The sequence below is a fragment of the Ovis aries genome, chromosome 2 (genome assembly GCF_016772045.2).
Source record: "Ovis aries strain OAR_USU_Benz2616 breed Rambouillet chromosome 2, ARS-UI_Ramb_v3.0, whole genome shotgun sequence".
In the NCBI taxonomy this organism is placed as follows: Eukaryota; Metazoa; Chordata; class Mammalia; order Artiodactyla; family Bovidae; genus Ovis; species Ovis aries.
This window is the reverse complement of record NC_056055.1, coordinates 80,642,696-80,786,874: the sequence shown is the minus strand read 5'-3', so window position 1 is coordinate 80,786,874 and position 144,179 is coordinate 80,642,696. Positions and strand designations below refer to the sequence as shown.

General features: G+C 36.9%; 2 non-coding genes and 1 pseudogene across 2 annotated transcripts; 2 read left to right on the top strand and 1 right to left on the bottom strand.

Moving 5' to 3' along the window:
• The first annotated feature begins 875 nt into the window (after nucleotides 1–875).
• On the top strand, nucleotides 876–947 carry TRNAC-GCA (transfer RNA cysteine (anticodon GCA)). Its single transcript has one exon. It is a non-coding gene; the product is annotated as a tRNA-Cys (tRNA).
• Nucleotides 948–48,935: 47,988 nt separating this feature from the next.
• On the bottom strand, nucleotides 48,936–139,820 carry LOC101120991 (lys-63-specific deubiquitinase BRCC36-like; annotated as a pseudogene).
• On the top strand, nucleotides 63,203–63,309 carry LOC114113289 (U6 spliceosomal RNA). The gene has a single exon (XR_003588352.1). It is a non-coding gene; the product is annotated as a U6 spliceosomal RNA (small nuclear RNA).
• Nucleotides 139,821–144,179: the final 4,359 nt, after the last annotated feature.

Here is a 144,179-nt window from a genome sequence, read left to right as displayed (position 1 = left end):
ATTCTGTCTTCCTCTTGGTGGAACCTTCTACTCCAATGGTATAAAATCTGACTCCAAACATCTGCCATTTGTTTACCTAATTATTCAGTTCCATTATGCATCTATAGTTGTTTCAGAATTGTCAACACTTACCTCCAAGAGAAACAACTCAGCGAGAATACAGTGCTTATATACTGTTCTTTTCGCTTTTAATATTGTAGGCTCCACTCATTTCCATAGTTACTTAGGGAAGCTTCTTTCCTCTTATGTTCTTCACTGAGGCTGTGTCTCACATTGTAATACAGTTAAATATTCTGCCACATCCTGCATTCCATCCTGTGACCCACTGACCTCTAACAAAAGTAAATCTTCCAATAAGTAAGTATAGATTGTCTCCCCATTTATCAATTAGAGAATGTTTGATTTCTTTCACCCGTATTGTATAGTTTTCTACCAGTGTATTCTGAACATATTTTGTTAGATATGTCTCTGACTGTTTCGTTATTTCGTTTCTGTTATAAGTAGTATTCTAAAATTTCAGATCTCAATTTTTCATTATTGATTGTTACAAACTGAATGTTTATGTCTTCCAAAACGTACGTTAAAGCACCAAATCCCATGAAGACTTTATTCGGAGGTAGAACTTCTATGGAGACAAATAAGGTTAAATGATAGATCTTTTGGGATTTTCAAGCCATATGTATTTAAGCATGGCTTTTGCAAATAAATGCAGTTTCATTTCTCCATTTCCAAACTGTATGCTTAATTTCTTTAATTGCACTAGAATTTCAGTATATTGTCAACATAAAATGAGAGCAGATATTCTTATCTGGTTCCTAATCTCAGAGGAAAGCATCCAGTTTCTCATCACTGAGTATGATGTTAGCTATACGGCTTCCCTGGTGGCTCAGATGGTAAAGCATCTGCCTGCAATGCAGGAGACCCAGGTTCGATCCCTGGGTCGGGAAGATCCCCTGGAGAAGGAAATGGCAACCTACTCCTGTAATCTTGCCTGGAAAATTCCATGGATGGAAGAGCCTGGTAGGCTATAGTTCATGGGGTTGCAAAGAGTCAGATAGGACTGAACGACTTCACTTCACTTCACTTCACTTATAGAGTTTTTCTGGTAGATGTTCACTATCAAGTTGAGGAAGTTCTTTTACATCCGTCATTGGCAGAAGGTTTTTATCATGAAAGCTGTTGGGTTTTGTCAAGTGGTTACTGTCTCAAGTAATATAGTTAGAGTTCTATTTAGCCTGTTGATGTGCTGGATAACACTGGGTGATTCTCATGTGAAACCAGCTTTGCCATGCATATGATAAACATGCTTGTGATGTGGAGTTCTTCTCATATATTGTTGGTTTTAATTTCATAATATTCTGCTGATTTTTGCATCTGTTATTCTAAAGAGATACTGATCTGTAGTTTCTTTTCTTGTAATTTCTTTATTGGCTTTAATAGTAGCGTGATGCTGCCCTAGAATCTCCTTGGAGAATTGATATATTTATCACTATCTAATGTCCTTCTCTGACTGATAATCTTCTTATTCTGGTCTGCTCTGTGTGAACTTAAAGCCATACCAGCTTTCTTTTGAGTGAGTTAGGATGTATTCCATGGGGATGGTCTTGATCCCTGTCTCCTGTACAATGTCATGAACCTCATTTCATAGTTCATCAGGCACTCTATCTATCAGATCTAGGCCCTTAAATGTATTTATCACTTCCACTTGTATAATCATAAGGGATTTGATTGAGGTCATACCTGAATGGTCTAGCGGTTTTCCCTACTTTCTTCAATTTAAGTCTGAATTTGGCAAAATTGAGTTCATGATCTGAGCCACAGTCAGCTCCTGGTCTTGTTTTTGTTGACTGAGAAGAGCTTCTCCATCGTTGGCTGCATAGAATATAATCAGTCTGATTTCAGTGTTGACCATCTGGTGATGTCCATGTGTAGAGTCTTCTCTTGTGTTGTTGGAAGAGGGTGTTTGCTATGACCAGTGCATTTTCTTGGCAAAACTCTATTAGTCTTTGCCCTGCTTCATTCCGCATTCCAAGGCCAAATTTGTCTGTTACTCCAGGTGTTTCTTGACTTCCTACTTTTGCATTCCAGTCCCCTATAATGAAAAGGACATCTGTTTTGGGTGTTAGTTCTAAAAGGTCTTGTAGTTCTTTATAAAACCGTTCAACTTCAGCTTCTTCAGTGTTTCTGGTTGGGGCATAGACTTGGATAACTGTGATATTGAATGGTTTGCCTTGGAGACAAACAGAGATCATTCTGTTGTTTTTGAGATTGCATCCAAGAACAGCATTTCAGAATCTTTTGTTGACCATGATGGCTACTCCATTTCTTCTGAGGGATTCCTGCCCAGTATAGTAGATATAATGGTCACCTGAGTTAAATTCACCCATTCCAGTCCATCGACGTTCACCCTTGCCATCTCCTGTTTGACCGCTTCCAATTTGCCTTGATTCATGGACCTGACATTCCAGGTTCCTATGCAATATTTCTCTTTACAGCATTGGATCTTGCTTCTATCACCAGTCACATCCACAAATGGGTATTGTTTTTGCTTAGGCTCCATCCCTTCATTCTTTCTGGAGTTATTTCTCCACTGATCTCCAGTAGCATATTGAGCACCTAATTACCTGGGGAGTTCCTCTTTTGGTATCCTATCATTTTGCCTTTTGCTACTGTTCATGGGGTTCTCAAGGCAAGAATACTGAAGTGGATTGCCATTCCCTTCTCCAGTGGACCATGCTGATCAAGACCATCCCCATGGAAAAGAAATGCAGAAAAGCAAAATGGCTGTCTGGGGAGGCCTTACAAATAGCTGCGAAAAGAAGAGAGGTGAAAAACTAAGGAGAAAAGGAAAGATATAAGCATCTGAATGCAGAGTTCCAAAGAATAGCAAGAAGAGATAAGAAAGCCTTCTTCAGTGATCAATGCAAAGAAATAGAGGAAAACAACAGAATGGGAAAGACTAGAGATCTCTTCAAGAAAATTAGAGATACCAAGGGAACATTTCATGCAAAGATGGGCTCGATAAAGGACAGAAATGGTACGGACCTAACAGAAGCAGATGATATTAAGAAGAGGTGGCAAGAATATACAGAAGAACTGTACAGAAAAGATCTTCATGACCCAGATAATCATGATGATGTGATCACTCACCTAGAGCCAGACATCCTGGAATGTGAAGTCAAGTGGGCCTTAGAAAGCATCACTACAAACAAAGCTAGTGGAGGTGATGGAATTCCAGCTGAGCTGTTTCAAATCCTGAAAGATGATGCTATGAAAGTGCTGCACTCAATATTCCAGCAAATTTGGAAAACTCAGCAGTGGCCATAGGACTGGAAAAGGTCAGTTATTATTCCAATCCCAAAGAAAGGCAATGCCAAAGAATGCTCAAACTACCACACAATTTCACTCATCTCACATGCTAGTAAAGTAGTGCTCAAAATTCTCCAAACCAGGCTTCAGCAAGATGTGAACCATGAACTTCCTGATGTTCAAGCTGGTTTTAGAAAAGGCAGAGAAACCAGAGATCAAATTGCCAACATCCGCTGGATCATGGAAAAAGCAAGAGAGTTCCAGAAAAACATTATCTCTGCTTTAATGACTATGCCAAAGACTTTGACTGTGTGGATCACAATAAACTGTGGAAAATTCTGAAAGAGATGGGAATACCAGACCACCGGACCTGCCTCTTGAGAAATCTGTATGCAGGTCAGGAAGCAACAGTTAGAACTGGACATGGGACAACAAACTGGTTTCAAATAGGAAAAGGAGTACATCAAGGCTGTATATTGTCACCCTGCTTATTTAACTTCTATGCAGAGTACATCATGAGAAACGCTGGACTGGAAGAAACACAAGCTGGAATCAAGATTGCCAGGAGAAATATCAATAACCTCAGATATGCAGATGACACCACCCTTATGGCAGAAAGTGAAGAGGAGCTAAAAAGCCTCTTGATGATAGTGAAAGAGGAGAGTGAAAAAGTTGGCTTAAAGCTCAACATTCAGAAAACAAAGACCATGGTATCCGGTCCCATCATTTCATTGGAAATAGATGAGGAAGGAGTGGAAACAGTGTCAGACTTTATTTTTTTGGGCTCCAAAATCAGTGCAGATGGTGACTGCAGCCATGAAATTGAAAGATGCTTACTCCTTGGAAGAAAAGTTGTGACCAACTTAGATAGTATATTCAAAAGCAGAGACATTATTTGGCCGTCCTTCTAGTCAAGGCTATGGTTTTTCCTGTGGTCATGTATGGATGTGAGAGATGGACTGTGAAGAAGACTGAGCTCTGAAGAATTGATGCTTTTGAACTGTGGTGTTGGAGAAGACTCTTGAGAGTCCCTTGGACTGCAAGGAGATCCAACCAGTCCATTCTGAAGGAGATCAGCCCTGGGATTTCTTTGGAAGGAATGATGCTAAAGCTGAAACTCCAGTACTTTGGCCACCTCATGAGAAGAGCTGACTCATTGGAAAATACTCTGATGCTGGGAGGGATTGGGGGCAGGAGGAGAAGGGCACGACAGAGGATGAGATGGCTGGATGGCATCACGGACTCGATGGACGTTGAGTCTGAGTGAACTCCGGGAGTTGGTGATGGACAGGGAGGCCTGGCGTGCTGTGATTCATGGGGTCACAAAGAGTCGGGCCACAACTGAGCGACTGAACTGACTGATGATGTATTCATTCTGTTTCTAATTTCTTAAAGAAATTGCAGAAAATTGCAATTATGTCTGGCTTGAATATTTGGTAGAAATCATCAGGAAAACCCTCTGTACTTGCTGCATTTTATTAGGAAGGTTATTCATTGTTAGTATCATTTATTTGTTAAATTATGGATATGCTTATCTATTTTTTTGGTGTGACTTTTTGGTGGCTTCTGATTTCCTAGTAATTGGTCCACTTCCTATAAATTATCGAACTGGTGGGCATTTAGTTAATCATTTTCGAAATGATTTATTTTTTCCCTACTTTTCTTTCTGTTTTTGGGTCACATGCTTTGATGCTCTTTTGTTAGACGCATACACATTTAAGATTGCTATGTTTTCTTGAGGAACTGACACTTTTATCATTAACTATGCTCTTTTTATCTCTCTCAGGCTTCCTGTTTCTGAAGTCACCTTTATGCGAATTTAATATAGCCACTCCAGCTTTCTTTTGGTTAGTATTAGCCTGGTATAACTTTCTCCATCTCTTCTCTGTAACTTACTTAAACATTGTATTTACAACGGATTTATTTTAATTAATATAGAGTTGATAACTTAAAAATATTTTTAAAGTATTAGGCTTTAGTAGCTGTATTTATGTTATTCACATTTAAATTGATTATTGGTATAGTTAATGCCTACCATGTCTTTCTGTTTTCTACTTATTGCATTTGTTTTTGTGGTATCTTTTTTCACCCTCTTTTTCTGCCAAACTGATTTTAATTGAGAGTTTCTTATGATTCAATTCTATCTCACTGTTAATATATAAATTTTTACTTATTTTTAATTTGGTCATTAATACATAGTTATCAATACATGTTTTAAACTACTGGAAATCTGTCTTCAAATATAATAATGTTATATGTGTAATGCAGATGACTTATAACACTATTTCCATTTTCTGCCTCATACCATTTGTGTCATTACTTCACTATTTTTACACATATATATATATATATATATATAAAAATCATCCAACTATTATTATTTTTGCCAAATAATTGTTCTTTTAATTCTGTAAGAATGATAAATATATTTTCCTTGTTTACTTTTTTTCTGGTGCTCTCTCATTCTCTGATTTCCAGGTAGTTGTATATTTCTGACTTGTATCATTTTCTTCTGCCTGAAGAATTTTATTTAACATTACTCACATCAGCTGACAATGAATTCCCTCAGTATTTTTTTTTTGGGGGGGGGGGCGTCTGAGAATATGTTTAATTCTCCTTTACTTTTGAAGGGTAATTTTCCTGGATATAGAATTCAAGTTTTGTAGTTTTTCTTTCAATAATTTAAATGTTTTGCTTTATTTTCTTTGTCCTTGAATGATTTTTGAGTAGAAGTCTGCTGAACTTATTATATTTGCTCCTCAATAGATATGATGTTTTTCTTGCTCTCTTCTTTCAATAATTTTTCCTTTGTCTTTGATATCTTGTAGTTTGACTATATTATACTTAAGTGTAAGATTTTTAAAAATTTAATATTCATCCTGAGTGGTGTTCTCTGAGCTCCTAAATCTGTGGTTTGAGGCCCTTGATTTTAGGCTCTTAGATATTTCATGATGATTCTTCTTCCTCTTCCCCTGCCAGAGATATGAAGAAATTTAAAAAAATTTGTTATAATCTTCAGTGAAAACCTGGTGAGTTTCCTAAGGTTAATCCCATCAGAGTGTAGTGGGTTTTCTGATATTTTGATACACAGGCATTTCTCACTTTCATTCTAATTTGTATTCAGCTTCAATAATTCATTGAACATGATGTATAAATGTTCCTTCCTCTTTTGGTGTATTGGTTACTTCTCCAGGCTTACATATTTTGGTTGTGATTCTCTGAATGTACTCATGTCACTAGATTTTAGTTGGCAGTTTGGCCTGAAACCTTAGTTCCTCAGTGGATCTCAAAACATCATTGTATTACAGTTTGCCCACTTGTATGGATATAAGTGATAACTTCCAAGGTCTTAACTGAACTGGAAGTCCTCTGCTCATAATTGTCCATATTTACTTTGTAAAAAGATATTGGTTGACTGCTTTGCAATTTTAGGTAAAAGACTTTATGACCCAAAAGATTTAAAAATAATAATAATAATACATTAAAAAAAATTTGAAGTTGCACAAGTGTGTATTTAGTATCCATCAATTCAAAAAGCCACTTTAAGGTAGAATGTTCTATGTATCTTTCATTTTGTCTATAACAGTTCTTATATAAAAACAATAATTTGCATTCATTTGTTGTGATGAGCAGATTGATAGAAGATGTTGAAGCTATAGAAGGAAACATACATGGATTGGGGCCATATTAAGAAAATTTAACATTTAAGATATTTTAATGGTCAATTAATATCTAGTTTTCAAATATTTTCATATAAAATTTATTTCTCATCAAATTAATTTGCATAGTTTATAGTAACTTTGAAATCAATGGAATTTCTATTAAAGAAATTTGAAACAGCAGCCAAGCATCCTGTAATTTAGCTATTCATTTAAAGAGGATTATCTTGAACTGATAGAATCCTCAAGTTTTAATGTTTATTTAAAAAGTGTTAAAGAAGAAGACAGGAAAGACCTGTTTGGGTTATCTTCCTCTGTTCTTTTCGAACAGTTTCTTAATTAAAGATTTCTATTTTTACTTAGGTTTGAAAGAAAAAGTAGAGCTGTGGAAGTTTAAATTTATTACATCCCAAGGGAATTTGGATGTGGAATAACTTAAATAATAAACTCATCTCTTTCCCAATTCCTAAGGAGATGTTTAATGGACTTTCGGTAGAAGATTCATAACACTTCACAGTGGGAAATCAGTTTTCATCTCAATTCAAAGAAGAAAATGACTCTTTGATCCCAAAGAGGTTAAAGCGCCCTTTGCTTTACCATTACAGAAAGAAAAAAATCTATAAATGAGTGAAAAGTGATTGTGGAAAGGAAAATCAGTTTGTAAAACCACATAGAACTACACAGAAGTAAACTGCATAAGCCTGAAGTTGAGAGACCATATGATTAATTTATAATGTATAAGAATTTATTGTTTGTATAATTGTATCACTATCAAAGTGGCTCTACTTCAGTTAATTTTATTATGGCTCCTGTATTAAACACACAAACTGAGCAAAGATATGAACTTGTTAGTAAGTAGTCCTGTAATCTTTTATTAGCTTATGAGGAAAAGGTTCCCATTTGAGAGAAACATATTTTAAAACCCTACCTTGTTAAATAATGAAAAAGCCCATTTTCTATGAATATGACTATAATCAACAAAGATGAAATACTTTGTGTAATTTGCATGCTAGATCTCTTCAGCCATGTCTAATTCTTTGTGACCATATGGACTGTAGCCTGCTAGACTCATTTGTCTATGGAATTCTCCAGGCAAAAGAATAATGGAGTGGGTTGCCATGCCCTCCTAAAGGGGATCTTCCCAACCCATAAATCGAATCCATGTTTCCTGTGGCTCCTGCATTGCAGGGAGATTCTTTACCACTGAGCTACCAGTTCAGTTCAGTTCAGTCATTCAGTAGTGTCCTACTCTTTGCAACCCCAGGAACTGCAGCATGCCAGGCCTCCCTGTCCATCACCAACTCCCGGAGTTCACTTAGATTCACATCCATCGAGTCAGTGATGCCATCCAGCCATCTCATCCTCCATTGTTCCCTTCTCTTCCTGCCCCCAATCCCTCCCAGCATCAGAGTCTTTTCCAATGAGTCAACTCTTCCCATGAGGTGGCCAAAGTACTGGAGTTTCAGCTTTAGCATCATTCCTTCCAGAGAAATCCCAGGGTTGCTCTCCTTCAGAATGGACTGGTTGGATCTCCTTGCAGTCCAAGGGACTCTCAAGAGTCTTCTCCAACACCACAGTTCAAAAGCATCAATTCTTCAGTGCTTAGCCTTCTTCACAGTCCAACTCTCACATCCATACATGGCCACTGGAAAACCATAGCCTTGACTAGACAGACTTTTGTTGGCAAAGTAATGCCTCTGCTTTTGAATATATTATCTAGTTTGGTCATAACTTTTCTTCCAAGGAGGAAGGGTCTTTTAATTTCATGGCTGCATTCACCATCTGCAGTGAATTTGGAGCCCCCCAAAATAAAGTGCAATACTGTTTCCACTGTTTCCCCATCTATTTCCCATGAAGTGATGGGACTGGATGCCATGATCTTCGTTTTCTGAATGTTGAGCTTTAAGCCAACTTTTTCACTCTCTGCTTTTACTTTCAAGAGGCTTTTTAGTTCCTCTTCACTTTCTGCCATAAGGGTGGTGTCATCTGCATATCTGAGGTTATTGATATTTCTCCTGGCAATCTTAATTCCAGCTTGTGCTTCTTCCAGCCTAGCATTTCTCATGGTGTACTCTGCATAGGAGTTAAATAAGCAGGGTAACAATATACAGCCTTGACGTACTTCTTTTCCTATTTGGAACCAGTCTGTTGTTCCATGTCCAGTTCTAACTGTTGCTTCCTGACCTGCATATAGGTTTCTCAAGAGGCAGGTCCAGTCGTCTGATATTCCCATCTCTTTCAGAATTTTCCACAGTTTATTGTGATCCACACAGTCAAATCTTTGGCTTAGTCAATGAAGCAGAAGTAGATGTTTTTCTGGAACTCTCTTGCTTTTTCCATGATCCAGCAGATGTTGGCAATTTGATCTCTGGTTTCTCTCCTTTTCTAAAACCAGCTTGAACATCTGAAAGTTCATGGTTCATGTATTGCTGAAGCCTGGCTTGGAGAAATTTGAGCATTATTTTACTAGTGTGTTAGATGAGTGCAATTGTGCGGTAGTTTGAGCATTCTTTGGCATTGCCTTTCTTTGGGATTGGGATTAAAACTGACCTTTTCCTGTCATGTGGCCACTGCTGAGATATCCAAATTTGCTGACATTTTGAGTGCAACACTTTCACAGCATCATCTTTCAGGATTTGAAATAGCTCAACTGGAATTCCATCACCTCCACTAGCTTTGTTCGTATTGATGCTTTCCAAGGCCCACTTGACTTCACATTCCAGGATGTCTGGCTCTAGGTGAGTGATCATACCATCATGATTATCTTGGAACCACCAGTGAAGCCCAAAATTATCTAAGCACAAGAAGCAGATGAATTATCAAGCAGATCATAGATTTAGAAACATCAGGAATGGGTCAATCAAAGTAGAAAAAGTATTCTCTAAAATAAATGCAAACATTAAAACTGCTGAGATTTGGAGAGAAAACGAGTCCTCTCCTGAGTTATCAAGTCCCTGTTTCCTCTGAAGTACACAATTTGAGACAAACTTTGAGAAAATGGCACAATCCATTTAGCCATATTAAGTTTAAAATCATTTTACAAAGAAATTCCTAAATGTTTCAGTAATAACTGAGATGTATCTGTGATGGTCTGTAGAGTAAATTGATACTCAAGTAAATTGTTTTCAGATGTCTTATTTTGTTTTGTGCTATATATGAACATTATAAAACTCTGGCACTTTAAATTACTGTTTCAAATAATAAGCTTTGTATACCCAAATGGCAACAGTTAAATAATGGGTGTTTGAAAACAATTATTTGCTGTACATGCTCAACTACCATATTTAAAGTGACATTTTTGAGAAGCTGAGTAACGTTTCAATGTTATTGAATTAGTTGTAGTATCATTATCCAGTCATAAATACAGTATTAGTAGTTTATGTGGTGCTGATGTCAAACACTATACAAACTCAGACTATACTAGTAGCCAACAAAATTATGGCCCTTATGCCATTTAGATTGATATTTAGTTTATATATAGGTTTTTGATTAAATAAAAATAGATGATAAGCAGTTTACATTATGTAAATATTTATGAATATCTAATTAGACAATAACTAACTGACATTAAGAGGAGACCAATAATTTGCATTGTGAACCTTTACAAATATTAATAAACATTTGAATGCATTTATTGGGGTTAAACTTTTCTAGGCTAACTTAGCATATACTTTCCCTGGTGGCTCAGATAGTAAAGAATCCTCCTGCAATGCGAGAGACCTGGATTTGATCCCAGGGTTGGGAAAATCCCCTGGGGGAAGTCATGGCAACCCACTCCAGTATTCTTGCCTGGAGAATCCCCTTGGACAGAGGAGCCTGTTGGGTACTGTCGATGGGGTTGCAAAGAGTCAGAAATGACTGAGTGATTAACACTTTCAGTTTGACCTCTTTCATTTTATAAGACTAGATGACTCAATAAGGATTAAGGTAGAGGAAATTCTGGAATGTGATCAGTGCTGTGACAGAGGCTCAAGACTGTTAGCTGCTTTCATATAAACTAAACTGCAGACCACACGCTTCTTAATAATCGTTTTAGTTTAGGCCCCACCTACACCAAAATTTTGTTTCCAAATTGTCTGCTCGTCCGTGTCCAGAGAGGAACACTCAGGAGAGAAATACTTAATTTATGTTTTCATCTGCCAATCACTACCCAGGTGTCTTTTTTAATAAATAAAAATTATGTATGTTTCAGGTGTTCAACATGATGTTTTGACAAATATGCAGAGTGATATGATTACTGTTGTTGCTGTTGTTCAGTCGCCCAGTCGTGTCTGACTAGGCAACCCTGTGGTCTGCAGCACACCAGGTCTCCCTGTCCCTTCCCACCATATCCCAAAGTTTGCCCAAGTTCATGTCCATTGTGTTGGTAATGCCATCCAGCCATCTCATCCTCTAACACCCTCTTCTTCTGTCCTCAGTCTTTCCCAGCATAAGGGACTTTCCAATGAGTTGGCAATTCCCATCAGATGACCAAAATACTGGAGCTTCAACTTCAGCATCAGTCCTTCCACTGAGTATTCAGAGTTGATTTCCCTTTAGATTGACTGGTTTGATATCCTTGCTGTCCAAGGGACCATCAGGAGTCTTCTCCAGCACCTCAGTTCAAAGGCATCAGTTCTTTGGTGTTCTGCTTTCCTTATGGTCCAGCTCTCACAATCATATGTGACCACTGGGAAGACCATAGCCTTTACTATATGGACCTTTTTCAGCAGAGTAATGCCTCTGCTTTTCAACACACTGTCTAGGTTTGTTACAGCTTTCCTGCCAAGAAGCAATCATCTTCTGATTTCATGGCTGCAGTCACCATCTGCAGTGATTTTAGAGCCCAAGAAGAGGAAATTAGTCACTGCTTCCACCTTTTCTCCTATTTGCCATGACGTAATGGAGCCAGAATCCATGATCTTAGTTTTTGTTAATATTTAGTATTAAGCCATCTCTTTCACTCAACTGCTTCACCCTCATTAAAAGGCTCTTTAGTTCCTCTTTGCCATTAGGATGGTATCATCTGCATATCTAAGATTGTTGATGTTTCTCCTGCCTATCTTGATTCCAGCTTGTAACTCATCCAGCCTGGCATTTCTCATGATGTGCTCAGTGTATAGGTTAACCAACAAGGTAACAGCGGACAGCCCTGTGATACTCCTTTCTCAATCTTGAACCAATCAGTTGTTCCATACAGGGTTCTGTTGTTTCTTGACCCACATATAGGTTTCTCAGGAGTCAGATAAGATGGTCTGGTGTTCCCATCTCTTTAAGAACTTTCCACAATTTTTATGATCCACACAGTCAAAGGCTCTGGCATAGTCAATGAAACAGAGTTAGATGTTTTCCTAGAATTCCTTAGCTTTCTCCATGATCCAGAGAATGCTGACAATTTAATCTCTGGTTCCTCTTCCTTTTCTAAACCTGACTTGGACATCTGGAATTTTTTGGTTCACATAATGCTGAAGCCGAGCATGAAGATTTTAAGCATGTCCTTAGTAGCATGGGAAATGGTTACTGTAGTCAAGCTAAGTAACATATCTATCTCCTTATATACTTACCTTTTTTGTGTGCATGTGACAAGAACACCTGAAATTCACTCTCTCAGCCAGTCTCCAGGATATAATACACTAGTACTAACTGCAGTCACCATCCTGCACATTAGATCTCTAGAATTAATTCATCCTTTATAGCTACAGCTTGAAGATACTTTGCCCAACATTTTTCTACTTCCTCCTTGCTTCTGATACAGGACTCGTAAACTAACAAATACTGGCACTTTTCTTTTTAATTGTGCATCACATAAATTAGCTATTTAAAGTGAACAATTCCATATGTGACATCTTGGCAATGTTGCATAACCACTACGTCTATCTAATTCCAAAATATTTTCATCACCCTAAAACAAAACTTGAATCCACTAAGCAGTTGCTCCTCATTTTTCTTCTGGCCTTTCTAGTCCCTGGTACTGCAGCCTGCTTTCTGTTTCCGTCAATTTACCTAGTTTGGATATTTGATATAAATTGAATCAGTGGAATCATATAATATGTGACCTTTTGTGTCTGTTGTCTTTAATTTCACATAGTGTTTTTTGAGTTTTATCAAGATTGTAACATGTATCCAGACTTCATTCTTTTTTACGGCTGATATTATATTGCATGCATATCCCCTAGTTTGCTTATCTATTTATCAGTTAGATGCTTAGGTTGTTTCTACCTTTGACTCTTTAAAGTGATCCTGCTATTATCATGCATTGTCAAGCTTTTTAAAAATCTTTTTATGTCCTGTGGATATATGTCTAGAATTTGAATAACTGGGTCGTTTGGTAATTCTTTGAGTAACTTTGTAAAGGAACCACTTAACTATTTTCCACATGAATAAAAACACCACATTAAAAAAGTATGCCAGAATATATTACAGAAGATTTTAAAAGAATACCTTGATATTATAATCCTTCTTCAAATGATTCTTAAGTCATCTGTATACTGAAAACTCAAAGAGTTATTGGAGATGGCAATGGTAATCCACTCCAGTACTCTTGCCTGGGAAATCCCATGGACGGAGGAGCCTGGTAGGCTACAGTCCATGGGGTCACAAAGAGTCGGACATGTCTGAGAGACTTCACTTTCACTTTTCACTTTCACGCATTGGAGAAGGAAATGGAAACCCGCTCCAGTGTTCTTGCCTGGAGAATCCCAGGGATGGGAGCCTGGTGGGCTGCCGTCTATGGGGTCGCACAGAGTCGGACATGACTGAAGTGACTTAGCAGCGGCAGCAAAGAGTTATACTTGTCTGTTCTGGCATCTGATGTACTTGTCAAGTATTCACGTGTATAAATAAAGAACTTCATCATTACTGTCAACTCACTATCAATTAGGAAATGTTAAAATTGGGTGTTAAAAACATGTATCTTAGAATTAGTGAAATTAGAACTTCTAAGCCTCATCCTACTTTCAAATATATTTAAGAGATGCTTTTGTTTACTTAGGAATTGAAAATAAACAATGTTTAATAATTACTATGGTAAAAAAGTTTTTAAATGATAAAATGTTATCTCAAGACGAATTTCACCCTATCATCTACAACTTAATGCAAAAATAGTTTAGTTTGTGTATACAATATGTTTATTTCATTTTATCTTAAAATTTTAGTATGTATTTTAAAATAACTTATACAGATATGTATGGGATTTTATCTTCTCTACTTATTTATTTTTCTAACAGGACATTTCAAGAAGGAATGTCAAGTTGCTAGGCAGTAACAAGACAGGGCAAATTCAAATTCTAATCGTTCTTGATCTTTTAAAATCTGGATGGTTCTTTGAAAGAATAGTAAGAAATTATAATTAAAATTAGGTACAAATGTTAATGTTTATCTAGAATTAAGAATGAAACACACAATAAATTCCAAGTTTTAGAATTTGTTGTTTTCCACAAGCATTAAAATCTCCTAGGAACTTGGGAGGTATCCACATAAGTGAGAGATCTTGAAGTTTGAGCTTCTTCCATTTCTCAGAAAATCCACCTGTATATTATGCACGGTGGGTAAACTCATAATTTTTGTATATTTTCAGGCAAGAAAAAAATGGACTGAATCTCAGAAACATGATAAATGCTTTGACAATGGCTTTGTACTGAAAGAGGCTCCATGTGTTTCGTAATGAAATCATTTTGCTCGTGAGAAATACCTGTGAGGATGACATAGCATGCTGCCGCTTAAAGATGTAAAGGTATCTAATCTAATATTCTTTATTTATAGTTGAAGATGAGTCACAGAGATAAGAACTGACTCATATAATACTGTAATTCTAGCTAAAAGAAGACCAGAATGCAGCTTTGTCCAATTTCAGTATACTTATTTTTCTAATGTTGAAAAAATTAGACTTATCCAAGCTTTAGTAATACTAAATTCTGTAAATTGACCCAGGTACGGAGACATAGTTAGAGAGGAAGGTAGTGGGGGAAAACAAAGGAAACTAGGAGCCCATGGGCATTACTATGCATTAGTATTAATAACTGTGCTGTTTTCTTTATAATATTGCTTCCTACTTAGTAATCACAAAATTGCTGTCCTCATTTTATACATGAGGACACTGAAACTCAAAGATGATATCTGACTTCATTCAGTTTTCTTTCTACTGCAAGTTGCCTTGTCAAAACAAGGGATCCCACGCATTGCTGCATGTATGTGCCTTGTCATTTCTACCTCTACATCTTTCCTTGATCTTTCATATATCTTTCTCACCGTCAAATGATTGACTGTCCTTTGAACACAAGATTAACTGTCATAGATTCTTCCCAAACAATCCGTGGGAATGTATCAGTGTATTCACATGCAGAGCTCCCAGAGAGCAAGCCCCCCAGAGTCAGAGGAAGGCTGACTTACCTCTGAAAGAATGCCCACCTTTGGGTTCAAAAGAACATAGACTATCTAGGTTGTACCTGGATCAAAACTTTTTCCTTCACTTTCCAGCAGTGTGTCCTTGGCTTGTATTCCTTATCTGTGAATTGTGGATAACAGCATTTACTGTGAAGTGTTGCTGGGATGATTGTCCGTCACCTTTGTTTTTCCCTAGACGTTGGCCAACATCTGGAGCTTCCTTTCTTTTTTCAATTTACTTCATTGAAGGATAGTTGATTTACAAGGTTGTGTTAACTTCTGCTATACAGCTAATTGTTTAAGTTGTATGATATGGATATCAATACATACAATACATTTTTTCATATTATGTTCCATTATGGTTTATCACAGGATATTGAATACAGTTCCATGTGCTATAGAGTAGGATCTTGTTATTTATCCATTTTATAATATATATAATAGTTTCCATCTGATAATCAACTCCCCGTCCTTGGGACTTCTTGATTGGTCCTGGTGCTCAAAGTTATGGGCTTACTGGAATTCTATAGATTATGGCTTAAAGCAGACCTATATCATTTGGCTACAGTTTTCTTAAAGATTCTTCCCTACTTGCCTCTTTCAACTACCATGAAAGTCTATTTGCTTTTGCAGAAATGATTTTACTTTTCCTTTGTCTTTTATAAACCCCATTTTCATTTAAAGTATTATTAGACCAGGGGAGGGAGAGGGTTGATTATATATCTTCAGATCAATTAAACTAAGCTTTTGTTTACAAAATTTCTGCTTATAAATATTTCCCTGAGAACATCAGTGTTGAGAAAACTAAATTGCCTTGTAGATTTTAAAATACTTTAAGACCACATAGTATTTTAACTCTATTTTATGATCTCCAACTTACAGTTCATGCTTTTCAAACACAGTGTAGTCACTATATTGGGTCCTCAGGGCAACGGGATTATTATTTCCATTTTCTCCCAGATTAGGGATATTTAGTTCAGGAGTTTGTGATTCAGCAGCCACAGAATGACGTTAGAATTTGGACTGCTGGTTCCAAATGCTGCATTCCCAGTACTTCAACTTTACCATATTCAGTTCAGTTCAGTTCAGTAGCTGAGTTGTGTCCAACTCTTTGCTACCCCATGAATCGCAGCACGCCAGGCCTCCCTGTCCATCACTGACTCCCGGAGTTTACACAAACTCGTGTCCATTGAGTTGGTTATGCCATCCAACCATCTCATCCTCTTTCGTCCCTTTCTCCCCTGCCCCCAATCCCTCCCAGCATCAGAGTCTTTTCCAATGAGTCAACCCTTCACATGAGGTGGCCAAAGTATTGGAGTTCCAGCTTCAGCATAAGTCCTTCCAATAAACACTCAGGACTGATCTCCTTTAGTGTGGACTGATTGGATCTCCTCGCAGTCCAAGGGACTTGCAAGTCTTCTCCAGCACCACAGTTCAAAAGCATCAATTCTTCGGCACTCAGCTTTCTTCACAGTTCAACTCTCACATCCATACATGACCACTGGAAAAACCATAGCCTTGACTAGGCGGACCTTTGTTGGCAAAGTAATGTCTCTGCTTTTGAATATGCTATCTAAGTTGGTCATAAGTTTCCTTCTAAGGAGGAAGCATCATTTAATTTCATGGCTGCAATCACCATCTGCAGTGATTTTGGAGCCCCCCAAAATAAAGTCTGACACTGTTTCCACTGTTTTCCCATCTATTTCCCATGAACTGATGGGACTAGATGCCATGATCTTCATTTTCTGAATGTTGATCTTTTAGGCAACTTTTTCACTCTCCACTTTTACTTTCATCAAGAGGCTTTTTAGTTCCTCTTCACTTTCTGCCATAAGGGTGGTATCATCTGCAAACCTGAGTTTGTTGCTATTTCTCCTGGCAATCTTGATTCCAGCTTGTGCTTCTTCCAGCCCAGTGTTTCTCATGATGCACTCTGCATACAAGTTAAATAAGCAGGGTGACAATATACAGCCTTGACATACTCCTTTTCCTATTTGGAACCATATTATGTTCTAATAAAGATTATTCATGTGTGTATTAATAATAACATTGGCAAATATTATAATAAAATATTTTTCAAATCCTTAGTACATTCCTCAAGAAAAGAGCTCCCATAAAGACACCATGTGCCAAGTTATCAATGCTAGAAAAAGGTTGCTTAAGATATCATCAAAGGGGTAAGTCTTTTCAGGATAGTCTGACCTAGAAAGCATCAGAAAAGCCATTGCATTAAACTACATTTTGAGGAATTGGTGATAAAAAGACATAGTATTCCAAGTAAACCATGTGAAGTTTGAAAAGTATATCCCAACTTGGCTAAAGCAGAAGGCTTTCATTGAAAAGTGATACAAAGAAATACTGATTAACTGGTTAGAACCTATATAAGGAGGGGTCTCTTTTGTTGACTATGAGGGCTATTCCGTTTCTTCTAAGGGATTCTTGCCCACAGTAGTAGATATAATGGTCATCTGAATTAAATTCGCCCATTCCAGTCCATTTTAGTCCACTGAATCCTAAAATGTTGATGTTGAATCTTGCCATCTTCTGTTTGATCACTTCCAGTTTACCTTGATTCGTGGACCTAACATTCTAGGTTCCTATTGCTCTTTACAGCATCGGACTTCACTTCCATCATCAGTCGCATCCACTACTGGGTGTTTTTTTCGCTTTGGCTCAGTCTCTTCATTCTTTCTGGAGCTGTTTCTCCACTGATGTCCAGTAGCATATTGGGCACCTACTGACCTGGGAGATTCATCTTTCAGTGTCCTATCTTTTGCCTTTTCACACTGTTTATGGGGTTCTCAAGGCAAGAATACTGAAGTGGTTTGCTATTCCCTTTTCAGGGGGCCACATTGTGTCAGAGCTTTCCACCATGACCCGTTTACTTTGTGACGCCCTACACGGCATGACTCATAGGCTGTGATCCATGTGATCAATTTGGTTAGTTTTCTGTGATTGTGATTTTCATTCTGTCTGCCCTCTGATGAATAAGGATAAGAGGCTTGTGGTAGCTTTCTGATGTGATTAAGTATTACTATTAAACACATTTCTTTTTTTTCCTTAACTGGTTAAAAAAGAGCAACACTCAGGAAAACTAAGCAAGCTTTCTGAGTGACAGATCAGGAGTAGGATTTGAACTCTGCAGTCAGAATCTCAGTGATTAGAATCTTGAATCCACACTAGGACACAGAGTCACCTTGAGACTGAACAGACTGCCTTCTTTTTTTAAAAAAATTATCTCACTTCTTACAATAATGTAGCCTTTTAAATAGACTAACTCCTGAAGGGTTCAGACTCTGAGTTAAGTTTCAGGCCTGGTTCTGAAGATACAGGGTCCCAGATGGCTTTCAGTATCAGAGTAATCCAAGTCTATGCCCCAACCGCTAATGCCAGAGAAGCTGAAGTTGAATGGTTCTATGAAGACCTAAAAGACCTTCTAGAACTAACACCAAAAAAAGATGTCCTTTGCATCATAGGGCACTGGAATGCCAAAGTAGAAAGTCAAGAGATGCCTGAAGTAACAGGCAATTTTGGCCTTGGGGTACAGTAAAGCAGGGCAAAGGCTAACAGAGTTTTGCCAAAAGAACGCACTGGTCATAGCAAACACCCTCTTCCAACAACAAAAGAGATGACTCTACACACAGACATCACCAGATGGTCAATAGCAAAATCAGATTGATTATATTCTTTGCAGCCGAAGATGGAAAAGTTCTATACAGTCAGCAAAAACAAGACTGGAAACTGACAGTGGCTCAGATCACAAACTGTTTATTGCAAAATTCAGAGTTAAATTGAAAAAAATAGGGAAAATCATGAGATCATTCAGGTATGACCAAAATCAAATCGCTTATGGTTATACAGTGGGAGTGACAAATAGTTCATGGGATTAGATGTTATAGACAGAGTGCTGAAGAACTATGACTGGAGGTTCATGAATGATATTGTACAGGAGAAAAACAATCACTATGAACAAAGCTAGTGGAGGTGGTGATTTTCCAGCTGAGCTATTTCAAATCCTAAAAGATGATGCTGTAAAAGTGCTGCACTCAATATGCCAGTAAATTTGGAAAACTCACCAGTGACCACAGGACCAGAAAAGATCAGTTTTCATTCCAATCCTGAAGAAGGGCAATTCCAAAGAATGTTCAAACTAATGCACAATTGCACTTATCTCACAGGCTCACACAGTAATGCATGAAATTCTCCAAGTGAGGTTTCAAAGTACCTGAACCATGAACTTCCAGATGTTCAAGTGGTATTTAGAAAAGGCAGAAGAACCAGAGATTAAATTGCCAACATCCACTGGATCATCAAAAAAGCAACAGAGTTCCAGAAGATCACCTACTTCTGATTTATTGATTATGCCAAAGACTTTGACTCTGTGGATCACTACACACTGTGGAAAATTCTGAAAGTGATGGGACTACCAGACCACCTAACCTGCCTCTTGAGAAATCTGTATACAGGTCAAAAAGAAAGTTAGAACCAGACATGGAACAATGGACCAGTTCCCACTTGGGCAAAGAGTATGTCAAGGCTGTATATTGTCACCCTGCTTATTCAACTTATCTGCAGAGTACATCATGTGTAATGCCGGACTGGATGAAGCACAAGCTAAAATCAAGATTGCTGGGAGAAATATCAATAACCTCAGGTTTGCAGATGTCACCACCCTTATGGAAGACAGTGAAGAGCCTCTTGATGAAAGTGAAAGAGGAGAGTGAAAAAGCTGGCTTGAAACTCAACATTCAAAAAAACAAAGATCATGGCATCTGGTCCCATTGTTTCATGGCAAATAGATGAGGAAACAATGGAAACAGTGGCAGACTTTATTTTCTTGGGCTCCAAAATCACTGAAGACAGTGACTGCAGCCATAAAATTAAAAGATGCTTGCTCCTTGGAAGAAAAGCTACTACCAACCTAGACAGCAACTAAAAAGAAAAGATAATACTTTGCCAGCAAAAGTCCATCTAGTCAAAGCTCTGGTTTTTCCTGGTAGTCATGTATGGATGTGAGAGTTGGACTATAAAGAAAGCTGAGCACTGAGGAGTTGATGCTGTTGAACTGTGGTGTTGGAGAAGACTCTTGAGAGTCCCTTAGACTGCAAGGAGATTCAACCAGTCCATCCTAAAGGAAATCAGTCCTGAATATTGGAAGAACTGTTGATGAAGCTAAAACTCCACTATTTGGTGAAGAACTGACTCATTGGAAAAGACCCTGAAACTGGGAAAGATTGAAGCAGGAGGAGAAGGGGACAACAGAGGATGAAATGGTTGAATAGCATCACTGACTCGATGGTCATGAGTTTGAGCATGCTCTGAGAATTGGTGATGAACAGGGAATCCTTGCTTGCTGCAGTCCATGGGGTTGCAAACAGTTGGACACAGCTGAATAACTGAACTGAAGGAGAGGTCTTACTTAGTGCAAGCAATTTAGTTTCCATTAATAGCTAGATAGAGACATGTTAGACATTTTTACTGTGTTGACACTAACAAAGAAATACTTTTAAGAAGGTTGTCCTCAACAAGAAGGTTGTCTCTCCTCCATTAACGTGAGCAGAGAATAATAAAATGGCAGAAGGCAAATTAGAAAGTAATTAAAAGCAAGAGAGCAATTAGAAATGGTATTGATATATATATACATACATATATATATATGTATATATATATATAATTTATAATGTTAACCCTACCATTAGCTTTTTTGAGAATGGAGTCATGCTTCTTTCTTCATGTTATGTACCCTATTTTTTGTGGCAGTTCTACAAATACAGAAACTGCTCCATTAGAATTCATGAATGACAGTTTATTTTCTAAATCTCTTGCTTCTCACCAGTACATCACTCTCCCCTTCTGATCTGACCTCTAATCCTGAGTCAATAGACCGTGAGACAGTGACATGTTCCTTTGACTCTTCAATCAATATGTAGGTGGCTTAGCAAAGATTAATAATGATTATCATCATTCTCAGTAAGTCTGACATTGTCATTCAGACATCTAAGAAGATGGATAATTAGACCACACTATCATTTGAAATACTGAAACCTGAGGAGTTTCATAAAAATAAGAACTTTTTAATTGTGCTCAAACAGTTGTATTTTATGTGATATAACATACAGCTTGGAAACTATGAATTCAGTTGTACATTTATTTATCTGCTTATCAGCAAAACCAAAATAAGACAAATATACTTATTTTCTAGATATGCTAATGTTAAATAATGTGAAAATAAGTGATTCATGTTTTAGTACATTATGAAGATTTATAGGAATTTCAGCTTGTTTTACAATGTTTAATAAAAATCTATATTTTTAATAGTTGGATTAATACATTTAGATTCTCTAAGCATCCATCATTTAAGAAGAATTCTGTTGTAGAAATTATGAAGGAAGCAATTATTCAACCACACCCTGAAATTTTAGGAACAGATTAGATAAATGGAGTATATTTAAGCCAGCAGAAAATTATATATTTGGCATCCTAACCTAGACTCCTACGTCTCTGGGAATGGTTCTCAGGGTTTTGAAGATTTGGGCTGGGACACCTGTTGTATAGTTTCCTGGGCTTGACCCCTATATGTTGCAAGAGGTAGTTTGAGAGGGCAATGCTGATACTTAGAAAAGAATTTCTTTCTCAAAATTTGGTTAAAAGATCATGAACTTTAGAATCTATTCAGGAGACTCCTAAAGGGATAGCATCAGAGAAGACATTGTGTTGATTGCATTTTGAGAACTGATGATATAAAGACATACCATTCCAAGCAAACTCTGAGCAGAGGCCCATTGAATTAGAATCAGTGGTAGGAGAATGTCAAATCTACATGATTAACAGTAGTATTCATGCACTTGGGTACTTGAACTGCTGTCTCCAAAGTTTTGCTCACATTACTCCTAAAAGAAATTTGAAGAGACTGCATTCCTGCACATTTAATGTTTTTCTTCAAACAATTTAACTATTTTTGTTGTTGTTGTTGCTACGTGACTAAGATCTACTCAGAAAATTTCGAGTCATGAGGCAATAACTAACCATAGTGAGTCAGTGGAAGTCAATGGATGTGCAAATTAACTTGATTGTGTTTCATAATATATACATCTATCAAATCATTACATCATACACGTCACATCATATTGTACACCTTCAGTAATTACCAGTAATTATTTGTAAAAAGTGGCTCAAAACACTCCCAATTAGTTTTCCCAATTGTATTAATTTTAAAGCAGATCCAAAATATCAAACAATTTCATATATAAATACACAAGTGTATTCATCTCTAAAAAGAAAAGACTTTTTAAAAACATACCACAATTCATTTCAAAACATTGAAAACAACAGTAATTCCTTAATATAATTAAATATCAGGTTGTGGTTAAAAATTTCCTGCTTGTCACATAAATGTTGTGTGTGTTTTAAGTTTGTAGAAATAGGATCCTAATGACATCTATGCATTGTATTTAGTTAATAAAGCTCTGAATTTCTTTCAGTTGATAGCATTGATGAGCAGAACTTTTTGTTATTATGGAAAAGTTCTGTATTGATCATCTCCATTTGTGGCTACTTGTGCCCTTAAAATGTGCTAGTATGAATGAGGAATGGAATTTTGTATTTATTTATTTATTAATGAATTTAAACTTAAATAGCCCCATAGAGCAAGTGGCTATAGTATTACACAGTGAAAGTCAAATAAATGATCCTCCATCCCTCTTCCAGTCCCATCACTTCATGGGGAAATAGGTGGGGAAACAGTGGAAACAGTGTCAGACTTTATTTTGGGGGGCTCCAAGATCACTGCAGATGGTGATTGCAGCCATGAAATTAAAAGATGCTTACTCCTTGGAAGAAAAGTTATGACCAACCTAGACAGCATATTCAAAAGTAGAGACATTACTTTGCCAACTAAGGTCCATCTAGTCAAGGCTATGGTTTTTCCAGTGGTCATGTATGGGTGTGAGAGTTGGATTGTGAAGAAGGCAGAGCACCGAAGAATTGATGCTTTTGAACTGTGGTGTTGGAGAAGACTCTTGAGAGTCCCTTGGACTGCAAGGAGATCCCACCAGTCCATTCTGAAGGAGATCAGCCCTGGGATTTCTTTGGAAGGAATGATGCTAAAGCTGAAACTCCAGTACTTTGGCCACCTCATGGGAAGAGTTGACTCATTGGAAAAGACTCTGATGCTGGGAGGGATTGGGGGCAGGAGGAGAAAGGGACGACAGAGGATGAGATGGCTGGATGGCATCACTGACTGGGTGGACGTGAGTCTGAGTGAACTCCTGGTGTTGGTGATGGACAGGGAGGCCTGGCGTGCTGCGATTCATGGGGTTTCAAGGAGTCAGACATGTCAGAAAACAAATAAGAGTAAATATTTGGTAAACAAATGTTCAATGATCTTGGGTGACCTCCACCTGCAGTGGCTTGATGCAGGAATTTCATTCCTGACCAGAGACTGGAGTTGGGCTGCTGCATTCAGAGTGATGAATCCTAACCACTAGACCACCAGGGACCAGTGACAAGGCCCTGGCCCATCAGCTGTGTAGAAAGGAATTTCCACATAGAGATGGAAAATAGTGAAGCTAACTGCTTATTAGGGAAATGTACCCGTACACATAGACACATGAACGTGCTCAGACAGAGAGTTGTGGCCTCTTAGTTCGAATCATTTTTATGGGGTATGTTTTCCAGGTTTCCTTTGGCCAGTCATCTTGCTTTGCCTGGCTCTAAGTCTGTATTTGTTTTATCTCAGAGTCTTCCTTTGTGTGTACAGTCATTTCTTAGCAAAGATGGATTCTAGTTAAGAGGCCTTTGGGCAGGTTGGCATCACTTCCCATGGAGTGGAGTGCTCTCCCTTTGACCTTAAAGGAGCCTTTCTGTGCATATATAGATGGGAAGGTCTCCTTAAATTTGAGAATGAGGAATATGTGGTCTTTTATCTGGGCAGAATTCTATTTCTCTCTCACTCCTGCTGCTTTGGGGTATCTGTCCACTGGGGACTAGCTCTGGCTGTTCAGCCTGGGGACTATCTATCTCCTGTTTCAAGGTCATGCAGATAAATCTTTCCAGTATAAAAAAGGTATCTCTGGGAATAGCTTTCTTCCTTGTACAGATCTTCCTGGTACAGGTTTCCCTCTATCTAAATTCTTTGAGGCTGATAAGGGAGAGGTTCAGAGATTTTCCTGAGTCTTCTGGTTCATAATTGTGTCACCTCATTATAATCTACATGCCAAAAAGGTACATATAAGCACAGTGTATTCTGCTTATCCCTCAACAGGATGGAAACCTTTTGTGATAAAGCATGAGTCATTGAAGTTGGATTTTATATTCGTGAAAATAAAAACTACAGAGCATAATTTATCAACACAAAGGGCCTGGGGTTTTAATTTAGGAAATTTAGAAAGAAAGGTCATAGCTTTGCTCAGATGATGGCTGTTTTTTGAGCTGAGATATTTAAAATATATTTTTAAGGTAAACAGTATAAATATTTATAAAATAGAATGTGAGATTTAAATTTGTTTGTTTACAAATATTTATACACAATAAATCAGAATTTCAGGTCTTTGTATATATTTGTTCATTGACTCAGAATGAGAGAAGTATTACTATAAATACATTGAAAAGCAATTTTCAATATCCCTTATAATAGAGATAGAAGCTGAGGTGGCTCTCTTCTATTATACCTGTATTTTTGTCTGTAGCACAACGTGCTATTACAGAATTAGATTTTAAAAACTAATATTAGATTTTAAAATTGTGTTTCTAGTTATCAGTGATTCCCAAGCCTCAAAAAGGTACATTAGTACCATTCATAGAGGTGTAGGGGACGAAAAATACTTTTCTTTCTACCTTTCTAAGTTCTTGGCTTAGAAACCCTGTAATAAGGGACGGGTTAACAGGAGAAAAACAGAAATTTAATAACATTAATATATTTCCTATCTGTATGAAAGATACTAAGGAAACCTAATTCCCCTCAATGGCTCAAGCCATTACTATAAGTGCCTTCTTAAACTAAAGACAAAGAAAACTGTTGGAGTGTTTGGAACGAGTTGTGGGAAATTATCAGGTCAGATCAGTTCAGTTCAGTCGCTCAGTCATGTCCGACTCTTTGCGACCCCATGAATTGCAGCATGCCAGGCCTCCCTGTCCATCACCAACTCCCGGAGTTCACTCAAACTCACGTCCATCGAGTTGGTGATGCCATCCAGCCATCTCATCCTCCGTCATCCCCTTCTCCTCGTCCGTTGTCCCCTTCTCCTCCTGCCCCCAGTCTCTCCCAGCATCAGAGTCTTTTCCAATGAGTTGACTCTTTGCATGAGTTGGCCAAAGTACTGGTATTTCGGCTTTAGCATCATTCCTTCCAAAGAACACCCAGGACTGATCTCCTTTAGAATGGACTGGTTGGATCTCCTTGCAGTCCAATAGACTCTCAAGAGTCTTTTTCAACACCACAGTTCAAAAGCATCAATTCTTCAGCGCTCAGCTTTCTTCACAGTCCAACTCTCACATCCATACATGACTACTGCAAAAACCATAGCCTTGACTAGACGGACCTTTGTTGGCAAAGCAATGTCTCTGCTTTTCAATGTGTTATCTAGGTTGGTCATAGTTTCCTTCCAAGGAATAAGCTTCTTTTAATTTCATGACAACAATCACCAGTCTGACACTGTTTCCACTGTTTCCCCATCTATTTTCCATGGAGTGATGGACCAGATGCCATGATCTTAGTTTTCTGAATGTTGAGCTTTAAGCCAACTTTTTCACTCTCCTCTTTCACTTTCATCAAGAGGCTTTTTAGTTCCTCTTCACTTTCTGCCATAAGAATGGTGTCATCTACATATCTAAGGTTATTGATATTTCTCCTGGCAAACTTGATTCCAGCTTGTGCTTCTTCCAGCCCAACATTTCTCATGATGTACTCTGCATAGAAGTTAAATAAGCAGGGTGACAATATACAGCCTTGACGTACTCCTTTTCCTATTTGGAACCAGTCTGTTGTTCCATGTCCAGTTCTAACTGTTGCTTCCTGACCTGCATATAGGTTTCTCAAGAGGCAGGTCAGGAGGTCTGTATTCCCATCTCTTGAAGAATTTTCCACAGTTTATTGTGATCCACACAGTCAAAGGCTTTAGCATATTCAATGAAGCAGAAGTAGATGTTTTTCTGGAACTCTCTTGCTTTTTCGATGATCCAGTGGATGTTGGCAATCTGATCTCTGGTTTCTCTGCCTTTTCTAAAACCAGCTTGAACATCTGGAAGTTCATGATTCAGGCAAAACACAGTAAATAAGGGAATCGTTGTTATGCAAATTCAAGTCTTGCCTACTCCACTGGTAAGAGTTTCTAGTGATTTAGAGGTTCTTTTCAGGGTATAGAAAGAAATTTGTTGTTCAGTCACTAAGTCATGTCTAATTCTTTACGACCCCATGAACTGCAAACCTGACTTCCCTGTCCTTCACTGTCTCCTGGAGTTTGCTCAAACTCTTGTTCATTGAATCAGTGATGCCATCCAACTATCTCATCCTCTGTCACCTGCTTCTCCTCCTGGCTTCCCAGCAGCAGGTTCTTTTTCAATGAGCTGGCTCTTCACATTAGGTGGCCAAAGTATTGGAGATTCAGCGTCAGCATCAGTCCTTCCAATGAATATTCAGGATTGATTTCCTTGAGAATTGACTGGTTTGATCTCCTTGCTGACCAAGGGACTCTCAAGAGTCTTCTTCAACACAATTCAAAAGCATCAATTCTTCAGAGCTCAGCCTCCTTGATGGCACAACTCTCACATCTGTACATGACTACTGGCAAAACCCTAGCTTTGAGTAGATGGACCTTTGTAAGCAAAGTGATGTCTCTGATTTTTGATATTCAGCCTAAGTTTTTCATAGCCTTTCTTCCAAGGAGCAAGCATCTGTTAATTTCATTGCTGCAGTCACTGTTCGATTTAGGAGCTCAAGAAAATAAACTCTGTCACTGTTTACACGTTTTCCCCATCTATTTGCATGAGACAATATGACCAGATGCCATGATCTTATTTTTTTGAGTGTTGAGTTTTAAGCCAGCTTTTTCACTCTTCTCTTTCACCCTCTTGAAGAGACTGTTTAGTTCCTCTTCACTTTCTGCCATAAGAGTGGTATCATCTGCAAATCTGAGGTTGTTGATTATTCTCCCAGCAATCTTGATTCCAGCTTGTGAGTCATCCAGCCCATCATTTGACATGTGTACATTGCATGTAAGTTAAATAAACAGGGTGACAATAAATAGCCTTCATGTACTCCTTTCCCAGTTTGCACCAGTCCATTGTTCCATGTCCAGTTCTAACTGTTGCTTCTTGTCCTGCATACAGATTTCTCAAAATACAGGTAAAGTGGTCTGGTACTGCAATATCTTTAAGAATTTTCCATAATTTGTCATGGTCTACAAAGATGGAGAAGCTCTATACCGTCAGCAAAAACAAGACCGGGAACTGACTGTGGCTCAGATCATGAACACATTATTGCCAAGTTCAGACTTAAATTGAAGAAAGTGGGGAAAACCACTAGACCATTCAGGTATGACCGAAATCAAATCCCTTATGATTATACAGTGGAAGTGAGAAACAGATTTAAGGGACTAGATCTGATAGAGTGCCTGATAAACTGTGGACAAATGTTTGTGACATTGTACAGGAGACAGAGATCAAGATCATCCCCCAGAAAAAGAAATGCAAAAAAGCAAAGTGGCTGTCTGAGGAGGCCTTATGAATAGCTGTGAAAGGAAGAGAAGTGAAAAGCAAAGGAGAAAAGGAAAGATATAAGCATCTGAATGCAGAGTTCCAAAGAATAGCAAGGAGAGATAAGAAAGCCTTCCTCAGCGATCAATGCAAAGAAATAGAGGAAAAGAACAGAATGGGAAAGACTAGAGATCTCTTCAAGAAAATTAGAGATACCAGGGGAACATTTCATGCAAAGATGGGCCCAATAAAGGACAGAAATGATATGGACCTAACAGAAGCAGAAGATATTAAGAAGAGGTGGCAAGAATACACAGAAGAACTGCACAAAAAAGAGCTTCACGACCCAGATATTCACAGTGGTGTGGTCACTCAACTAGAGCAAGACATCCTGGACTGTGAAGTCAAGTGGGCCTTAGAAAGCATCACTACAAACAAAAGCTAGTGAAGGTGATGGAATTCCAGTGGAGCTATTTCAAATCCTGAAAGATGATGCTGTGAAAGTGCTGAACTCAATATGCCAGCAAACCTGGAGAACTCAGCAGTGGCCACAGGACTGGAAAAGGTCAGTTTCATTCCAGTCCCAAGGAAAGGCAATGCCAAAGAATGCTCAAATTACTACACAATTGCACTCATCTCACACACTAGTAAGGTAACATTCAAAATTCTCCAGCCAGGCTTCAACCATATGTGAACCATGAACTCCCAGATGTTCAAGCTGGTTTTAGAAAAGGCAGAGGAACCAGAGATCAAATTGCCAACATCTGCTGGATCATCAAAAAAGCAAGAGAGTTCCAGAAAAGCATCTTCTTCTGCCTTATTAACTATACCAAAGCCTTTTACTGCTTGGATCAAAATGAACTGTAGAAAATTCTGAGAGAGATGGGACCTGCTTCTTGAGAAACCTATATGCAGGTCAAGAAGCAACAGTTAGAACTGGATATGGAATAACAGACTGGTTCCAAAGAGGAAAAGGAGTACATCAAGGCTGTATATTGTCACCCTGCTTATTTAACTTATATGCAGAGTACATTATAAGAAATTCTGGGCTGGAGGAAGCACAAGCTGGAATCAAGATTGCTGGAAGAAATAATAATAACCACAGATATGCAGATGACACCCCCCTTATGGCAGAAACTGAAGAAGGACTAAAGAGCCTATTGATGAAAGTGAAAGAAGAGAGTGAAAAAGTTGGCTTAAAGCTCAACATTCAGAAAACTAAGATCATGGCATCTGGTCCCATCACTTCATGGCAAACAGATGGTGAAACAGTGGAAACAGTGGCTGACTTTATTTTTTGGGGGGTTCCAAAATCACTGCAGATGGTGACTGCAGCCATGGAATTAAAAGACACTGACACTTACTCTTTGGAAGAAAAGTTATGACCAACCTAGGTAGCACTTTGAAAAGCAGAGACATTACTTTGCCAACAAAACAAGGCTATAGTTTTTGCAGTAGTCATGTATGGATGTGAGAGTTGAACTATAAAGAAAGCTGAGTGAAGAAGACTTGATATTTTTGAACTGTGGTGTTGGATAAGACTCTTGAGAGTCCCTTGGACTGCAAGGAAATCCAACCAGTCCATCCTAAAGGAGATCAGTCCTGGATGTTCATTGGAAGACTGATGCTGAAGCTGAAACTCCAATCCTTTGGCCACCTGATGAGAAGAGCTGACTCATTTGAAAAGACCCTGATGCTGGGAAAGATTGAGGGCGGGAGGAGAAGTGGATGACAGAATATGAGATGGTTAGATGGCATCACTGACTCAATGGACATGAGTTTGGGTAAACACCAGCAGTTGGTGATGGACAGGGAGGCCTGGCGTGCTGCGGTTCATAGGGTCACAAAAGAGTCAGACATGACTGAGCAGCTGGACTGAACTGAAGAAAATCAGAGGCTTTATATAGTCAGTGAAGCAAAATTATATATATATATTTTCAATTCCCTTGCTTTTCCTATGATTCAACAGATCTTAGCAATTTGATCTCTGGTTCCTCTGCCTTTTCTGAATCCAGCTTGTATGTCTTGGACGTTCTTGGTTCACGTACTGTTGAAGCCTAGCTTGAAGAAAGAAAGACACAAATGGAGATTTACCTTACAGATGTAAATATATCTTGCAAAAGAATACTGCCTACTAGGTTTTCAGAGCATGTCCTGTGTCTGCTGTTTCTTAAAGAAATTTCTTTTTAAATGATATGACCTGCTTTGAAGAGGGTTTTTTTGGGGGGTAGTAGCTTCTGCTTGCCATCAAAGATCCCGTGTGTGATAATTCATATTACCCTGATTACAAATATATGGAGTCCTACTCAGCCTTTTGGACTACAGGCAATCTGATGCCTACCCTAAATCTAGAATTCCAAAAATAATTTTACACTGTTTTGGAATGTGAGGTTTTCTTGTTATTATTGTTATTTATTGTTATTATTTCTTGTTTTAAAAGGAAAAATATATATTTGGATTATATAATGGCATAGATGGGAGGAGTGTGGAGGAAACTTGCTCTAATGAGCTAATTCTAATCTGCTGAAAAACATTAATGCATGGCTATTCCAAATACTCAAATAAAAATAATGAATATAGATTGCATTTGAAGTAAGAGATAAGCTCTTTTTAGGAAATTTGATTTCCTTTTGATGATGAAAACTCCATTTTTCTGCACTGGTGCCAGATTGAATCTTGGAGACAGTTTTGGATGAAGTAGAAAGTGAAAGTGAAGTCACTCAGTTGTGTCTGACTCTTTGCAACCCTGTGAACTGTGGCCACCAGGCTCCTCTGTCCTTGGGATTCTCTAGGCAGGAATACTGTAGTGGGTTGCCATTTCCTTCTCCAAGGGAACTTCCCAACCCAGGGATCAAACCCAGGTCTCCTGCATTGCAGGCAGACGCTTTAACCTCTGAGCCACTAGGGAAACCTCATGAAGTAGAAAAGGATAGCTTATTTGTCAGACAAAAGGGTGCACAACAGAAAAATAATTCTGTCCGTATCCCAGAGGATTTGATGAGAGATTTTTTAATAGTGGTTCTGAGAAATGGAGTTTTTCCTATCATGTAGGTAAATAAGGATGTCACAGTCATCAGAGATTGTATTCCTCCAATGTGAACTCCTGAGCCCTAAGGGCATTCAGGAAGGAGATCTGGCAGCCATCAGACTGCAGCCACTCCGAACGGTGAGCCTCAAGGAAACTCAAGGTGTGAAAAACACAAAGATACTTTCCCAGGATTGCTGATATACACATGAAAGGAATGGTTTCAGCAAGCCCACACTCTTGTATCTTCCCATAAATAGAAATGTCCTAAATTGTTTTCCTTGGGATATCTGGTTTTCTTCAATTAGCAGTAATCTTTTTATATTCAGACTATATGCCCCTTGTTTCAAAGCTTCTCTATAACCCATCTCCTCCCCTTGCTTCCTCTCTTAGGGTTACTTGAGATGCTGTCTTCTGTTCTTGGCTTCCTAAAAATTCCCACCAAATAAAACATAGCTCTCAACTTAAAGCTTGTTAGTATTTTTTTAGGTTGACTGTTCAGATGTGGTGACTCTGACAAACTTAGGGTGTGTGAAGGGCTTTCAATCCCGTTATCTTGTTTTAGGCATACCTTGGCTGCTCCTCTCTTGATTAGCAGCTGTTGGAATCTGCCCTTTGGAACTCAGAGAAGGTCATAGCTGCTGGAGTCTTGCATCCTAGAAATGGGGGACAAAAATGAGGCCACCATGCCTGGGACCCCACAGGATCTCACTCAGTTTGACTATTACCTGTAGTAAAAATACACAGGTACTAATGGAAGTGAATAGAGATCGTTTTCACTCGTACTAAAATATGATGCAAGAACAAATGGAATTCATATATCTGTTTTGCATTTCATGGAGAGACGGAAAGACCAATAAAGAAATGACAGAGAAATGGCAAAAAGAGAGAAAGGGATCTGACTCCTCATTTATTTTGAATTTCTATTATTGGACATATATACTTTTAGTATTTTTATATGTTCATTTTGAATTGATTCTTTTATCATTATGAAATATTCTTTACCGTGGTTGTAATGTTGTGATTTATAAGGAATATATATTTGATCTTCTTCCCATTTCTGACATAGACATCCCCAAATCCTTGAAACTTCCTGAGAGGTAAGAGCAAGGAACACCTTTCTTATATAATATTCAGGCTTTTATCAAGCTGCTTTTAGAAAAGGCAGAGGAAACAGAGATCAAATTGCCAAGATCCGTTGGATCATCAAAAAAGTAACAGAGTTCCAGGAAAACATCTACTTCTGCTTTATTGACTGTGTGAAAGCCTTTGACTGTGTGGATCACAATAAACTGTGGAAAATTCTGAGAGAAATGGGAATACCAGAACACCTGACCTGCCTCTTGAGAAATCTGTATGCAGGTCAGGAAGCAACAGTTAGAACTGGACATGGAACAACAGACTGGTTCCAAATAGGAAAAGGAGTACATCAAGGCTGTATATTGTCACCCTGCTTATTTAACTTCTATGCAGAGTGCATCATGAGAAACGCTGGGCTGGAAGAAGCACAAGCTGGAATCAAGTTTGCCAGGAGAAATATCAATAACCTCAGATATGTAGATGACACCAGCCTTATTGGAGAAAGTGAAGAGGAACTAAAAAGCCTCTTGATGAAAGTGAAAGAGGAGAGTGAAAAAGTTGGCTTAAAGCTCAACATTCAGAAAACTAAGATCATGGCATCTGGTCCCATCACTTCATGGGAAATAGATGGGGAAACAATGGAAACTGTCAGACTTTATTTTTTGGGGCTCCGAAATCACTGCAGAAGGTAAAAGACACTTACTCCTTGGAAGAAAAATTATGACCAACCTAGATAGCACATTGAAAAGCAGAGATATTACTTTGCCAACAAATATCTGTCTAGTCAAGGCTATGGTTTTTCCAGTGGTCATGTATGAATGTGAGAGTTAGACTATGAAGAAAGCTGAGTGCTGAAGAATTGATGCTTTTGAAATGTGGTGTTGGAGAAGACTCTTGAGAGTCCCTTGGACTGCAAGGAGATCCACCAGTCCATTCTAAAGGAAATCAGTCCTGGGTGTTCATTGAAAGGAATGGTGCTAAAGCTGCAACTCCAGCACTTTGGCCACCTCATGCGAAGAGTTGACTCACTGGGAAAGACTCTGATGCTGGGAGGGATTGGGGGCAGGAGGAGAAGGGGACAACAGAGGATGAGATGGCTGGATGGCATCACTAACTCGATGGACGTGAGTCCGAATGAACTCCAGGAGATGGTGATGGATAGGGAGGCCTGGCGTGCTGCAATTCATGGGGTCGCAAATAGTCAGACATGACTGAGTGACTGAACTGAACTGAACTGAGCTTCCTGATATTGCTTTGGAGCTATAAAGGGAATGTGAGTCTTGTTATTCATAAAAGTCCCTTTTAACCAAAACTGAATTAATGTTAATGAGGTGACTTTTGGAAGCCGTCTAACGTTGGGGTACCAGTTTCTAGAGGATCCAATCATGTGATTTGAAGGTTAGAGTTTTCAGTTCCACTCCTTGACCTCCTGGGAAGGGAGAGGGTCTTATGACTGAATTCAATAACCAGTGACCAAGATTTAATCAATTGTGTCTATGTAATAAATCTTGCATTAAAAATCCCCAAGTGGAGAGAGTTCAGTGAGTTTCCACGTTGATGGAGAGTCAGTGGAGGTGGTCTGATCTAAGAGAGCATGGAAACTATACCCTTTCCCCCACACTTTGCTCTATTCATTTTTTTATCTGGTTGTTCCTGAATAATATTCTTTTATAATAAGCCAGTAATCTAGTAAGTAAGTTGTTTTCTTTGAGTTCTGTGAGCACCTCTAACAAATTTATTGAACCCAAGGTACGGGTCCTTCAATCAATAGCTGATTTGTCCAAAGCACAGGTGATAATCTGGGCTTGTGATTGTCATCTGAAGGAGGTGGGGTGCATTTTCTAGGACAGAGTTCTTAACTTGTTGGATACGATGTTACCTCTGGGTACATAAAAGGCTTTCCAGGTGGCTCTAGTGGTAAAGATCCGTCTGCTAGTGTGGGAGATATAAGAGACATGGGTTCAGTCCCTGAGTCAGGAAGATTCCCTGGAGGAGGAAATGGCAACCCACCCTAATATTCTTGCCTGGAGAAACCTGTGGACAGAAGAGCCTTGTGGGCCACAGTCCATGGGGTTGCAGAGTCGGACAGGATAGAAACAACTTAGCACACACACATGGACTGGATGCATAATGTCAGAACACTATGAGCTGAATTGTAGGACACCAGCTGGTATCTGGAGAACTGCTTGGCGGTGTGTGGGAAAAACTTCTTCTCTCATCTTGCCGTTAGAAATTGGTCCCAGGTCCCTTTTAGTGGTAATTTTGTTCTTTCCCCATATTTATTAATTCTGATATTTATACTGTTATCCCAGCTTTCTTACCCCAGTTTTGCATGTAATTTCTTTTGCCATCCATCCTTTAATTTTTAACATATATATATATATATATATATATATATATATACACACATACACACACACACACACACAGAGTACTCTTGAGTCATACTTTTATCCATTTTGATTTTCTTTGAGTCATACTTTATCCATTTTGATTATCCATTACTATTATTAGGATTTGGCTTTTGAAAGCATTGTTAATTTACTGTAAATATGAGCATGGATGGATTTAAGTTACCTCCTCACTATTTATGTTCTGTTGTCTTATATGTTTTTTGTTGGTTGTATTCTCACTGTTGCCAGAGTACTATTGGTGGGGCCAGCAACCCTGGAGGCAAAAGAATTTACCCATGGCTGATTCATGTCAATGTACGGCAAAAACCACTACAATATTGTAAAGTAATTAGCCTCCAATTAAAGTAAATAACAATTAAAAAAAAAGAATTTGTGAGTTGGAAGGGTAGAATGCAAGATATATTCAGCATATTGTAAGGGAGCAGGGAGTGAGACCAAGAGGGATTCTGTTCAGGGGGAGAGAAACTGGGCTTCTTTTCTTGTTCCCTCTGGTTATTGTTGGGTTAATGTTCCACCCATGTGGTGATTATGAGGGGCTTCCCTCATAGCTCACTTGGTAAATCATCTGCCTGCAATGCGGGAGACCAGGGTTCAATTCCTGGGTTGGGAAAATCCCCTGGAGAAGGAAATGGCAACCCACTCCAGTATTCTTGCCTGGAGAATCCCACGGACAGAGGAGACTGGTGGGCTACAGTCCACAGGGTCGCAAAGAGTCGGACATGACTGAGTTCACTTTCACTTCACATGTGGTGATTAGGGCAGGGCTCAGTCTTCCTGGAATGCCAACTACTTGTGATTGTTTGTATTGGACTTCCCTGGTGGCTCAGACAGTAAAGCGTCTGTCTACAATATGAGAGACCTGGGTTCACTCCCTGGGTTGAGAAGATTCCCTGGAGAAGGAAATGGCAACCCACTCCAATACCCTTGCCTAGAAAATCTCATGGACGGAGGACCTTGGTGCAGGCTACTATCCATGGGGTCGCAAAGAGTCAGGCACGACTGAGCGACTTCACTATGATTGCTTATAATGTTCCCTGGGCAGAGGGTGTGATGGTCTTATCTTGAAATGACCTCCCCTGTCTAAGATAGCTGTTCTGTTGTTCAGTTCCACAACTTTCCTGCCATCTTTTGAATAGGACATACTTTAATATGCTATTTCCTCTGAACTATTTATCCAAATATTCTAATTCATCATCTCTCTTTAATTTTCTTTTTTGGCACTTTTATTCATGTAAATATCTTACAAATTGATCTAGATTTTCCATAGGTAAACTGATTTTAATGGTACGAAGAAAAAGAGGGCTCCAAATGATTAAGAAATGAAAACATTATATCTAAATCTATTTCTGTAAACTTTCTATGATATATTTTTAAAAAATTATCCTTATTTAGAAATTTACTTATCTGACACAGCTTTTAAATAGGGTAAAATATGATTTTATTAAAACAAGTACAAATATATTGACGGCTTATTCTAATGTCATATTTTATCTAATAGAATCCATATGTTTTATTGAAGTAGTTTTATGTACCCTAACTCAAGAGTAAGAAAAGCTTTATATTGTGAAAAGATTCACATACAGAAAATATGTAGCAATCAGAGCAATCCTATATCTAGACAGAGCTAAGATAATCAGTTTCTTCTGTGAAACATATTCAAGAAGTTTTATACTGAACATGTAAGATGTATGAACCTGACAAAGACATAATGAGAAATTTTAATAAACGAAAAACAAAATACCAAATATATGAAGCAAATATGAATTGCATTATAACACTCAAAGGCAAGAAATATTGTATTTCTTTAATACTCAAAATCATGTCAAATGTGGCCTAAATACAAATCAATAAGCCATGATTATATATATATATATATATATGTGTCAGACATTATGGTGGCTCTTCTGACACGCAAAGGACGTTCAACATTCCCAGGCTCTTAGGGTTCTAGAAAAATTGGGAAGGGACCAGGGTTGTCAGTAGATTTGCTTCTTCGGCAATAGTTATATGGCTATATGAATACTGTATATTTCAACCTGTATTGGATGCAAATTCTCACCATGGTTTGAACATGTCTATTCACCTCTACCACCACACTGAGCCATGGAAATGTTCACTGTGAGTGGGAGGTTGTGTGTTTAGATGGCAGTTTTACCAGGTATCACAAGTCTAGTCCTAATCATCATCTTCAGAGCATCAAATCTAAACTGACTTCCAGCCTCTACCACTCAGGGGAACTTGCAGCTCCATTCTCATTCCCATTTTCAAAGAAAATACCTCCTTTTATTTCTCAAATCTTATACCTTTTTCCCTTCCCTTCCAGTTAATTATTCTGAGAGCCTAATCTTTGGCAAAGAAAGTCTGCCTAACTCTCTTCTAGAAGTCAGTAAAACCTCTATCTTCAAAATGAAAAGCCCTATGTCCCCTCTTCAGGGGGTATCTGACATTCTTTCATGACTAGACTACAGTTGAGAAAACAGTTAATTTTATAACTGGCAATTCTGCTGCATTACCTTTTAAAATATACTGCTTTCCTTTACACACTTATTTCTGTAGTGAAGGCTGTGTTTTTGTCTATGTAGGTGAAATGTTACATTACCATGCAGTATTACATAACTATAGACACCATAAGGATTCATAGTGAAAGGTACAATACTACTCTAGGTGGAGAATCTCCAAACCACATGTTTGTAAGGTGTTAAGCCCAGTGATCTTCAAAATTCACACAGTAAATATTAAAGGAAGGTAGTTGTGAGGTTAATTTCCATGAAAAGTAAACGTGCAAGTGTACATGCCCATCCTGATGCCTCTCAGTCAGTGCAACTCTGCTCTTTAACACACCATGAGATAAAATGAAGGCACCCAAAAATGATGAAGCAAAATAAACTCAGATAAATTTATTTTCAAATCAGATGGTTTCTGATATTTGCTGATTATAGTTATTCACTAGTCACATTAAGCAATTAACTTGGTAAGCTAAATATTTAATCAGCAAATGAAGTTGATTGGAGGAGAAAGAAATTTAGCTTTGATGTTAGTAAAAATTTGAATTTTAGGCAAGATGGAGGAATAGGGAGATGATTACGAAAATCTAGAAAATAAATAATATTTTGAATAAAAGTGAAGAGGAAGCTGAGAGACTGGAGAAAAAACATGGAGTGGAACACAGTCATGGAATGTTATAAGAAAGTGTTGGTAAAGATTAGAGAGTTACCTGGGCTGATGGCCATATTATCTCAGATGGTTTTTAATCCTTTTCAGATATCTAAGATTTTATATCATTGCTTATTTTGAGGTTTAAAAAATCAAAGCCCACACAAATAATGTGGCAGGACCAGTATCACACCTCAATCTAATTCCAAGGTACATGTTCCTGATAATATGGCACCTGTTGGCCACATGTTTTGGGAGAGGCAGAGTGAATGGGAAGAGCCTATTTTGTATTTTTGGTGTGTTGATCTTAGGAAAGAGATGTCAGGCTGTATTATTAAATGAACATTCTAAAATGATTCCAACACTGTGAATTTATCTACCTTAATTATATCAGTAAATGAAAGCCTAATGGTTGAAAATAATAATTTGAGGCCTAAGAAAATGTGAAATAAAATTAGCTTTAATGTCAAATGGTAACTGTTGCATAAGCATGGAGAATTTCAAACTAACAATATCAACAGGGTAAACCTACTAATAGCCAATTAAGCTGGTTATGACAATTGGCCTTTCAGTTAAGTCCTTTGGTCCACTCTTAAGTAAAACTGTACCCTCATTAGAGTGCAACCTAGCTCCCATATTCAGAAGATGGTTTAGTCATTGCTCTAATACAGATTTATGTATAGGATATCTGCTTAATTAGTGAAAAAATAGAAACTCAAGGAAACCCTAACTGAATCTGTTATGAAATTTAAAAATGAAAACTGAAGAAAAAAATTAATGTCCCTTAACTCTATTTTATGTACCTCTCAAAATTTTGAGAACTTCCAAATTTGAGGAGAAATCTTTTTGGAAATCCATTATCTCCTATGTATACATATGTATATATAAGTTAATTATATATAGGTATACTTTTATGAGTATTTTCTTCAATATGTGTGTATACATATGTATTTAATTGAACACTCATAAATATGTATGTGTGTATAATGTATGTATCTACATATATAATAGTGGTAGTGTTCAGTTGATTAGTCATGTCCAACTCTTTGCCACCCCATGGAATACAGCTGGCCAGGCTTCTCTATCCATGGAATTTTCCAGAATTTTCCTGACCCAGGGATCAAACCCACATATGTATCTGCTGTACTGGCAGACAGGGTCTTCACCACATGAGCCATCTGGGAAGCCTGTCTTCTACATACATACTTATGCATATATACATACACATATTTACAAGCTTTATATATATATGTGGGTATTAAATAATTTTGCGATTTGTTCTAGGCATTCTTTTCAATAAACTTTAAATTTTAGAATAGTTTTATGTTTGCAAGAACACTGCAAAGATAGTTCAATGAGTTTCCATATTCTACACCCAGTTTGCTCTAAGAAATCTTAAATTAGAAATCTTAAATTGTTACAATTCATTTGCCTATATTGGTATATCATTATTAACTAAAGTCTAACATCTATTCAGATTTCCTTACTTTTTACCTAATGTCCTTTAACTGTTCCAGGACTCCATATGGGACTGTATGACATTTTGCTTTCATATCTCCATGAGCTCCTACTGCTTGGCTCTGACTGCTTCTAAGCACTCTTTTTGTGGCTTAACCTTCACTGTAACTCCACAAGTTTGAGGCCCAGTTTACAGATGAGAAAATCATAACTTTTAGATATCCTTGCAAAGTAATGCTCAAAATGCTCCTAGCTAGGCTACAACAGTATGTGAACAAAGAGCTTCCAGATGTTCAAGATGGATTTAGAAAAGACAAAGGAACCAGAGATCAAATTGCCAACATCCTTGGATCCTGGAAAAAGCAAAAGAATTCCAGAAAAACATCTACCTGCTTCATTGACTACGATAAATCCTTTGATTGTATAAATCGCAACAAACTGTGGAAAATTCTTAAAGAGATGGGTATACCAGACCACCTTACCTGTCTCCTGAGAAATCTGTATGCATGCCAAGAACAAACAGAACCAGACATGAAACAGCAGACTGGTTCCAAATTGGGAAAGGAGTATATCAGGGCTGAATATTGTCACCTTGCTAATTTAACTTATATGCAGAGTACATCATGCCGAATACTGGACTGGATGAAGCACAAGCTGGAATCAAGATTGCTGGGAAGAATATCAGTAATCTCAGATATGCAGATGACACCACTCTAATGGCAGAAATTGAAAAGGAACTAAAGAGCCTCTTGATAAAAGTGAAAGAGGAGAGTGATATTGCTAGCTTAAAACTCAGCATTCAGAAAACTAAGATCATGGCATCTAGTTCCATCACTTCCTGGCAGATAGATGGGGAAATGGTGGAAACAGTGACAGACTATTTTCTTGGGTTCCAAAATCACTGCAGATGGTGACTGCAGTCTTGCAATTAAAAGACGCTTGCTCCTTGGAAGAAAAGCTATGACAAAACTAGACAGCATATTAAAAAGCAGAGCCATTACCTTGCCAACAAAGGTTTGTCTAGTCAAGGCTGTGGTTTTTCCAGTAGTCATGTATGGATTTGAGACTTGGACTATAAAAAAAGCTGAGCACCGAAAAAATTGATGCTTTTGAACTGTAGTGTTGGAGAAGACTCTTGAGAGTCCCTTGGACTGCAAAGAGATCAAACCAGTCAATCCTAAAGGAAATCAGTCCTGAATATTCATTGGAAGGACTGATGCTGAAACTTCAATCCTTTGGCCACCTGATGCAAAGAACTGACTCATTGGAAAAAATCTTGATGATGGGAAAGATTGAAGGCAGGAGGAGAAGGGAATGACAGAGGATAAGATGGTTGGATGGCATCACTGATGCAAAGGACATGAGTTTGAGTAGGCTCTGGGAGTTGGTGATGGACAGGGAATCCTGGCATGCTGCAGTCCATGGGGTTGCAAAGAGTCGGACATGACTGAGCAACTGAACTGAACTGAGCTGATGCATCTATTTATTATATAGCTCCCCTAATGAATAATAATATATATGATAACAGGATTTATGTCTCTTGTTTACTGTCTCAGTATTAATCATAGTACCTTACACATGCTGGGTGGTTTGTAAATGTTTATTGAATGAATAGTGTCTGAACTGTTCCCTCACATACCCTTCAAATACATCTCAATATTCTCTGGTGATGTGTCCACTGTCATCATCATGTGTTTTTCTGTAGCAATTATGATGCACCTGTTTACTTTTCTGAAGTTCTAATACTTTGGCCACCTGATATGAAGAACTGACTCATTGGAAAAGACCCTGATGCTGGGAAAGATTGAATGTGGGAGGAGATGGGGACGACAGAGGATGAGATGGTTGGATGACATCACCTACTCGATGTACATGAGCTTGAGCAAGCTCCAGGTGTTGATGATGGATGGGGAAGAGTGATATGCTGTAGTCCATGGGGTCACAAAGAGTTGGACACGGCTGAGCTACTGAACTGAACTGAGGTACATTAAGGAAGAATACATGGGGATTTAAATCAGGATTCTCCCATTTTTGATATCAACTTTTTATACTATACCTCCATCACTTTTATTTATATAATTTTACCCAAACTGGCTTAGAGTAAATACAGTGAAGAAATGTTGGACCACAAGTAACCCTTCAAAAAGCACATTGTAAAGTTATATACAAAAAACAGAGTGATGGGTTGACGCATTTCTCCACATTTCTCTACCATTTTATTTTGATTATACTTTTACTGTAATATACAGATAAGAGTTAGTAGCCAATACTGTGATTAAGTAAAAGTGATAGTCACTCAGTCATGTCAGACTGTGTTCCCCTCAAGAGACGAAGAACTGTCTGTCTTTATGCACATATATGCAATGTCAGTCGCTCAGTCATGTCCAACTCTGTGTGATCCCATGGACTGTAGCCCACTAGACTCTCCTGGAATTCTCCAGGCAAGAATACTGGAGTGGGTAGCCATGCCCTTCTCCAGGCCAGTGATAATCATTCCACAAAGTACTGAGATCTTCAGCTTCTCTTGTCGGTGGAGCTAGAAACACAGACCTATGACCATGAACACTGAAATCAAAGATCCTTTGTTTATTTTCAGTTTAGAGTTCATAGGGCTGCCCAGCTTAAGAGGACCCACAGGACCTTGGGCAAGGAGCACTGCCCCTGACACTGGTGACTGGGGTTCTTCCCTTGCCTTTCTGAATTTCCAGATGCTATGATCTAAATTTTTGTGTTGCCCCAAATTTATATATCAAAATCCTCACCCCCAAATATGATGATAGTAGGTGGGCCTTTCGGAGATGCTCATGAGAATGGAGCTCTCAGAAAATAGAAATAACGCTTTATAAAAAACAAAGATATCCCTTGCCCCTCACATCATATGAGGACACATGAAGTTGCTTGTTACAAAACAGGAAGGGGCCTTCAGTGAAATGTGACCAGACTGCTGCATTTATCCTTGACTTTCCAGCTTCTAGAACAGTGAAGAATAGATTCTGATGTTTATAAGCTAACCAGCTTTATAATAGCAGCCTAAATGGGCTAAGACACAAATCCCATGGACAGAGGAGCCTGGTGGGCTATAGTCCATGGGGTTGCAAAAGAGTTGGACAGTACTTAGTGACTGAACAATAAGACTTTTACTATATAACTGGGAATAAATCTCTTCTCAGATATATGAGTCATTTATAAGTCAGATTTAGTTTATTCAAGCAATAGATGTGTGAAGGTTCCCCTACCCCCAGTCATTTTGTTGTGTACTAATGTTTTATTTTGATACAATTATAAGATTCAAAGAGATTTAAGGGGATATTTATTTATGGTTTTCAAAATGTGCATTGTAAAACATTAATAACATGCAAAAATTAATCTTCAGGGTCATACACTAGTTTTATTTTGAATATAGTACAGAAAATATACTGAAGAATATTAGTATCAGAGATAAATATTGTTTCCTAAAGCCTGCATGTATTTGTTAAGGATACTGTCAAAAGTGTTTTTAACTGGGGGCATAGTCAAAGCAAGATTGAAAACCACTGCTTGAACCCCATATGCTTCGCTTAAATACTTCCAGAGATGGAAAATTCACTACCTACTCTAACTAGTTCAGTGTTGAACTAATTCTGTATTACCATAAAAAACATTCCCATTTTGCTTAGTTGAAATAAAAGGTACCATTATTTCTATCCTTCCTTTTATTTCCCTTTTAAGCACTATGTGTGTGTGCTAAGTCACTTCATTTGTGTCCAGCTCTTTGCTACCCCAAGGACTGTAGCCCGTTAAGCTCCTCTGTTCATGGGATTCTCCGGGCAAGAATATTGGAGTGGGTTGCCATACCCTCCTCCAAGGGATCTTACCAACCAAGGGGTTGAACACTTGTTTCTTTTATCTCCTGCACTGAGAGGCGGATTCTTTACCACTAGCGCCACCTGGGAAGCCCTTTAAGCACTATTCAGTACACCTAATCTTTCTATTACATTTTAGCTTTTTAAGCTTTTTTATTTATTTGAAAAGTTATTTTCAGTATTATCTTACCTTGGCAAAATGTTTGTATTTCTTTTGACACTTATAACAAAATATTCTTATTCTTCATTTCTAACTTTCCTTAGTTTTTTGTAGTCCATTAGTAAGTAAATGTAGAAAAAGTTACCATGATTCATAAACTAAAGGCTTTGTGATATCTATCAAAATCTTCTATAATTGCAGATATATGCACACAGTATTATAATGTGAGCTGTTATCAAATTATCTGTAGCCAGTAATCTGTCCTGATCATTGAAGGAAAAATACATAACCTTTGGAAAATGGCTTGATGTAGTGACTTGGGGAGACCACATTTGTCAAAATTTTCATTTGCTGTCTAGGCCAGGCATTTAGTCCTACAGAATTTGCAGCTTCTAGTGCTTTTAATGAATTCACTGTAGATAGCTAAAGGCTGAGTAAAAAGAAAAACTGGTGCAAATAGAGAATTACCATACAAAACCTGACTGTCAGTTCCAATTTCGATCCTTCTAGTCCTGTGACTTCAGGTTAAGCAGGCACACCTCTGAGCTGTTGCTACAGGCAAGTAATTGCAGGAGTGGTTAGTAGCTTGGTCACTTGATACCCCAAATATCTTTCTTTAGCTGCTTAGAGGGCTTGGCCCGCTTTCCACAGCCAAGTTTATCTCTTTGGTAAGACATCAATACCATTTAATGTCATGCGCAATTTGTATTGGATCAGTTACATGCTGGCTTAATGCAGCAGAAGTTTTGACATTATTATGAAACATTTACATCATAAAAGTTATGAAAAATCTTGTTGGCCTAAAATACTTTGACATTTCACTCTGCTTACAGAAAGAGGCCAAATTATGGATTTTCTTTTTAATGTTGAAGGGTTGATTCACTTCTCATTAATTAAATCTCCAAAGTATTTGGAATTAAGCTGTCAGGTTTTATAAATGAAGCAAAAGTCATTCTAATTTTTCATTTGGAGTATCTCAGAATTTAAATTACACCTCTAAGAGAAGAAGAAAGCACTGCAATTGTGCCTTGACTATTTGTATATCCCTGCCGAAAAATGAGAAAAATTCATTTTTATTACTCTGAGATAAATAATAATGAAGTGGTTATTGGCAGCAAAGCATCTTTCAGCTAAAGCAGCATAGTAAATCTGTTGCAGTACCTAGTCAGAAGACTGCAGGGAGGATCTGGGCATATCCATTAGGAGGTACTATGTTATAAATCTATGAACTCACCTAGAGCACAATAATCTCCTGTGGGGCCCTAAATGGGAAACCTTGAAAAAGAAGGGCTAGCTTTGCGGTTTAGAGCTAAGATGGCACCGGGAGGACGAGATGAGGGCATGGTGTAAGTTGTTTGTTAAAACTTTTGATTGGCTCTCTTGATTTCTGTGCACATGGACAGCGGGTGATCACCATAGACTCCTGTTAGAATGAAGCGTATGATGACTTGACCTTTAACATGATTGGAGCAACTATGGTATATTAAGATTTGATCTTTAACGTGATTGGTGCAACTATGGCATATTACAATTTGACCTTTAACGTGATTGGTCCAACCCTCGCAAAACCCCCTTGCTTGCCTATATAAACCAAGAGTTTGTGGCAATAAAGTGGAACTGCTTAGACGGAACCCCTGTCGCATCTGATTGTCTCTTGCTCGCCCAGGGGCTGGGTTGGCGGACAGTAGGCTCACCTCTCCTCGGGACCCCTCGGCTTTGCTGAGGGAAGTTCCACTGTCTCTCTTTTTCTGTGGAGCGCGCTCCCCGTCCCCCCCCCCCCGCCCCCACAATCTCCATAAATTATTCTCAAAATTAAGATCTCTTTTGTTTCCAAAACCTCATGGTAAACACTGCAGATATACTAGAATTACATAAATAATTTAAACACGTTAACAAGCATTTAGCCATATAACATATACTGAGCACAGAGCAGAGATAGAAGAAATAGCAATGTGTCACTATCCAGGAGAAGTTTAAAATCTACTATGGGTTCAGGAATATGATGTATGTCAAGGTCCATTAAATACCCCATAAACCAAAAAAATGAGAGGATATAATAAAATCTATATTATGGAAAACATAACATATTAAATGGACCTCAAGGAAAATGTTGGGTTCAGATTTTTAGAAATATAGGAGAAAGATTTTGAAATGAGATTGTTAAATATTGGTGGGTTTCCCTAAATACCTTAATCATAAGAATTACTTGGGCCACATCTTAGGACATTTCAGCTGCTAGGACAGACTATCACAGTTTGAGCAGCTTATAAAATAGAACTCTGTACCTAGTACCACAGTTCTAGATGCCAGGGAATTCAATATTGATATGCTGGCATATTCAATTTCTAGTGAGATGCAGATCCTTTTCTAAAGAGCACTCTCTTTGTACTGAGTCCCCACAAGGAGGAAGGGAGCTCCCTTAGATGTCTTATAAGGGCACTGATTCTCCATAGGAACTCTACCCTCTTGATCTAATCAACTGCCAAAGACTCCAAATCCAAATACCATCATATTGGGGATAGGATTTAACATAAGAACTTTTAGGGGAAACAGACATTCAGTCTACAGCAGAAAGAATGTTATAGGGTAGTATCCATATCATACCTGATGAATTAAGAAAGTCATTGTATGGACATAGTTGAGTGGAGATACAAATTTTTAACTAAAAGAAAATAAAAGCCCTTGATCTACTGCCCCCTTTTCCATTTCCTTTTATAGAAAAACTCTGAAAGATATGTGTATTCTTTATGAACCTGATTCTGGTATTTCCTCCTATGTTATCTTGAACACATAAGAAAATCAGCCTTTTCCCCACTATTAGGCTCCTATCAAGGTCAAAAAGGTTTCCATTTGGTCAATTCTAATGTCAGTTTTCAGTCTTCATCAGTTAGTATCCAATGTCCTGGTTTCTCTGGGACTGAATGCTTCCCGGTATATGGGGTGTTAGTGAGAAAGTCAGGAGCGTTCTGAGTGAAATGGGATGGTTGGTCACCTCCTTTTGGAACCGGTCTCCTTACTTGACCTGAGGGACCACACTTTGATTGACGTTCCTTGTTCTGCTGCTACTTTCCTGGCTTCTACCTCTCTGACCTCATTTTCTTTCATCTTCCCTCTCCATCACTCAACTCACCACACTGGCTTCCCTGGTGTCTCTGGACCATTGGATTAATGCTGTCAAGAGTCTTTGTGCTTTGTCTTTACTTTATCTCTAAAGCTCTCATGTTGTGTCTAGAGATATCTGCTTGACCCACTCTGTCACTTCATTTAGGTCTCTGCAGCAGTGTCACCTTCACAAAGGTACCACTTATGAGTGCCATATATGTCATACATTGTCTCTATTTCTTTAGGCTTTTTTATCCTTCATGAAATTTAGCAACATCTGATTATTTTTTACTTGAATACTATGCATACATATATTTAGCATATCAATATGTATTTATTATATAATAAAGTAAATATAACATAAAACATATTCTCCAACTGATATTTTTTATTTGATTTATACTATGTATTTCATTTTCAGTTGAATATATTTATTTTTAATTGAAGGATAATTGCTTTACAGTATTGTGTTGGTTTCTGCCAAACATCGACATGAATCAGCCATATGTCTACCTATGTCCCTTCCCTCATGAACATCCTTCCCGCCTCCCTCCCCATCCCATTCTTCTAGACTGTTACATTTTTAAACACTAATAACTTAAATCAGATTTTTTAAAAAATTAATTTTGTTTATATTTTGTTAAAACTTTTTTTACCTTTTTTTCAAAAAAAATTCTAACATTCTTTACCTTTATATCCTCTTAATGTCTAATTTTGGTATTTGGTGCATTCTCTTAGTTTTTCAAAGATCAAGCTTTCATTCTTCTTCATATTTCATATTGTTTTTCTTTTCATGAAAAGAAAATCATGTTGCAAATCTCTAGTACTATAAGTAACTCTATTACTTCCTTCCACCTACTTTCTTTAAGATTATTTTGCTCTTTTTCCAACTTCTAGATTTAGAGGCCATCTTCTTACTTTTCAATTTTTAAATGTTTTGTCCTTGTTTAATATTTACTACCTTTTATTTGGCAACAACCACAGATTAACAGGAAGTTGCAAAAATAGTACTCAGAATCCCAGTTTTCCCCAATGGTAAGATCTTACACATAATTATAGTCCAACTTCAAAACCAACATTTTGACAGTGGTATCATACTACTAACAAGAGTACAGACCTTATTTGGTGTCACCAGGTTTTACATGCATTCATTTGTGGGTGTTTGTAGCTCTGTATAGTTTTAGCACATTTTAGACATTCAGGTAATCAACACCACAATCAAATTACAGAACTGTTCCATCAGCACAAAGGAACTTCTGTGTTATCTTTGATAATCACCTATATCTCATACCCCCTCCAGTCCCTGTCCCTGGCAACCATTAATATGTTCTTCACTTCTATAATTTTGTCCTTTTAAAAATTGGAAATGTTATACAAATACAGTCATACAGTAGGAGACCTTTTAATACTGGCTTTTTTCATTCCTCACAATGTGCTTGAGGTTCATCCAAGTTGTATGTATCAGTAGTCTATTTCTTTACATTGCAGGGTAGTTCCCATGGTGTGCGTGGTTGGTTTAACCACATGCTCATCTGCTGGACATCAAGGTTGTTCTGTTTGGTGTTATTACAAATGAAAATGCTAAGAACATCTGTATGGAAGTTTTTGTGCCAAAATTAGTTTTCATTTCTTTGGGATACATGTACAGGAAAATAATTGCTGAGGTAATAAAGTACATGAGTGTTTATTAGAAGTTTCTGAACTTTTTTTTTTTCCAGAGTGACTTACCATTTTACATTCCATTCAGAAAAGTATAAAAGATCCAGTTCATATGCTCATCAGCATCTGGTATTTTCACTATTTTTTCAAAAAAATTTGGCTACACACTGAGGCATGTGATATCTTAGTTCCCCAGCTAGGGATCGAACCCATGCCCCCAGCATTGAAAGGCAGAGTCTCAACCACTGAACTGCCAAGAAGTCCCCATTTTCACTATTTTTTCTTTGGCTGTTCTGATAAGTACATAGTCAAAATTCCTTGTGGTTTTAATTTGCATCCCCCGATTACTAATAAGATGCAACATCTTTTCCTGTGCTCACTTGCCATCCACATTTCCTCTTTAGTGCTATGTCTATTCATGTTTTCTGCTCATTTACTAATTGGATTGTTTATTTTTCACTCTTGACCTCATACAGTATATTCTACATTGGTCTAGATAAATGGTTTGCAAGTAATTTCTCCCAATAATTTATTCCTCTTAAATTCTTTGCAGGGCAAAAGTTTTTACTTTTGATGAAGTCCAATATATCAACTTTTTCCTTTTAGGATTATGCTTTTAGGGTGAAGGCCAAGAACTTGTTGCCTAGCCCAGGTTTTTTTTTTCCCCCCCCGAGATTTTTTTTCCTAAAAGTTTTATAGTTTTACATCTTACATCTAAGTTCATGATATATTTTCAATTAATTTTTGTATAAGCTATGCAGTTTAGGGCAAACTTCATTTTCTTTGCAAACTGCACCAACTTCATTTATTGAAAAGACTATCACCCTTCCTCCATTGAATTGCTTTTTTACCTTTATCAAAATCAGTTGGGCATATATACCTTGCTATCTTGATCCTTGTAGCTTCATAGTAAGTCTGCAATCAGGTAATGTGAGTCCTTCAAATGTCTCTTCTTCAAAACTGATTTAGCTTAATTAATTTTACACCTGGATATTTTCATCCTTTTCCATTTTGTCTCCTGCTTTATTCTAGAGAAGAAAGTTCTTGCATAAACTGTTTCTTTTCTTGTTGCAACTCCTGTAAATGCTTTTGTTTTCTCTCTAGTCTGTCCTCCAACCACTGTAGTAGAGGTCTGCTGACTGCTGACCTGCACAGATTCTTAGTAAACACTGAGCCATTATGGATCTTGGTTACTGAATCCAGATGTGGAAGTCTGTGGATCCTCCTATGTGCATCTTGCCCCTCTTGATACAGGATCTTGGGCAACTCAATTTCTGACTCAAGGCACACTTTCCCAATGGTTCCATGGGGTACAATATGAATTTGGATTTCAATTCTCTCATACTCTGAGCTCTTTTGGGCCTCTATGGAGTGAAAGCAAGTATGGAGTACCTGTCTTTGTATTTTTATCTTGTAGGAAACAAGAAAATACAAGCCCTACAAAGCCTTGCTCCATAATTTTGTACATGGCTTGTGTGTGAACATCAACATGGGAAGGCCAAACAGTTATATGGGGATGGGAATGATACCAGCCCACAACTCTCAGGGTACTACTGGTTAGTTCAGTCAACCTCTCTGCCTCAGTTAAAGCTGCACACAGCTGCTCTGGAGAAATTTCCACTAGACCCTCCCTCTTATCAGAATGCCACAAGACAATGACAGAATGAATGTGAACAATTCTGACAGTGTCAATCATTTCAGCAACTGTGTGGATTTCAGTTCTAGTATATGTAAACTTGGGGGTCACGCCTTAAGTCATCATTCAATTCTATGCACAGCCCCATCACCTCTTCTTTCTCTGTGCTCAGAGTGTGGTTGAGACATAGTAGGAAAGCATCTAGACTCCAGATGAACCATTTGCACCAAGTGCAACCGCCATCTTGGCTCCACCCTGCTCACGGCTGCCTCCAGTCAGCTCCAGCCTGGCCAACCGGCTGCTCAGTTACTTGGTTCTGTGGGGGCTGGGCCTGGGGTGCCCAATATTTAAACTTTCCAATAGAATATCTACAACTATCAATCTTACTGTAATTCAAATTTTAGATATATTTTAATAATCTCTCAAATTTAGATGTATTCTAATAATCCCAGTCCTCATGCTTAAACACATTTGGTGAAAGTGAAAGTTGCTCTGTCCTGTCTGACTCTTTGTGACCCCATGGACTCCATGGAATTCTCCAGGACAGAATACTGGAATGGGTAGCTGTCCCCTTCTCCAGGGGATCTTCCCAACCCAGGGATTGAACCCAGGTCTCCGGCATTGCAGGTAGATTCACCAACTGAGTTAATATATCTGGTATTTTTTATAATTTCTCATCTAACTAAGGATTGCATAATAGTTTGTGTTACAGAATATAAATGAAGTATTTTTTATTCTATACTTGTTATTCATTCCTGAGTTTATTCCTTGATAGGCAAAAATTACAACTGCACGTTATCAGCTCTTTAGTGTTTGTTGACAGCAACCTAGTGAGATAAACACTGTAATTATTGCCACTTTTCAGACTGGAAAACTGATGAGCATAACTGGTAAGAAATGCAAAAATGATGAAATTGGTAATCAAACCCAGAAATTTTGTCTCTAGATTCATCTCTTAGAGTCTGTTACTTTAATATGATTTTGATTCCTTCTTAGATTTTGGGGGATTTTTTTACTGCTTGTTTTTCAGGTTTTACAGAATATTTTATTATCTCCACATCTTGTAGAGCTATTTCTGCTTTACCTTGGGTGTGACACTACCATTATTGATCCTCTCTAATGGGCTTCAAATTTATTACTGTAACAATTTTATGTTAATCTATAGCTAGATTCTTTGTACAGGGGAAACATCAACTGTTTTTCATACCCAGATTGTCAGCAAGAAGACATGATGTCCTGTTCTGGCAGAGGAGTGGGGTATAGAGATTTTCCAATCTTTTAAAATAGAGGGGTAGCCCATTTGATACCTCAGCTTACTGAATTGTCACTGGAAGAAGAGTGAGGAAGAAATGCTTAAGTGCAGGAAGAAACAGTACTTTATTTTATCTAAAGGCCAATAGCATAAAAAGTAAAAGATTTTAACTTTTTAAAGCATATAGACAGAGTTAGTTTCAAAAATCTCTTTTATCTTTATGAAGTTGGGACTTACAAAAGAATTTATGTACAGTTAAATAGAGTTATTTGAAATAAATGGGCCAAATCTGCCTATCAGAATTAAGGTTCTATTTCTCAGAGAAGATAAGCTTTGAGTATTTGATGAAATGATGATAGACACACAGCAACATTTATTAAGATGCATCTGTGTGCAAGACAGGATGCTAGTGGAAGAAATCTGTCCTTTGTGACATGACTTATAATAAAAGCAAAGCTGCTATTTTATCTAAAATCTTTATTTCTAAACATAATATTGTGCTTTAGCAGCATCCCCTTCCTTTTGAATCCTCCTTAACCCAGGTTAGGTGGAGTTACAAAATACACTATTTATTTTCAAAGTCACACTTAGATAGTGATAAGGAAAACATTTAGGCAACCAGTGAGGGGGAAAAACAATATAATCATAGGATGTATCCAAATTCTTTACTTGATAAACAGTTTCATTCCAATGTTCTAACATTCCTTCTGTGCCAAAAGGTCTGAAAGACTGGAAATTACTTTTCCTAGCTTGTCTTCACATAGGGTTTCAGTTTGAGTTAGCTGATGAGAAAAACTTGCTTGAGATCGAAAGTAGAATAAAAATATATATATATATATATATATATATATATATTAGGTAGTATTTTAAAGCAGGCATGCAATATATGTATATGATAAATGTAATATTCTGCCTGGGACGGTTCAAGCCTGTCAAGGAATCATGTCCTCTGGTGCTTTTCAGAAGCTGCCATCTCCTGTGGTACCTCCCTTAAGATTCTTGAACTTTCATATTTCCTGAAACACAGATCCATCCTCTCTAGCCTTTGTTTTCCCTGTCTTTCGAATTGTAGTTTAAGATTCAAACTCTTACTTGAAGTACATAGGGTAGCTCATATGTAAATGAAAAATTTTAAGTGATGCAAAAGAAATTATAAACAACATAATGTCCAAAATTCATTGCTGAATTAAAAGCAAGTTAGCACATAAAGAAACATATTGATGTGAAGAACAATCAAGGGAAAAAATGACCTTGGAGAGACACATGCAGAAGCTTCAGATAATGGAAGTCCCTATCATAGATTTTAAAATTATACTTAAAATGATAGGATGTAAAAAGAGGTAAAAGGCACGATTGAGAATACTGGCCTAAGAACTGACACATCTAGCAATTTCCTTGGGTATTGCTGATACTACTGGTCTGGGTATCATTTTTTTAAATAACTACTGCTTTAGAGAATATTGTCAGTGTATGGAACCCTTTTCTGTTATAGAGGATACAGTCACAACTTGGATATCAGTTTAATTCACCTCTGTGTGCACATTCTCCAATTTGTACTTCAATCCTATAATTTATATTGTAGCCTCTTCAGATGACTTGATTTTGCCCAGATAAGGAAAGAAGGAGAATTACTTGGTCATCTTTGTCCTCCTAGAGCAACCTGTATTCAGTGACAGACATATTTGTAAAAAAAAAAAAAAAAAAAAAAAGTAAAAGCGCAGCCTTTTCTTTGAGATGAGACAGCTTCTTCAGTGCAACTTACATGCCAGAGTTTCATGTCATTATGTTGACATGTGGATTCCGCTTGACATTATGTCCCTTGTTTCTTTCCTCCTTTCATGATCTTCCATATTTCTTTTTGGCTAATTCCCTTAATACATCAGGTGTTTAAGTATATGAAAACTCCAGAAATGGTATCGTCTGCATACTCTATTACCTGCTTTTCACCTCTTAGCTATTATTATTCTTATCTCGTATTATGTCTGATAAATTTTGATTGAGTGCTAGAAATTTTGGAAGAAACAAAAACAATGTACTGTTTATTAAAGTGTCCATTCATTGTACGCAGCTATTGAAATTAAAATTTAAAATAATTAAGATGAAATAGAATTAAAATTGTGTTCCAAAGTCATGTAGCCACCTTTCAAGTGTTCAGTAATCACATGCGGTTACTGGATATAATTTTGGACATTGCAGCTTCCACAGTAACAGAAAGTTTTGTTAGAAAGTTCCATTTTTGAGACTTTGACTCATGCTGTCTTCCTACCATTAGGGCTTATATATAATCTAATCACATTATTCCAGTTAGAGGCAGCAGTAATTAAATTTGCCTTTAGTTTGCCTTTTTCTTTTTTTTTTATTCCAATGTTAACGTCTTTTTTAAAATATGAATTTATTTATTTTAATTGGAGGTTAATTACTTTACAATATTGTATTGGTTTTGCCGCACATCATTTTGGGTTTGCCTTTGCTCCTAGAATGTATGCCATGTGAGTTCTCAAATGGCAAACCTGGTAGTCTGTAAATTCTATTCTTTGTATTCCCAATACAATGGAATTGTTAAAGGCTCTTTTTAGTTTAGTTGCTCCCTTTGTAGATTTCAAAAGCTCCATACAGTCTAAGGAAATAGAAACATCCTCTGGGTGAGGTGGGGGATTAGGACAGATTTCTCTGGTCTTGCTTCTCTGTAGTTCTTTTTTCTATCAGATCTTGTCCCCTCAAGTTTGACTGAATTAGCAGTTCTGAAATTTAACTTTCAATCCATAATCTCACTACTTTCACAAAAACTCTGGCTTTAAGAGTTCTGGTTGTTTGTTCAGCCAATTTAAGAATTAATGAAAATTTAGAGGAACAAAGCATCACACAAGATTGAGCTCACTTCAGGACATATTTCTTCTCTCTGGTAACTTGGCCTTTCAATTCCTGACTGAATTATATGTCGTTCTATGCCTTTATTTAGTAACTTAAAGTTTTTTTTTTTTTATCTTTGCCCCTCCTTCTTGTGTGGATTATTAAATACGTAGCTGGATATTTTTCATCATTTTTGAAACTTTCTTAGTCATTTTTTCTTCAAATATTGCTTTGGGCTTATTTATTACCGCTCTCTTTCCAAGTCTCCAACTATCCATGTTAGACTACATTACTGTTCTCTGTTACTCTCTCCTCTGTATTTAAAATCTGTTTTCATTTTCTGCTTCCATTCTGAACATTTTCTTTAAACCTGTCTTCTAACTCATTCTCTTTTCATCTCAGTCTATCTTGTTAAACCCATCTATTTTTACTGAATTTTATAAATTTACATTCCAGTCCTCTTCCAATTTTCTATCTTGTTTTCTATCATTTTATCATATTAAGGATTATTAGGATCATTACATCATACAGATTTTGTCTGAGTTTGTTTTTACTGTTTTGTTTTGTATGTGTCTTTGCTTTGCATTAATGGTGTATTTATTTTTCTTTTGCAGATAATTGAGTAACATAGTGTTGAATATCAAATATAAAATTTGTAGAAATGATTAAAGGATTTTCACTAGTTTATATCCTTCTAAAGAAGATTTTTATTCATTGTTGTCATGTGTTAAGGGCAAGGGCAACCCAGATAACTTTAAACTCTTCATAGGAATTTAGATTATTTGAAGTGGTGCTGCTTTGCTAAAACTGACAGTATTTTTCTGAATCACTTTTATCTCTGGAGATTAGCACTTTATGTCCTCAAGACAAGGCAGAGAAGATTTAAAAGCTCTTTCAGCTTGTCTGCTTCTGGACTTCATTTATATATATATAAAATTTCCAAGAGAAGTCAGTTATATAGTCAGTTAGCTCTCTTCACCGGTATTAGTGGGAAATTAAATTCACTTAGCATTACAAAAAATATGGTAAAGTAAAATATGTGTCTAAAAATTTTTCTTGGCATTCACAGTTAATTAGAAAAAATATAAGTACTTATTTCTGATATTAAGTATATTCAGAAGAAAGGAACATTAAATACAGTCACAAACATTTGTTGCTTTTACATGGTTATCCACCAGTATATTAAGATGCATATTTTACTACATTTTGCTTATTCTTCTAAAATAGGTTATTACTGCTGGAAAAAAAAAAAAGGATGTAATGACTAGAGGAATATGATACCCATGTATAGGGTAGGGTACAATAGAGTATGAGGGGAAAATAACTGTTAAAAATGTATTTTAAATGTAAAAACATATATAGTGAAGTATGCATGTTTTCTGGCAATTGTCCATGGTCCCTTATATTTAAAATACATTTCAATGAAATTTTTACACAAGTGTACATTGATAGAATTATTTTTTCTTTACTGGTATGGGGCCTGACGCTTAGAGAATTACTTGTAAGTACCTCTGAGCCTCAGACCTACATCTGAATAAACTCCAATTCCTGTTTTCTAGATGCTGTTTCTTATGATTATATATGCATGAATATTTTAATAGTTCTTTCTTAGCATGCTTACTTCAGTAAAATGCTGTTGCATTTTTTAAAATTTTTGTTTCACTGTCTTAGTTTCTTCATTGTATTATAAATATTTCAGCCCTCTTCTCCCTCCCCATATAATTTTTTCACTGACAATGTTGAAGTAATTGCTTTTGATTGACTAGAAAACAATTCTTCAATATGAAACTAGTTTTTTCTTATTTATTAAGCTAGAAGCTAGAAAAACAACTTATTTCCCAATAAAATAGCACATAATTAGAAAACATAACACTGTAAAATAATATAAAGTTGTTTTTGTTTTTTATGTTGAGCCATGCTTCTTTGTATTTTCATCTTCAAAATTGGTGTTTGAAACTTTGGTCATCAACCTGACTCTTGTAACTTAAACATAGGTTTATCTTTTCTCTCATTGTCTTTCTTCTTACTCTGTAGGCTTTTATAACTTTAATATTTATTCTGGGATATTTGAAATTTTATCAGGATAGGTGTATGCATGGATATGTTTTTTAATTCATTGTGGTATTCAAAAAGCTGTCCATTTTCTTAGATAATTATATCATCTCCTCTGGGAATTAGGTAGTGGATTTTAATTTCTAATTTTAATGTTGATGGTTAGGTCTATAACTCTAAATATTATGATAATATATTTAGCTTTTTATTTGCTGACTATAAACAAAGTTTATTTGCAACTATGAAACATGAAAAATTTATCTCACTGACACTTTCTTCATCTCCATGTGTCATCCTTTTAATAAATTGTATTATATATTTATCACCATATGGCACAAACTGATAGTTTCAGACAGTACCTCAACTTTCTTTTAGTAGGAAGAGGTCAATACCCACCTCCAAACACTATTTTGCCATTACTTATTCCCCATATCTACCAATTTTGCTATTTATTCTATACCACAAAAGTCACTGAAGTTGTATTCTGGTAATTAAAAGAAAATCTTTCAAGATATGTTCATAGTTTGATTCTAATTTTCAAAGACAACATTGTGGCCATAAATATCATTTACTCTAGAAATGAAATTGTGAGTTTGGGCTTATAGAGATGGATATGTGATCCTGTTATGATAATTCTACATCATGAAGGAAAAAGATATATAATGGAAATTTGGAGGGAAAGCATGGAAAGGAAAAACTCATAAAAAGCATTTTTAAAAGTTAGATTTTATTTAATAGTCAACTTCTCACTAACATCATCTTACATTTTTATCATATCATAAATAGCTGAAATTTAAGTTTCCTTTTGAAACTACTTCATTTGAAGTCTTCTCTTATTTATACTAATGTAGACTGACATCTAGGCTTGATACATAACTCACATCTTAAAAAGTCTCTATCAAGAATGTTTTATTTGAAGTTTTGTCAGTTATTTTGGATTTTATTTGATCTTGATCAGAGAATATGTAGAATCCTTACCTTTTAGAAAGTGTTATTTCCTTCATTTTAGTTTATACCAGATTATGTACTTATGAAACAAACAAATTTATTTTTAGCCTTTCTCTTTTTACAAGGCCAAAGAACAAATTCTTTATAATTTCCTGGAAGCCCTGGAGATCTCAAAGACAGTTTTAGGTGCAAAATTTACCATTTTGGATTTGATTTGGGGATGGAAAAAGTCAAAAGTTGTCAGGAAGTTTGAATGTGGGATTAAATAGAATCATGAGTTAGTAACAATACTCAGCTAACTATTTAACCAATGTGAAAATAAAATATTTTATATATAAAAACTAGAACATTTTAAAAATAGTAACACAATTATGAAGAGACTTAGATTTTTCAAAAATGAGAACACTTTGTTCTTTTAAGTAATCAAGGACATGAGAAAAGTCACCATAATGTAGAGTTACTTATTCTGAGACACAATATCTTTGCTTGAAAAGATTACCCAGAATGTAAAGAGAAACCCTTTTTAAACATAAGAAAATTTTGTCATTTTTACAGAGAAAAACTTAAATTCTAATTTAGCATCAGTGTAATTTTTAAACTAAAGTTCTTTCTAAACAATCTTAATACATCTGCTGAACTTTAGCCAGCTTTGACCCAAACAAATAAAAATTCCTTTTCATGAATGTTATACAAGTTTATATATTCAACTAGGTCTTGTCATACATTTTCCTCTAATTCTAGGAAAAAGGTCTTATTTTGGAATAGAACTATTTTGCTTTTCTTTTAACAAAAATTGATCCTGTACACCCTATATATAAAATTGTTATCTTGCTCCTAGTAGAGTCTCTGACATTTATTGAGTATAACTTTTAACCACAATAACCTCAATTTCCCACAGTAACTATGAGATAGATAATGATGCACTTCTTTCATACAGTGTAATTTTGTAACTGACTAGGAGAACTCAAAGGTCTGTGTATCAAGGCATGGTTTTTCCAGTGGTCATGTATGGATGTGAGAGTTGGACTGTGAAGAAAGCTAAGCACCGAAGCATTGATGCTTTTGAACTGCGGTGTCGGAGAAGACTCTTGAGAGTCCTTTGGACTGGAAGGAGATCCAACCAGTCCATCCTAAAGGAGATCAGTCATCACTGACTCAATGGATATGGGTTTAGGTGGACTCCTGGAGTTGGTGATGGACAGAGAGGTCTGGCATGCTGCTGTTCATGGTGTCACAGAGTCGGACACAACTGAGCGACTGAACTGAACTGAGGAGAACACTTGAATATACATCTCACAATTTTCACGGGTATATACTACCATACAATTGCACTCATCTCAGATGCTAGGAAAGTAATACTCAAAATTCTCCAAGCCAGGCTATCACAGTACATGAACTGTGAACTTCCAGATGTTCAAGCTGGATTTAGAAAAGGCAGAGGAGAGATCAAATTGCCAACATCCACTGGATCCGCTGGAAGAAGAACTAAAGAGCCTCTTATGAAAGTGAAAAAGAAGAGTGAAAATGTTGGCTTAAAACTCAACATTCAGAAAACTAAGATCATGGCATCCAGTCCCATCACTTCATGGCAAATAGATGAAATAATGGAAACTGAGAGACTTTTTTTTTTTTTTATTTTTTCTCCAATTTCAAGGCAGACGGTGACTGCAGCCAAGAAATTAAGACACTCGCTCCTTGGAAGAAAAGCTATGACAAACCTAGATATATATTGAAAAGCAGAGATATTAGTTTACCAACAAAGGTCCATCTAGTCAAAGCTATGATTTTCCCAGTAGTCAAGTATGGATCTGAGATTTGGACTATAAAGAAAACTGAGCACTGAAAAACTTTTGAACTATGCTGTTGGAGAATCCCTTGAGAGTTCCTTGGACTGCAAGGAGATCGAACCGGTCCATCCTAAAGGAAATCCGTCCTGAATATTCATTGGAAGGACTGATGCTGAAGCTGACACTCCAATACTTTGGCCACCTGATGTGAAGAACCGACTCATTGGAAAAGACCCTGATGCTGGGAAAGATTAAAGGCAGGAGGAGAAGGTGAGGACAGAGGATGAGATGATTTGATGGGATCGCTGTCACAATGGACATGAGTTTGAGTAGGCTCTGGGAGTTGGTGATGGGCAGGGAACCCTGGCATGTTGCTGTCCATGGGATTGCAAAGAGTTGGACACGACTGAGCGACGGAACTGAACTGAATACTTATTTCAGATACAATATTCATAGCTGCTCTGTACTGTAAAAATTGATAAAAATGTATATAAACTTAAAATTACACTTCGGTATTCTATCTTACTGGCTTCCCAGGTAACTCAGTGGTAAAGAATCCTCCTGCCATTGCAGCAGACTTAGGTTTGATAGCTGAGTCAAGAAGATCCCCTGGAGCAGGAAATGGCAACTCACTCCAGTATTCTTGGGCTTCCCTTCTGTCTCAGTTGGTAAAGAATCCGCTTGCAATGTGAAGACTTGGATTCGATCCCTGGGTTGGGAAGATCCCCTGGAGAAGGGAATGGCTACCCACTCCAGTATTTGGGCCTGGAGAATTCCATGTACTGTAGAGTCCATGAGATCGCCAAGATTCAGACATGACTGAGCAACTTTCAGGTTTCATTAATTAACTTAATATAGCATAAGTCTAAGGCTTTAAGTTACCCAGTGATCTTGAAAAATGTCTTCCAGGTATCATACTATAAAACATAAGTGTTAGTTACTCAATCATGTCTGACTCTTTGTGACCCCATGGACGTAGCCCACCAGACTCCACTGTGTGGAATTCTTCAGGCAAGAATACTGGAGTGGGTTGCCATTTCCTACTTCAGGAGATCTTCCCAACCCAAGGATCAAACCCAGGTTGCCTGCATTGCAGGCAGAGTTTACTGTCTGAGCCACCAGGGAAGCCCATACTATAAAACATAGTTACTATTAACATTTTTCAGAGTAATGATTCAATTTGATTAAATGCAAATTTTTACTTCTTTATCATTGTAAACATCTAGTATGTGTAATCCTAGCCTATTTGATTAGTAAACATGTACAAATGTACCTGCTTTTCTTGAGAGAATATGCTAAGGTAGAATAAAAATGTATGTTCATATTGTACGTAACACTGATAATTGAGAAGACATTCTTATGAAAAAAAAATGCTAAATAAGTCTTATTTGCCAAAGACATACCTAAAATTATGTTTACTTGAATTCTTAGAATGTTTTGTTGATTTCTATAATAAAAAATAAATAATATTTAATAAAACACATACTAAAAGAATATAAAACTGTTCTATGCAATAAATAGTAATTTGTATAAACTAGTATTTTAGTAATAGTAATATAATAATATTTAATAACATGAAATAAATTTTAATCATATAGTATATAATATAAAGCTATTATAAAATACATTTTGTACACATTAGAAATATTAATTTAATTTCCTTAATTTCTAAAAATTTTAAGTATACTCAATTTATATAAATGCTTATTTATTTCTAAACCAATCAGAATAGATCTTTAAATAATTTTATAATCTGATTTGATCATATCATTGTCAGTAAGATAGTATTATACTTACATAACATATATACACATATGTATAACTGTAGATACAATAGTTCATAGCTTAAATTTTAAATTCACTGATTCATGTGAAAAAGCTGACTCTTGTTCTTGCCTCCTCTTTATATTTTTACCAGATGCTGTGTTTTACAGCTGTGTGTGTATATACTCAGTCAGTTCAGTCATGTCTGACTCAGTGACCCTATAGACTTTCTACAGGTAAAGCAAATTGAAATTACTCTCAAAATGACAGCTAAAATGTTTAGCTAAAGCATCTCCAGTGACATTTGTGAAGGAGACCTTCAAGAATTTCTGTACCATGATGTATAATATTAAGTAGACTATAGACTATATTTTAAATGAGAGAGCAAAGAGAGTTCAGGGAGATGTATAGGCCAAATCTACAAAGATTATCCACATAGAAAAAAAAAAAAAAAAAACCCAGCCCGTTTCCAATTATGTTTGTTAGCTTCAAGTGCTATAATTATTGCATCTTCAATTCCTTAAATTTTGACTGTAAAAGAATAAAGGGATATATGCTTGTGATTGAAGAATGGCTTTCTTACTAATTGGTTATCTTAGTTCATTTGCCACCAAAGTATTTCCTTTAGCTTTGGAGAGCAGTTGCTAATTCCTTGGGTATAACATCCCCTGCTCACTTCTACCGCCAATAGATTAGTGATTCAGGTTTCTTTTTTGATAGGTGTCCGTGCAGCTGCCATTGGTTTCATTTATGTCCATTAAAGGCTTGAGGGGGAGGAGGGAGCATTACCAGGAGCAAGAATTGTCTAATAGTGAGATACATTAAAAGGACAAGTTGTGTACCTGTAGAGTTAGAAATATTGTGAAAGTGAAAAATACAGAGAATCTAATTGGAATGTACATATTTTTTCCAAAAGGTTAAAAGTAGTGGCGTTAAACAGCAGGCTCTGCAGAGTAGTGAGATGTCCTAGTGAGATAAAAGGATATTTAAAGTCAAGTCACAAGGTAGATGGGACTGTCAAATTCCATCACAGTTATGGTTTACTTACTCCAAGGGAAGGTGGTAGGAGAGTAAGAGAAATGTGTTTCTCTGGTGTCCACTGTAAAGACAGAGGTGTATACATTTCTGGGGATGATTATTGTCCCTTGCCCATTGATATTTATTTGTGTAAACAAGACATTTAGTAGCTCAAAGAAAAATCATTGGGGAAGTGGATTTTTGGAATCTTGTTCCCTTTTGTACTCTGAGTCCAAGACATATGACATTTTTTTCCGTCTTTTATAACATTTGCAATTGTCCCTACCTATAGCGCTTCCCTAGTGGCTCAGATGGTAAAGAATCTGCTTGTAATGTAGGAGACTTGGGTTTGATCCCTGGGTTGGAAAGATCCCCTGGAGGAGGCAATGGCAACCCACCCCGGTATTCTCGCCTGGAGAATCCTATGGACAGAGGAGCCTGGTGGGCTACAGTCCATGGGTCGTATAGAGTTGTACACAACTGAGCAACTAACACTTTCACTTTCTATCTATAGAGTTTTTGTAGGGAGCAGACTTCCCTGGCTTGTTTCCTTCACATTGTTTAAGTTGTAAAGCCATGAGTTTACATCGTGTTGAGTTAGTTTTTCAGCAATGAAGTCCTCATGGTATTGAGCTAGTGTGTGTGTTTCAGAGATAGAAATATTACAGCAATCTACTTAAAAAAAAAAAAATCTCTAAGTTTGTTTTGTAAGCTCTTAACAAAACTAATGCCAGTGGTGGAAGTGATTCAGTTACGATGAGCAGAAACACAATAGTTCTTTCAAACTAATCTATACCTATAACTGGAGTCAAATTTTTCTCTTTATTGTCTTCAATCTTGAATCTCTGATCAATACATTATTGTTTGTATTGAACAAACTGAAATTTTTGTGATTTTATCCTGTATGTGAGCTTCAGAGCTATTCTCATTTCCTTGATGACCCTTTTCCCAGACCCACCAATAGCTGTACAAGTAGATATAAAGCAGGGAGCCCAGAAAAATATGTCCTGAAGACTAATCTGAATGGATTACTAATTTTTTTTCCTATTCTTGCAGGATTCTGGAATATCTTTAATAATATCATGCAGATCTGAATGAGACCAAGGCTAAGGTGATTTATCTTTCATCACAGGAGGGAAAGTCAATAATAGTTGTTACGGTGAACAGTTGGGAAGCTGGTGCATGGGGATGACCCAGAGAGATGTTATGGAGAGGGAGGTGGGAGGGGGGTTCATGTTTGGGAACGCATGTACACCCGTGGTGGATTCATGTCAATGTATGGCAAAACCAATACAGTATTGCAAAGTAAAATAAAGTAAAAATAAAGATTAAAAAAAAAAAAGAAAACGAAAAAAAAAAGAAAAAAAATAAAATAAAATAATTCCTAAGTTTAAAAAATAAAAAAATAAAATAAAATTAATGGAGCCAGGAGAAAATAATAGGAGTAATAGAGGCTAAAAGCAAACAGGGCAAACTGTAGATGAAGGAGGAATATTTGGCAAGAAAAAGAGCTGGGAAAGATAAGTGTGGAGAGTTTTAAGTGAGGAAAGGGTGTGAGTTTGCTGGAGGTGAAGGAAGAACAAGAGGAGTCCAGTGATGGTGAGAGACATAATCCTGAGTTAAATTCTGCCAAACAAAGGTAATCTACTGAATTGTTTCTGTAGTGGTGAAATATTTAGTTCAGGGATTTTAAGGGTATTTGGAAGTGAATTGGAATCTCTTACGTAGCCAGGATAAACACTGGCAACCAAATCAAGCCAAAAGAGCTCTGAAAAAGTGAATTGAAATTAAATCTTTACTGTGTTGCCATCAAGTGTCTGGAACACAAGAGTGAGGGCTGGACTCACTGTGGCTTCCTCAAACTATGGAGTGTGGGTGTCTCAGAGGCCTCAGGACCTGAGGACAGGAGATAGGGGAAAAGGGGATGTTTTGGCCTGGTGAAAATTATGGCACCAAATCATCAAAGACAAAAAACAGGTAGCTTGTGCTTGCTTCAGCAGCACATATACTAAAATTGGAACAATACAGAGAAGCTTAGCATGACCCCTGCGCAAGGGTGACATACAAATTCATGAAGCTTTCCATATTTTTCAAGAAAAGTGTATTCGATAAATCTCTGATCAGAGAGAAATGTTAATATGCTTCTCTCAGAAATTAACATGCATTTTAATAAGCCATAATTTGACTTAAAAAAAAAAAAAACAACTCGGGTTTTTTTTTTCTAATTCTGGTTCCTGCAGTAGAAATACAACCACAGATCTGAATATTCTCGTGTACTAATGGGTGTTTTTTTCCTTAGACTTCCATGGGGAGGTGTAGAAAACCTAATGTGGGGTGATTTTATAGCTGGGGTTGTTTTGTAATCAGGGAATCTCAGTCCACCAGTAAATATTTATTCCTTTATTTGGCTAGTCTGGTGGTGGTGGGATGGACCAATAGTTCAGCTAATCATGTGTAAGACAGAGAATAAGAATTTGAAGGTTATGTTCTTGGCCTTGTCATAAATAAACAATGGGTCTCACACAAAGGTTATCTAAATCATGTGGGGAAAATTGGTTCTTTGTTGTAGAGCATTTCCTGGAACATAAAGTTTACAAGAATTTCTTAACTGTTGCTATTTTCTGAGAGTACAGGGCTGAGATAAAATTCAACATTGTCAATTCATGTATATTTATTGTTTAATATTTAAAAATTGTTTGGCAATCTGCTTATTCATTTTACCCTATTTTTTTGTGATTTTCTTTACAGGAGCTTTGCTTTGTTTTCTTGTGTTTCCTTTGGGGAAGTAGTAGATGCTATTTTGGAAATAGCTATCTCAGCTGCCTTTGAATATACAAATGCAAACATATCTGTATCTCTTTAATAAATAAACAATGTATGGTTATACCTTCCCAAATAATGGACTTAACCTACTGTCTCTACCAGTACTTTGCTTATATCTAATGTATGTTAACATTACATTGAATCAAAGGCCTAGATTGTAAAAATTGTATTGTACTCAAATTTGTTTACTATGAAGACTTTAAGATTTCAGTTTAAAATCCATATATACAATAGCATTTTGCATAAAAGAACTATAGAATTATTTTAATATTTAAATTAATTGCGTTTTCCAGTCTTTTTGTACCATTTGCTCTCTCTGTTGTGAGTTCCTGTCACCCATATCCAATGTCAAACCATTCACAGCTACGTAATAGTCATGATTGTCTTCTGCATTCTAGTAAAGGATGGAAGAACAGAGATCTAGAGAATCTTAGAAATAGGTTATATATAAATAGAGAACAGCTAGAGAACCTTGGAGAATTTCAGTGTTCTTATGGTGTCTGTCAGTGTCTATCAGTGACATGGAGCCATTATAGTACTCATGCTCAATACAAGGAGCACAGTCTACATACACACATTTTTTCCTTACACTATGTAAACATTTAGGTTCTTCAAGTGACGCTAGTGGTCAACGACCCACTTGCCAATGCCGGAGACATAAGAGATGGGTGTTCAATCCCTGGGTCAGGAAGATCCCCTGGAGAAGGAGATGGCAACCCACTCCAGTCTTCCTGCCTGGAGAATCCTATGGACAGAGGAGCCTGAAGGCTATAGTCCATGAGGTTGCAAAGAACCAGACACTACTGAAGCAACTTATCATGCACACACTGGTTTAAGGTCTCAGAGGTATGCTAGGCTCTACCCTCTGCCTAGAGAGGCAACTGACTGTATGTGTCATTCATTTCATTCTTTACGCCAACTACCACCCCTCTCAAAACAACAGCATTCATCTCCTGGCAAGTATGGTGAACATGATCAGGAAAGACTAATGGAGAATACCTATAACTTCTGAAACTTCCAAATAAAACATGATTGTTTCAAGGAGGGTGGTTTTCAGAGATTTCACCCAGTGATTTTATGAGACCCTAATATGTACCAATCAACAGCATTGAAAAGACTCCGTGTGAATCAAGGCATCCTGATAATTTGAAGCCGTTGTTAGTCAATGATGCATACATACATAGGAGTATTCCAGAGTTTTCCTTACAATCATTCAAAGGAAGAGGGGAATTCATATTATTATTTGAGTGCCTTGTACTCAAATATGTAAGTGTAACACATTACTGTTAATCTATGAAACATATTTACTGAAATTTTACTTTGAACCTGTAGCTGAACTAACACAGTAGAACAAGAGAAAACTATGAAAATACTAATCTGGGAGAACCAAAGACAGGCCTTACAAACCAGAGCAGGTTCATTACGTGGCATTGACTGTTTTTGTCTGTACTGGGTCTTACTTGAGGATCATTCATTTTTGCAAATGGGACTTTTAAACTGGAGACGTAACTCTCCTTAATTCATGTTCTCATTGCATTGTTTTAAGCCTCCTCTGTCACTATAGTTTTTCCACTCAGATAATTTATTTTAACTGATTTTTTTTGGTTATATTAGATCTTTAAATAATTTTTCTTACAAAAGCAAGAGTATTTCTAGAGTCTGTGGTAAACTGAGCACTTTTTCTGAGGTTTTTACATGTAAAATACTATTAGATCCTACACTTTCTCCATCAAAATTCCAGTGTCATTTCCATGGTGCTCCATTATCAGAAAATAGAATTCTGAAAGAAGTTGTTGAATTTCTTTAATGTTTAAGTGTTATTTTTAAACTATAACTTTTTTTTTTCCCTTAATAGATGCCTTCAGGATTTGTTTTTGTTCAAATTCAAACATTTTTCTTTCTCAGGATATATCTAGAGAAGGAAGTGCTTTTGTAACTTTTTTAGCCTGTAAAACACCAAACACTTTCAAATTTTAGAACCAGAGTTTTCTTCAGTTCCATGGAAGCTGATGTAAAGTATATCACCTCTAGAAGTGGAAAATGTGGCTTTGCAACATCTGTCCCTTATTAACTCAAAGGCTGGTTATTTAAATTCTCTGCAAACCTCTCTCTGCTGCTGCTGCTGCTGCTGCTAAGTCACTTCAGTCGTGTCCGACTCTGTGCGACCCCATAGACAGCAGCCCACCAGGTTCCCCCATCCCTGGGATTCTCCAGGCAAGAACACTGGAGTGGGTTGCCATTTCCTTCTGCAATGCATGAAAGTGAAAATGAAAGTGAAGTCGCTCAGTCGAGTCCGACTCTTAGTGACCCCATGGACTGCAGCCTACCAGGCTCCTCCATCCATAGGATTTTCCAGGCAAGAGTATTGGAGTGAGGTGCCATTGCCTTCTCCGGCAAACCTCTCTCATCAGTTGTTAAATAGATGTAACACTATATTGTATAGAAATAAGATTGTCTTGTATAGATGTTTCCTGCAGGTTAAATGAGCTGATAGCAGATGTAAAGCATTAATGATTCATATATGTTAGTTATTAGTTGTGATTGCTGGCTATATTTCTATTACTTATGATTTCTTTGAAATTTGTAATTGTTAGAATTTCTATAATCTTCTTAAATAGAATTTCTATTACTTTCTTAATCATTCATTTATCATTGTCTTCTCATTTTAAACTTTCCTATGCATTCCAAATAAAATTACTGAATGTGTTCTGCAAAATAAGAATCTTTTTTTTTTTTAACCTCACACTTTCATTGCTTCCAGAGAACATTTTAATGCCTATTCTATACTTCAAGTTTTTCTTCTCCCACTTCCTTTCTCCCTTCACTCCCCTTTTCATCCAATAGCCAGCTCTCATTGCATCTCTGTTTTTATTTCACGGTGTTCTTTCTTTAGTTCCCTAATGATATTTTTAGAGAATTTTTTCAGAGATATGAACATCTTCAAACTTATCAAGGAATTTTCCCCTTTTTAGTAGTTTCTGTTCATAAGCCTATTAATGTCTCTCTTTTCATTTTTGAGTTCAAAATATTAGTGCTGCTGCTGCTGCTAAGTCACTTCAGTCGTGTCCGACTCTGTGCGACCCCATAGGTGGCAGCCCACCAGTCTCCGCCATCTCTGGGATTCTCCAGGCAAGAACATTGGAGTGGGTTGCCATTTCCTTTGAGAATGTAATAACTGTGCATAGCCATTACTATCCATGTTTGAGCAACTTCCTGCTTCCAAATTTCAGCAAGATGGTTACATTGAAATATAAAGCTGTACTGTTGGTGCAGCCACTGTGGAGAACAGTATGGGGATTCCTTAACAAACTAGGTAAAATCTACCATATGACCCAGCAGTCCTATTAGTGGGCATGTACCCTGGGAAAACCACAATTCTAAAAGACACATGGACCCCAATGCAGCGCTATTTAAAATAGCTAGGACATGGAAGCAACCTAGATATCCATCGACAGATAAATGGGTAAAGAAAGAAGATATGGTACATGTATAGAATGGAATATTACCCAGCCATATAAACTAATGAATTTGAGTCAGTTGTAGTGAGGTGGATGAACCTAGAGCTTGTTTTACAGAGTGAAGTCAGTCAGAAAGGGAAAAACAAATGTACTCATGCACATCTGGAATTTAGAAAGTACTATCTGTGCTATAGTTATTAGTATCCTAGTGTTCTAAAGAACTGAACCTATTTACAGAGAAGGAATGGAGGTGCCGATGTAGGGAATGGACTTATGGCTAAAGTGGGGGAAAGAGAGGCTGAGACAAATTGAGAAGGTAGCACTGGAATATATACACTATCATGTGTAAAACAGATAACTAGTGGGAAGCTAATATATAACACAGGAAGCTCAGCCTGGCACTCTGTGATAACCTAGAGGAGTGGAATGGAGGGACAGGGAGGCTATATATATATATATATATATATGTTTGTGTGTGTGTATATATATGTTTGTATATATAATTATGATTGCTCTGTGTTGCTATACAGCAGAGACGGCCACAACACTGGAAAATAATTATCCTCCAATTAAAAAAAAAATAGAAATAAAAAGTTATTTCTTGCGGGTCAATAGGTAAATTTTGTTCAGAGTCATTTGATGCATTTTACTGGTCTGAAATCTCCTTTTCTCCTCTCTATTTATATTTTTTAATTAAACTAGGGAGTAGGATGTAGTTTGAAATTGTCATTTCAACACTATAGTTCATGTGCCCCTCTACTCTTAGCCTGTTAAGCTTAGTTTCAGCACTTTTCACAGTGCTTTCCCTAAGATATGTAAACATTCCAGGGAATAAAGAATCACTGCTTATGCCTACTTCTTGCAGTCGTGTATGTTGGCAGTCTCCCAGTGTCAGTGAGATAGAGCTCTTCACAAAGGTTGAGGACAGAACTCATAGCTCTGATGAGATAAAATTATAATTTCCTTGCACTTGAGGGAAAGCCACCTGTTTTCCCCTTTATTTTAGCATCTAGTTCTCACAGCTTGGCAAAGTCATGCATATTGTCCTAGTATTTTCTTATTTTCTTTTTGACAACTGTTATTGAAGATTACAGTTGAATGTTGTATATTAAAGGTATCAGAATCTTTTCCTGTTTTATTTTTGGATGTCTGGATGATATACTTTTAATTTATCTGCTTCAACAGCACCATTTGTTTAAATTCCTAATGAAATTGTGCATATGTTCTTTATTTTTCTCTAATTATGTTAGCAGAAACCTGCTAATGTAAGTAGCAGTGTGTGTAAGAGGAGATGTGGTAAGAAGCATATCAAGTCCATGTTATCTGTCAGCCCACTAATCCAAAAGTTTTCCTTTTTCAACATTCCAGAGTATTATAACTTGATATTTTGCAACTAAATATTCCTGAGATAGCAGTTATATTCCCCATAAGAAATTCTCTGACCATATCACAGGGAAGATGTTTAAATCTCCCCATTTCCATTTTCATGTTTTTCATTTTAGTTATAGGACACTCCCTCTTCATTCTCTGATCAGTGTTTAGCTGAGAATGTGGCTGTCCACCAGAGCCTTAACTGTTTAGACTCTTTGATCTTGCTGGGGAAAAGTGAATAAGTTAGAGCTAGTGGGATATGGGAGAGAGTGATAAAGGTGTCAGGGAGGAAGACATTTTCCCCTACCCTTCTGGTTATTCTGGCTGGTCTAAAACTAAATTGATATGAGATAGATTAACAAGATAAAAATCAAATGAAAGTTTAGTTACAGGTAAATATGGGAGAGATCCAGGGAATCTGAATAACTTTTCAAAATGACTGAACCTCCTCATCACATTAAATATCATCTTCAGCTAAAGACAAATAGGATGTTGGAGAAGTGGTTTGGGACTTCAAAGGGGAGGAAGTTACTTCACATGAATATGGAAAAGCAAATGTTTGATAAACAAATGTTTTCTGGGACATGAGGAGAAGGCAATGGCAACCCACTCAAGTATTCTTGCCTGGAAAATCCCATGGATGGAGGGGCCTGGTAGGCTGCAGTCTATGGGGTTGCTAGAAGTCAGATACGACTGAAGACTTCACTTCTACTTTTCAGTTTCATGCACTAGAGAAGGAAATGGCAACCCACTCTAGTGTTCTTGCCTGGAGAATCCCAGGGACAGGGGAGCCTGGTGGGCTGCCGTCTATGGGGTCGCACAGAGTCAGACACGACTGAAGCAACTTAGCAGCAGCAGCAGCAGACCTAGTGGGACCCAGAGAGCGATTTTTAACAGACTTTTCTAGGTTCCTGCCTTTCTACACACCAGGGTCCTACTAGAGTTACCTATGGTGATAACTCCTTTCTTAATAATAGCTTCTGTATTTACAGCCTTTTAGAAAGTTAGGGGGAAGGTTAGACTTTCTAGGTCTTTTGTGTTTTGTTTGTTATCAATATGAAATAATCTACATGCCAAAGAGACATTTTGGAATGGCAAGTTTTGCACCCCCCAAAAGATAATCTTTATGTATATATACATGTTTGGTCTCTTATTTCTTTTCCTTACCCTGTGTTGCAGGAACCAGTTCTACAGGCTTTCAGCTTCAACACTACAGACACATCCAACACCCTGGGCAAAGGCAGAGGATAAATGAGAAGGGTTGAGGGTCCTTGCTTGTCTGCATTCTTCCAAGCCCCTTGGCCACTGTAGCCTACTAACCGTATACCCTTTCAGGACAGAGAAATAAATATCCATCTCATTTAAAACAACATTTGGGGATATTGTAGCAGCTCTTCTTGTACACTATTGCAAAGTATTAATACATCCACAGAGTACTGTTAATTGGAGGAATATGGCCACAGTAAACAGTTCATCAACTTTTACGCACTGCTTTCATAAGATCTGACTTATGAGTACTAAAATTTCTCACAGTAAAGCTCTAATGATTTCCAGAGTTTGTGTAGCTTTCCAGGCTATTATAAGTGGATTAGCAAAAAGGAGGGTGTTTCTAGTTGTGTTTTTTGTCTGTTTGTTTTAAAACAGAAGCCCCTTCACTTGTTTTTCCTTGCAATTGGGATGGTTGATGGGAAACCATTAAATGAAATTCACACCCTGCCAGAAGATCTCACAACAGCATGATGTTATGCTTCAGGAAAAGTATAAAGGGATTAGAAAACTAAGAAAAAACTACTAACCTTTTTTCAATGGCATTTTCCATTCTCTCACAGAGCTACCATACCCAGAGGGATATTTTAAAAGCTGAATTCTCAGCCCTTTGTAATAGCATAAGCATAACTTTTTAAGACTGACCTGACATTCTGTAACTTTTTTTTTTCCTCCAGTGGAGATGTGAAGTCAATGGCAGCTTCATAGCTTTTTATTGAATGTCTTTTGAGCATGGACTACATCAGTTTCCTATGGAGCTTGACAAAGGAGAAATTTCAGCATTGAGAAGAACCTCTGGTGTTTTAGAAACAGAAAGCAACATACATGCTTTAAAAATAGCAAATGTCTCGCCTGCCAAACCAACCCTGTGGTGCACATATTTCTGTACTACAGACCTGTCTTCTTGAAACTCAAAGAAGAGAAACCAGTGGAGTCCTTTCTGGCTAAGAGATGATCACCCTGAATCTCTGTTAAAAGAAAAACCCATGATACTCCTCTCAATGAAAACTATATGCCGTACTGATTCTCCTGTTAATGCAGAGTTCTGTGTCCTTGCATATAAAGGCAATATTTGAAGGCTTTGAGAAACACACAAGAAATGTGAGAAATATAGGTATGAATGGTTATTTATTACAAGATGACAATTGATTTTACTGAGCACTGTATGGTATATACTATGCTACGCAGTGCTATATTATCATTAATCTTCAAGATTAGAGCATACAGAATATTAACTCTGTTTTACAAATGAGAAAAATTGAAGTTAAGTAATGGTTCCCAAGTTCCCTCAATATAACTGGTATATTGTAGCTATAGGTGCTAATTCAGGTCCACCTAATTCCCAAATTCATGTTGTCTCCACTGTATTTTTCATCTAAATAAAACAAAGCAATAGCAATCATTTGGCATCTGTGATACATATGGAATAAATATTTACCATTCAGATGACCAGATATATACTTCTCATGTGTATTTGGTCTTCATTCACAGCCTCTGGCTCACAGCTCCTGAAACATCTGAGATTTCCTAAGTTAGAGAGTGGTAATGTAACTGAACCCAGGTTCCATGTTCTCGGCTCATAAGCTAATTATTCAAGAGACAGGTGTCAGTTCAGTTCAGTCACTCATTCATGTCCGACCCTTTTCAAACCCATGGACCACAGCATGCCAGGCCTCCCTGTCCATCACCAACTCCTGGAGTTTACTCAAACTCATGTCCATTGAGTCGGTGATGCCATCCAACCATCTATTCCTCTCTTGTCCCCTTCTCCTCCTGCCCTCAATCTTTCCCAGCATCAGGGTCTTTTCCAACGAGTCAGTTCTTTGCATCAGGTGGCCAAAGGATTGGAGTTTCAGCTTCAACATCTGTCCTTCCAATGAACACTCAGGACTGATTTCCTTTAGGATGGGCTGGTTGGATGTCCTTGCAGTCCAAGGGACTCTCAAGAGTCTTCTCCAACACACAGTTCAAAAGCATCAATTCTTTGACACTCAGCTTTCTTTATAGTCCAGCTTTCACATCCCTACATAACTACTGGAAAAACCATAGCTTTGCCTAGATGGACTTTGGTGGCAAAGTAATGTCTCTGCTTTTTAAAACACTGTCTATGTTGGTCATAACTTTTCTTCCAAGGAGCAACCATCTTTTAATTTCATGGCTGCAGTCACCATCTGCAGTGATTTTGGAGCCCCCCAAAATAGTCTGTCATTGTTTCCAGTGTTTCCTCTTCTATTTGCCATGAAGTGTGGGACCAGATGCCATGATCTTAGTTTTCTGAATGTTGAGTTTTGAGCCAACTTTTTCACTCTCCTCTTTCACTTTCATCAAAAGGCTCTGTAGTTCTTCGCTTTTTGCCATAAGTGTGGTGTCATCTGAGGTTATTGATATTTCTCCTGGCAATCTTAATTCCAGTTTGTGCTTCATCCAGCTCAGAAAAGTGTAGGTAAAGAGTAAAGGTGCTTTAATCAGAAAACTCAGTGATCTGGGGAAAAGGTGGGCTCATGTCCAGGTAACAGCTCTGAAGATTATGCTTAGCCATGACAGTTTTTAAAAGGAAAAATGGAGCAGGATGAAGAAGCTCAGTAACTCATCAAGGCAGGAGGTTGGGTTATGCATCATTCTCCATTGAGTGCAGACTGACTCTTCTTCAGATGATACCTTGCCTGCATGATCTGCCTGCAGGATTGGTTAAGGGTCTGTTGAGGGTAGAGAGCCAGTTAATTTTTGACTGCTTACTTTGTCACTCTTCTTTTATCTATGAAAGAATCAGCAGGTTAAACAGAGCCTGGTGTGTATTCAGTAGTACATAAAGCAGGAGTTGGTTTCAATTATTTAGTGATCTCATTCCTATAATTAGGTTCTTTAAAATTAGAAGGGAACAGAAATGGGCCTGCAGGAAGGGACAAAGAAGCTGCTTTCAATAACAATGTCATTTGTTATGTCAGTGAGGTGGTTTTTGGACCCCACTTAAATGAGAACTGGTTGCCAAGGAAACCAATCATGTGATCAGAGGTTGGAACTTTAAGTCTCATTCTAAGACCTCCTTGCGTGAAGGAAGAGGAGCTGGAGGTTGAATTATTTGCCAGGGGCCGATGATTTACCCAGTCATGCCTTTGTGATGAAGCCTCCACAGAAAATCCAAAAGCAGAAATTTTAGAGAGCTTCTGGGTTTGAAATGGAAATACAGGGAGACTGCTTGCCTGGAGAGAACATGGGAACTGATTGCTCTTCCCCATAACTTTGCCATAACATTTCTTCCTTCTGGCTGCTCCGGAGTTATGTATGGGCTTCTGGAAGCTTCTAGATTGGGGAAACAGAATAGTTCCAGGTGCCATCTTCTTGGGCTTCATGTTCCATGAAGACAGAAGCTCTTTCGTTCAGGATCTCAGCCTGTGTTTCTCTCTGTCTGGCTGTTAATCAACATGTTCTTTAATATTCTTTATGTGTATGTTAGTTGCTCAGTTATGTCTGACTCTTTGTGATTCCTCTGTCCATGAAATTCTCCAGGCCAGAATACTGGAGTGGGTTGCCATTCCCTTCTTTAAGAGATCTTCCCAACCCAGGGATCAAACCTGGGTATCCTGTACTGGAGGCAGATTCTTTACCATCTGAGCTGCCAGGGAAGCTTTGATATCTTTCATAATAAACCAATAATTTGTGAGTAAACAGATTTTATGACATTTGTGAGCCACAAAGATGGGAACCTAAGGAGGGATTCATGGCAATCTGTGATTTATAGTCAGTCAGTCAGAAGTATAGGAAACAATCTAGGCTTGCAGTTGAAGTTTGGAGTGAAGTGTGGTCTTTTTGGATGGAACCCTTTATAAGCAGGATACAGTGCTACCTCAGGGTCAATAGTTCCAGGATTGTGTTGAATTTTGGGAAACCTACCTGGTGTCTGAGCATTACTTGATGTGGACACACATTTTAATTAATAGTAGAATAACTTTTTAGCATCTTAAGTACTAGTTACCAATTTCACTAAAGAGAACTAAGAACTTTGTATTAAAGGAATGCAATGATCAAGAACTGTACAATCATAGACTTTTTCCCATCTTTTTAAGCCTTGCCTAACAGTTTTGAACTGATGTTCACAATAACCATGGTATCTTAAAAGCTTACAGAGGGCCATAAACCTCTTAAGAAACAATTACAATAAGAATTATCCTTGATCATTTTTTTTATCATTGGAAACACAATTTTATAGTTAATTTGCTTCTCTACTAGAATCCCCAGAATACCAAGAAGCAAAAAGCACAGTAAGGAAAAAATAATGGCCAAATAAACATGATATAAAACAGCAGAAACAAAGCTAAAGTAATACTTTCAAGAATAACATTTTCAAAAGGAAGAAGAGTTCTCTGAACATAAGAACACAATGCTGACTGAACGAAAAAACAGTAACAACAAACAGATGAGCGTTATGTTTTCATAAAGGAATTGTAAGAGACAGAACCTTGGAAGCATCTTGTATCACTTTTGTTTCTCCTGATTTTCCTAGCAACAGAGTGAACACAGTTACAACAGTAGAGCCAGAACTTAGGATTTTCTGAGTCAAAGCCAAGCTCTTAGCAACTGGATTTTGCTTTCAACTAATAGTCTAATAGAAACTAATAGAAACTGCATAATTGAATCGAAAATCAAATAACAAATAGAGTATTTTTTTATTTTTTTGATGTCCAGAGGTCCTATTCCATGCTGGATATTCTTTCTGTAAACAGACAACTATTTCATTAGTTAAATATATAATCTCAGTGACATGTAGTAAACTGATACAATACCACCTGTAAATAGCAAGGATTGGCATAGCTTAAGACTTAGAAAAACATATTTAGTTTCCATACCCCATTCTAGGCTACCTTTTCTAAACAGTCTGTTTTCCCCTTTCAGTAGATTCTATCCTTCCAGAATTCATATGTTGAATCCTAATACCCATTGTGGTGATGCTTGGAGGTGTGACCTTTAGGAAGCTGTTAGATCAGGAGGGCAAAGCCCTCATAAATTGCTCTAGTGCCTTTATAAAACAGATTCTGGAGAGCTACCTCATTCTCCACTCCTATGTAAGGACATGCCTAGAAGATGGCTGTGCATGATAGCAGGCCCTCATGGGAAGTTAAACTGCTGGTGACTTGATCTTGAATTTCCCAGCCTCCAGAACTGTGAAAAATAAATTTCTGTTATTTATTTATTAATTTGATATTAGTTTTTGGCCATGACACATGGCACGTGGAATCTTAGTTCCCCAACTAGGGATCAAACCTGAACCCTCTGCATTGGAAACATGGAATCTTAACCGTTGTACCACCAGGGAGGTCCCGATTTCTGTTACTTATAAGCTACCTCTATGGTATTCTTGCTGTGCTGTGCTTAGATCACTCAGTCATGTCTGACTCTTTGCAACCCCATAGACTGTAGCCCACCAGGCTCTTCTGTCCATGGAATTCCTCAGGCAAGAATACCAGAATGGGTTGCCTTGCTCTCCTTGAGGGGATCTTCCCAACCCAGGGATCGAACCCAGATCTCCCACATTGCAGGTGGATTCTTTACCATCTGAGCCACCAGGGAACCCCAGTATTCTTGCTATATGGACTTGCTAGTAAGTCCATATAGCAATTTTGATTCAATTATGCAGCTTCTCATGGTTTTACTTTCACTTTCAAGGACTTCTTGCTAAATGGACTAAGATGCTGCCCTTAGAAAAACTGCCCATAGCAATGCATTAATCTCCATCTCTGTAAACTGCATCAGTATGCAAAGCTTAGACTTTACTCTTGAGAGGAGATATTCTCTGAGACACTTTTTTCCTGATTATATACTACAGTATTATTAGCTGTACATACATCTCAAAACAATCTTATAAGTGAAAGTTTGTACACTTTGAACAACATCTTCCCATTTTCCCTCACATTTAGTCCTGAGAACTACCACTCTGCTCTCTGTTTCTCTGAGTCTGGGTTTTTTGGATTCTATATATGTATATAGTATTTGTCTTTCTCTGATTCTTTTCACTTAGCATAATGCCCTCTAGTTTCATTCAGGCTGTCATAAATAGCAAGATTTCCTTTTCTCAGGGCTTGATAACATTCTATTGTATAAATATACCATATCTTCTTCCTTCATTCATTCACTGACAGACACATTGTTTTATATCTTGGCTATTGTAAATAATGATGCAGAGAATATGGGGGTGTGCATATCTCTGAGATCCTGCTTTCAATTCCTTTGGAATTTATTTTTTATCATGAAGAGATGTAATGTTTTGTCAAATGATTTGTCTACATCTATCAAGATGATCATATTATTTTTATGTCTTATTCTATACACGTGGTGGATTTTAAACCAATTTGTGGATGGTAAATCAGTCTTGAATCTCAGGGTTACATCCCACTTTATTATGATAAATGATCCATTAAATGTGCTGTTGAAATCAATTAGATAATACTTTGTTAAGAAGTTTTACATTGATTTTCATCAGGCATATTGGTAAGTAATTTTCTTGTAGTGTCCTTATCAGTCTTTAGTATCAGGGTAATATAAGCCTTAGACTTCCCACATGGTACAGTGGTAAACAATCTACCTGCTAAAGCAGGAGACACAAGAGACATGAGTTTGATCCCTGGATTGGAAAGATCCCACGGAGGAGGAAATGGCAACCCACTCCAATATTCTTGCTTGGAAAATCCCATGGGCAGAGAAGCCTGACAGGCTACAGTCCATGGGGTCACAAAGAATTGGGTATGACTGAATGACTGAGTACACACACGTCTCATAAAATGACCTTGGAGTTGTTGCTTACTCTTCAGTTTTTTTGAAGGATTTTAAAGGAATTAGCATTACTACTTCTACACCGAGGAAACCAGAATTGAAAGAGACACATGTACCCCAATGTTCATCGCAGCACTGTTTATAATAGCCAGGACATGGAAACAACCTAGATGTCCATCAGCAGATGAATGGATAAGAAAGCTGTGGTACATATACACAATGGAGTATTACTCAGCCATAAAAAAGAATTCATTTGAATCAGTTCTGATGAGATGGATGAAACTGGAGCCGATTATACAGAGTGAAGTAAGCCAGAAAGAAAAACACCAATACAGTATAATAATGCATATATATGGAATTTAGGAAGATGGCAATGACAACCCTGTATGCAAGACAGGAAAAAAGACACAGATGTGTATAACGGACTTTTGGACTCAGAGGGAGAGGGAGAGGGTGGGATGATTTGGGAGAATGGCATTCTAACATGTATACTATCATGTAAGAATTGAATCGCCAGACTATGTTTGATGCAGGATACAGCATGCTTGGGGCTGGTGCATGGGGATGACCCAGAGAGATGTTATGGGGAGGGAGGTGGGAGGGTGGTTCATGTTTGCGAACGCATGTAAGAATTAAAGATTTTAAAATTTTTTTTAAAAATATATATATATATAATAAATAAATAAATAAATAAATAAATATTTGGTAACACCCACCAGTGCAATCACCTAGTTTTCTCTCCTCTGTCGGGGAGTTTTTTCATTACTGATTTACCCCCTCTTTAATCATTTGTCATGTTTTCTATTTCTTCATGACTTAATCTTCATAGGTTTATGTTTCTAGTAATATATTGATTTCTTCTTTGTTATCAAGTTCGTGGTTGTATATTTATAATAGTTCCTCATGATCCTTTGTATTTCTGTCTTAACTATTGTAGTATGTCCTTTTCCATTTCTGATTTTATTTTTTCTGAGTTAGTTTAGTTTATGTTTTGTCAATTTTCCCTTTAAAAATACAGCTTTTTAATCGTGTTGACCTTTTCTATTCTTTCTATGGTCTCTGTTTCATGTATTTGTACTCAGATCTTTGTTACATCTTTCCTTCTGTGAGTTTTTTTCTTCTAGTTCTTCCTGGCATGAGATTTTTTATTTGTTATCTTTCTTGTTTCTACTAAAAACAGATACATCTACTAATGCCATCTTATCATTTTCTAGTTGTTTTGCAGTTCCATTTCTTTTTCTTCCTTTATAAATTGATGACTTTCCATTATGATATGCTTTGATTCTTTTCTTCTCATCTTTGGGTTATCTATAATAGATTTTTGCTTTGTGGTTCCCATGAGGCTTCAATAAAACATTGAAGCCTCATTATATTTCTCAGTGTAACTCATTATATTTCTCAGTGTAACAGTTGAACTTCAGTTGCACTCAAAGCCTCTTCTTTGAGTTCCCTCTTTGACATTTTTGATGTCTCCATACCTCTTTTTATATTGTGTATTCATTAAAAAATTATAGAAACTGTAGCTACTTATCACACTTTTGTTCTTTTAGCAAAGTTAATTATTTATCAAACCACCATTTTATAGTATTGGGGTATTTGACAATATGCTTATCAGTGTATTGTATATTTTCATATATCTGCAGTTAATTAATTAGTGTGCTTTTGATTCAACTTGATGAATTTCTCTCAGGATTGCTTATAAGGCAGGTTTAGTGGCATTGAACACTTTCGGCCTTTTTTTTTTTTTTAACTAAAGGAATTCTTTATTTTGCCTTAAATTCTGAAATACAGTTTTTTTGGGTAAGATTTTCTTGGATGGTATTTTCTGTGTTTTAGGACTTTGATTATATCACCCCATATTCTCCTGGCCTTCTGAGAATCTGCTTTAAGGGCTCTGCTGAGCAATCTGCTGATATTCTTAAAAGGGTTTACCTTTTATGAGAGAGGGTTTTTTTGTTGTTATTTATTTTTTAAAAAATTTTGCTGCGTTTAAAATTCTTTTGTTTTAGACAGTTATTTATTATAAATTTCGATGCAAACTGTCTTGGATTGAAATTTTGAGATTACCTGTTAGCTTCATGAGCCTGTATCTCTAGATCTCTCCCCAGAATTGAAAAGTTCTCAGCCATTATTTCTTTAAATAAGCTTTCTACCACTTTCTATTCTCTTTTCTTTCTGGGACTCCAATCATGTATATATAATTTTTTTTTTAAATAGTAGTCAAGTAGTACATAGACTTTCTTCATTGCAGATTATTATTATCATTCTTATTCACCCCTCTGATTAAATAATTTCAGTTGATCTGCCTTGAGTCTCACTAATTCTTTCTTCTGCTTGTTCAGGTTCACTATTGAAACTTTCTGTTGAATTCTTCAGTTCACACATTGTATCTTTAGCTCCCAAATTTCTGTTTGGTTCTTTTTTGTTTTTTACCTGTTTGCTGAACTTTTCAATGTGTTCTTGTATTGTTTTTCTGTTATGGTTTATATGTATTCTCTGATCACTCTCTGATTACCTGTATAGCAGTTATTTTGAATTCTTTATTAGGCAGTTTCAGAATGTTCTTTTCTTTGTAGCCAGTTCCTGGATGATTACTGTATTACTTTGGTGGAGACATATTTCCCTGAATCTTTTGGGTCCTTGTAGATTTGCAAAGGCATCTAGGCATTTGAAGAAGCATTCACCTTTTCCAGGCTTTACGGACTGACTTTAGTAAGGGAACCTTTTTACTTATGGGTGGCAGCATGCTAGATGATGCTGTGACCCTGGGTCTAATGGTGCAGAATGTCATGTGCAGGAATATATGGCAGCAATGGGTCTGGGCGGGCATGATGTTTTTTCAGCTCTGGCCGCTGTGGTTCACAGTTTCAACGACTAGGTGGTTCTTGTCACATAGAACTGTAGAGGATCCACAATAGCTGTTTTGATTCTAGGTGGCACCTCTAGATCCAGTAACATCAGACCAAGTCAAGTAGTGAGAGTAGCTGAAGTAAGTGGTGTGCACATACTCAGCTGTGGGGGCCAGCTGCAAGTGTGTATGTGTCAGCAGGGGCTAGTTGTAGACATACAGAGATGGAGGTCTGGTGCCAACTCTGGGCCCAGAGTTAGGGTGCTCTTCTGTGGCTACACCCATTCCCCTGTGTCTGTGTGTGTGCACTCCAGTAGAGCCCAAGACAGGTATCAGTCTGGTGGCATGTGGATGCATATCTGGAGGGGCTAGTCTCAAGCACAGACCTGGTGATATAGGGGTCAGTCAGAAGGTAGAGCTCTTGGCTGGTATCTTGTACTTGCAAACCTGCAGAAGCCTGAACTGGCTACAAAAGTGGCTTCTCACTTAGATAGTTAGAGATATTGGAAGGAACTTAGCTGGCATCTTATACTTGTGCAGCTGTAGGAAACTTGTATGGCTGCCAGTGTGGGTCCTGGGTTCTGGCAGTGATGTGGTGGCGAGGGAGTATGCAGGTACTCTGGTAGCTCATAGCAGTAAGTACAGATAACTTTGGGGGCACAAGGTGGTGAATTTTGCAGTGGGGCTATGAAATTGTGCTGGCAAGTGACTACCTCAGAGGCAAAATCTGCTGAGTTTGTCTGCAGAGAAGGTCTTCATGAACTATAATAACTCCCATGCATGTCTGCTAATAGACTCTAATTTTCTTCATTGTTCATAGCTGGCTTAGTATGTCTCAGCTTTCCCTGTCTAAATGGAGTGAAACTGAAGCTGAAGCTTCATATTTTGCCCTGCATTCAACGCTGGAGAGGCTGATCACTCACCCACTTCTTCTTTCTCTGGTAAGAGAAAAATCCTTCTAGCTGGGAAGTTCCTTATTGGCCGTGAAGGGAAATGGCTTGGGGGATGGGAGGATGTGGGTAAAATGAAGTTGCCTTCTTTATCTTATGTTCTAAAACTTCCTAAGTGAATTTTAGACGTTGCCTGGAGTTTTTATTCACGGGTAGCTGTTCAGTCATTGATCTTTGTGGGGAGACAAGAAAGCTAGATTCTCCTGCATGACTGTTTTTAGGAGATGGTATTCTTGTAGTTTCTTATATGAGGTTACTCAGATGTCAGCTGGGCCTGTACTCATTCAAAGGTTCATCTGGGCTGTATGCAGATGTCTCTTGGCTAAGCTGATGTTGGCTATTCATTGGATGCTTATCTAAAATTTTCAAACAAAGAGGCTTATTACGTGTGGCTTATTCTTGGGTCATGAACTAACTGTAAGTTGGGGCCTGGGTTTAAAGGGAGTGTTCTAAGTACAGGAGTTTTAAAGTCAAGTATTCCAAGAAGTAGGTGGAGGAAGCTGCCAAGTTAGGTAAGGGCTATTTCTAGAACTGGTACAACATAATTTCTTCCTTAATCTTTTGGTCAAACCAGTCACTGACCCATCCAGAGTCAAAGGGGTAGAGATAATGGATTTGCTTTCTTAGTGGAGAAGTGGCAAGATTCCAAAGATCATTTCAAATGGTTAATGTTGCAGCCACTTAATGGAAAACAAAATATGCCACAGTAGGGATATTGGATTTTATTTGAAAGTTGTTTCTGAGGTACTAGAGTGTTTCTGAGTTGGGAAAAGATAGAAGAGGTCTTGTTTTTATATTTTAGTTGTTTTTGTTGTTGAGATACAGTTTCATAGAGCACTGTAGAAAAATAGAGGTTAAGAAATTGTCAAGAAACTCACTCCTTTAAGGGAGAGGAATTAGTGACTTGGACCATGGTGTTAAGAATGGAGATGGCAATGAAAGGTTAGATTGTGCTTTTATTGGATGGTTTAGATGTGAATTTAGGAAATATCAGGATCAATTATTTTTAAACCATGAGCTGTGAGTGCATCTAGATTGTAAGCTTATATGAAGAAGAAAAGAGGCCACTGAGACCTGGGTCATTCAGTGTTGGAGAAATGAAGAAAAGGATTGGGGTAATCAAGAGTGTCACTCTGCTATAACAGTCTCCTAAGTGTTTTTACTGACAAAATAATAGGGCTATCCCTTCTCAACCGCAGCCCTCCTTATCCAATCCATTTACTTCTGCATTTATAATGATCTTCATATTTGTAGCAGTAGTTACATAATTTTATGATTTCCCTTCCCATTTAAAACCATTTGTCAATTATTAGGTTAAAGCTCAAAGATCTTAGCTTTTTTGAACTATAAGTCCCTGTGGGATATCCCAGGCTCATCTGCAAATACTCTTCTCTTTTCTACCTATGCCACCTACAGTAGGTTATACTGAGCATGTCCATCAGGCTCAGTCTGCTTGACCTGTTCGTCCTTCTGTTGACCCCTCTTCATCCCTTTATCAATTTGACTTCTCACATATAATTTCTCCACTTACATGCCATGTGTCTTGAAACTAGATCATATCCCTTTGTTTTAGCTCTTATAGCTCCCTATACATTACTTCAAAGAAATGGAAACAACTAGTATTATTCTGTATTTATTTAATTAATAAATACCTGTTATAATCATTAAACTTCAACAAAACAGGCCCCATATTTCTTTGAATCAATTTTTGTCCAAAGTCTTATACATGTCTGACACTATATTTATAGATAAACTTTTGTATAAAGTCTCTTGACCTCTAAAATAGATGTGGGACATAAGGATTAAATAACACAGGAACATGAATCTACACTATGACTTGGTTAATAATCCTGGACTCACAGTGCCACTCCTATCTGTGAGGTTTTCTGAAAAGTAAACATGGCATCTCAAATAAATCTCAGCAAAAATCACGCTTGGAATTTCACTTCACTGTCTACTAACTAATCTACTTTCTCATAAAGCTGGTTTGTTAGACAATGTTGGCAGGTCAGTGTTGCCAGGCACAAGAATACCTGGGCTCATTTTCAAGGACCTACAAGCTTTTTGTGCAGAGTTCATGCTTTTAATCAAACTACAACCCCTTTTTATTTTCCAACACCTGAACTCTTTTTCCTATTTCCATTTTAAGACAACCTGCCTTTTCCTTATCCCCCATCTGCATGAGTTACAAACATTTTCGCAGTACCTCCAGCAAGTAAAGACTTTTCCCTCAACCATAGCCACATGCAGTAATATTTTCTCCTAAGGCAGTTAAGGCTTTTATCATTTCAGTTTGAGACAGAGGTAACTTAAAACACAGTCTCTGGGCATTGGAAATATGATGGATGTCTTGTTTGTCTCAATTATGCCTGCCTTGTATTTCAGGTATGCAGCTAATAGCCTGCCTTGTTGAAAACTGAGTCAAGTGGAGTCACTAAGGCTCAGCAGCAAAAGTTCAGCTGCAAACTGATCGCTTGCCATTGCTCATACTCTTAATTCCCAAATGGCAGCTATATTTGTGTTGAATTGGTTTCTTTCAGTTCTTAAATATTTTCTAAACATTCTTCTTATCAATTTAAATCAGAGTATGTCTTTGACCTTACAGTGATTCTATTTTTCTCATCCTCATTTTTTATTTTTTTACTAAAATATTCAATCATAATTATTTATTGCTTACTCATAAATATCACCTCATATTTTTCCAGTTGCTGAAATATGAGATTAGAATTATTATCCTCATTTCACCTGTAGAAAAACTGTATTTTCAAGCAAATGTTATATCCATTTTTACATATATTTGAAAGATTCTCAAGAACACTAGAATTTGGAAATAGGTATCAAAATATAGATCTAGTTTGATAACTGTTTATAGATAATGTATATATATTTATAAATTATTCAACATTTCATATGCTAAATTTGAATCAGCATAGGAATTTTAAAAGTATCTTTTGATGTTTAAAATCCATAGAAAAGATGCAGATTCACAATTTTTTTAAAAGAGATGTAAACTGCTATATGTTTAATATGTTTGAAGAATCTGGTCTATGAAATATTAATTGTGAAATCACAGTTTCTCATAAGAAATATTATAGTAAATTTTTGGAGTAAATTTTTGGTAAGTAGAAATTCAGTCCTTTAACTTAACATTACAACAGTTGAGTAAAGGAGGTAAGAATAGTTACAAAGCTGAAATTTGCAACCATGTACAGTCTGAAAAATCAGCAGTTCTGAATTGTTCATTAAGTGTTGTCAGTACTTTATTTTTGAAAATTGACCCTCTGAAGTGACAAGAGTCAAAGTTTGTTATAAGTTTCAAGAGAGTTTCTGGGTAGGTATATTTAAGTAGCTATTGCATAATGATGAATACTGATTGTAGAGTACTAAGAGATTTTATTATAGCAAAAAGCAGTATTTGAAAAAGGAAGTAATTCTGTCATAATCTGTGACTGTGGGGTTGTGATTAGGACAAAGCTACTTTTGTGACAGAAAGTGCTGAATTTCTTTGTGGGCATAAGCTTCCATGCGAAAAAGTACTTATATAGAATATTTTATTTCTTTCAGTTTAGTTTTCCACTTTTTTATACACAATATAATTAACAAGTGAGAATCTGCCCACATCACACCAGCAGAGAACAGAATAACGGAGCTTTAAATGTATTTCAACACCTGACTTTTCAGTTAATAAAGCCATCCAAATGGTAAAATTCTGCACTCTTGCTTTGTGTTTCAGCCAATTAATTTACATAAGTTAAATTAACAGGTTTTAAATAAAGCATCTTTCTCCTAACACACAGTGCTCGTGGGTGCCAATATCACAGCTAAGAAGAGCAACAGTTTTGGGTCACAAATTTTAAAAGTGATCATTCATTTTAGGAAAGTATGTCCCTAATAAATAGCCCACACTAATTTTTAAAAATGTTTATTTTCACAACTGATGATTTTCCCTCTGGGTGGTAATTCTTGAAAATTATGGGTGTTGGTACATCATCTCGGACTCTATAAAATGTATAGTGTAGCTGCTGCTGCTGCTGCATCGCTTCAGTCTTGTCCGACTCTATGCGCCCCACAGAGGGCAGCCCACTAGGCTCCCCCATCCCTGGGATTCTCCAGGCAAGAACACAGGAGTGGGTTGCCATTTCCTTCTCCAATGCATGAAAGTGAAAAGTGAAAGTGAAGTCGCTCAGTTGTGTCCGACTCTTAGCGACCCCATGGGATTTTCCAGGCAAGAGTACTGGAGTGGGGTGCCATTGCCTTAGTGTAGCTACAGCGATGCATTTATTCTTGATACAGATCAAAATTTTAAGTGTTTTTTTCAGAAAGCTCTAACAAATGAAATAATTGAACGGAAGCTTATATTTTATTTGTCTGTTTCTGTAAGCTAGTAATATAGGCAAGTCATCCCCAAGTGACTGGTTACTTTGCACCATAGTCAGTCATTTTTAATTCATAATATTTTCCAGTGGTAGGATTTTTCCTACTGTTGTGAAGAAATTATTCAGTATCTTTAGATGCAGGGGAAGTTCACTTGAGCATCTCAGTTCTTTGCTGTCTTTTCTGTTGAGCATCTTCCTGTTTGTTCCCATTGGCTTGCTCATAGTCATACTGGGTCATTCCTCAGATCAAAATAATACAATAAGTCCCTTTATTGTAATGAATAATCATTACAGTGTAATAATCATGGTAGTGTAATGAATAATCATTCCCACCATTTTTACAGTTGCTTTTACTGTAACTTCAGAGACCACTCAGACTTTTTTTTCTTTTTTAACTGAAAGGCAGGCTCTAACATAAACTTAATATTCAGAGTATTTATGAGTTTCCTAATTCCCAATCTTGGAGGCTTCTGAAATTTCAAAATTAGAAGAAACATGCATAAATTGTCCCATGATTGACAATTGATTATTTTCATGTTCTCTACCTTTCTTCTTTTTTCATAAAGCTAAGGGAATAGCTTGGCAAATCTTGTGATTGACTGAAATAAATATCACCCCCATGCTTGGGATCCTATTATTCTTTCTACTGGAGGAAAAGTTATCATTTCTTAACAAAACTTATAAGGTCATTACTTCCTTTTTAGTCCCATTTTGAATCACCGTCGTAAATTCTCAATGACCCCCTCACAATGTTTTTCTTTTGGTCACCTTGATGTGTGTCGTTTCATAAGTATTTGATACTCTCTTCTCTGATATACCTACCTGATATCGAGTTCTTCTCCTTTGAGTGCTTCTCCTTTTCCATATCTATTGCCATTTCTCCAGGCAAAGAGCTACTTAAGCTGTTGGGAGCAACATTTTTGTTATGAGGCTGCCTCCTCTGTGAGCTCTAAGCTCCTTTTGCAGACCAGGCTGGCTCTCCCTGGATTCTCTGTGCTCTCTCCTTGATTCTACTCTAACCGCCAGAGTCTATACTCATTACTGTTGGCTCTGTGTATTCTAGGCTTCAATGACAATCCCCTTTTCTGGCTAGAAAGAACTCCTTCAAGGATTTCACATTGACTAAATCTTGAATTGTAAACATTCTAGAAAGCATGGTACATTATTTGCTGCCTCCAATTGCTCATCAAATACTAATTTCTTAATCCTTTTAATCTGATTTTCTTTCTTATTTATTTGACTTTCTTATTTACTTATTTTTATAATGCATGCAGCAGGATCTTGGAAGGCCCTAATCTGGTTTTCATCTCTACCTCTTGGAACTTAATCTTCTAACATAGTCTTTTCATTGTCAGTTCAATTTTCTCCTCTTTGTCCCACCTTCTCTGACTTCATTATAGAAGGCAACACAATTGGCCATTTCATTCTTTTTAAAAATATTGCTTTATGTAAATCATAATAAATAAGTTTCCTTGATGCTTTTTCTTTACATTCTCAAGTATTGTTATTCTTCAGATTTCTCCTGGGGGATATTCTCTTTGCTAGCTTTCAGTTAGAGATTTCGTTCAAGCCTGTGGCCTTAGTTCTCCCATCAATGTGCTGGACCTTAAAATTATTCCTGCCAGTCTGAGTTTTCTGGAGTTTTAGTGTGCAATTCCCAATTTGCAGTGATTCCTCAGATAGTTCCATTTAAATGTTTTGCTTCTTTGAGTTCAACAGGCTTTTAAAATATTTCTCCCTGCACACTAAATGAGTTCATCTTAATTTTCCAATTCTCGAAGCTGCCTGGAGTTAAAAGCTTTCTATGTTGATAGCTAGTTCTTATTCGGTTTTAACTCTTCCATCCGTAAATCCTAATGACTATTTTTCAGGGTTTCTCATGTGCATATTGTCTTTCCTTTCTTCTAATATCACTATAGTTGGAATGTTAGTTATCTTTTCCCCATATTTAAAGAAAAAAGAAAAAATCCCCCAATTTAACTGACATTTCCATTTCTGCTTTTTCATTATTACTCTGATAAAAAATTATCTTCAGAAAGTTTAAATGAATTTCCATTTAGAAAAATGAATAGCATCATTTTAAAATACCTAAATCTAGCATTACAAAGTCTAAACAATCTTGTCCCAAGCAACATATTGTATATTCCTCTCATCACTGCCTATCTCAAAGTCATTGAATCAGTCTAACATCATTCTCAGTGAATCCTATATGGGTTTTTAATTTTTTATTTTTATTTTTTGCCTTTGAGATATGTTTATACTGTTCACTCCAATAGATAATGTGTTCATCACGGTCTCTGCATCTCTTTCTTAGGTATTGACTTGGTAATTTTCCTTTACAAAAACTTTCTTAGCTTATTTTCAGATTATAGTCCATACTTATATATTACCCTCTGAGGCAAGAATTCATAATTTATTTCTTTTATTTATCCCCCTGGAAATCTAGTGCATCTCATGTATAAACATTTATAAATTCTAGTCGATTTCACTTGGTTGTGAATGGAATATGATATCTAATTTGATTAATATTTTAAATTGAAAAAAATATGTATGCTTGGGAATTTGGAATCATTATTAAGGGAGCTAAAAAAAGAAACCAAATTTTAACCATTACAACATAGGATTTAAGACATAAAATGCAGTCTAATGCTTTTGTGAATACTATCAGAAGGTATGTCCAAATTAGCTAACTATTTCTAAAATGTTTTTCTCACTTCAGTTTACTCGGTATTTAATGGACTGTAGGGAGATCATACTTTTCAAAAATACTTAATTGTCTAGGTGGTGAGGGTCAGTTTTTGAAAGAGGATGTTGCACTATCATTTTGTCTTTGGAATGAGCTAATTAGTTGGCATATCTTAAAGATTCAAGTGAAGTCCCTAAAATGGTAATTATTTTCATCTAAAGCACTACCTAATTACAACTTTATGCTTCATATGGATTAACTCCACTGAAAATATAATTAAACACTGAAAGTTTCTTTATGCTCTGCTGCTGTGTTCTTTTGTATTCTCTGTAATAGAATTATAATCAGAATTCCTCTGAATATATAGAGTGTCCCTGTATCTTTAAACTATGGGATTACCTAAAAAGCATCCTCTCAAAAAGGCAAACAAATATCTTATTCATAATTGAATATAATTATTCCATTAATTGTCTCTGATCCTCTTAGCAGCATTTGAAGGTTTACTATTATTCCTCCATGTTAAGGGAAGGCACTACATTTAGACAGATTCTGTGATTTGTCTAAGATTACAAAGTGACTAAATAGCAGCCACATCATGTACATATATGGGTCTTGTGTCAAACTTCGCTTGTCTCTGTCACTTGCATTACTCAGATGCTCTTTTCGTACCATCCTGCCAATTTTTCATTACATAGTAGGCACTGAAATTATAACTAACACTCTGCATCCCATGGGACAGATAAGCAGACTGAACTACAAAACTGTTGTTACTTACCTATTGTGACCTCCATAGTTACTTGATGGTATTCCCATGATGCAAATTCAGTTGTAGGCATACAGTAATGGTCAAAGGCTGATCCTACATACTTGTCATTTTTTCCTTGTTCTACAGTGTCCTTTTGATTTGAATGAAGATAAAACATGATGGAAAAGTCAGTAGAATCAGAAATAACATTTTTTGTGAACATTTAAGTCAATTCCAGTAGCCAAGTATAATTTTGTATTACCAGGAGGAAACCTAATAATCAGATGACAAGTATTTTTATCCAATTAACTCCTAAGTAGATATTTCACATTAATGTTGCACAGATAAATTCATAGTCACATATAAAATCACATTAATAGAGAATAAAATAATAGAACCTTAGGAAATTTGTCAGTTTTTAAACTGCTTTTAAAAAAATTTTAATAATTTTAAAATTTTTGTTGGAGTATATTTGATTTACAATGTTGTAGTTTCAGATGTACAACAAAGTGAATCAGCTATATATACATATGCATTTAGTCTTTTTGATTCTATTCCCATATAGGCCTTTACAGACTATTGAGTAAAATTCCCTGTGTTCTACAGTAGGTCCTTATTATATATACGGTGGTTTGTATATGTCAGTCCCAGTTTTGCAATTTATCCCTCCCTGCACGTCCCTGACTGGTAACTGTAAGTTTGTTATTTACATGTGTGACTCTGTTTCTCTTTTACAAATACTTTAATTTGTACCATATTTTTAGATTCCATCTGTAAAGGATATCATATGATATTTCTGTTTCTCTGACTGACTTCACTTAGTATTACAGTCACTCGGTCCATCCATGTTGCAGCAAATGGCATTATTTCATTCTTTTTTAGAGCTGAGTAATATTTCATTGAATATATGCACTGCATCTTCTTTATCCATTCCTCTGTTGATGGACATTTAGGTTGATTTCATATCCTGGCTATTGTAAATAGTGCTGCAATGAACATTGAGATACATGTATCTTTTCAAATTATGGTTTCTGACAAATTTTTGCCCAGGAGTGGGATTGTTGGATCATATGATAGCTCTTCCTTTATTTTCTTAAGGAACCTCCATACTGTTCTCCATGGTGGCTATACCAATTTACATTCCCACCAACAGTGTAGGAAGGTTCACTTTTCTCGACACCCTCTCCAGCATTTATTGTTTGTAGATTTTTTTGATGATGACCATTCAGAACAGTATGGTATGGGACCTCATTATAGTTTTGATTTACATTTCTTTAATCATTAGTGATGTTGAGCATGTTTTCGTGTGCTTTCTTGAACATTTGTATGTCATCTAATTGTATTTTATAAATGGTTGTAGAGTTCTTCTGTTTCTTTTTGGTTAGTTACATACTCATGGGGGTGACGAGAAGAAGAAGAGAAAAATTTTAAAAATAATGGGAAATTCCCTGGCAGTTCAGTGGTTAAGACTCTGCACTTTTACTACTCAGGTCATGGATTCAATCCCTGGTTGGGGAAATTTAGATCCTGCAAGCCACATGGCCTAAATTAAATAAAGGGTGTCATAATTTAAAAAAAATAACAAAATATATCTATCAAATTTGAAATATTAACTAAAATTTTAAATTAGACACAGGAACCTGGTGGTCTACACAGTCCATGCATCACAAAAGGGCCGCATATGAATTAGCAACTAAACAACAAAAACAACATAGTTGATTTACAATATTGTGTTAGTTTCAGGTGTCTAGCATAGTGATTCAGTATTTTTGCAAATTATATCCCATTGTAAGTTATTACAAAATAGTGAGAATAATATCCTGAGCTATGCAGTATGTCCTTTTGCTTATCTACTGTATATACAATAGGTTGTATATGTTAATTCCATACCTCTAATTTTTTCCTCCCCCTTCCCTGTCCCCTTTAGTAACCCCATTTGTTTTCTATATCTGTGAGTCTATTTCTATTTTGTATGTACCTTCATTTATATAATTTTTTTTAGTCTTTTATTTTTTTAATTTTAAAATCTTTAATTCTTACATGCGTTCCTTTTAGTTTCTACATTATAAGTGACATTGTGCAGTATTTGTCTTTCTCTGCCAGACTGACTCCACTATGCATGATATTCTCTAGGTTCATTGATATAGTGGTAATGACAATATTTCATTCTTTTTGAGGGCTGAGTAATATTACACGGTATATATGTACTATATGTTCTTAAACCAGTTGTCTTTTGATGGTCATATGGTTTGCTTCATATCTTGGTTATTGTAAATGGTGATGCTGTGAACATTGGGATGCGTGTAACTTTTTCAATTAGTATTTTAACTCTTCCAGATACACACCCAGGGGTGGAAATGCTTAGTCATACCATGTTTCATATCACCGGGACCCTTTTAGACTAGCTTCCTTTATTTAACATATAGCAACTTGAATTCATTATTGTTGTGTATTTCCATGTTTTGTTCCATTTTAATGCTGAGTAGTAGTGCATTGAGGAGAAGGCAGTAGCACCCCACTCCAGTACTCTTGCCTGGAAAATCCCATGGACGGAGGAGCCTGGTAGGCTGCAGTCCATGGGGTTGCACAAAGTCGGACATGACTGAGCGACTTCACTTTCAGTTTTCACTTTCATGCATTGGAGAAGGAAATGGCACCTCACTCCAGTGTTCTTGCCAGGAGAATCCCATGGACGAGGGAGCCTGGTGGGCTGCCGTCTATGGGGTTGCACAGAGTCAGACACGTCTGAAGTGACTTAGCAGCAGCAGCAGTAGTGCATTGTATGAAGTACAATTTTTTAAAATCTGTTTACTCAGTTAAAAACACTTGAGTTAGTTCCCAAATAAAATCCAAATTTCCCAAATGAATAAAGCTACTATAAATGGCTGTACACAAGTATTTATGTGAATATGACCTTTTAGTTCTCTTGCATAAAAGCCTTGGTATGGGTTTTCTATGTCAATTTCAGATGTTAGTTTAACTTTCTGGGAACTGCCCCACTAGTATACAGGCTACAATGCCCTTCTCTATTCCCAGCTACAATATATTGGATTTTTAATTGCTTTATATCATTGCCAGCATTTTTTATTGTCAGTGTATTTGTATGTATATACGTATTTTGTGTATATTTGTGTTTCAATACATGTATCATATATAATTATATGTGAAAATTAAGTTACTTCATAAAAGAAAGGTAAAAAGTAGGAGATATTTTATTATTTATTCACAATTGAATACGCAAAATTGATAACTTGAGCTAGTTTTGCTGACAAAAGCCTGAGAAAGCAATATATTTGAACCAGATGATTAGATATAATTTGAAATATTTGTTTCCTAGAAACAGCATTCAATATAGTACTAGCTTCTATAATCAACAAAGCAATTCTTATGAACCAAAAATGCATTTATCAATTTTGCTAAGAAACAACAAAGATGCAATAGAAATAGAAAAAACACTTTATGTCTTAAAACTCAAGAATGTAACTAGAGAACTAAGTACACTATGTATGTGCAAAATATTAGAGAATTATATAGGGATATATGGAGTAGAGTTGTTATTTTATTTTATTTTTAATATAAATTTATTTATTTTAATTGGAGGCTAATTACTTTACAATATTGTATTGGTTTTGCCATACATCACATGAATCCACCACAGGTGGACACGTGTTCCCCATCCTGAAGCCCCTCCCACCTCCCTCCCCATACAATCCCTCTGGGTCATTCCAGTGCACAAGCCTCAAGCATCCTGTATCATGTATCGAACCTGGACTGGTGATTTGTTTCATATATGATGTTATACATGTTTCAATGCCATTCTCCCAAATCATCCCACCCTTGCCCTCTCCCACAGAATCCAAAAGACTGTTCTATACATCTGTGTCTCTATTATGTGTATTTTTGGAGACAGATCACTTTTCTGTGTGCTGAAAATATCATGCTTTCTTTCTTTCTTTTTTTTTTTTTACTTTTAACTGATGTTACATTGTAAAGCAGTGTATCATAAAATCCCAGTGAATTAAAGTATTTAGGGAATATGGTCTTTCAAGTCTTGAAGTGATATCAAAATTTACTTAAAATCAGAGCAACAGTCAAATGCAAAATTTGAAATAATTAAGATGATTTCCAGAAATTATTCACAAATACTTTCTTTCTTACATCCATCAATATTTTCATGATATCCGCATTTTAAAGTTTTTATGCTGAAATATATTTAATACAGTATATTCCCTCCAATGCCCAAGAAGTATATTTAATTAACTGAACCATTTGGTAGCACACACTCCAGTATGTGATATTTGGGGATATCCCATAAATATGGCCACCTTTTAATGGTAAATGGTAACAGCAACAACAACAGAAGGACACAACGGTCATACACTTTGGGTTTATTGCCATCAAATAGAAACTATGTCAATAATAAATTGACACTAAAATCTAACTAGAGCCAAAAAAAGAAGTTCAGACTAATTTTTCTAAGTATATTTTTGGCACATACATTTTTACTATTTATAGTTTTTTTTTTAATTTGAAGTAGTCTTAAAGTTTATACTTTTTTTATTTTGAAGTAGTTTATCCTCATAGTTAAAGATTATACATAGTTCATTTGTATCTTTACTATAATGATAGCACCTTATGCTACCAAAGTATATTATTGAAGTCAGAATATTTACATCAGTATACTGCGATTAACTCAACTAAAAACCTTGTTTAGATTTCACAAGTTTCTACATGTACTCAATTTTTTTTAAGAGATGAGATTATAGTTACATGAAATTTTATCACATGTATTTATTCACATAACTATTACCACGATCAGATACAGAATTTGTCACAAAATAATTCCTTCATATTATTATTCCATGCTCATAATCTTCCAACCTTAACCGCTGGCAGCCATCACTGTTAATTTTGTCACCTAAAGAATTTTTATACATATATAGAATAATACAATATGTAACCTTTTAGATGTGTTTTTACTCAGCATAATGATCTGTCCTTATCCTTGGATAGATCCTTGATCTAACCAGTTTGTTACATATAAACATAACTTGTTCCTTTTTTATTACTGAGTAGTACTCCTTTGTGGCTTACCTGGAAGGTTGGCGGTAAAGAATCCACCTGTCAGTGCAGGAGATGCAGGTTCTATACCTGAGTAAGGAAGATCCCCTGGAGAAGGCAATGACAACCCTCTGCATCATTCTTGCCGGTTTTTTATTGTTATAAATAAAATGTGAACATTTATGTTTAGATTTTTATGTAAATGTAAATTTTCATTTCTCTAGGATAAATACCCACAAGTACAATTTCTGGATCTTTTGCAAATATACTGTTAATGTTGTAAGAAACTTCCAAACTATTTTTTAGCAGAGCTGTATGTCCCAGTTTTTAAGTGGTTTATAAAATATAATTCTGTAAATGGAAGCTCTCATTCGAATAGGTGCACATGACCTTCACTTTACCTTGGATGGTAAATATGTTAGTTACATTGGCCATGATTTGATACCCAGTAGATATTTTGATCTATTACTTCAGGCCATTTGACCAAATATCCTTTAAAATGTTCTAAGCTAACATGAGGCTAGTTATGCTGTGAGTAAAACTTGACCATCAGTTCAATGGTACATAATGAAAGAAGCAATAGTTGTACTTCTTTTGGCTCTGAGCCCGTAAGTGTTCAATTTCTTCCATTTGGAATGGGCTTAATTCAGACCTTTCTCTTTTTTGAGTCCCATAAACTTTTATAAGACAAGTTTGCAGCATCATATTCAGTACTGAGAGAATACATAGTACCAGATCAAGAGTTTGTCAGGTGATATAATGTCCATGATCAAATAATTTTCAGTGATTTTTTTTTTTTTTTGGTATTTAGATACAGGACATATAATACTGTGGAGGTTATTTCAAGGTTATCCATCAAAAGTCTGAGGAAGGAAGAGAATCTCTGAATCCCTGAAATGTGATGCAAACCTGTGAGATTGAATTTTTGTATATGTGTAATCTTCCCCTAGCATATTTTAACATTTTCTTCTGAAATCATCATGTTTTCCTTTAGTCTTGAATGTCTGAATCAGTTCAGTTCAGTTGCTCAGTCGTGTCTGACTCTTTGCAACCGCATGAACCACAGCACGCCAGGCCTCCCTGTCCATCACCAACTCCTGGAGTTTACCCAAACTCATGTCCATTGAATCGGTGATGCCATCCAACCATCTCATCCTCTGTCATCCCCTTCTCCTTCCACCCTCAATCTTTCACAGCATCAGGGTCTTTTCAAATGAGTCAGCTCTTCGCATCAGGTGTCCAAAATATTGGAGTTCCAGCTTCAACATCAGTCCTTCCAATGAACACCCAGGACTGATTTCCTTTAGAATGGGGTGATTGGATCTCCTTGTAATCCAAGGGACTCTAAAGAGTCTTCTCCAACACTACAGTTCAAAAGCATCAATTCTTCTGCACTCAGCTTTCTTTATACTCCAACTCTCACACACATACATGACTACTGGAAAAACCATAGCCTTGACTAGATGGAACTTTGTTAACAAAGTAATGTGTCTGCTATTTTTTAACCTTTACTTTTTAAATTTATTATTTATTTATTTTATGGAAGTACAGTTGATTTATAATGTATTAATTTCTGCTGTACAGAAAAGTGAGTCAATTATACATATGTATGTAATATATTTTTTTATTTTTAAAAAGTTATTTATTTGAATTGGAGGCTAATTACTTTATAATATTGTAGTGGTTTTGTCATACATTGACATGAATCAGCCATGGGTATACATGTGTTTCCCATCCTGGGCCTCCCTCCCACCTCCCTCCCCATCCCATCCCTCTGGGTCATCCCAGTGCACCAGCCCTGAGCACCCTGTCTCATGCATTGAACCTGGATTGGTGATCTGTTTCACGTATTATAATATACATGTTTCAATGCTATTCTCTCAAGCCATCCCACCCTCACCTTCTCCCACAGAGTGAAAAAGTCTGTTCTATACATCTGTGTCCCTTTTGCTATCTCACATATAGGCTTATCGTTACCATCTTTAAAAATTCCATATATATGCATTAGTATACTATATTGGTGTTTTTCTTTCTGGCTTACTTCACTCTGTATCATAGGCTCCAGTTTCAACCACCTGATTAGAACTGATTCAAATATATTCTTTTTAATGGCTGAGTAATACTTCATTGTGTATATGTACCACAGCTTTCTTATCCATTTGTCTGCTGTTGGACTTCTAGGTTGCTTCCATGTCCTGGCTATTATAAACAGTGCTGCGATGAACACTGGGATACCCATGTCTTTTTCAATTCTGGTTTCCTTGGTGTGTATGCCCAGCAGTGGTATTATTGGGTTATATGGCAGTTCTATTTCCAATTTTTTTAAGGAATCTCCACACTGTTCTCCATAGTGGCTGTACTAGGTTACATTCCCACCAACAGCAAAATCCTGCTGTGATTTATGTCAGAGAGTGTTTGCCTATGTTCTCCTATAGGAGTTTTATAGTTTCTCATCTTATGTTTAGATCTTTAACCCATTTTGAGTTTATTTTTGTGTATGGTGTTAGAAAGTGTTCTAGTTTCATTCTTTTACAAGTGGTTGACCAGTTTTCCCAGCACCGCTTGTTAAAGAGATTGTCTTTTCTCTGTTGTATATTCTTGCCTCCTTTGTCAGAGATAAGGTGTCCATAGGAGCATGAATTTATCTGTGAGCTTTCTATTTTGTTCCGTTGATCTATATTTCTGTCATTGTGCCAGTATTGTACTATCTTAACGACTGTGGCTTTGTAGTAGAGCCTGAAGTCAGGCAGGTTGATTCCTCCAGTTCCATTCTTCTTTCTCCAGATTGCTTTGGCTATCCGAGTTTTTTGTATTTCCATACAAATTGTGAAATTATTTTTCTAGCTCTGTGAAAAATACCATGGCTAGCTTGATAGGGATTGCATTGAATTTATAGATTGTTTTGCATATTATACCCATTTTCACTATATTGATTCTTCCAATCCATGAACATGGTATATTTCTCCATCTATTTGTGTGCTCTGATTTCCTTCATCAGTGTTTTATAGTTTTCTATATATAGCTCTTTTGTTTCCTTAGGTAGTTATATTCCTAAGTATGTTATTCTTTTCATTGCAATGGTGAATGGAATTGTTTACAAAACCCACCTCAAAACAAAGAACGCATACAGACTGAAAGTGAAGGGCTGGAAAAGATATTCCATGCAAATAGAGACAAAATGAAAGCAGGAGTAGCAATATTCATATTTGATAAAATAGACTTTGAAATAATGGCCTTGAAAAGAGACAAAGAAGGACACTACATAATGATCAAAGGATCAATCCAAGAAGAAGATATAACAATTATAAATACATATGCACCCAACATAGGAGCACCACAATATGTAAGACAAACGCTAACAAGTATGAAAGGGGAAATTAACAATAACACAATAATAGTGGGAGACTTTAATACCCCACTCACACCTATGGATACATCAACTAAAAAGAAAATTAACAAGGAATCACAAACTTTAAATGATACCATAGACCAGTTAGACCTAATTGCTATCTATAGGACATTTCACCCCAAAACAATGAATTTCACCTTTTTCTCAAGTACACATGGAACCTTCTCCAGGATAGAGCACATCCTGGGCCATAAATCTAGCCTTGGTAAATTCAAAACAATTGAAATCATTACAAGCATCTTTTCTGAACACAATGCAGTAAGATCAGATGTCAATACAGGAGAAAAACTATTAAAAATTCTAACATATGGAGTCTGAATAGCACACTGCTGAAGAACCAACAAATCACAAAAGAAATCAAAATATCCATAGAAACAAATGAAAATGAAAACAACCCAAAACCTGTCGGGCACTGTAAAAGCAATGCTAAAGGGAAGGTTCATAGCAATACAGGCATGCCTTAAGAAACAAGAAAAAAAAAAATCAAATAAATAACCTAACTCTATACCTAAAGCAACTAGAAAAGGAAGAAATGAAGATCCCCAGGCTTAGTAGAAGGACAGAAATCTTAAAAATTAGGGCAGAAATAGATGCAAAATGAACAAAAGAGAGCACAGCAAAAATCAACAAAGCTAAAAGTTGATTCTTGAGAAGATAGATAAAATTGACAACAAAGGGAGAAGAATCAAATCAACAAAATTAGAAATGAAAATGGAGGAATCACAACAGACAACACAGAAATACAAAAGGTCATAAGAGACTACTATTAGCAACTATATGACAATAAAATGGACAACGTGGAAGAAATGGACAAATTCTTAGGAAAGTACAAATTTCCAAAACTGAACTAGGAAGAAATAGAAAATCTTAACAGACCCTTCACAAACACGGAAATTGAAACTGTAGTCAGAAATCTTCCAGCAAATAAAAGCCCAGGACCAGACAGTTTCACAGCTGAATTCTACCAAAATTTAGAGAAGAGCTAACACCTATCCTACTCAAAATTCTTCCAGAAAATTTCAGAGGAAGGTTAGCTTCCAAGCATATTCTATGAGGCCACCAACACCCTAATACCGAAATCAGACAAAGATGTCACAAAAAAGAAAACTACAGGCCAATATCACTGATGAACATAAATGAAAAAAATCCTTAACAAAATCCTAGCAAACAGAATCCAACAACATATTAAAAAGATCATATACCATGACCAAGTGGGCTTTATCCCAGGGTTGCAAGGGTTCTTTATTCTCTGCAAATCTTTCACTGTAATACACCACATTAACAAATTGAAAGATAATATCCATATGATTTAATGGCTACAAGCAACATCTGCGGTGATTTTGGAGCCCCCCAAAATAAAAAGTCTGGCACTGTTTCCACTGTTTCCCTATCTATTTGCCATGAAGTGGTGGGACCAGATGCCATGATCTTCATTTTCTGAATGTTGAGCTTTAAGCCAACTTTTTCACTCTCTTTCACTTTCATTTTTAAAAGGCTCTTTAGTTCTTCTTTAATGTCTGATATAAGAGTGGTGTCAACTGCATATCAGAACTTATTGATATTTCTCCTGGCAATCTTGATTCCAGGTTATGTTTCATCTAGCTCAGCATTTATCATGATGTTCTCTGCATATAAGTTAAATAAGCAGGATGACAATATACAGCCCTGACGTACTCCTTTTCCTATTTGGAACCAGTCTGTTGTTCCATGTCCAGATCTAACTGTTGCTCCCTGACCTGCATACAGGTTTCTCAAGAGGCGGATCAGGTGGTCTGGTATTCTCATCTCTTGAAGAATTTTCCACAGTTTATTGTGATCCACACAGTCAAAGGCTTTAGCATAGTCAATAAAGCAGAAATAGATGTTTTCTGGAACTCTTGATTTTTCTATATGTGTGTGTATCTAGATACATATATACTTACTTTTATTTCTCTAAAATATGAAAAGCAACACTCTGTAGGGTAACTTTTGCTCTTATTTTTTTAGGAGTACTTAGGACACTAATCAGTACATAGAATTATTTTCAAGTTAGGTGTTTGATGGTGATGTCTTCTGATTTTCTTAGAGTTTGAATATCATAAATCCTAATGTTTGGATGCCAAAAGCAATACCAGTATTGTTGTTACTGTTATTACTACCAGCTTTTTACTCAGCCCCTTTCCCACCCACCCTTTTCTAATTAGTGAGAGGACAGAACTTAAGCTAAATCTTGAAAATGCATATTTAAAAAAATTTCTAAGTATTTATAACCTGTCTCTCCTTCATGTATTATCTTAGTCATTTTGGCCGTATCACAAGCATTGTCGGCAGAAATCTGAGCAATCAATAAAAAAACTGCTGATGGATTGTGCTTTTCCATTTAAACAGAAATCAACAGCAAATCAACATTTGGAAGCATCTATATTGCAAAAATTTATATTTCCTCATATTCCTACTGAAATATCCTAGAAATAGAAAAAAAATGATCATGTTTTTTGTCTTTATCTGTATATCAGATGGCTCCACTTAACACATGATAAATAGTAATTAAGGCCATAAACAAGTTAGGTCAAGAAGAGTTTAGAGATAAAAGATATATATTTGAACCTAAGAGCAAGATCCACTAAACACAGAGGCTTCAGAAGTAGCCAGAATCTGAAATCCTTTCTTCCCAGCACTGATACCAAGAAGGGGATTAGATGGCAGTCTGTTCACCACATACCTACAACAAAGTATCCCCCAGTCAACTAAGAGGGTGCTTACTCTGCAGGTCCAGCACCAAGAATTAATAGAATAAAAGCAGTATGTGTACCTTCTGAATGTTTAGAAGTGCCAGTCTCAGATTTTTTAATGTATTAGGTCAATTAGTCCTCACAACAACTGTATAAAGTAGGTCCCTGGTATTATCAGTATTACATAGAGAGAGGATTGAGAGAGAGAGGTTAAGTATTATCAGTATTATCAGTATTATTATCAGTATTACATAGAGAGTAATTATCAGTATTACAGTATTATCAGTATTATTATCAGTATTACATAGAGAGAGGATTGAGAGAGAGAGGTTATCAGTATTATCAGGAGGATTGAGAGAGAGAGGTTATGTGGCTCTCCTGGGGTCATATAGCTGAGTAGCAGAACTGGGATTTGAAACCAGGTCATGAGGACAGCAATATTCTTCACCTTCAGAAAGATATTTAGGCAAGAAATAACAGAATCTTACTATTACATATGCTAGTTTTTAGAAATTCTCTGGATAATTTCTCCCATCAGATTCAAGGTTCTGTCAGATTTTTCAGCTGACTTCCCTCTTTCCTTCTCTGACTCTTCCCTATCTATGATTTCTAACTCCTCTATTTCAGAAATAAAACCATGAAGTCTCCTATAAACTCTGTGCCCGAATATTACATAGAGAAACTCAGCTGTCTCCAGCTCATTCTATCAAACTTAGTTGTTGTTTTTCAACTGGAGTATAGTTGATTTACAATACTGTGTTAGTTTCAGGTATACAATAAAGTGAATCAGTTACACGTTTCCAATTTTTTAGATTCTTTTCACATTTAGGCCATGATAGAATATTGAATAGAGTTATGTGTGCTATACAGGGGATTCTTATTATGTTTTAATATTGGCTTCTCTGCTGGCTCATATAGTAAAGAATTTGCCGGCAATGTGGGAGACTGGGATTCAATCCCTGGATCTGAAGATCCCCTAGAGAAGGGCATGGCAGCCCATTCCATTATGTGTATGTCAATCTCATTCTCCCAGTTTATCCTTCTCTCCTCTTCCCCACAGGAACCATAAATTTGTTTCTACATCTATGATTCTGTTTTGTAAATAATTTGCAGTATTTTTTTAGATGGCACATATAAGTAATATATATTTGTCTTTCTCTGAGTTTACTCTGTATGACAATCTCTAGGTTCATCCATGTTGCTGCAAATGGCATTATTTCCATTTTATGGCTCAGTAATATTCCATTATATATATGTACAACATCTTTTTTATATTAATACATTTCTCTATTGAAGGACATTTTGGTTGATTCCATGTCCTGGCTCTTCAGTTCTTCAATGAACATTGGAGTGTATGGATATTTTCAAATTATGATTTTCTCCACTTCTATGCCTAGAAGTTGAACTGCTGTATCATATGATACCTTTATTTTTAGTTTTTAAGGAAGCCTTGTTATTGTTCTTCATAGTAACTATACCAATTGTCACTCCCAACAACAGTGAAAGAATGTTTCCTTTTCTCCACTCTCTCCAGCATTTACTGTTTATAGAACTTTTTAATAATGGCTATTCTGAAGGTTGTGAGGTGATCTCACTGTAGTGAGATTTGCAAAACCTCACTGTAGTTTTGATTTACATTTTTCTAATAATTAGTGTAGTTAAGCAACTTTTCATGTATTTGGGGGCATCTGTATATTTTCTGTGGAGAAATGTCTGCTTAGGTATTGTGCCCATTTTATGATTGGGTTGTTTTTTCATTTAATTTTGATACTGAGCTGCATGAGACTGCTTGAGACTCTACACATAGACATCACCAGATGGTCAGTACAGAAATCAGATTGACTATATTCTTTGCAGCCAAAAATGGAGAAGCTCTATAAAGTCAGCAAAAATAAGACTGGAGCTGACTGTGGCTCAGATCATGAACACTTTATTGCCAAATTCTGAATTAAACAGAAGAAACTAGGCAAAACCACTAGACCATTCAGGAGTGACTTAAATAAATTCCCTTATCATTATACAGTGGAAGTGACAAATAGATTTAATGGATTAGATCTGATAGACAGAGTGCCTGATGAACTATGGCCTGAGGTTCCTGACATTGTACAGGAGACAGGGATCAAGACCATGCCCAAATAAAAGAATGCAAAAAAGCAAAATGGCTTTCTGAGAAGGCCTTACAAAGAGCTGTGAAAAGAAGAGCAGTGAAAAGCAAAGGAGGAAAGGAAAGATATACTACTTGATTGCAGAGTTCCAAAGATTAACAAGGAGAGAAATGAAAGCCTTCCTCAGTGATCACGGCAAAGAAATAGAGGAAAACAATAGAATGGGAAAGACTAGAGATCTCTTCAAGAAAATTAGACATACCAAGGGAACATTTCATGTAAATATGAGCACAATAAAAGAAAGAAAATGTATGAAAAGCCACTGAACTGAACTGAACTGACTGTATGAGATGTTTGTGTATTTTTGGAGATTAATCCACTGTTGATTGCTTCTTTTCCAAATATTTTCTCCCATTCTGAGGGTGGTTTTTTCATCTGTCTTGTTGATGTTTTGTTTTGCTGTGCAAAAGCTTTTAAGTTTAATTACGTCCCGTTTGTTTACTTACATTTTTATTTTCATTACTCAGGAGGTGTTTCATACTTCTTTAATACATTTTGAGTTTAGTTTTATGGTGTTAGGTAGTGTTATAATTTAATTCTTTTACATTAGTTGTCCAGTTCCAGTTTTCCCACCAATCTTTATTCCATCTTGTGCTTCATCCAGCCCAGCATTTCTCATGATGTACTCAGCATACAAGTTAAATAAGCAAGGTGACAATATACAGCCTTTATGTACTCCTTTCCCAATTTGGAACCAGTCTCTTGTTCTATGTCCAGTTCCTACTGTTTCTTCCTGACCTGCAAACAGATTTCTCAAGAGGCAGAAGAGGTGGTCTGGTATTCCCATCTCTTGAAGAATTTTCCACAGTTTATTGTGATCCACACAGTCAAAGGCTTTGGCATAGTCAATAAAGAAGAAGTAGATATTTTCCTGGAACTCTCTTGCCTTTTTGATGATCCAGCAGATGTTGGCAATTTGATCTCTGGTTCCTCTGCATTTTCTAAATCCAGCTTGAACATCTGGAAGTTCCTGGTTCACATATTGCTGAAGCCTAGCTTGGAGAATTCTGAGCATTACTTTACTAGCCTGTGAGATGAGTACAATTTTGCAGTAGTTTGAACATTCTTTGGCATTGCCTTTCTTTGGAATTGGAATGAAAACTGACCTTTGCCAATCCTGTGGCCACTGCTGAGTTTTCCAAATTTGCTGGCATATTGAGTGCAGCACTTTCACAGCATCTTCTTTTAGGAGTTGAAATAGCTCAACTGGAATTCCATCACCTCCACTAGCTTTGCTTGTAGTGATGCCTGCTAAGGTCCACTTGACTTCACATTCCAGGATGTCTGGCTCTAGGTGAGTGATCACATCATTGTGATTATCTGGGTTGTGAAGATCTTTTAGGTACAGTTCTTCTGTGTATTCTTCCACCTCTTCTTAATATCCTCTGTTTCTGTTAGGTCCATATCTTTTCTGTCCTTTATTGTGCCCATCTTTGCATGAAATGTTCCCTTGGTATGTCTAATTTTCTTGAAGAGATCTCTAGTCATTTCCATTCTATTGTTTTCCTCTATTTCTTTATACTGATCACTGAGGAAGGCTTTCTTTTCTCTCCTTGCTATTCTTTGGAACCCTGCATTCAAATGGGTTTATCTTTCCTTTTCTCCTTTGCTTTTTGCTTCTCTCCTTTTCACAGCTCTTTGTAAGGCCTTCTCAGACATCCATTTTTCTTTTTTGCATTTCTTTTACTTGGGCGTGGTCTTGATTCCTGCCTCCTGTGCAATGTCATGAACCTCTATCCTTACTTCATCAGGCACTCTATCTATCTGATCTAGTCCCTTAAATCTATTTGTCACTTCCACTGTATAATTGTTTGGGATTTGATTTAGGTCATTCCTGAATGGTTTAACGGTTTTCCCTACTTTCTTCAATTTAAGTCTGAATGTGGCAATAAAGTCACTGCAGATGGTGACTGCAGCCATGAAATTAAAAGATGCTTACTCCTTGAAAGAAAAGTTATGGCCAATCTAGACAGCATGTTAAAGAGCAGAGACAGTATTTTGCCAACAATGGTCCATCTAGTCAAGGTTACGGTTTTTACGGTAGTCAAGATGGATGATGAGAGTTGGACTATAAAGAAAGGTGAGCACTGAAGAATTGATGCTTTTGTACTGTGGTGTTGGAGAAGACTCTTGAAATTCCCTTGGACTGCAAGGAGATCCAACCAGTCCATCCTAAAGGAGATCAGTCCTGAATAGTCACTGGAAAGACTGATGCTGAAGCTGACACTCCAATACTTTGGCCACCTGATGCAAAGAGCTGACTCATTGGAAAAGACCCTGATGCTGGGGAAGATTGAAGGCAAGAGGAGAAAGTGAGGACAGAGGATGAGATGGTTGGATGGCATCACCAAACAAATGAACATGAGTTTGAGTAAACTCCAGGAGTTAGTGATGGACAGGGAGGCCTGGCGTGCTGCAGTCCATGGGTTTGCAAAGGGTCGGTCATGACTGAGCGACTGAACTGAACTGTTCAGTTTTCCTAGCACCACTTTTTGAAGAGATTGTCTTTTCTCCATTATATATTCTTGCCTCTTTGCCATAGATTACAGTAATCAGAATAGTATAGTATCAAACTTAAGTTTAAAAGTCTTCATTTAAATATCAGTGACTGGGTTGAAATTTGAAATTAATTCTCATCAGAGTACCATCCACCTACTTAAGTTTTTAGCAAAGACTTCCAAACGTGGTGTGTGTCAAATATTCCGTTTAGTATAATCCGTTTGCTCATAGACTGATTATGCGTCTTTCCTCTTCATATGTTAGGTTTTGAGTTTCTTAGTCATATTTTGTTTGACTCTCATTGCTAACTATTGGCATCCCATAAGTTTGAGGTTTTTGAAAGCCACAGGCTTTTCCTTCCTCCTTTTGAAAGAAATCTCACAAGATATGAATGAGAAATAATTCCTCTTCCCCATCCAGCTACAGAAATATTTATGCTATTCAACATTATAGAGCTATTCTTACAAAAGTTATTTCTAACAGCCTTGAGATACACTTATAATATAATGACATCTGTGGTTTATGGGTATTTTTTAATCTCTAATAAGTCTATAATTTGTATTAGTTGCCTTGACAATATATTTTTATTAAGAATTAAACTAAAATCCCTTCTGAAAAGTTGAAGAAGTTATGAGATTTATTTTTAAAATCAGTTAATAGTTAATTGACAAATTCCTTTGTTCCTTATGTATTTCTTACATTTAAATAGTTAATTTGATAGTCTAATCTCATTAAGCAAATCAAATATATGTGTTTTTGCATTATACATTTAGTATGTTTTCCAGCTATAATAGTTACTCATATTTATAAATAAAGCATCTAGTTTGACTAGTGTTGGTAACTTAATTGGTTTGGTCATCCACAGATGGTAAACTGTGTTCTCCTGAGGAGTGATTCTGTTTCTTACGAGGAGTTATTTGATGTCTCTTGTTATATATATGGCTAATCCAGTTTACTATTGGTGAGAAAATATTCTGGGTGTGAAGATTATTTGCTTTGACTGTGTTTGAGGTGACCTGGAATATTGTTCTACTTCTCTCACTTCAAAACTGACCTTTTAGTAAATGGCTTGTAGCTTTACACTGGGTCTTGGATGTTCTCAGAGGATGGACAGAATTCATTGCTCCACAGCCATTAAATTAATTAACCAAGTAATTTCATCACTATACCAGGGTCCATTTCTCACTCTCTGAGTTATTCTGTCTATTGTTCAGCCTACAAGCTACTTTATTCTGAGGTCTTTTCATTGGCTGACATAAGGCTATTAATTAACTAGCTTTATCAAGTTTTGCATTCATTCTGATTTCATGATTTTTATATATGGAGATATTCTTGAGACTGTGGTTTGCTCATAATAATCTAATAATTCTTTTAGTACTACAGTGAATACTTAAATTTCTTCTACAATTTCAGTTTGAGGAAGAAAGCTCTCTTTTTATGCATCATAAGTTGGAAATATTTGCAAATGTAGAGAAGGTCATAATGATTGCGTTTTTGAAAGGAAAGGAAGACTACTATATACCTTTTGTAGGGAAAATCACAAATATACCAAAATTAAAATATAATCAGTTTAGTGTTAATCATGTGATTGGAACTGCAAATATAAATGGACACTAGCTGCTAAAGGTAGTATAAAAAAAGAGGCTTTTTAAAGGTAAAATTGATGGGGGATGATTTTCTCTTAAAAGATTTTTAAAAGATTTCCTTTTAAAATGATGTAGTTATGGTTTCTGTACCTTTCCAACTCAATAAACAACTCTCTGGATTATGATTTGATATAATAACTTACTGAATAAACATATTACATTTCCATTTTTGAGTGCTTTCTCCCTAAGGAACTTAAATCATATTTACAGAAGTACAACTAATTTTCAAAGTGCTCCTTTGAGGAAGAATAGATAGGAAAAAAAAAAAACTTAGAAAAGCAAAACTCACAGAAATAGGGTAACAGGAAAATAACATTTAAATATCTGGTCCCACACTGTACATTTATGTCATTTTAAATAAGGCAATTCATCAGTTTTTATCTGAAATTAATTATATTTATTAACAATTAAAGTATCCTGGGCTTCCTCTGTGGCTCAGCTGGTAAAGAATCCACCTGCCATGCAGGAGACCTGGGTTCAATCCCTGGTTTGGGACAATCCCCTGGATTTAGGCTTAATATAAGGATAAAAGGATACATGTGTAAAATACTAGAGAGATCCCTAAGTTTTAATATACTAAAACTATTTATAGTAATTTGTGCCTTATACGAAATGTAAGTTCTTAGAGATAGACTTCTCTAGGTGCAAGCAATAAAGTTGTAATCAATTCTACTGTTCAAATCTACTAATCAGAGTTGTGTTTTATGCTTAGCTTGTGCTCATTACTAGGATCACAGGCATGGGATCCAGAATGGCTGAAATTCTTCATAAAGGAAGAGTCCTAGGTGAGGAATGACCATAGTATAACTGCTGAAGCCAGCACACTCCTATTCTCTTATACATCCATCTGCAAATAACCAAGCATTCATAGGATCATCAGGCTAGAGCTGATTCTCTGTGACCCCATGAACTATAGCCATCCAGGCTCCTCTGTCCATGGAATTCTCCAGGCCAGGATACTCTGGAGTAGGTTGCCATGCCCTCCTCGAGGAGATCTTCCCAATCCAGGAATCAGACCAGGGTCTCCTGCATTGCAGGTGGATTCTTTACCAACTGAGCTACCAGGGAAACCTTCCTGAACGATACTTTGCAATAAAAATATGTTTTTCTCAGAACTTTATGAAGACAGCAATGTAAGAGTTGTCAGTAACAATAATAAAACCTGACACATATTGAATGTCAAGGTGTCAACCCATAGGAAAAAGATGAGAAAATACTGATTTCAAGGAACTAGGTCTACTGAAAGAAAAATCTAAGCCAGTTAATCCAATGTATTTTTCAAGTGCTTTGATGAAGTTATTCACAGATATTCTAAGGAAAAATAATAGATAAAACTTGGTTAGAGGGAATAGTTTCCAGAAATAATTAAATATGCACTGAATTTTGAATTCTAAATGGGAATTTTGATAGCTATACGGGGGTCAGGATGTATATAATATATAAGGTAATCATAAAGAATCACAATTACTTTCCAGTCTGCTTCTGAAATTGATGTTGCTCTTTACCCTCTCGCTTTCTCTCATCTCTTTCCATTTCTTGATTCAATTAAAATCACTAATTTGATCACTCAATCAGTAAAGAACACTGAACACCAAAGATTTGATGCATTTGAACTGTGGTGCTATAGAAGACTCTTGAGAGTCACTTGAAAAGCAAGGAGTTCAAACCAGTCAATCTTAAAGGAAATTAACCCTGAATATTCATTGGAAGGACTGATGCTGAAGCTGAAGCTTCAATACTATGGCCACCTGATGCAAAAAGCCGACTCAATGGAAAAGACCGTGATGCTGGGAAAGCCTGAGGGAAGGAGGAAAAAGGAGCAACATAGGATGAGATGGTTTGATGACATCATTGACTCAAAGGACATGAGTTTGAGCAAATTCCACAAGGTGATGATGGACAGCAAAGCCTGGCCTGCTGCAGTCATGAGGTGCCAAACAGTGGGACATGAGTGACTGAACAACAACAAATGTGAACAAACCATATTTAGGTGAAAGAATTACCCTTTCCACCCTGTTTCACTGAGACTTTTTAAAAACATAAAGAAATTACTCTTCATGATGTCCTTGCTCCCCTTTAACAACCGTGACTAAGGGTTCACTACTGCTTATTTTTTACCCTTTTCCTTATCTTCATTAAATCATGGTCAGTCTTCTCTTTTCCCCACAAGTGTCTGACTTCTTAGAAACTTTTTGTTTTTAATTTATGAAGGAAGGTAGCTATAAGGTAAAAACTCCCAAAGTAAAAGGCAATTCAGACTCTGACAAATATGCTAAGCTAGGAGTTCATATATCTGTTCTGATCTCATCACAATCATACAAAATCTTGAATCTACTGATCCTCTAACTGAGGAACTTAAAGTCTCCCAATTTAAAGCACCAGATATGAAAAGCTCAATTGGAAACAAACTGGATGTTTTATATACCCAGATGTTCTTTGGAATCACCCAGATGGTCATTTGGCTCTCTCACTCAAAGTTTACTCTTTGACTTCTGCAATATCACCCAATATAGAAGAAGGAAACTAAATCCATACTACTATCAACAGTGATGAATACATTTTACTCCTGTCTGGAACAAGAGATATCTATTTGGGACTTCTCTCAAAATATAACCGTAGTAAAGCCATAAATTTGAAACAAGGAAGGGAACCACCTCCAAAAAGACCTTTTCTTCATTAGCAATTAAATTTTATTCAGCTCTTTTTTTTTCCTGTTTTATTGGTAAGTAATTGATATACATCACTGTATAAGTTTAAGATGTATTATATATTGATACATATATTGTGAACTGATTACCACAGGAAGTATAGTTTACATCCATCATCTCTCATAGTAGCAAAAAGGGAAAAAACAGTTTTTCCTTGTGATGAGAACTCTTAGGATCTACTGACTTAATAACTCTCAAACTTACCACACAGCAATGTTAACTATAATTCATCATATTGTACATTATATCTCTAGTACTTATCTCTGAACTTAAAGTTTGCATCTTTTGATTATTTCATTGAACTCCCCCAACACTATTCTTTGCATCTGATAGCCATAAATCTGAAATTCGATTTCTTTTTCTATGAGTTTTTTAGTTTTTGCTTTAGGTTCCATATTTAAGTGGAGATGTACAGTATTTGTCTTTCTCTGTCTGACTTCCTTTACTTGTTATAATACCCTTAAGATCCACATGTGTTGTTGTGGTTAGCAGAATTTACTTCTTTTTTATGGCTAAATGATATTCTGTTGAATATACCACAGATTCTTTATTCATTCATCCACTGATGGATTCTTAGGTTATCTTTCAGTTCAGTTCAGTTCATTTCAGTCGCTCAGTTGTGTCCAACTCCTTGCAACCCCATGAATCGCAGCACACCAGGCTTCCCTGTCCATCACCAACTCCCGGAGTTCACTCAGATTCACATCCATCGAGTCGGTGATGCCATCCAGCCACCTCCTCCTCTGTCGTCCCCTTCTCCTCCTGCCCCCAATCCCTCCCAACATCAAAGTCTTTTCCAATGAGTCAACTCTTCGCATGAGGTGGCCAAAGTACTGGAGTTTCAGCTTTAGCATCATTCCTTCCAAAGAAATCCCAGGGCTAATCTCCTTCAGAATGGACTGGTTGGATCTCCTTGCAGTCCAAGGAACTCTCAGGAATCTTCTCCAACACCACAGTTCAAAAGCATCAATTCTTTGGTGCTCTGCCTTCTTCACAGTCCAACTCTCACATCCATACATGACTACTGGAAAACCATAGCCTTGACTAGACGGATCTTAGGTTATCTTTAGGTCTTGGCTATTGTAAATAAGCTTAAAAGGCACAGGAGGGTGGAAGTATATTTTCAACAGATTGTCTTTGTTTTCTTTAGATGTAACCCAAAAGTGGGATTGTTAGCTTATATGGTAGTTCTGTGGGGGCAGGGACTTTGTCTAAATTATGCTCTTGTATAATCAGTGACTATTACTGTGAATATAGGTAGCCAAATAAATTTATTAAAGAATAACTTTCCAGAAAATTACATTATACTCACTTCACACCTGGCTCATCAGTGGCGTTAGTTCTGTCACTTAGTTGTGTCCGACTCTGTGACCCCATGGACTGCAGCACACCAGGCCTCCTTGTCCATCACCAACTCCTGGAGCCTGTTCAAACTTATGTCCATTGAGTTTGTAATGCCATCCAACCATCTCATCCTCTGTCATCCCCTTCTACTCCTGCCTTCAATCTTCCCCAGCATCAGGACCTTTTCTAATGAATTGGTTCTTTGCCTCAGATGGCCAAGGTATTGGAGCTTCAGCTTCAGCATCAGTCATTCCAATGAATATTCAGGGTTGGTTTCCTTTAGGATTGATTGGTTTGATCTCCGTGCAGTGCAAGGGATTCAAGAACCATCTCCAGCACCACAGTTCAAAAACATCAACTCTTCAGTGCTCAGTTTTCTTTATGGTCCAACTCTCACATCCATATATGACTACTGGAAAAACCATACCTTTGACTAGATGGATCTTTGTCAGCAAAGTAACCTCTCTGCTTTTTAATATGCTGTCTAGGTTAGTCATGGCTTTTCTTCCAAGGAGCAAGTGTCTTTTAACTTTATGGCTGCAGTCATATTTAACAGTGATTTTGGAGCCTCCCAAAATAAAATCTGTCACTGTTTCCATTGTTTCTCCATCTATTTGCCATGAAGTGATGGGACCAGATGCCAAGATCATAGCTTTTAGAATGTTGAGTTTTAAGCCAGCTTTTTCATTCTCTTTCACTTTCATCAAGAGGCTTTTTAGTTCCTCTTCACTTTCTGCCATAAGGGTGGTGTCATCTGCATATCTGAGGTTATTAATATTTCTCGCAGCAAACTTGATTCCAGTATGTGCTTCATCCAGCCTGGCATTTCACATGATGTACTCTGCATAGAAGTTAAATAAGCAGGGTGACAATATTCAGCCTTGATGTACTCCTTTCCAAATTTGGAATCAGTCTGTTGTTCTATGTTTGGTTCTAACCATTGCCACTTAACCTGCATACAGATTTCTCAGGAGGCAGGTAAGGTGGTCTGGTATTCCCATCTCTCTCTATGAAATAAATTTTCACAGTTTATTATGATCCACAGAGCCAAATGCTTTGGCATAGTCAATGAAGCAGAAGTAAATATTTTTTTGAACTCCCTTACTTTTTCTATGATTCAGCGGATGTTGGAAATATGACCTCTGGTTCCTCTGCCTTTTCTAAATCCAGCTTGAAAATCTGGAAGTTCATGGTCATGTACTATTGAAACCTGGCCTGGAGAATTTTGAGCATTACTTTGCTAGCATATGAGATGAGTGCAATTGTGCAGTAGTTTGAACATTCTTTGGCTTTGCCTTTCTTTGGGATCGGAATGAAAGCTGACTTTTTCCAGTCCTGTGGCCACTGCTGAGTTTTCCAAATGTGCTGGCATATTGAGTGCAGTACTTTCACAGCATCATCTTTCAGGATTTGAAATAGCTCAACTATTGGCTTTCAATTGATACTAAACAAAGGAGTATAAAACATAGTGGCTATAAACAATAGCTATCTTTTATTTATTATTATTGTGTGTGTGTTTGCTGAATGATTTCTCTGTGCTAACTTCACCTGGGTTTGTTTATAAAGGTGGTACAAACTGGAGGAGTTGCTGAGAGGGAGAGTCCAATATGGCCTTTTTCACAAATTTAGAAGGAGTATTCAAGCTGGTCCCATCACTTCATGGGAAATAGATGGGGAAACAGTGGAAACAGTGTCAGACCTTATTTTTGGGGGCTCCAAAATCATTGCAGATGGTGACTGCAGCCATAAAATTAAAAGACGCTTACTTCTTGGAAGAAAAGTTATGAACAACCTAGATAGCATATTCAAAAGCAGAGACATTACTTTGCCAACAAAGGTCCGTCTAGTCAAGGCTATGGTTTTTCCTGTGGTCATGTATGGATGTGAGAGTTGGACTGTGAAGAAGGCTGAGCGCCAAAGAATTGATGCTTTTGCACTGTGGTGTTGGAGAAGACTCCTGAGATTTCCTTGGACTACAAGGAGATCCAACCAGTCCATTCTGAAGGAGATCAGCCCTGGGATTTCTTTGGAAGGAATGATGCTAAAGCTGAAACTCCAGTACTTTGGCCACCTCATGCGAAGAGTTGACTCACTGGAAAAGACTCTGATGCTGGGAGGGATTGGGGGCAGGAGGAGAAGGGGACGACCGAGGATGAGATGGCTGGATGGCATCACGGACTCGATGGACGTGAATCTGAGTGAACTCCGGGAGTTGGTGATGGACAGGGAGGCCTGGCATGCTGCGATTCGTGGGGTCCAAAGAGTCAGACATGACTGAGCGACTGAACTGAACTGATTCAAGCTGTCACTTGGTGTCTGTCTCTGTTTTCTGAAAGATAATGTTTGCTTGCTTTAAATGGTACTCCAAGCATCATTTATTTCTGTTTGCTCACTTATGTATCATTATTCTTAAATATATGCATGTTCTAGCACACAGGTCAAAGTTATTCTCATTGTCCTTTATGTTTTCTGCATGTTGCCTTTCAGTGAAGATGCTTTTCTCTACTTTGTTCGGATGTGTAGCACAATTTCACATTTCTTACTTGAAAATAAATTGCTCAGCCATTCTGGGCAAATCCACTTTGATTTACTCACATTATATTTTAGGTATAAATATTTTAGGTATACTTTCCTGCTTACCATCATCAGGCTTATAATCACTACTCTCCTGTGTTCCCAGATCTGAGAAAAATACAGTTCAGTTGAGTTTAGTCACTCAGTTGTGTCTGACTCTTTGCAACCCCATGGACTATAGCACGCCAAACTTCCCTTTCCATCACCAACTCTTGAAGCCTGCTCCAACTCATATCCACTGAATCAGTGATGCCATCCAACCATCTCATCCTCTGTCGTCCCTTCTACTGCCTTCAATCTTCCCCAGGGTCTTTTCCAATGAATTGCTTCTTTGCCTAAGGTGGCCAAAGTATTGTGGCTTCAGCTTCAGCATCAATTCTTCCCATGAATATTCAGGGTTGGTTACCTTTAGGATTGATTGGCTTGATCTCCTTGCATTGCAAGGGACTCTCAAGAGTCTTCTCCAATACCACAGTTCAAAAGCATCAACTAGAGTTACCTTTCTTTTTACACATAAGTATAAGTAAACACACACTAACCAATGGATGGGAAACACTTGGAGGTCATATTCTAGAACATTATTTGTATCTGATTTTGAATCAGTTACACAAACTCAATAAGATCTAGTTTCCTTAAACAGGAATTTTGAAGTACATTTAATTTACTGGATTCTGTGTGATAGGCATTAGACAAGTTATGTTTTATAAAATGTGGAGTACAGAATATTTAATTTGAATTATATGGCATATTTATATATATAATATATAATATAGACCACAGTATGCGTTCAAAATTATTTTCTTCTTGATTAAGAATAAACAGGTTTTATAATTTAGCCAATTCTTTTATTAAAAGTTAAACTGTGGGGTGGGAGGTTCGGAGGGGAGTTCAGGATTGGGAACTCATGTACACCCGTGGCTGATTCATGTCAATGTATGGGAAAATCAATATGGTATTGTAAAGCAAAATAAAGTAAAAGTAAAAATTAAAAAAAAATAAATAAAAGTAAAAACTAAATTATGCATATAAAAAAAGTTAAACTGTGATTTATCACAATTTATTATTTTTTCCAGTTAAATTTAAGTTTACTATAGTTGACCAATGAGTAGTTATAGAAGACTCTTGGTATATTATATTTTTGTCATGTTATTTTTTAAAATTGAATATATTTGCTTTACAGAATTTTGTAGTTTACTGTCATACATCAACAAGAATCACCCATAGGTGCACCCATGTCCCCTCCCTCCCAAGCCACCCCCTTTATCTCCCTCTCCATCCTACCCTTCTCACTTGTCACAGAACCCCTGTCTGAGTTTCTTGAGTAATACAGCAAATTCTCACTGGCTATCTAGTTTACATGTGGCATTGCAAGTTTCCCTGTTACTCTCTCCATACAGCTCGCCCTCTCCCTCCTCCCCTCCCACCGTGTCCTTAGGTCTGCTTTCCATGTCCATTGGCATATTATTGATGTAAATCTTTGTTAAGACATGTACAGGTGATGTTTTTACATATTTGTTTTCCTTCATTTGTAATGAAATAGGACAACACTCAAAATGTATCTGTATCATGTTTGATAATATACTTTTAGAGGGGAATTTAACTTGCTTCTCTCCTGTGGTCCTAGTAAATTTTTCTTGAGTAAAAATAGCATTTCTTAGCTTTGCTGTTTGGAGAAGGCAATGGCAACCCACTCTAGTACTCTTGCCTGGAAAATCCCACGGACAAAGGAGCCTGGTATGCTGCAGTCCAGGGGGTCGCTAAGAGTCGGGCACAATTGAGTGACTTCACTTTCACTTTTCACTTTCATGCATTGGAGAAGGAAATGGCAACCCACTCCAGTGTTCTTGCCTGGAGAATCCCAGGGACAGTGGAGCCTGATGGGCTGCCGTCTATGGGGTCTAACAGAGTCTGACACGACTGAAGCGACTTAGCAGCTTTGCTGTTAATGTTATTGGAAAATGAGTGATTAATCTGAATTGTGAAAAATGTAAATTCATCTTCAGATTATTGACCACATATTACAAAAGTGAACTGAAGTCGCTCAGTCGTGTCCGACTCTTTGCGACCCCATGGACTGTAGCCTACCATGCTCCATGTCCATGGGATTTTCCAGCCAAGTACTGGAGTGGGTTGCCATTTCCTTCTTCAGAGGATCTTCCTGACCCAGGGATTGAACCCAGGTCTCCCGCAGAGTAGGCAGACACTTTACTGTCTGAGCCACCAGGGAAGTCAGGTAATAACATTAAAGATATCATTGCTCTTCCTATTCCTTTTGTTTTCTATTCTGTCTGTCTGTCTCTATATCTGCCTCCTGTTAATCCTGTCATGTTCTCTTTCCTGTCCCTTACCCACAGTTCAGTTCAGTTCAGTCCCTCAGTCGTGTCCAACTGTTTGAGGCCCCATGAATCGCAGCATGCCAGGCCTCCCTGTTCATCACCATCTCCTGGAGTTCACTGAGACTCACGTACATCGAGTCCTTGATGCCATCCAGCCATCTCATCCTCGGTCATCCCCTTCTCCTCCTGCCCCAATCCCTCCCAGCTTCAGAGTCTTTTCCAGTGAGTCAACTCTTCGCATGAGGTGGCCAAAGTACTGGAGTTTCAGCTTTAGCCTCATTCCTTACAAAGAAATCCCAGAGCTGATCTCCTTCAGAATGGACTGGTTGGATCTCCTTGCAGTCCAAGGGACTCTCAAGAGTCTTCTCCAACACCACAGTTCAGAAGCATCAATTCTTCGGTGCTCAGCTTTCTTCACAGTCCAACTCTCACATCCATACATGACCACAGGAAAAAACCATAGCCTTGACTAGATGGACCTTAGTCGGCAAAGCAATGTCTCTGCTTTTGAATATACTATCTAGGCTGCTCATAACTTTTCTTCCAAGGAGTAAGTGTCTTTTAATTTCATGGCTGCAGTCACCATCTGCTGTGATTTTGGAGCCCCCCAAAATAAAGTCTGATACTGTTTCCACTTTTTCCCCATCTATTTCCCACGAAGTGATGGGACTGTATGCCATGATCTTCATTTTCTGAATGTTGAGCTTTAAGCCAACTTTTTCACTCTCCTCTTTCACTTTCATCAAGAGGCGTTTTAGTTCCTCTTCACTTTCTGCCATAAGGGTGGTGTCATCTGCATATCTGAGGTTATTGATATTTCTCCCGGCAATCTTGATTCCAGCTTGTGTTTCTTCCAGTCCAGTGTTTCTCATGATGTACTCTGCGTATAAGTTAAATAAGCAGGGTGACAATATACAGCCTTGACGTACTCCTTTTCCTATTTGGAACCCACAGTAAGGAACCTTTAGTAAGGTGGATGAAGCTTTTCCTCAGGGACTCTGTCCTCTCCAATGATTCCCACGTATCATTCAACTCTCCCTATTCCATGATTTTAAATAAGAAATCTCATATACATACAGGCAGACCTCAGAGATATTGTGGGTTTGGTTTCAAACCACTGCAATAAAGTGACAATGACAATAAAATGAGTCACACAAAGGTTTTGGTTTCTCAGTGTATATAAATTTTATTTTTACTATACTATAGCCAAATGCATGCACAATAGTATGATGTATAAAAAATGTAAATACTTTAACTAAAAAATAATGCCTTTGGAAAAATGGCACGGATATATTTGCTTGATGCAGGGTTGGCAGGGTTACCTGAAACATTCAATTTGTAGAAAAAAAAATAAAACAAAATAAAACACGATATCTGTAAAGCAAAACACAATAAAATGAGGTATGCCTGTATCAAATTTTTTGATTCTTAATTAGTTCAAAACTCAAAATATCTGTATGTGTGTATACATGCATGTGTCCACAGTGGTGAGTGGGTGGTTGATAAATCTAAACCCAAACTTTATAATTGTCCAACTGCTAATCAATTAAAAAATTCAACCACAAGGAAAGGCAAAAGCTTTGCCCTCAATGATAATCTTACTGATTTTAAAATTCATGAGTTGATACATGTTGATGTATGGCAAAGCCAATACAGTATTATAAAGAAAGTAACCTCCAATTAAATAAATTTATATATTAAAAAAACATTCAGTTTAGACAATTTTCTAGACAAAGCTTGATCTGGTATTTTATTTTTTTTCTTCTTCTTAACTAGTACTGTTTTATAAAGCACTGCTACATCAATGTATGTGCCCTAATTTTCTTTCTCTTCCAATGGATGACTCACAATCTGCTTTTTTTTTTTTTTTTTTGGTGAATATCACTTCTGTTAGTGTTTATTTTATCGCATCAGGTGACAGTTCTCTATTTCACAGGATACTTTTTTACACTGAGTTTATTTGGAGGAGACAATATTAGAGAGTGAGAAATCTCATTTGATTTAGAGTTAATTGAAGAAGTCCTTTAAGTTTGATTTTTAAATGTCACTTGATTTAAACTCTTTTATACAGAAGAGTATAATAATAATCACCGAACCTCATCTAACACTCAGTATACCTATAAAACTTCTGCAGATATTCATATAAGCCTAAGAACAGTTAGACATATGGAGCAGAATGAGCTCAGTCCAGTAGTCATCAGCAGTGATGAGAGTATCTAGTGAGAGAGGAGAGAGAGGAATAAATTGAGGGCTAAGGATAGAGTCCTAAAGTTTTCAAACTGAAAAGGAGGAGCCTATTAAGGGAACTCTGGGTTTTCTACAGATAAATAATACAATTTATTTTCAGTTCCATTCTCCCACTGAGGGCTTCCCAGGTGCTGCCAGTGGCAAAGAACCCACCTGCCAAAGCAGGAGACATAAGAGTTTGATCTCTGGGTTGGGACGATACCCTGGATGAGGATATGGCAATGCACACCAGTATTCTTGCCTAGAGAATTCCTTGGACAGAGGATCCTGGCAATTTACAGTCCATAGGGTCATAAAAAGTTGGACACACTGAAGCGACTTAGCACACACACACATAGCCCCACTGAACAATCAGAATTTTTTCTAAAATATATTTAACAATTGTTATGGGTTGAATTGCATTCCCCCTCATCATATGTTGATGTCCTAACCCCTGTTACCTTAAATGTTACCTTATGTGGAATAATATTGCCACAGATAAAATCAGGTAAGTTCAGATGAGGCCATTCTAAAGTAGAATGGATCCCTAACTCAATATGACTGGTGTCCTCTTAAGGAGATGGCCATGTGAAAGAAAGACAAAAAGCAGAGCCAAAACAGATGCAGAGATTGGAGTTATGCTGCCACATATGGTAATTAGTCTGTCTGGGGTTTGTTGTTGTTTGTTTTAAGACTATTTTTTAGCAAGCAGTTTCAGTTTAATTTCATTTATATTTTGGTGAAGTAGAAAGTTCTCCTACCACAAATCCAAATAGTCCCAGACCAACAATCTTCTGACTTAACAATTTCTCACATTCAGTAGGAAATATTCCTTAGATGTTGAATTTTGATCTCTTCTCAAGCTAGTGCATGTGGTAGACACTATCTTGTGATGCTGGGCAGTGGCAGCAAGTTGCTGCTACCAATCAACCATGCCATCACAAAGGAAAAGAATTCATACACTTACAACTTTTATTCCATTTTTCCCTTTAAGCATAGTGTTCAAAACATTACATGAGATATTAACACTATTATGAAATAAGCTTTGTCTTAAATGATTTTGCCCAAACAGTAGAAACAGTGTCAGACTTTATTTTTGGCGGGCTCCAAAATCACTGCAGATGGTGACTGCAGCCATAAAATTAAAAGATGGTTACTCCTTGGAAGAAAAGTTATGAACAACCTAGATAGCATATTCAAAAGCAGAGACATTACTTTGCTGACTAAGGTCCGTCTAGTCAAGGCTATGGTTTTTCCTGTGGTCATGTATGGATGTGAGAGTTGGACTGTGAAGAAGGCTGAGTGCTGAAGAATTGATGCTTTTGAGCTGTGGTGTTGGAGAAGACTCTTGAGAGTCCCTTGGACTGCAAGGAGATCCAACCAGTCCATTCTGAAGGAGATCAGCCCTGGGATTTCTTTGGAAGGAATGATGCTAAAGCTGAAGCTCTAGTACTTTGGCCACCTTATGCGAAGAGTTGACTCATTGGAAAAGACTCTGAAGCTGGGAGGGATTGGGGGCAGGAGAAGAAGGGGACGACAGAGGATGAGATGGCTGGATGACATCACTGACTCGATGGACATGAGTCTGAGTGAACTCCGGGAGATGGTGATGGACAGGAAGGCCTGGCGTGCTGCAATTCATTGGGTTGCAAAGAGTTGGACATGACTGAACGACTGAACTGAACTGAACTGAACTGAGGCTAACATGGATCTTCTGAGCACATTTAAGTTAGGCTAGGCTCAGAGATATTATTTAGAATGTTAGGTAGATTAATGCATTTTTGACAAGATATTTTCATGTTACTTTGAGTTTATTGGGATAGAACCTCATTGTAAGTCAAAGAAGATCTGTATTTGTTTGCTTTTTCTATTTCTCTTTTTTATTGTTTACCACCTTTTTGTGTGACTGTTGCAGCTTTATTTGTTCCTTTTCTTCTATTGTTGCAACCTCTATGCAGACACATTATACAGAATGCCCTGTCCAGTTTTAAAACACATGAAAACTATAGGGGGGTGGGGGAGCGGTGGGAAGCACTGCTATTGATGACTTGAAAAACAATCTATTTTAGGTTTCACGTATTCACATAGATTTCATAGCCATATCCTTCATCACTAAGATCAGCTGAGAACAGAACGTTGATTCCTTTAGATAGTCATGCTAACACTTTCTCTTTTAAAATAATTGTACTGATGTCATAAAATAATTTCTATTTATTGTTGGTGATAGCAAACTGGTAATTTGTTATAAATGTTAGGGTATTTTGTTAATTCTTGAAATCAATTTCTGAAACAAACATGTAACTGCAAGGAAAGTTCTGGTTTTCTCCTTCATAGGATGAGACTCTTTCCAGTTAAAGAGATCTTCTTACGTTCAGAGATCACCTAGAAATACTGATTCACCATTTTGTGTTGTGCAACCTCATTCCAAAAATAGATTTTATATCATTAGTCTGAACTTAATGAAAGGATATTTTTCACATATTAATAGTGTGGGAAATTGTTAGAAGCTTGAAAACTCTCGTCACAATCTCTCATCTCTTGGAGGAGCCATTCTGAGCCATTGTTTACAGAATTGCTTGGAATTATGAGGATTCCTAGTTGTAAATGCCATTAATCGACTTTATTATACATTCTTTGTTAGTTTTCCCTGACTGGTGTTTTACTTTCCCCATTCTTTCTTTCTCTCTTCCTGGAATCACCTCCAAAATAAACATCCTGTCTCTGAGTCCCTGCCTCTGGCTCTGCATGTGATAAATGCCAATAATCAGGAAGTGTTAAAACTTATTAATTTGTTTTTTTTCCTCCAGTTAGAATGATCATAGGGTTTTTTTTTTTTAACTGTATAATACATGCTGAATGTCAGTGATTAATTTTCTGATACTAAACTATGTATTCCTACAGTGTCAACTTTCCCCATCTATATGATGCTTAGTTAACTGTAACTTAAAATTTACGATTTTAAAATTACGTTTAGGTAAAGCAAGCCTTTATTACAATGTTAAAGTTACCTTTCTATTGAGCTATAGTAGTTTTGAATCTTTTATCTTGTTAAACTAAAAGTTGCCAAATATGTAAACGATAATCTAGATATACTTAACAAAATATTATCAGTTTTCAACAGATGTCTTTGAACTTTGATAGGTCAACTAGGGAAAAGTTAGATAGAATATAAGTAATAGATATAAAACAGTATCTGAATCTGCTTTACCAAATGTTATATCAATATAACATAACCAATTTTATAAACTACAAAGAAAACATACTCTTAAAAATGTTTGTCTCGGCACAAAAAAGAAATTGGGAAATTATTAAAATATGAAAATTAGATCAATATATCTTAGTCCCAAAGAAAATAAAAACTGAAATGATATGCATTTTAAATTTTAAGATGATGACAACACCAGATATATCAAATGGATTAAATTTTAAAAAGGGAAAAAATATAAAAGCACAATGAAACCATCATTTATCATTATGTGATTTTTAATGTAGTAAGCCTTTTTAAAAAATAAGGAAAAAACATACCAAAAATTAGAAGAAAGTTTCAGTACACACATAAACATCATCTCATGATAAATGTAATTAAAGCACAATTAAAATGTTAGATCATTAAATGTTTATAACATTTATGAGCCAAAATGGTGACATTCTGTAAATTAGTTGTTTATAAATCACAGAGAAAGGAGAATGCTAATAAAAAAAAAATAACATCACACACTCTTTAGAAAAAGATAACAAATTCCAACAACAAATAAACTGTTAAAATTCTAAAATGATAAGCTTTGTTGGAAAGTTAAAGTAATTATAAAATTATATTTTCCCAAGACTATCTTTCAGTGGAATTTTTAATAATATATCATGGAGTCAGCAACTACAGGAATGCTGTGGTTTTAGTATGTGCAACTTTTTGAGCTTTTTCTGCCAATATAAAATTGATGATAATAATTATCATGTTTTTATCAATAATTTAAATTTAAGAATTCATTCTACATGTATAATAAGTGATGAGTCAAATATTTTATACTTACGAAAGTAAAAATTTAAAAGTAGACATGTTTAGTGAAAAATTATATGTCCTGGTGGCTCAATGCTAAAGAATCCACCCAGCTATGTAGGATACATGGGTTCAATCCCTGGTTGCAATGATCCCCTGGAACAGGGAGTGGCAACCCACTCCCGTATTCTTGCCTGGGAAACCCTATGGACAGAAGAGGCTGATGGGCTACTGTCCATGGGGTCACAAAAAGTCAGACACAACTTAATGACTAAAGAACAACAGAATAGAAAAGATTGTAAAAATACAGGAAGCAATGATATGTGTAGGTCCTCAATTAAGCTATGTTTTATAAGGGTTTTTGATGATGTAAGAACTTTTTTTTTTTTTTTTTTAATAAAGACCCACAGATCTAAATGCAACCAGTGTGTACTTGGAATATCACGAGTACAGCTGATTTTATTTTTAGAATAATTTTGTAAAATATATACGTATACTATTTAACCCACACAAAGTTATTTCTAAAATGAGCTATAAAGAGATTTCCCTATTCTATTTTGTTTGATTTCTGGATTGCTTTATAATTATTAATTTTATCTTTGCTGCTGCTGCTGCTGCTGCTAAATCACTTCAGTCGTGTCCGACTCTGTGTGACCCCATAGACGGCAGCCCACCAGGCTCACCTGTCCCTGGGATTCTCCAGGCAAGAATACTGGAGTGGGTTGCCATTTCCTTCTCCAATTCATGAAAGTGAACAGTGAAAGTGAAGTCTGTCAGTGGTGTCCAACTCTTAACGACCCGATGGACAGCAGCCCACCAGGCTCCTCCATCCATGGGATTTTCCAGGTAAGAGTACTGGAGTGGGACTCCATTGCCTTCTCCAATTTTATCTCTATATCCTCTATAACACAGAAAGTATATTGTGGAAAAAAGTTCTTTGTATCTTAAGCATAAATGTCAGAATCACCAAGATTATTCCTTCTCTCTAGGAAATGCACATAGGGAAAGAAAATTTAAATAACCATAAGTATATATTAATGGGAGCTTTGATTTGACTGAGAACATAGCTTGGGTTTCATAAGCCTCTTGTGTAAATAAAGCATTTCTTTTCAAGTTATTTGATTTCTTTTTTTCATTTTCTTTATCATATAAATAAGAGCTTCCTGTCAAAGAATGTCATTTCTACCTATTTACACTAATCAAATGAAAACTGATTCATATGCTACCCCACAGGGAGTTTCCTTCTTGGTTTATTTGTTCTTTTAAAAAACAGAATTGAGGATTTTGTGAAACATTTGAATCAGCTATTTGCTGCCTTTCTCTCATGTTATACATAAATTGTATTTCAGTTTAGTTCAGTTCAGTCACTCCGTCATGTCCGACTCTTTGTGACCCCATGAACCGCAGCACACCAGGCCTCCCTGTCCATCACTAACTCCCGGAGTCCACCCAAACCCATGTCTATTAAGTTGGTGATGCCATCCAACCATCTCATCCTCTGTCGTCCCTTCTCCTCCTGCCCCTAATCTTTCCTAGCATCAGGGTCTTTTCCAATGAGTCAGCTCTCCGCATCGAGTGGCCAAAGTATTGGAGCTTCAGCTTCAACATCAGTCCCTCCATGAACACCCAGGCCTGATCTCCTTTAGGATGGACTGGTTGGATATTCTTGCAGCCCAAGGGACTCTCAAGTGGCTTCTCCAACACCACAGTTCAAAAGCACCAATTCTTCGGTGCTCAGCCTTCTTCACAGTCCAACTCTCACATCCATACATGACTACTGGAAAAACCATAGCCTTGACTAGACGGACCTTTGTTGGCAAAGTAATGTCTCTGGTTCTTAACATGCTCTAGGTTGGTCATAACTTTCCTTCCAAGGAGCAAGCATCGTTTAAGTTCATGGCTTTAATCACCGTCTGCAGTGATTTTGGAGCCCCCCAAAATAAAGTCAGCCATTGTTTCCACTGTTTCCCCATCTATTTGCCATGAGGTGATGGGGCCGGATGCTATGATCTTAGTTTTCTGAATGTTGAGCTTTAAGCCAACTTTTTCACTCTGCACTTTCACTTTCATCAAGAGGCTTTTTAGTTCTTCTTCACTTTCTGCCATAACAGAGCAGTTATAAATGGCACCCTGCTATCTTTATAAAAAAGAACATTTTCAAACTTTTTCTGCATTCCCAGCAGAAGACAGAAATCAAACCATGAATGAAGAAACAAAGCAGAATACTTTGAACACAATGTATTAGAAAAGATCTCTGTTTTGATATCTTAAACTCTGGTCTGTTTTCTAGCTAAAACATTGTCTTTTATGTTTCTATTATGGAAAACAGGTAAATCAGAAACACTATATTTAATTGGCATTCTCCATCTATAAAATGACTTACTGACTCTATAATCCTATGAATTTTACGCAAGTACAAGAAAACATTTTTGTTTCTACATTTACATGCTATGAATTCTCTATTACTTTTGAATTTGAAAATCCAACATGGTGGATTAGTTTTGGATGATATCTAAAAATAGCAGATTTAGTGTAATATAGGTACTAAAAAGCAGTGAATATCTGCTTCAAATCATTTTAACTTAATGTAATTTTTAGTTTTTGTGGGATCTAAATTTTCCAACCAAGTTGAACCTTTGCCCCTTGTAGTGGAAGCACAGTCTTAACCACTGGACAACCAGGTAAGTCCCAGTCATTTTTAAAGCTACTGCAAAATATACCAGTTTAGTGATGGAATGTATAAAAAAACCATATCTTATAGTTCAGTATTTGATCTCTTTGTTGTTGTTTTTTTTTTTTAAGACTATTTCTTAAAACAGTTTCAAGTTCTCAGCAAAACTGAGAGGAATGTACAAAGTTTCCCTGTATACCTTATGTCTCCACACATGCATTCAGTTCAGTTCAGTCACTCAGTCGTGTCCAACTCTTTGCGACCCCACGAATTGCAGCACACCAGGCCTACCTATCCATCATCAAATCCTGGAGTTCACTCAGACTCGCGTCCATTGAGTCAGTGATGCCATCCAGCCATCTCATCTTCTGTCGTCCCCTTCTTCTCTTGCCCCCAATCCCTCCCAGCATCAGAGTCTTTTCCAATGAGTCAACTCTTCGCATGAGGTGGCCAAAGTACTGGAGTTTCAGCTTTAGCATCATTCCTTACAAAGAAATCCCAGGGTTGATCTCCTTCAGAATGGACTGGTTGGATCTCCTTGCAGTCCAAGGGACTCTCAAGAGTCTTCTCCAACACCACAGTTCAGAAGCATCAATTCGTTGGGGCTCAATCTTCTTCACAGTCCAACTCTCACATCCATACATGGCCACAGGAAAAACCATAGCCTTGATTAGACGGACCTTTATTGGCAAAGTAATGTCTCTGCTTTTGAATATACTATCTAGGCTGCTCATAACTTTACTTCCAAGGAGTAAGCGTCTTTTAATTTCATGGCTGCAGTCACCATCTGCAGTGATTTTGGAGCCCCGAAAAATAAAGTCTAACACTGTTTCCCCTGTTTCCCCATCTATTTCCCATGAAGTGATGGGACCGTATGCCATGATCTTCATTTTCTGAATGTTGAGCTTTAAGCCAACTTTTTCACTCTCCTCTTTTATAGCCTCTCCCATTATCAATATCCCCCACTAGGGTGGTACATTTGCTACAATTGATGAACATACATTGTCACAGCATAATCACACAATATCCAGTAAACATTGGGTTCACTCTTAAAAATTCTGTGGATTTGGACAAATGTAAAATGACAAGCATCCATTATTATGGGATCATGTGGGATATATTCAGTGCTCCAAAAATCTTCTGTGCTCTGCCAGTTCACTCCTTTCCATTTTACTCTTGACAACTTGATCATTTACTGTCTCCACAGTTTTCCCTTTTCCAAATGCAATTTAGTTGGACTAGGTTTACAGCCCACGGGGTTGCAAAGAGTTGAATGTAACTGAGTGACTAAGCACATACAGTAGAAAGACATTTCAGATTGACTTTTAATACTTAGTAATATGCATTTAAGGTTCCTCCATGTCTTTTTATGCATTGACAGTCCATTTCTTTTTTGGACTTTTATATTCAATTGTCTGAGTGTACTACAGTTTCTCCATTCACGTACTGAAAGACATCTCAGTTGATTCCAACTATAATTATTCACATGCAAGTTTTTGTGTAGATATGTTTTTAAATTCTTTGGGTATATGCTCCAAAGTGCCTTTGCTGAATCATATAGCACAAGTATGTTTAGCCAGCAAATGGTCTTCTGGAGTGGTTGTAACATTTTGAGTTCTCAGCCATGATGAATGAGAATTACTCTTGCTCCATATCCTCAGTAGCATTTTGTGTTGTCAGTGTTCCCGACTTTGGTATTCTAATAAGTATGGAGAAGAAAATAATTATATTATTTGCATTCCTTGATAACATCTAGTGCAGGGCATCTTTTCATATGCTTATTTGATGTATGCTTATCTTCTTTGGAGAGGTGTCTGTTAAAGAAATAAAAGGAATCCAAATAGGAAAAGAAGAAGTAAAACTCTCACTGTTTGCAGATGACATGATCCTCTACATAGAAAACCCTAAAGACTCCACCAGAAAATTACTAGAGCTAATCAATGAATATAGTAATGTTGCAGGATATAAAATCAACACACAGAAATCCCTTGCATTCCTATACACTAATAAGGAGAAAGTAGAAAAAGAAATTAAGGAAACAATTCCATTCACCATTGCAACGAAAAGAATAAAATACTTAGGAATATATCTACCTAAAGAAACTAAAGACCTATATATAGAAAACTATAAAACACTGATGAATGAAATCAAAGAGGACACTAATAGATGGAGAAATATACCATGTTCATGGATTGGAAGAATCAATATAGTGAAAATGAGTATCTACAAAGCAATCTACAAATTCAATGCAATCCCTATCAAGCTACCAGCGGTATTTTTCACAGAACTAGAACAAGTAATTTCAAGATTTGTATGGAAATACAAAAAACCTCAAATAGCCAAAGCAATCTTGAGAAAGAAGAATGGAACTGGAGGAATCAACTGGCCTGACTTCAGGCTCTACTACAAAGCCACAGTCATCAAGACAGTATGGTATTGGCACAAAGACAGAAATATAGATCAGTGCAACAAAATAGAAATCCCAGAGATAAATCCACACACATATGGACACCTTATCTTTGACAAAGGAGGCAAGAATATACAATGGAGTAAAGATAATCTCTTTAACAAGTGGTGCTGGGAAAACTGGTCAACCACTTGTAAAAGAATGAAACTAGATCACTTTCTAACACCGCACACAAAAATAAACTCAAAATGGATTAAAGATCTAAATGTAAGACCAGAAACTATAAAACTCCTAGAGGAGAACATAGGCAAAACACTCTCTGACATACATCACAGCAGGATCCTCTATGATCCACCTCCCAGAATTCTGGAAATAAAAGCTAAAATAAACAAATGGGATCTAATTAAACTTAAAAGCTTCTGCACAACAAAGCAAAATATAAGCAAGGTGAAAAGACAGCCTGCAGAATGGGAGAAAATAACAGCAAATGAAGCAACTGACAAAAACTAATCTCAAAAATATACAAGCAACTCCTGCAGCTCAATTCCAGAAAAATAAATGACCCAATCAAAAAATGGGCCAAAGAACTAAATAGACATTTCTCCAAAGAAGACATATGGATGGCTAACAAACACATGAAAAGATGCTCAACATCACTTATTATTAGAGAAATGCAAATCAAGACCACAATGAGGTACCACTTCACACCAGTCAGAATGGCAGCGATCCAAATGTCTACAAGAAATAAATGCTAGAGAGGGTGTGGAGAAAAGGGAACCCTCCTACACTGTTGGTGGGAATGCAAATTAGTACAGTCACTATGGAGAACAGTGTGGAGATTCCTTAAAAAACTGGAAATAGAACTGCCTTATGACCCAGCAATCCCACTGCTGGGCATACACACCGAGGAAACCAGAATTGAAAGAGACACATGTACCCCAATGTTCATCACAGCACTGTTTATAATAACCAGGACATGGAAACAACCTAGATGTCCATCAGCAGATGAATGGATAAGAAAGCTGTGGTACATATACACAATGGAGTATTACTCAGCCATTAAAAAGAATTCATTTGAATCAGTTCTGATGAGATGGATGAAACTGGAGCCGATTATACAGAGGTAAGCCAGAAAGAAAAACACCAATATAGTATACTAACACATATATATGGAATTTAGATAGATGGTAATGATGACCCTGTATACAAGACAGCAAAAGAGACACAGATGTGTAGAGTGAACTTTTGGACTCAGAGGGAGAGGGAGAGGGTGGGATGATTTGGGAGAATGGCATTGAAACATGTATACTATCATGTAAGAAACAAATCGCCAGTCTATGTTCAATGCAGGATACAGGATGCTTGGGGCTGCTGCACGGGGATGATCCAGAGAGATGAAATGGGAGGTAGGAGGGGGGTTCATGTTTGGGAACTCATGTACACCCGTGGTGGATTCATGTCAATGTATGGCAAAACCAATACAGTATTGTAAAGTAAAATAAAGTAAAAATAAAAATTTAAAAAAATAATATAAAATTCATAGAACAGTGAAAAAAAAAAAAAAAGCAAAACATTTCGTTCCTCGTCTTACAATCTTGATCAATTTACCATTAAATGAAATAGATCTCTGTAGTGTAATATAAGGAGAAGGCAATGGCAACCCACTCCAGTACTCTTACCTGGAAAGTCCCATGAGCGGAGGAGCCTGGTGGGCTGCAGTCCGTGGGGTTGCTAAGAGCTGGACACAACTGAGAGACTTCACTTTCACTTCTCACTTTCATGCATTGGAGAAGGAAATGGCAACCCACTCCAGTGTTCTTGCCTGGAGAATCCCAGGGACGGGGAAGCCTGGTGGGCCGCTGTCTATGGGGTTGCACAGAGTCAGACATGACTGAAGTGACTTAGCAACAGCAGCAGTTTAATATAAAGAATAGCAAAAAATAATGATTTGTCCAATTAAAGCTATTTATACCATGGGGAACAGATATAACAAACAAATAAAATGAAAGTTAAAAAAAAGTCTTTGGATCATTTTAAAAATTTGTTTGTTTTCTTAATGTTGAATTTTAAGAATTCTTCCTATATTTTGGATAACAATCTTTTATCAGATGTGTCTTCTACAAATATTTTCTCTTGGTCTATGACTTATATCCTCATTCTCTTGACTTCTCTTTCACAGAATAGATTTTTGTTTTAAAATTATTTATTTATTTGGCTACACCAGGTCTCACTTGTAGCATGTGGACTGGTCTTTAGTGGTGGCATGAGAACTCTCAGTTGCAGCGTGTGGGAACTCAGTTGCAGCATGTGGGATCTAGTTCCCTGAAGAGAGACTGAGCCCAGGCCCCTGCATTGGGAGAACAGAGTCTTAGCCACTGGACCACCAGGAAAGTCCCTAGATAATTTTCTTTTTTCTTTCTTTCTTTCTTTCTTTTTTTTTTTTAAGTGAAGCTCAGTTTGTCAATTGTTTGTCTCATAGGTTGAACTTCTGGTGTTGTTCCTAAAAGGTCATCATCATACCCAAGTTTATCTAGGTTTCCTTCCATGCTATCTTCTGGGAATCTTACAGTTTTGTATTTGATATTTATGTCTCTGATCCATTTTAGGTTAGCTTTTGTGAAGGGTGTAAAGTCTATGTCTAGATTCATATTTTTTTTTTTTTCTTTTTGGCATATGGATGTCCAGTTTTTCCAGAACCATTTTTTGAAAACACTATACATTGTAGTGTTTTTGCTCTTTTGTAAAAGATTATTTGATTATATCTGTGTCTATTTCTGGCCTCTCTAGCACTACATTCATTTATTTTTCTTTTCCTTTTTAATTTTTCAGTTCAATTTTCTGTGTTTTGATTTCTGTAGTGCTATAGTAAGTCTTGAAGTTAGGTAGTATCAATCTTTCTATTTAGTTTTATTCCTTCAGTATCAAGTTGACGATTCTGGGTCTTTAGCCTCTCCATATTAACTTTAGAATCACATTGTGCATATCTATAAAGTATTAATAACTTTCTGGGATTTTGATTGGGATTGCATTGAATCAATAGACCAAGTTTTTCAGCACTGATGTCTTTACAACATTGAGTCTTCCTATTCATATACAGGGAATATCTTGCTGTTTAATTGTTACTTGATTTCATTCATCAGACTTTTACAGTTTTCCTCTTATAGATCTTGGACATATTTTGTCAGATTTATAGCTAAGTATTCTATTTTAGGGGATACTAGTATAAATGTTAATATGTTGCTGTGTATTTTAAGATTTCAATTTTTTGTTTCTGGTAAACAGGAAAGCAGTTGACTTTTTCCATAGTAACTTTGTATTCTGCAACCTTGCTATAGCTGCTTATTAGATCCAGATTTTTTTGTTGTTGTTAACTTTTTTCTGATTTTCTAAATAGAAAATCATGTCATCTGCAAATAAAGACAGTCTTATGTCTTCCTTTCCAATCTGTATAGCTTTTCCCCCTTATCTTGTCCTTGTGCATTAAGTAGGATTTCTAATAAGATATTGAAAAGAAGTGGTGATTTTTCTTCTTCACCCCATTTATTGGATGGACTATATTAATCAATTTTCAAATGTTTAACCAGTTTTGCATATCTGGGATAAATCCCCCTTGGTTATGGCGTGTAATTCTTTGTTTACATTGTTTACTCATATTTTGTTGTGAACTCCTATCTCTATGTTCATGGGAGATATTTATTTATAGTTTTTATCATAATTTCTTTGTCTTTTTTTTAATACTAGGGTAATACTGGCCTTATGGGATGAAATAGGAAGTATTCCCTTTGCTTCTATCCTCTGAAAAAGATTGCAGAGGATTAGTACAATTTTTTTTTTTTTTTTCTTAAACATTCAGTGAAATCACTAGTGAATCCATCTGGGCCTGGTGCTTTCTGTTTTTGGAGGTTATTTGCTGTTATCCAACATTTGCTTAATAGGTGTAGGCAAATTCAAGTTATCTATTTTTTCTTATGTTAGTTTTAGAAAACTGTTCCTTTAAGGAATTGGCCTATTTCATATAGGATCAATTTTGTGAGCATAGCATTCTTTATTGTATTCCTTTATTATCCTTGGGCTTCCCTAGTGGCTCAGATGGTAAAGAATCTGCCTGCAATTCAGGAGACCTGGGTTTGATCCCTGGATTGGGAAGATCCTGGGCAACCCACTGCAATCCCATGGACAGAGGAGCCTGGCAGGCTGCAGTCCGTGGGGTCACAAAGAGTAGGGCACAACTGAATGACTAATACTTCTTATTTCTTTCTTTATTATCCTTATAATGCCCATAGGATCTGTAATGATATTCCCTGTTTTGTTTCTGATATTAGCAATTTGTGTCCTTTCTCTTTTCTTCTCAGTTATCCTGGCTGACTTAACCATTTTAATTATCTTTTCAAATAACAAGCTTTTGGTTTTATAGATTTTTTCTTGATTTCTTATTATTAATTTCATTGATGTTTGCTCTTATTTTTGTTATTTCTATCCTTTTGCTTAGCTTGAATTTATTTTATCTACTATTTTAGTTTCCTATAGTAGCATCTTAAATATTAAATGTGTATCATTTTTATAATTTATGCATTAATTTCTATAATTTTCTCTACTGCTTTTGCTACATCTTATATATTTTGATGACTGTATTTTTACTTTCATTTTATTGAAATATATTTTAATTTCTCTTGAGGTTTCTTCAACTTATGTGTTGTTTAGTAGTATGTTGTTTAATTTCTACATATTATGTTATTTTCCAATTATCCTTCTTCGACTGATTTTTAGTTTAATTACATACAGTATGGTATGAGAGAAGAGATGGTATGGTTCCCATTTTGTGGTGTTTTTAAAAAATTGTTAAAGATGTATTTTGTTCTCATAATGTGGTTTATTTTTGTGAAAGCTCCATATGATCTTGAGAAGAATGTGTAGTTTACTGTTGTTGGATGATGTTATCTATTTTGTTGTTTCTCTGTCACTATGTCATGTCCAACTCTTGTGTCCCCATGTACCAGGGTCCTCTGTCCTTTGCTGTCTCCCAGAGTTGACTCAGGTTAATGTTCACTGAGTTGGTGATCCTGTTATCTATAGATGTCAGTTATATCAAGAAAGGCAATGCCAAAGAATGCTCAAACTACCGCACAATTGCACTTATCTCATATGCTAGTAAAGTAATGCTCAAAATTCTCCAAGCCACGTTTCAGCAATACATGAACCATGAACTTCCAGATGTTCAAGCTGGTTTTAGAAAAGGCAGCAGAACCAGAGATCAAATTGCCAACATCTGCAGGATCATCGAAAAAGCAAGAGAGTTCCAGAAAAACATCTACTTCTGCTTCATTGACTATGCCAAAGTCTTCGACTGTGTGGATCACAATAAACTGTGGGAAATTCTGAAAGAGATGGGAATACCAGACCACCTGACCTCTTGAGAAACCTATATGCATGTCAGGAAGCAACAGTTAGAACTGGACATGGAACAACAGACTGGTTTCAAATAGGAAAAGGAGTATGTCAAGGCTTTATATTGTCCGCCTGCTTATTTAACTTATATGCAGAGTACATCATAAGAAATGCTGGGCTGGAGGAAGTACAAGCTGGAATCAAGATTGCTGGGAGAAATATCAATAACCTCAGATATGCAGATGACACCACCCTTATGGCAGAAAGTGAAGAGGAACTAAAAAGCCTCTTGAGGAGAGTGAAAAAGTTGGCTTAATGCTCAGCATTCAGAAAACTAAGATCATGGCATCTGGTCCCATCACTTCATGGGAAATCAATGGGGAAACAGTGGAAACAGTGTCAGACTTGATTTTGGGGGGGGGAGTTCCAAAATCACTGCAGATGGTGACCTCAGCTATGAAATTAAAAGACGTTTACTCCTTGGAAGAAAAGTTATGACCAACCTAAATAGTATATTCAAAATCAGAGACATTACTTTGCCAACAAATGTCCATCTAGTCAAGGCTATGGTTTTTTGCAGTAGTCATATTTGGATGTGAGAGTTGGTCTGTGAAGAAAGCTGAGGACTGAAGAATTGCTGCTTTTGAACTGTGGTGTTGGAGAAGACTCTTCAGAGTCCCTTGGACTGCAAGGAGAATGATGCTGGGAATGATTGAGGGCAGGATGAGAAGGGGACGACAGAGGATGAGATGATTGAATGGCATCACCAAATCAATCAACATGGGTTTGGGTGGACTCTGGGAGTTTGTGATAGACAGGGAGGCCTGGCATGCTGTGGTTCATTGGGTCGCAAAGAGCTGGACACGACTGAGCATCTTAACTGAACTGAACTGAACTGAATGATTAAAGCAGTAAGCACTTTTTTTGTGTATTTGTTACCCATAAAATATATCATTTTTGTGAAAATGTCTCTTCATGTTCCTGTAATTTTTCTTTTACGTCTTCTCATTGTTGATAATTAATATCCTTAGCTACAAATTTGATATATATACATGTGTATATATATATATATATATATATATATATATATATGTGCAATATATATATGCATGTATGTATCTATCTGGACTTCCTAGTGGCACTAGTTGTAAAGAACTGGCCTGCCAATGCAGAAGACATAAGAGACATGGTTTCAATCAATCCCTGGGTCAAGAAGATCTCCTGGAGGTGGGGATGGCAGTGTACTCCAGTATTCTTGCCAGGAGAATCACATGTATAGAGGAGCTTGGCAAAATACAGTCCACAGGGTCACAAAGACCCTGCTATTTGTCATGCAGTGATGGGGCTGGATGCCTCAATCTTTCTTTTTTTTTTTTAATAGTCTTAACCCAGATTTTTCACTCTCCTCCTTCACCCTCATCAAGAGACTTTTTAGTTCCTCTTCATTTTCTGCCATTAGAGTGGTATCATTTGCCTATCTGTGGTTGTTGATGTTTCTCCCACCTATCTTGATTCCTGCTTGTAACTCAGGTAGCCCAGCATTTCTCATGATGTGCTCACTGTATAGGTCAAACAAACAGGGTGCCAGCAGACAGCTGTCATTTTGATCCATTTATCTTCATTTCAGTTCTGTCATCAAGGGGTGATTTGCTTTACCTTTGGTAAAAGATGATACTTACCTTACTTATGATAAAAGATAATAAATTGAGGAATAAGAAATATTTTAAGCATTTATTTGAGCAAAAATTAATTGAGACCAGACAGCCCTGCACTGAAAATGGTTGGGAGTAGCATATTGTGTAGGAGCTCAAGGAAAGATTTACAAAAGCAAGAACATCATATGACTGAGTATCACTTAATGCCTATTTGACTGTGGTTGGTTGGTCTTACATTTCCATTTTATAAACCAAGAAGCGTCTAGAGCCTTAGATTTTGGTTTGCTTACATATGCCTCCATGGCAATAAAGCCATTTCAGTCTACTAGCATCCTTGTATGAAATTTACTCAGCTGTGTCCAACTCTTTGCTACCCATGAACTGTAGCCTTCCAGGCTCTTCTGTCCATGAAATTCTGCAGGCAAGAATGCTGGAGTGGGTTGCCATTCCCTTCTCCGGGGGATGCTCCTGACCCAGGGATAGAACCCAGGTCTCTCACAATGCAGGCAGATTCTTTATCATCTGAGCCACCAGGGAAGCCCACAGCATCCTTACTGAATTAATTTAACACCTAACTCACAGTTGTGCAGATTAAAGGAATTAATGCAAAGAACTTCCGATCAAGGGTAGCATATAGTGAGGGCACATGATCTATGAGCTGGTCCATCAGAATATCTAACTTCAAAGTAGTAGGTTGTCTATCCATCTCTCCTTTACCCTCTTAAATTCACAGAGGGTTATTTATCAGATAACTAAATGACAAGTAATTAAGTCATAAATAGCATATATGTTGAAACCAAATTGTTAGAAGAAATATGTTACTAACATTTTCAAAACAGAGACAACTTGTGGCTAAGGAGTTTCTTATATTTTTCAGTTACTTGAAGCACAGTCTCGGAAGTGCTTCTCTAGCTGTAATGGTACATAAAAATGATTAGCTTTCAAAACTTTTGCCATACAGCATACAAAGAGAAACAAAGGTATAGGCCTCATTCCTTTTTTCTGTCTAAAGAAAGTGTTTCCTTTAGGCCACACAGAGCTTGTCATTCAGTTGCATCTGGAAAGAGCCCAATTCTAAACATAACTTGTATTTTCCTTGGAATATAGAAGGGACATTTAATTTACATTTTGTCATATTTCTGTGTTTCTTAGCACATCAGGTTTCCATTCATCAAAGTAGGATAATTTTTCACATAGACCATAGCAGAAAGCAAGTGTCCTTGTCATTCCCATTACCTGTCTCTAATCTCTCTTCCACACAACCCTCAAGCATTATCAGCTTTAGAGGAGAGTAAATTGAAAAATCAAAGAATGATTTTTAAATCTGTGCACAGCTGCACTAAATAACGAATTCTATAAAGGGGCCTCCCTGCACTTTCTTTTCTCTTTCATAAGGTTTCGTGATAAAAGAATGCCTACCAGGGACAAAGGGATTCAAGCTTTCAGTGAGCAGAGCTCTCTATTCAGACCAGACACAGACCTCTGGATGATTGACAGGGGTTTCCACCTCTTCTCTATTCCCCAGCATCCAGCACACCCAGATGCAAGTCTCTTGGTCCCTGGTGGGCTGTCTGGATAGCAGTCTCTCAAGTAATTTTAGAGCTTATCAATGGGTTACAGTTTGACCTCTAATGCTAAACTCCTGGGTAAAAATGATACTGTTAATAACTTTTTCTTAGTCTAGAAAATTATATAAAAAAATAAATCATGTCATAGAGTTTTTATGGCTTCTTGTTAAAATTTTCCACACATATGTATGTGAGAAAACATTTAAAAATAACTTATCTGTGAATACTATACTCTAATACTCAGTCGTCCTAGGGCAAATATCAGTTAAATAAATCCCTAGCATATGGGATTAATAACTCAGGTAAGTTTGAAATGGTTACAGCTGGTTACATAAAATATTACAAAGCAAACTGACATTTATTTATTGTGATATCATAGAAAAACACCTTCATTTGTACCCAGAATGAATCAATCAAATTTCATTTAGAAACTGAGAATGTATGGAAATGTGCTACATGATTTGGGGGCTTTATTAAGAGTATTAATGAAGAAGACTGAACAATCTAATACAAGTGCAACTCTAAATTATCTTTGAAAAAAATAGCACATACAAGAATGAATAATTCACAGTATTTTTTAAAAATGACTATGTAATTATGATTAACATATAAAATCTGTATATATTCAGTGTTCACAACCTAACGAGTTTGGAGATAAGTACATACCTGTGATGGAGTTGTTGTTCATTCACTAGGTCGTGTCCAACTCTTTGTTACCCTATGAATTGCAGCACACCAGACTTCCCTGACCTTCACTGTCTTCTAGAGTTTGCACAAACTCGTGGCCATTGAGTCAGTGATGCCGTTGAACAATTTCATCCTCTGATGCCCCCTTTTCATCTTACCTTCAATCCTTCTCAGCATCAGGGTCTTTTCCAGTGAGTCAACTCTTCATATCAGGTGGCCAAAGTATTGGAGCTTCAGCTTCAGCATCCGTCCCTCCAATGAATATTCAGGGTTGATTTTATTAAGGATGGACTGGTTTGATCTCCTTGCTGTCCAAGGGACTCTCAAGAGTGTTCTCTACCACCACAGTTCAAAAGCATCAATTTTTTGGCACTCAGCCTTCTTTATAGTCAGCTCTTACAACTATACATGACTACTGTGATGGAGTGGGAAATGACAACCTACTCCAGTATTCTTGCTTCAGAAGTTCCATGGACAGAGGAGCCTGGTTGGCTACAGTCCATAAGGTCACAAAGAACTGGACATGACTGAGCAAACACGCACACGCACACCATCTGTGATATCATCACTATGATCTATATCCATATTCTCTAAAGAATCCTCCTACCCCAAAGCAATCCTTAAATACAATGCAGGTATTATATATATATTCTTTTATTGCATGTGAACCTGTGTACACACAGTATATAGTCATTATTTGGTTGTATGAGATAATTTACTTCCTGATGTATTAAAAACTAAAACTAACAGTAAATCAAGGGACAAAATAAGATGAATGATTCCAAAAGGTAGCTTATTGGTTTAATGAACCAGTGTCTACTTTTATTAATTATATATGTGCAATGTTCAATAAGTTCTGAGTGTGAAGCTAATAGAAATCAGTAGACTACCATTTCTCTTTTTGCAAAAAAAATAATTTTTCTCTTTATATTGTATATATTTATTCTGTGTGGGTCCCTCAAAATGATATGTTGAAGTCATAATTCCTGAGTTTTTTGAAAATGACTTTAATTGGAAATAGGGCATTTACAGATGTAATAAGTTTGAATAGTGCTGGATTAGCATGGGCCCTAAGTTCAAGCACTGGTGTCTTTACAAGACGAAAATCAAGACATGGATACACAGGGAGAGAGTTATGGGAAGACAGGCAGATATTGGAGAGATGGGATTTCAAGTCAAGGAATGCCAGATATTGCCAGCAACTACTCATTGCTTGGAGAAAGACATGGAGCGGATTCTCCTTCAGAGCCACATCCTGATTTCAAACTTTCAGCCTGCAAAACAGTGGAGGAATACATTTCTGTTATGTTAAGCCACCTAGTGAGACAGTCAGTTGTAAGCAGGTTGATAAGTCCGGGGTCCCCAAGGAGGACAAAGGGGTCTGGGGCTCTTGAGGAAGAGATAGGGGTCCGGAATTCTCAAGGAGGAGAAAAGGACAACCTCCCCTCCTCACCCCCCCCCCTTTTTTTTCCTCTACATTCCTTGGTCTTCAGTTCAGTTCAGTTCAGTTCAGTTCAGTTCAGTTCAGTCTCTCAGTCATGTCTGACTCTTTGTGACCCCATGAATCGCAGCACGCCAGGCCTCCCTGTCCATCACGATCTCCCGGAGTTCACTCAGACTCATGTCCATCGAGTCTGTGATGCCATCCAGCCATCTCATCTTCGGTCGTCCCCTTCTTCTCCTGCCCCCAATCCCTCCCAGCATCCGAGTCTTTTCCAATGAGTCAACTCTTTGCATGAGGTGGCCAAAGTACTGGAGCTTCAGCTTTAGCATCATTCCTTCCAAAGAAATCCCAGGGCTGATCCCCTTCAGAATGGACTGGTTGGATCTCCTTGCAGTCCAAGGGACTCTCAAGAGTCTTCTCCAACACCACAGCTCAAAAGCATCAATTCTTTGGTGCTCAGCCTTCTTCACAGTCCAACTCTCACATCCATACGTGACCACTGGATAGTCACATGAAATGTTTTTTTCTTTAAGCTTGGAGCTGATGATTACACAACGAAACAACTCAGTTTAACTCTGCTAAGGATTATTTAACAACAATGTGTCCTACTTGACCACAGTGTCTCCTCCTTGAAAACTTCCAGACTAATCCTATTATCTTCAGTTCAGTTCAGATCAGTGGCTCAGTTCTGTCTGACTCTTTGCAACCTGATGGACTGCAGCACTCCAGGCTTCCCTGTTCATCATCAACTCCCGGAGCTTACGCAAACTCATGTCCATCAAGCTGGTGATGCTATCCAACCATCTCATCCTCTAACAATCCCTTCTCCTCCTGTCCTCAATCTTTCCCAGCATCAGTGTCTTTTCAAATGGGTCAATTCTTTGCATCAGATGGCCAAAGTATTTGAGTTTCAGCTTCAACATCAGTCCTTCCAATGAATATTCAGGACTTATCTAACTTAGGATGGACTAGCTGGATCTCCTTGCAGTTGAAGGGAATCTCAAGAGTCTTCTCCAACACCACAGTTCAAAAGCATCAATTCTTTGGCACTCACCTTTATAGTCCAACTCTCACATACAAACATGTCCACTGGAAAAACCATAGCCTTGACTAGATGGACATTTGTTGGCAAAGTAATGTCTCTGCTTTTTAATATGCTGTCTAGGTTGGTCATAGCTTTTCTTCCAAGGAGCAAGTGTCTTTTAATTTCATGGCTGCAGTCACCATCTGCAGTGATTTTGGAGCCCCCCAAAAATAAAGTTTCCCACTGTTTTCCATTGTTTCACCATCTATTTGCCATAAAGTTATGGGACCAGATGCCATGATCTTAGTTTTCTGAATGTTGAGCTTTAAGCCGACTATTTCACTCTCTTCTTTTCCTTTCATCAAGAGGCTCTTTAGTTCTTCTTCACTTTCTGCCTTAAGGTTCATATCATATGTGTATCTGAGGTTATTGATATTTTTCCTGAAAATCTTGATTCCAGCTTGTGCTTCATCCAGCCCAGCATTTCTCATGATGTACTCTGCATATAAGTTGATTAAGCAGGGTAACAATATACAGCCTTGACATACTCCTTTCCTGATTTGGAACCTGTCTGTTGTTCCATGTCCAGTTCTAACTGTTGCTTCTTGACCTGCATACATGTTTCTCAAGAGGCAGATCAGGTGTTCTGGTATTCCCATCTCTTTAAGAATTTTCCACAGTTTATTGTTATCCACACAGTCAAAGACTTTGGCATGGTCAATAAAGTAGATGTTATTGTGGAACTCTCTCGTTTTTTTGATGATCCAGTGGATTTTGTCAATTTGCTCTCTGGTTCCTCTGCTTTTTCTAAATCCAGCTTGAGCATCTGGAATTTCATGGTTCACATACTGTTGAAGCCTGGCTTGGAGAGTTTTGAAGATTTCTTTGCTAGTATGTGAGATGAGTACAATTGTGCGGTAGTTTTTGCAGTCTGTGGCATTGCCTTTCTTTAGGATTGGAATGAAAACAGAACTTTTCCAGTCCTGTGGCCATGCTGAGTTTTCCAAATTTGCTGGCATACTGAGTGTAGCACTTTCATAGCATCATCTTTTAGTATTTGAAATAGCTCAACTGGAATTCCACCACCTCCACTAGCTTTGCTTGTAGTGATACTTCCTAAGGCCCACTTGACTTTGCATTCCAGGATATCTGGCTCTAGGTGAGTGATCACCCCATCATGATTATCCGGGTCATTAAGATATCTTTTGTGTGGTTCTTTTGTATATTCTTGCCACCTCCTCTAAATATCTTTTGCTTCTATTTGGTCCATGCCATTTCTGTCTTTTATTGTGCCCATCTTTGCATGAAATATTCTCTTGGTATCTCTAATTCTTTTGAAGAGATCTCTAGTCTTTCCTGTTCTATTGTTTTCCTGTTTCTTTGCACTGATCACTGAGGAAGGCTTTCTTATCTCTCCTGTTATCTTAATGCGTATATTATGGGAGTGGGTAAGATCTTTCTATTGTTAGTTGTAATCCTGTCATCTTAAAATGTAAATTGTGGGAACAGGTCTAGTAAGATCTTTACCAACTTGAAGCATTCTTTAATTTATTGTAATAATCAATTAAAAAAGTATATAGCTCTCTTGCTAAGACTAGCAAGAGGGGCACTCTCCATCCCCCTTCTGATGTCTATTTAAGAAGCTTTCTCTTTCCCTTTTCATATACTTTAATAAAACTACTACACAAAAGCTCTTGAGTCATCAAACCTGGTCCCTGGTCCAGAAGCTACATCTTCTTCTTTGAAGATCATGAATCCAACACACTGTTCACTGTAAGCTGTCACTAGTTTGTAGGTCATTGTTATGGAAACTGTCAGAAACTATTTGATAAAATTTGCCTTTAGTTTTACATATTTTTATATGGTGGTGGATCTATGTTTTATGCTTGCTACATTTGTGGTAATCAATTATATTAATTTCTACCATGGAAATTAAGGACTTTCCCATTATAAAAATATGATTCACTGAAATACTTTTACCATTTAGCTTCATATTTAAATATTCTTTCTCTTCTCTGACTTTCCTTCCCTTTTCTTCCTTTTTCCTTTAATACAAGGTGAGCAGCACAGCTTTTTGGTTCACACAACCAACAGAATGTCTCAATATTACCTTAAATATTTCAACTTTTCTCAAATGATTTAAAATTCCATCTTTATCATGCACTATATTATATATGCCAGTTACTTATGCATCTTCTATTTTGTTTATTTGATCATCCTATTATGGAAAAATTATCATATATTTCTTAATATCATGACGCAACATTTGAATTATTATTTAATTTTTACTTAATTTGATTTTGATATATTGCTTACATAATTAGAAACATGAAAATAATAATAGCTACTATTGTATTTCACCATATTTCTTCTAATATTTGTATGATATATAGTGTCTTAGAGAATTTAATGTGAAAAATGTTTATTGTTCTTACAATCATGTAAGTTAATTCCAATCATACATTTTAGTTAACTGAATTCATAGTATAGAGGTTGTTTTTCTCTGTAATAGTAATAACCATCTGCATTTCCTCTGATCATGTCAATACAGCCTTACATCTCTATACAGAGATAAACCATGATAATTATCAAATATGCTTTTACCTTAAATTATCTCTATAATTATAACCATAAATTTTATAAAATTTTATTACTTTTTATTTTTTGTTTTATTTTCTTAATTTAAATTTATTTATCCATCAGCAGATGAATGGATAAGAAAGCTGTGGTACATATACACAATGGAGTATTACTCAGCCATTAAAAAGAATACATTTGAATCAGTTCTAATGAGGTAGATGAAACTGGAGCCGATTATACAGAGTGAAGTAAGCCAGAAAGAAAAACAGCAATACAGTATACTAACACATATGTATGGAATTTAGAAAGATGATAATGATGACCCTGTATGCAAGACAGCAAAAGAGATACAGATGTATATTACAGTCTTTTGGACTCTGTGAGAGAGGGAGAGGGTGGGATGATTTGGGAGAATGGCATTGAAACATGTATAATATCATATAAGAAATGAATTGCCAGTCTAGGTTTGATGCAGGGTGCAGGATGCTTGGGGCTGGTGCACTGGGATGACTGGGGAGGAATGGTGTGGGTGGGGGATGGGGGGAGGATGGAAGGGGTTTGGGATTGGGAACACGTGTATTCCTGTGGTGGATTCATGTTGATGTGTGGCAAAATCAATACAATATTGTAAAGTAAAATAATAATAATAATAATAATTAGGTCAAATGCATGTTGCTATGTTATCTGGAGTAATTTATTCTTATTGTTAAGGAATGTGGGATTGCAGCAGTAGCACTATGTCTGAAGGCTAGGGGATTATCTGGGATGACGCTGGTACTTCCATACCCAGGGGTAAAAATTAGTAAACGACTGTAGTAACTCATCCAGGCAGGACCCTCAACACTCAGGTATTTCACATATAACTATTTAAGTTGCACTATCAGTTAAAAATTGCTAATAAACTAAAGATATCTTAAAACTGAGGGGAAATTTAAATAATAAAGGATGACTGTTATAAATAAGGTTATGACAAAGTGAAAATATCAAGAATATGATAGCTATTCATATTCTTGATTTTACTGAATCTATATATGGTTTTTGTATAAATCAGTTATTCTCTTATTTTTTGCCAGTTATTTTATAAAAGATTATTATTGGTAGCTACTTAAATAATTCATTCCTTAGGTTATAGAATATGTAGAGTAGCTGTAATTAGCCAGAAGTGGAATAATTCTCATGCACAAAGAACTACAAAGACTGAGATGACCTTGCCCTTCCAATCTGGGGAGGGACTGAGCAATGTTTTTTTTTTTTTTTTTTTTCCCCTTGAGCAAGAAATGTATTATGTTGTTACTGTTGTTGCTAAGTTAGAATTTATGGCAAGTAGATAGATATATTTATATATTGAGCAGATAAAGGCTGTTCTGTGTTGCATGTAATCAATTGACATTCAGGGCACATTTTTACTTCCTTCTAGTAGGTAGAGGCTACTCCTTCAGAAGACCCTGGATAGATGAAACACAACAAAACATCTCATCCTTCTTTGCTACCTTTATGCTTGTAAATAATTTCCATTAAATAGATTCACTTCCCAAGTTTGTGTGCAACAGACTTTTCACAGATTTGTTTATTTCTCTTTTTAAGCAAGGCAGCAACTTGATGGTTGAGAAACCACTTTCAATGGTGACAGCAGCTAGACTCAGATTACCTGAGTCAGTAGTACAGGTACCAGCATCATGCATAGCCCTCAGACTTCCACACCTATCCAAACCTTTCCTTACACCTGTTTTCTGAATTAAACCCTATTTTCTTACACATAAAAAAAGTATTTCTGTTTGTTTTTGCAATGCTGCAGATGCACCGGAGGTATGAAAAGGAAAAGATGAATTGGAAAAGGGGAAGATTAAAAATGTTTTCACCTATAAGAGGAAGAAATAGGGGAGAAATTGGGAAGTAATGGAAAAAGAAAAATGCATTGTTATGATGAGACATAGTATAAACACTCCTTACAAGTAAAAGTAAAATCATGTGTTTGACTAAAAGTGTTAGAGACAGAATTGAATAAAAATACTGACAAAAAAAAAAAAAAACACACCACCCTGGTAAATCTCATAATTACCCCTCATTTTTCAGTTATTTATATTTTATCTTGAGGTTTAGGTATTTATAATAATCTTCCAGGCCATTCATTTGAAGCTCAAGAGTGATTATTTAAATCTGTAGTTTTACAACTAAAATATGTTTTAGGAAAATATTTTCCTCTGCTCTTTGAGTCTTTTAACTGGATTCATTTAAGTAAATGCATTTGGGTTGTTTATTTTGAGCCTTTCATCTCTAAAGTAAGTGAAAGCTAATTGAATAAAAATATGTGAAATTTAAGTATTAAGATTCAGCTGTAGAAAGATGTTGATTCATTTTATATTAATGCATAAAATGCACTATATGCATTCATATGAAATCACTTTCCTTTTCTTAGCACATTTACATTAAAAATATTTGTAAATTCTTTCTCTGACCCTTTGAGATGTAAATCTTTTGAAAAAGCCTCCTGCAAATTTTATAACCCAGGATTATCAAGTACTGGGAGCCATCTCTTTGAAATGTTATCATCCAGGAAGAGAGTACAGCTTTATCTTGATTTTATGGGGAAGGCAGGACCCTAACTTAGGTGGATGCCTTTCTCTAAGCTGAAAAACAACCTGTCCAGAAGATAAGAGAATAATTTTCCTTTGGGTGAGTCCAGTGGAAAGCAGGTGGCCTTTGATCTTCCCTCTCTAGCTATTAAAAACTCTCCAGCCTTGTTTCAGTGGTAAAGTGTGAAAGTGGCTCAGTTGTGTCTGACTCTTTGTGACCCCATGGACTATACAGTCCACGGAACTCTCTAGGCCAGAATACTGGAGTGGGTAGCCTTTCCCTTCTCCAGGGGATCTTCCAAACTCAGGGATCATCACCAACTGAGCCACAAGGGAAGCTCTTTGTTTCAGTGAAGTTGAATTCAAACTGAGTTCTGATCTCTTTGTCCTGTTACAATAATTTTGAATAAAGTCTTCCTTTCTTCCTCTTTTTTTGCTTTAACAGAGAAAATATGTGGTTCAGTTCAGTTCAGTTGCTCTGTCGTGTCCGACTCTTTGCGACCCCATGAATTGCAGCATGCCAGGCCTCCTTCTCCATCACCAACTCCCGGAGTTCACTCAGACTCATGTCCATCAAGTCAGCGATGCCATCCAGCCATCTCATCCTCGGTCGTCCCCTTCTCCTCCTGCCCCCAATCCCTCCCAGCATCAGAGTCTTTTCCAATGAGTCAACCCTTCGCATGAGGTGGCCAAAGTACTGGAGCTTCAGCTTTAGCATCATTCCTTCCAAAGAAATCACAGGGCTGATCTCCTTCAGAATGAACTGGTTGGATCTCCTTGCAGTCCAAGGGACTCTCAAGAGTCTTCTCCAACACCACAGTTCAAAAGTATCAGTTCTTCGGTGCTCAGCCTTCTTCACAGTCCAACTCTCACAACCATATATGACCACAGGAAAACCATAGCCTTGACTAGACGAACCTTAGTCAGCAAAGCAATATCTCTGCTTTTGAATATACTATCTAGGTTGGTCATAACTTTCCCTCCAAGGAGTAAGCGTCTTTTAATT